Source organism: Schistocerca cancellata, chromosome 9, assembly GCF_023864275.1.
Source record: "Schistocerca cancellata isolate TAMUIC-IGC-003103 chromosome 9, iqSchCanc2.1, whole genome shotgun sequence".
NCBI classification, from domain to species: Eukaryota; Metazoa; Arthropoda; class Insecta; order Orthoptera; family Acrididae; genus Schistocerca; species Schistocerca cancellata.
Window position 1 is genome coordinate 176,949,749 of NC_064634.1, and position 144,179 is coordinate 177,093,927.

Below are 144,179 nucleotides of genomic sequence, written 5' to 3' on the forward strand. Positions count from 1 at the left end.
ATTGGCGGTACTATGTCTCTACACTTACTGTAATTGGAGAAGTAGAGTGGTGTTCGCCACAGTGGCGCGTCGAGTAACGCCAGTTTGGTATGCCAGAGGAATATAACGTTGCGCATGGGTTTTAGAAATTATGAAATACTGACGTGTCCTACCCTCCCAGCATGGAAGTGAGGTCTAACTTCCCATTGGAGGTTCAAGGGCCATTGAGTACCATGTCGTAAATTCCGATTGTGCGCCTATTTCTATTCTTCCAATTAAGGCGCCATCTGTGGTGAAACGAAACATTGCTTTAGACAAAACGTATGTAGATTTTTTTCCGTAGAATCGTAATCTGCAATTAAAAACGGGCTTCCCACTGAAGATTTCAAAGTTGCCACCGCCACCGACGCACGGGGCGGAGTGTGGAGTATTGTATCATTGGGTGTCTACAACCGGGAGAAAGAAACTGAAGTATAACTTTGTTTGATCCGATGAGTAGTTTTTGAGGTATTCCAATGTCTTCAGTTAAAATGAACTCTCTGTATAGTAATACAAACACAAATGACGGTTTACTGTTTTAAAAAGTATTGCATGATTGTGGCTCAACGCCATGGAAAATGTTTTACTGTCCCATACAGTTTTAAAACAGTATAAAACTCACTTGGGCTCGCCGGTCGCGAAGTTACAGTCCATCCGCTTTTAGGATGAGTATCACGATCGCGAATTCACAGCTACGGCGACAGGCGTGTCACACGTAATAAACAGTTTAAATATTTCCACAGCAGCAGTTAATGTTTTAACGTATTCTTCATATCATCCGGTCGCAGAGAAGATAATAATTTTAAAGCACATTAGTGTGCGCATCTCTGTTAGGTGCAAATCAGTTCGCTTCTAACAACGACAATCACTTTACATTTGCGCGATCATTGTAACGACTATTTAGAGTACTACATGAAGGCCCCCGTATTTACACAATCTAATAATTTCTTTCATAACCTTGAAATCGAAATATAGTTCAAACCGTGATCGAAACATAGGAACACGGCAATAATTTTTCGTGTTTTTCCATCTAGCATAATTACTACAACACAGGCGCGTCCACACCACGACACCGCACACCCAGTAAATGTCACTGTTCGACTGTCACTTTTAATACCACTCTCGCACCACAGTTTGTTTAACAGTCATACATATTACATGCAGTTTTACATTATGCATTTAACAAAACCATACAAAAAAGATCAAACACATGTTGAAACATTTGCATATTCAGTTAACAGGAGATTCGTGCAGAATGAAAGGAAAGCAAAACATTGTCGCATTTGATACTAAAGAATAAACAAAAAAATTTTTGACCGTCGCCATTTTGCTCATATAATTTTTTAATTCTGGTTTTAGAATGTCTGCTTCTCAGACAATTTTCATGTGTCGTCAATAGACAATATTTCCGTACCTAATGCAGCTGATATCAGATGAATTCGCAACTGCGAATAAATTTTCTAATTTTGTTAAAGAGTCTGGTCATTTTACGGAAAAATTAACATCCTTCAGGTTGAGTCTAAGTGATATTATGGTCTATTCTGATGTATTTATGTTTACTATGGTTCCTCTCAATGAGGTGATTCACAATTGGAAAGTATTTTCGTAAAAGGTATGTTTAGATCTCTTGAAACATTGTCTCACATCAGCTTACTTAAAATTCTATGAGCAGACTGGTGGTGTGGCTATGGGTAACGCATTCGGCGTAGTTGCAGCGAATTTTTATGCTGAAAAATTTGAAGAAGTACCCTTCAGACGGCTTAAGAAGAAACACCATGTTGGTTTCGGTATATGGATGATACTTCCGTTATATGGCCACATGGAGAAGAAGGACTCTCTGAATTTCTACATGTTCTGAATAGTATTAATTGTAATATAAAGCTGATCATGGAAGAATAAGGTTAAATTTCGTTTCTAGATGTATAGGTACTTAGAAAGACGGAACTTTAGGGCATGAAGTGTACAGAAGGCATACTCACACTGATAGATACCTTCACATAAATTCCAGTCACGTCCCATGCAGATAAGGGGGTGATAAACACATTGGTGAAACAGACTCAAAGAATCTGTGAACCAAAGAACATGAAAAACTAGCTCGATCATTTGAGAACGGCAGTTAAAAGAAACGGCTACTCAAGAGATGAATAGTGCACTACATACTACAAGGACTGCAGCTCTTAATGAAAGAGAACCGACTAAATGGAAAGTTGTATTTCCTTTTGTAGAAACTGTCACCGATCGCATCAGCAAAGTACTGAGAAAGCACGGTACTGATGCAGGGTCCTAGCCAACAAGAAAGGGGCGTGAATATTTACACACTGCAAAAGTTCTTCGCCCACCGCTTACCACAGCAGCAGTACTTAAAATCTCTTTCACATGCGGAGAAGCGTGCATTAACATCCGCTTTAACGAACCAAAAGCAACTGTAGGCAGGGCAAGACGGATAAATTAGCAGTAGCGTATCATGCACCGTTTTTCTGACGCTCCAGTTTTAACAAGATCTAATAGTTTCTACGCTAGAACATTCAAAAACGCCGTAGAAATGCAAAAGCACGGAAAAAATTTTCAACGGACAATAAGAAAGATTGATATTAGGCACGTTGTGTGCCTTAGTGTTAAATAAAACAAGTAGCGCCGACTATTCTTCACTACAAGCTACAATGCATGCGTAGTCATGACAACACTCTCTCAGGCAGCAGTCTGATGTCGCGTATCGACCTTTGCATTGATACATATAAACAGTTCGACATTCTGAGCTTGTTTGAGTCTCTTACTGTTTTCTGAGTCATTAACGTCTCTGGTAATGTGTCCAGCACCGGAAGACGACACATTAGGCAGAAAATAATGCCTTGAACCACAGACTAATGCCCATAACACAAATATCAGCAATATAGCAATAAAACAATATTTTCCGCATTGGGATAGTGTGCTCACTGTAACAGTAATATCGAAATAAAAATATCCACGGGTGTACTGCCGGTCTACAGTGTCCAACGGGCACAATATTTCGGCGATCATACATGTGGCCATCATCAGGTGAACTGACGGAATGAGCTCCTGTGAACGTGCCGGTACGGAGATCCGTACGCTATGGCTGCTCAGGGGGAACTGGCTTCGGTCGCCGAAATATTGTGCCCGTTGGACACTGCAGACCGGCAGTACACCCGTGGATATTTTGATTACCAAATACGCCGGGAGAAATTCAAGAATCACAGTAATATCGAAGTTTGACTTGATTGAAACAAGGATTTGAATTAAATGAATTAAGCTAAATGAATCTAGTTACTATGACTTAGTGAGTGATGGGTCACATTATCAATATATAGCGGCGACTGCCACTTTAGTGTGTAAAAAGTGACTGTGTGAATATTGCTTGTGGTTATCAAAAACACAATGAAACTGTGTACATATATGTGACAATTTTCAAATATAAATTGTATCTTCTCGCTCTCAGAGTAAGCAGAAAACTGGAAATGTTTAAGGTGTCGCACTTGACAACTCTTTTGGTGAATCGGTGGTCACACACAGTAGCTCTGAGTTCAACAACCCCGGCGCCCGTCAACATATAGAGTTTGTCAGGTTGTCCCTAGAGTATAGAGGTGCGTGGCGGTCCGTCTTCGTGCTTGCATACGTCAGCTCGTGGGTCTGGTAATCTGTTTTGAAGGTCGAAGTGCCCCCACCGTAGCTTACAAACTTCTTAAGCCTCCCAACAACCCGCCTGCCTCTGAAATATCAGCGGAACACGGTTAATACGTAAGTTCAGAAAAAAACAGAACATCTTGAACGATTAGTGATAGGACGTTCATATTCATAGGGCATGCACATTAGTACGTTCTGCAAAAATGATTAGCATTTCAGTCAGCTCGATTCAGCATGTGTCCCGTTGCCTAATGGGCACAGGGCCCTCCATGGGATGGATTCGTCCGAAAACACTATCTGATGCCATTCATGCTGCATGCAACTCGTTCCAAAATTCATCCGTGGTGGTTCGCATTGGGTCACAGCGCTGCACCCTTCGTTTCATCATATTCCACACATTTTCCATTGCAGCAAGTCCGTGATCTGGAGGGTCAGGAAAAAAGGCGACGTCTTATGACACCAAGAAGGCAAGTGTTCACACAGCAACATGTGGTCGTGCATTGTCTTACTGAAAAATGGCGTCTGCGGAGTTGTGGAGAAGGCGTGTGACTAGATGTCGCAGGATGTCTGTCATTTGCATAGGTCACACTGCTAATAGTGCCCTGGCCTAGTACCAACTATGATTTGTTGTTATGCTGATAGCGCCCCGCATCGTAAGGCCTTGAGTTGCTGCTATTCCCCTGTCTGTCATGAACCAAAATGCGGCCATCGTTTTCAAACAAACAGAACCTGGATTCGTCCGAAAACGATCTCCGGTGCCTTTCCTTCCCCAGTGACGACGTTCCGTACACCATTGCCGTCTAGCATGTCAATGCATATTCGTCAAAGGTAGACGGAGAAGTGGACGGCATGCACGTTACCCAGGCCGTAATAAACAGCGACGGACTGTCACCCCTGATAGTGTGTGGTGGATTACACTGTTCCACTGTTGTGCCGGTGGAGGACGGACACATAACCTGTCCTGCAATGCCTTTTGTATGAGGTGTCGATCTTATCGGGGGTTGGTCTGGGTGGTGCGAGTTGACCCATCTCGTCATTTTCTATGGCCTTCCGTAAATCATTCTGCATACATCCGTTGCACTGCCGAAACATTTCGCCACACACGAGCAGTAATTTCCTGGCTGGATGCATCACATTCTGTTATGCCAGTAACGCGCCCTCTTTCAGACTCACTGATCTGACGGTACGGTTTGCGCATACGTCTGCGAGGCATCCTGCATGTCTGCTCAACTCACACTGATCCATTACCGTCGGTTTATAGTGACAACGAGAGCCAAGGCACATTTTATCGTTAGGTGGTACTGCGCCGCGATATCGATGTTTACCTTAAACCTGCGGGCCGACATGTTTGAAACGCTAATCATTTCTTCAGAACATACAAATATACATGTCTTGCGAAGATGAATGTCCTACCTCTTGTCGTTCAAGGTGGCTCTTTGTTTTTTTACATGGGTACACAACCTCAGCCCAACACGATGTTAAATGACTCTTAGGCTGTCACCCCTGTAGAATGAAATGAGAGCTCAGGAGGACAGTAGATATGTGCAATGGACTTCTTTTTTCGGCCATCGATCGGGCAGCGTGGTGGAGGCGTCCAGTCGCCTCTCACGTGCAACAATAGATCTTCGGTATTCATGACAATGCAAAGAGTGGGCCCGAGCTTAGTCTCACTCGAATGCCCCTGTCAGCGACATCTCCAGCTGCGACCGTGATGACAGCACGGCGGCGCAGCAGATGATGGCCACAAACTTCCTCTAGTGATTGTGTGGCTCCCTCGTGAATCACGACAGTTGACCTGTCTCATGGTGGAACAGCGGACCCCGTACTGCTTTCAGGGATGTCGCTCCAGAAGTCACAGGCTCACGGTGTAGGCTGTGGTACTGAGATGAGAATCGTTTAGAGCACGAATGGCTGAGTACTTATACGTCCCATACTATGTTTGTTTAAGACTTAAGGCACGTACTCTAAACACTTCCCTGGTGGCAAGTGAGAAAAGACTTCCATACTTCCGCTAGCGTATTGCAGCGTCGGCTGTTGCTATACCGTGCCCAGCTGGCTCCACACTACAGCCGCGTGGAGAAGCCGCGTGAATAGCGCTCGTCTACATCGCTCGCTATGCGCGCGCAAGCGGAAACACGCGGTTGGCAGTTCTCTCACTCGGTATCACGCGGCGCTCACTCACCGAGTGAAGGGCAATAGCCGCGTGACCACACCAGGCGGCTAGGGGAACAGACACGCAAAAGGGACTCGGTCTGGATCACCTGCCTCGCACGCTGTGGGTGACGTCAGAGGCCACAGCAGCGCGCTCAGGGCTTCGACACAACATAGCGCCACTAATGGCCCCGGCAAGCGTTCAGATGCATTTAGAATTAGAATTTCTTTTTAGCTGTCGATTTTTCGTTTTTCTATGGAGAAGGTATGTGCTATATGTCTGAGATTCACTAAAAGTATAACGAAAATTAAAATTATAACCGAATATTTGATGTTATTGAAAGTCATTTTTTCAGTTGTGAAACTGCGTATTATTGTGAAGTAATAGCTCATGAATTAATGCTCGCTTTCATTCAGATGGTAAAATCGCACTGACATTTGGATATACATTGATCAGAACGAATTAAGGGGATTTACGTTGAGTGTAACAACAAGCTATAATTGTAAACATTTTTTATAATTAAAACCACATTGTAAGCTTTAATGAATAAATCGAGCAAGTGATGTAGTACGATTGGATAATACGAACACAAAGAGAAAGGAAGCGATAACTGTAGTGGTGAAACGAGATCTGTATTATTCGAACACTTGTCTATATGGATAATTATTCCAATAAGCAGGACATTCAAACAAATTTATTCGCCAATAAATTAGCTGCAAATTAAATAACGAATAACATATAATTTCACTGTATTTTACTTGTTTACTTCTTATACAAAATTAGTATTTGTTCCCTTGACTCAGTGCAGTTTCTGTTCTATAAATAATTTATTACCGGTTTGTCCAGAAATGTGCCTTTTTGGGTCACTGGTTAAGCTCCAGACTACAAAACATAGACTTGGGGTTCGATCCCAAGTCGGTCCAAGGATTTCCCCTGTTATTATCGCTTCTTCCATCTATAACGATGACAATAATGTCAAATCAAGTTGCACCGTATTTCGGAGCGCGTGATGAAATGTAGATCCCCCTCTAACTGGTTGTATCGTTTTTTTTTTTTTTGGGGGGGGGGGGGGGGGGGAAGAGATCAGACAGCGAGGTCATCGGTCTCATCGGATTAGGGAAGGAGGGGGAAGGAAGTCGACCGCGCCCTTTCAAAGGAACCATCTCGGCATTTGCCTGGAGCGATTTAGGGAAATCACGGAAAACCTAAATCAGGACGGCCGGACGCGGGATTGAACCGTCGTCCTCCCGAATGCGAGTCCAGTGTGCTAGCCACTGCGCCACCTCGCTCGGTGGTTGTATCTGTTCAGAGTTGGGAAAAGTAACCAACATACCTAGTGAAGTGCTGCAGTGCTGAAACCATCGTTTAAGTTGAGCACAGTTTTACTCGAATTACAGCGTAATAAATGAAACATAAAAGTGTTCATAGGTGGACAGTCTCAGCAGTTTGGGCTATAACGTATTTAGGCAGTCGTAAAGTTAAGCAGCCAATTTAGTCAGCCAGCTGACGGTCAGTTGTGACCGATCAGCCGAGCGAGAGGGACGTGGAATATGTTACGCCTTTTCTCTCATAAGAAACGTACATTATTATAATTTTAAAAAATACTTTTTCGTCGTTTTACGTGCTTAATGATCTGCGGATTATAAGTTCACTTACATAGACGTTGGTGCATACAGAAACTATAGTGTCTCATCTATTTTTATGTAAAGAGTATTGCATGAAAATCGCTTCATTAAAAATTACCAAATATCAAAGAAAAACACCATTTCAAACAAGGGATTACCCATGCCGTTCGCCATTCTCAGAGACGAAGCATTTCGTGTATCTGATTATTTAATGTTTCCTTAAGAAGGAAGGAGTTCGACAAATAATAAAAGAAACTTTAAAAACTGTCTGTCTCGGACTAGGTGGTGTATGGAATACACTCTTGCAGATAAACGGAGAACGGAGAATTTTTCATCGCCCAGTGGATGTTCGAAATGAATTTGCAGTTTCCGTAATATATGCGTGCTGTGTTTTACAAAATAATGTGCCAGAAAGAGATGATTACAAATTTGAAGACATATAGCACTTCCCTCCAGAACTGGGAATTCAAGTGCTGTAGTCACCATGAAATTTGTTTCTGGATGTAAGGAGCGTTTGGCTGCTTCGACAAGTGCACGGACATTAGTGGCAGCCATGTAAGTTCTGCTGGAGACAACCTGCTCACTACTGGCAACGCTCAGCCAGCTGGCTGGGGGGGGGGGGGGGGGAGGATATTAGTGTTTAACGTCCCGTCGACAACGAGGTCATTAGAGACGGAGCGCAAGCTCGGGTGAAGGAAGGATGGGGAAGAAAATCGGCCGTGCCCTTTCAAAGGAACCATCCCGGCATATGCCTGAAGCGATTTAGGGAAATCACGGAAAACCTAAATCAGGATGGCCGGAGACGGGATTGAACCGTCGTCCTCCCGAATGCGAGTCCAGTGTGCTAACCACTGCGCCACCTCACTCGGTAGCCAGCTGGCTGTCACAGCGTCCCAGTACGCGGGTTTCAGTACACGACCTATTTTTTTATTGGCTGCCGCAAAAGGCCTGCTAACTGCGTTACAGCCTTACTTCACTACCGACAAGGCCACCGTCATCTGTCACTGCACCTGACAATACGTCTGTCCCCCGCACTGCTAACATGGCGCAACAACTCTACGTAAGCAGCCAACAATGAGAACGCAGCCGACAAAAACTCTCAATCTTCGATACTTGTCTTACAGTGCTTACATTTTCGGACATGCTCGTTATAGTGCTACAGAAGGAGTGAACCAAGCAAGAACTCAGTGGTTCCTAACGCTTGGCATCACCAGACTTTTAATTTCTAGTCTACTAAAACGTTTATGGAGTGCTGCTGGGCGTTCAGAGTAATCTAAAGTGTTTTAGGGTTAATTCTGAGTGATCTTGTCTTTAGCATATGAAATAGTTCTTCGATTCGGCATCCGTCTATGCAATTATGCAGAGCTCTGAGATTAAAAATTTCGTAAGAGACCATGGGTTCGAGTATGTGCTTCATACTCCGAGCTAGGGTGGCTGCGGCCTGACAAATTGCGTGATTACCACACTCTATTTCACCGACTCCTCGTCGCGCAAGCACCCCAGTACCTTGCTTCAGAGATTAAAAACCTGTCATGCCATCATAATCGAAACACGAGGTCATTCTTATTTGGTATCCTAACTGTGCCCACTCACAAAACAAAAACTTTTGCAAACTCCTTCTCAGTTGCCGCTGTCCGCCTCTGGAACAAACTGCCCCTTACCTTGCGCAAAATTCAATCTCCTGCTGCTTTTAAGAAGAAGTTGAAGCATTTCCTACTATCATCCTCATAATGTTCTCCATAAAATTAATGTACAAGGCCAATCGTCTCATCTGTCAAATAGCAAAGCTAGCATCTCCTATCTTGCTCCTGAGGTGCCTTCCTCTTCATCTATCTCTATTAGCCACGCAATCTTCTTTTCCTTTATATTTCCTTAATTAAGTTTCATCATGTCTCTCTATTCTTCTCCTCCCTTCACCATGGATCTCCCTCATACTCCCTGCTACTAGCACTATCTAAAATCTGTCTCTTCAATAATGTGTTATTATAACAGTACTTATGATCTTCGAATATAAACTCTATTGTATGTATTTCTCTAGGTGTATCTTTCTAATTGTTTATTTCACTTTTTGTATTAGATGTAGTTTAACATGCCTACTAAAACATATGAATGTAAAATAAGTAGAATGCCTGGTTAGATGTAAGAGAGGGCCTGATGGCCCTAATCTTGCCAGGTTAAATAAATAAATAAATATATAACAATCATAATATTGCAGCACACTCGCAAATTGCGTATCGGGGAAGCGGCAAGAGACAATTGTCAGACTTTTTCACCTTTCTGTACCGACTGCAATTATTACAGGAAAGTCTTACCCACAGTTTAAAAATATGCAGTCCACCTTTATTGCTGTCCATGACAAATGGAGACTTACAACAAACTTTAGACATTATAGCCAAGAAATGTCAAAGAAATCGCGTCACGCTTTTCGAATGTCTTTATAACTTAAAAAGAACATTTTCTTACTAATGCGATTTGAGAGGTAATGTTAAAGACGAATTACAACGAATTATTGCCAAATATTACACAGGAACTGACGATTTCTCAATTTTTACTGAAGTATACTATGAGCTGAAAGTCATACTTCCTAGTCGCAATTAAAGACAAATTCTGGAGTGCATTGCGTGTGTAGAACGTATTTTCTTTAGTGTAACGTATTTTCTTTAGTGTCATGATGGTAAACATCCGTAAATCAAATAAAGTTTCTGATGAGATGTTTAAAAAAACGAATTGTTCTAAAAACTAATTAAAAAACGTAGAGTATATTGCTTTAATGAGTGACAAAGCATTTAATGAATGAGAAAGCAAATCTGTCAACACTGAAGAGCCAAAGAAACTGGTACACCTGCCTAATATCGTGTACGGCTCCCGCGAGCACGCAGAAGTGCAGCAGCACGACATGTCATGGACCCCACTAATGTCTGAAGTAGTGCTGGAGGGAATTCCCACCATGAGTCCTGCAAGGCTGTCCATAAACCCGTAAGACTACGAGGGGCAGGAGATACCTCCTGAACAGTACGTTGCAAGGCGTCTCAGATATGCTCAATAATGTTCATGTCTGGGGAGTTTGGTGGCCATTGGGAGTGTTTAAACTCAGAAGAGTGTTCCGGGAGCCACACTGTAGCAATTCTGGACGTGTGGGGGTCGCATCCTGGTGGATTTGCTCAAGTCTGTCGGAATGCACATTGAACATGAATGGTTGCAGGATGCTTACGTACGTGTCACTTGTCAGATACGCCTCTAGACGTATTAGGTGTCTTATACCAATCCAACTGCACACACCCCACACCATTACAGAGCCTCCACCAGCGTGAACAGTCCCCCGCTGACACCTTGGGTCCATGGATTCATGAGGTTGTCACCATACCCGAACAAGTCCATCTGCTCAATGCAGTATGACGAGGAAACTTATTTCTAGTCATCAACAGTCAAATGTCCGTACTGACGGTCCGAGGGCAGGCGTAAACCTTTGTGTGTGCAATCATCAAGAGTACACGAGTGGGCCTTCGCCTCTGAAAGCCCATATAATGGTGTTTCGTTCAATGGTTCACACGTCGACACTTGTTGATGGCCCAGCATTGAAGTCTGCAGCAATTTGCGGAAGGGTTGAACTTTGAAAGGTGGCTACACTGAGTCACAGCGCCAGAGATTGCGCCAAAGTGTATTATTCCGCCGCCTCCACTGGCGCAGTAGTTGTTCAGAGAATGTCGAGGCCAGTTGTAGTTCAGAGGTTGTCGTGGGCAGTGCTTGTTGAGAGGATGTCGAGAGCAGTACTAGTTGAGAGCATGTCGTGTGCAGTTATTGTTCTGTTGGCCGAGAGAGTAGATGCTGTTCGGTTGGTGTAATGTATATATGGAAGATGTTGCAATGATCACAGTGTATTTTTCGTCAATATATATGGAGGTAACAAAAAACTTTTTATTTCAGATCTCCTTAATAATAATGCATCTTGGTCACAGGTTCAGTCAACAAAGCATCTGGCTCGTGTTCGTGTATTAGACTTGTAATTCTGGTTTCTATGTGCAATTATAGTATTTGTGGTTTTTCAGTTAGTTCATTGTAAATGGTGTTTAAAATTTCTTGTCGTATTGAGGAAGAGCCGTGCCAGATACATGTAGTTAAACCACACTACCACACACAGAACAGTTACACTTGTGCTTTGTTGTTTCGTAGCTTTTATAGTTGCTGGGGACTTAATTAATCAATTGTGTTAACGGAAATTTCCCTTAATTCTTTATTGTTATTTTATGCAGTCAGATTGCGTACTAATACTACTCAGAGCCAACCGGTTACGAGACTTCGTAACCGGACACACAGCCACTAAAATTATGTTTTCATTTTATAATTAAGCCCCCGTGCAACTTCTGTCACATTGTACGATTCTCTTCAGACGTCGCTGGTCCCATTCTTGCAGGATCTTTTTCGGGCCCCAGCGATGTCGGAGATTTGATGTTTTATTGCAGTCATGATGTTCACGGTAGACTCGTGAAATTTTTGTACGGGAAAATCCCCACTCAATCGCTACCTCGGAGATGCTTATCCAATCGCTCATGTGCTGACTAATGTGGTACTACACTCCATTCCTAACACATATTCCAATACATAAAATCCGAAACAAGACGTCGATGTGAATGACAATAAAATGACATAATGTGACATTTACGACAGTTTCCAAACACAGTACTCTATCGTTATCATGCATTTGTGGAAGCCTGTGGTCAGCGAAATTTGAACAGTATTACATACTCTAACCACATATTTAGATACTGCGAAGAATGGCATGCCTGTGTCGGCTGCTAGCCGCTTCCGAGTCCGCGCCGCTGTGGCGCAGCATTGCGCATGACCGGATCTGAGGCAGGCTGCTTTTCATTGGTTGGCGTGAGGAGAACTGACAACAGCGTTTCAGTTCGCTAGGACAGTTCGGCATCGCTTTCGAAATGCTTACTGAATAATTTGAGGCTCTGTTTCGAAAACAAGACCGTTCAGTGTGGTGGCGTGCCAAACCGATCGGCAAAATGGCGGAAAATTTCAGAATAGTGCCCCAGGGCTCTACTCCGCTTCATAACGCCAGTCGACTGTGTTTAGCTTTGCAATGATAACACTATCACCCGCCTGCAGCTGCCTCTGTTGCCGCTACCAACATGAGTAACGCAGAAGTAGATATCTTCGGAGTTGTGAAGCAACTTACATCACTTAATAAAAGCAAGTCTTCTGGTCCAGCCTGTATACAAGTTAGGTTCCTTTCAGAGTTTGCTGACACAATAGGAAAATAGCACCATACTTAAAAATCGCTTACAATCGTTCACTCGACGAAAGATCCGTACCCAAAGACTGGAAAGCTGCACAGGTCACGCCAATATTCAAGAAAGTTAATAGGAGTAATCTACTAAATTACAGGCCCATACATTAACGTCGATATGCAGCAGGATTTTGGAATATATTATGAATTACCTCGGAGAGAACGGACTTAGAAAACATCGTTCTCGTGAAGCACAACTAGCTCTTTACTCACACGAAGTGCTGACTGCTGTTGACAAGTGATTTCAAATTGATTCCGTATTTCTATATTTCCAGTACCACACGAGCAACTTGTAGTGAAATTGTGTGCTCATGGAATATCGTCTCAGTTGTGTGACTGGATTCGTGATTTCCTGCCAGAAAGGTCACAGTTCGTAGTAATTGACGAAAAGTTATCGAATACAACAGAAATGATTTCTGCTGTTCTCCAAGGTAGTGTTATAGGCCCTTTGCCGTTCCTTACCTATTTAAACCATTTAGGAGACAATCTGAGCAGGCGTCTTCGGTTTTTTGCAGATGATGCTGTCGTTTATCGATTAGTGAAGTCATCAGAAGACCAAAACAAATTGCAAAACGATTTAGAAAAGCTATCTGAATGGTGCGAAAATTTGCAATTGACCCTAAATAACGAAAAGTATGAGGTCATCCACATCAGTGCTAAAAGGAATCCCTTAAACTTCAGTTAAACGATAAATCAGTCAGTTAGGCAATAAATTCAACTAAATACTTAGGAATTACAATTACGAACAACTTAAATTTGAAGGAACACACTGAAAATGTTGTGGAGAAAGCTAACCAAAGACTGTGGTTTTTGGCAGGACACTTAAAAAATGTAACAGATCAACTAAAGAGACTGCCTACGCTACCCTTGTCCATCCTCTTTTAGAATACTGCTGCGCGGTGTGGGATCCTTACCAGAAAATATCGACGAATACATCGAGAATGTTCAAAGAAGGGTACCACGTTTCGTATTAGAGGAGATAGTGTCACTGAAATGGTACACGATCTGGAATGGACATCATAAAAAAGGTGTTATTCGTCGCAGCGGAATCTTCTCACGAATTTTCATTCACCAATTTTCTCCTCCGAATGCGAAAATATTTTGTTGACGCTGCCGTATTCCAAAAAACAAAAACAAAAAAGGTTCAAATGGCTCTGAGCACTATGGGACTTAACATCTGTGGTCATCAGTCCCCTATAACTTAGAACTACTTAAACCTAACTAACCTAAGGACATCACACACATCCATGCCCGAGGCAGGATTCGAACCCGCGACCGTAGCAGTCGCGCGGTCCCGGACTGAGCGTCTAGAACCGCTAGACCACAGCGGCCGGCTGCCGTACTCCATATGGAGATACGATAATAATAATAAAATAATAGATATCAGAGCTCACGTGGAAAAATATATTGGAATAATAGAGTTATTCTGAAGGTGGTTCGATAAACCCTCTGCCAGGCACTAAAATGTGATTTGCAGAGTATCCATGTAGATATAGATGTAGAGTGCTGTTCTTTCTTGTGCACTATCTGATCAAAAGTATCCGGACACCCCCATGTGATGCAGAAATGACCACTAGATGTCAGGAGAGGCTGACCTTGTGCTGTCAGTAGAGAAGCAGAATAGGTCAGTAAGGATAGTGTGGACTATTCACTTGAGGTCAACTGAGTAACAAATTCGTCAGGAACAGTTTAGTCCTTCCAAAGCTGCCCCATTCCACTGCTGGGAATGTGATTGTGAAGTAGAAACATGAAGGAACAACAACAGCGTAACCTAGACCAGCCAGACATCATTTACTGACACAGAGAAAACCTCAAGCATTGTAGCAGGCGGCTGTAAAGCATCACATAAAATCAGTGTAAGGGGTCAGAGTTCCAAAGAGCATCCAGCAGTCCAGCTAGCACAATGATTGTGCGAAGGGAGTTAAAAATACACAGATCAAAAAAAAGTTTTGCATCACACTGGTTCCAAGAACTCCTGAAGATAGACGTTGACTGCGGATATTGTGTCATAAACACATTCCCTTTGACTCTTCAGAGATGTCACTAAACCCGCCCAAAGATGTAAACAACCATGCAAGAGCAGCACCGATTAGACGGAGGGGGTCAGACAGCCGATCAGTCCCAGTCATTCCACCAGGAAGGAGGTACACGGTTCGTGATGTTTGTAGTTCAACCACGCCTAGATGGTCAATACCGCTGTTCGATTGCGTCCGCATTGGTACTTAGTGTAGGAAAGCCTCTCAACAATGGAAATGTCCAGGCGTCTCGGAGTGAACCAAAGCAACCTTGTTCGGACATGAGCGACAGGAATTGACATGCCTCGCTCCGGCCGCCCAAGGGCTACTACTGCTGCGGAAGACCGCTACCTACAGATTATGGCCCGGAGGAACCCTGGCAGCAACGCCACAATGTTAAATAACGCTTTTCGTGAAGCCAGAGGACGTCGTGTTACGACTCAAACTGTGTGCAATAGGCTGCATGACGCAGAACTTCAATCCCGATGTCCACGGCGAGATCCACCTTTGCCACCACGACACCATGCAGCGCGGTACAGATGGGCCCAACAACATGCCGAATGGACCGCTCAGGATTGGCACCACGTTCTCTTCACCGATGTGTGTCGCATATGCCTTCAACTAGAGGTTGTTTGGACGCAACCCTGGTTACGCTGAACGCATTAGACACACTGTCCAGCGAGTGCTGCAAGGTGGAGGTTCCCTGCTGTTTTGGGGTGGCATTATGTGGGGCCGACGTACGCCGCTGGTAGTCATGGAAGGTGCCGTAACAGCTGTACAGTACGTCAATGCGATCCTCCTACCGATAGTGCAACCATATCGGCAGCATATTGCCAGGCATTATTCGTCATGGACGCCAGTTCGCGCCCCCATCGTGCACATATTGTGAATGACTTCCTTCAGGATGACGAAATCGCTCGACTAGAGTGGCTAACATGTTCTCCTGACATAAATCCGATCGACGTACCTGGTATAGATTGAAAAGGGCTATTTATATACTACGTGAGCCACGAACCACTCTGCAGGATCTATGCCGAATCTCCGTTGAGGAGTGGGACAATCTGGACCAACAGTGCCTTGATGAACTTTTGGATAGTACGCCACGACGAGTACAGCTATGCTTCAATGCAAGAGGACGTGCTACTGGATATTAGAGGTACCAGTGTATACAGAAATCTGGATCACCGCATCTGAAGTTATTGCTGTATGGTGGTACAACAAGCAATGTGTGGTTTTCATGAACAATAAAAAGGGGGAAAATGATGTTTATGTTGATCCAATTTTCTGTACATGTTGCGGAACTCTCGGAATCGAGGTGATACAAAACTTGTTTTGATGTGTGTATAATGGTAAAATGTCCGAGCAGCCCCTCACAAGCAACACCTCTCACTGAATTTTCTCATAATGAGAACGTAGGAAGAGCGTCCAATTATTTTACTTGGTAAAGGGCTTTCAACAGCTAAGGTTACATAAATTACTCTTTATTGTTGAAACGCGTTTCGATTGTTGTAACTGTCAACTTCTGTTCTGTGAAATAATCACACATCACTGCAAAACAATAGCATATAAACTGTTTGCTGTAGTCTTATGTGTAACTTTCCTGGAAAAAATTCTGTTAGGTTTGGAACGTGAGAGCAGAATTTATCCTCTCTTGGTGTGACACTGGAGTGGCTTGTGGCAGATCTGTGAGCAGTGCTCGGACAAAGCAAGGATTACAGAGAAGGACGCCTATGTATCTGTGGCTGAAAGACTTGAATTCCCTCGCTTCACGTGGCGGCGTCTATAAGCCAGAGATAACAAGAATGTTTCAGAAAGACATGATGACCCTGGAGTGGCCCTAAGCGAAGCTAGAATGGGCCTTGAGTGCTAGGGCAACCTTCATTCTGGTGCACTTTTTGATATCAAACTGATTTGCAAATCAGTTAAATTTTGAATGCTGATTGATTTATAATCTTAACCTGTTGTTCTGCAAAGTCATTCTTCATATAACACCTCCCCCTTCAATTCCCTTAGTCTATTCTCTATGGCCATTTGGGGATTGATTTATGACCATCTGGGGGATAATCTGGCTTCTCAGAAACACCCAACCCTCCCTCTCCCCCTCCTCCCCCCTTCTGGGAAAATCCGTCACCAATACAAGCACACCTTTAATTTCAAATTAATTGACTAATTAATTAATTTGATCAATTAATTAACTCTCATCCTCTGGGAAATCCCAGAGCTCCGTCTCCCCCTCCCCAAACCCCTCTTCTTCACAACCAGGAAATTGGTGGGGAAAAGGTATAGCTGATTGGCTATTTGTGAGAAAATCGACGGCATTGGATGGAAAATTGTTTAAATAAATTCTGTCAGTCATGGAAATATCTGGAATATTGTTTATTTATTGGATACAAGGCAGTTCGTGGAATATAATTTGTTTATTTATTTAAGGAGTTTGGTGCAAAGTCGATTGTAGTGTATGGAATGTTGTTTAAACAATTTCTGATAGACAAGGCAATGTCTGGCATGCTGTTTATGTAAACAATTTATGGGATACAAGGCAGTGTTTGGAATATGGTTTATTTATATATTTAAGGAATTTGTCAGGAAATTGATTGCAAAGTATGGGGTACTGTTTTTTTTTCTAACTTTGTGGGTGACAAGGCAGTATGAAATATTTAGAGACTTGCGGCACTTTGTTATTCCAGTCATGCAAAGAAGACTGTAATGAAATACACATCACATGTAAATACACTGTTAAAAATCTTCCAATTTCACCTTTGCACTGACCGCAGGGCAGATGTGCAAGCCAGGACATTGCACGCCCAAGCACTAGCTTGGATGTTACCACAAGCCAGTGCCTGAGAGGCCACACTTCGCCCACTTCAGCTCTGCAACTGCTGTCGGCGCCAAACCAGCAGCAGACCTCAAGTGACTACTTACATGCCACTGCTTGGGAGAATTCCGATCAACCTGTCCAATCCAACAGGCCATAATGTCCCAGAAAACCGAACTTATTTTCTAGACTGTCCAGCAGCCAGGTCACCCTCACAACCGCGGTCTCCTTTAGTCATGTTGATGTCCCTTGCCACCTCAAGTGGTTAATTCTGGCTGCAGCACCTGCACAATCTGCTCCCAAATACACACCCTTCCATACTAGGTCATTGGAAAAAGCTGCTCTATGTGCTCACCCTGTTGTGCAGGTACTGACTGAGTTAAATAATAATACCACTGGCCGAGGACTCTGGGAGAAGAAACCCTCTACCCCTCCTCCCCTTCACCCCTCTAGTTACTTCCAGTTTCGACAAAGCATCAGATACTGGCATCTCTTTGATATCTTTGATAGAGGTAGCAGCAACTCTTTCATATTGATACCTCGGAAATTCCTCTCTAAAACATATTCTCTCTCTCTCTCTCTCTCTCTCTTCCTCTCTCTCTCTCCCCCCTTCTCTCAGGTGACTACTTCCTGCCCAGTGTGCATCTACCATGTGAAACACTAACTGCTCCTTTGTCTGAAGAAAGTAGCAGATACATGGTAGATCCCCAACTGTGGATGTCTTGGAATTATTCCCTCACACTGTCAGACTGATTGACTAATTAATTAATTACATTGATACCCTTTATGTATGGGCAGTTTTTCATTGCATCCTATTGGTGGTTACTGGAACTGGTTTATGTAGTGGGATTCGATCTCACACCCGCTCATTTTCCTAAGCCTTCTAGATTTCGTTTTCCTTGCCTCCTGTTGATGGATATTGGTGCTTAGATGATTTGGCAGGAGGCCCATTAAGTCAAAGATAGCTGGAAATTTCAAATTTCAGCCCAACTGTATACTTTGTCCTTCAACAATCTGCAGAGATTTTGGGTTGACGCCTATTCTCTCAGTACTAACATTGGAAAAAATGAACTGACCAATCAGGGATTTGACATCTCGATTGGAAGGGGTGCTGTGTCAAATGACAGTTGGAATTTCAAATTTCGGCTTGAATTAAACCGTCACCATTGTGAAATTTCCGACAGTTACAGATCAGCTAAATGCATTATATAAAGCACAATAGAACTGCTAAGTCTGTTGTCTCGGCTATACCAGGGTGAAGAAGGATATTCTATAAGACGACAGAAACAATAACAAATACCATTAGAAGACAGAGTGCACTGCAGTCTAGTGAGTAGCACTAAACCACATTTTTAGTAGTCATCATGACTAAATATCTGAGATCGCTGTAAACACTTGTCCATACTTCCCACTTACATACAACTCACTCTCCGGTGCCAATGCTCAGATGTCGGAGAAAACTGCAGCCTTGACCGCAGACACTTGTATGGCGGCCATGGGCATGATTGCGAATGATTGGTCTGGTGGAATTCGAATGTTATCAATACGTCCAGCGTACTGGTCAGTTTTCCACGGAGAATACGTGCAACACACGGGATCACGGAGACAGCCTAAAGCATTAATTCACTATTCAGCCAGCCAGAGAACGCAGCGAGGTCCGTCATTGCAACTTTACAGCTGTGGGCAAGAACCAGCTAGTCAGCTGGCTGGAACTTTTCTTTGTATCCACCTTAAGCTGCAAATATTAATTAGTTCCGGCCACCGGTACCTCCGCCCCACACCGTGCATGGCCAACGGTGTCGTTCTAGGAAACCAGCCACATATTTATCAATGTAATTGAAACCAAATATTACGATTGCTGCCCTCAACCTGGTGACATTCGGCAGTGACCAATGTATGAAATATCCCATTCTGACGGTGGTGGCTCTGGATATGTCAGTATCTATATCCTTCTTTTGAGTGGATATAACTTTCCACATGAAATCTTATAGCTGTTCCCTACGTTGAAATCACAATTTTCCACGTCAGATCAATACCCTCTTTACGACTAGGCATAGTCATTTTCTTTGCATACGTCGGAACACTGATAACAGCAACTTACCACTCCAAAACAGGCTTTATATGCCGGATGATCACAGCAAACCATCACCCCCAGCCCTCCACAAAGTATCGTAGTTCGCTAATAACTTGGTCCTGGTGGTGCCAAATAATATTGAGTGAAAACTCCGGAATGAATTGACACGGTCCATTTCTTTTTCGGCGAGCGGTGCCAGAGTGTCTTAGTATGAGCGACATAATCGTCTTACAAGTGAATAGCTATTAAAAACACGTCTGTAATGACTTCGCTAATGTCACCGTACTTAAAAAGCAAGCGATCTTGTTTTCACAGGCACACAAGAGACGCTAATGATAACCGACCACACAAATACCACGACACTGAATACGGACGGTGATCGCTGGGATGTGTGTTAACATATCGAAAGTTCGGGTGTACGTCGCCAACAGTATAAGCTCGTAATAAAATTGCCCTTCTCATCGAATTTAGAAAGTGATTCGGCTAAGGAACATTGTATTAAGCCAATATTTGCAACTCACTCAATCCGCTGCTAGATACTTCGCATGCTATCCAACATTATTTGTAATGTATTCTATCTCTGTGTCATGTAGACACTATGTCATGTAGACACTAACTTAGAATCATTGCAGTTATGAAACTGAAGACTCGGTTACAGAGTTTTATAAAATGTTCTTAGCTAAAGAGCGTTGTGTTACCAGCTGTGCGACTGCAATTTACAACTACAGAATGAAGCGCGTGTTTGACCCCGTGTAAACTGTTTAGGTGTCTTAAACGTTACAAAAGTGTATGTACAGTATGCTTCTCTATACTTTCCACCTGTCACATCCATGTGGTGTCAGCTAACAAATACCATACAGAGCAGTTGCTGCATGGTTTTTAACAATAATCTGCTGTATGTCTGTTGAGGTAATAGGGTTACCCGCAAGCTGACTAGTTTCTTTGGATGCTATCCCGGAAAAGAGAACTATCTCCCTCTAAATTGACACCTATCTGCGTTAAAAGATGAAAGAAAGTAGATAATGAAATCGGTTGAGCGGGGTTGTAACGAGGTCTGATTTAGTGATAACCTGATGATTCATTCTAGAGAGAGAGGGAGATGTTGAAGCAGGTCATTTATCATCTATTTAACCATTTTCTTTCTGTTGTTCTCTTGAGAGTAAGCAGTTGTGTGTTATAACGTGCGTGTTCTGTTCAAATGGCTCTGAGAATTATGAGACTCAACATCTGAGGTAATCAGTCCCCTAGAACTTAGAACTACTTAAACCTAACTTAAGGACATCACACACATCCATGCCCGAGCGGTCGCGCGGTTCCAGACTGAAGCGCCTAGAACCGCTCTGCCACACCGGCCTGCGTGTGTTCTATGCGTGACAGAGTGCTATCTATCTGCAATCGTTAACAGCAAACCTGTCCATATCACAATCAGCAGAGGACATCCAGTGAATGTGTGATAAATCATGTCCATCGACAGAAAATCTAGTTGAACGAAGATGTATGCCACGTACTCTATTTCTCTGCCTCAACTTGGATGTAAATCGAGCCTCCAGTTTCGTAGCTGGAGTGATTCTAAGCTAGTGACAGAGGTTTGTGAGGCACTGCAAACCTTGTGTATACATTTACTTCACAAATGTTGAGAGTGCGAAAGCAGTATGGCGTGTTATTTCACATATCAAACACTGCTGCTATGTGTTTGTGTTTATGTTCTATGATCATTTCTCTCTTCCCAGCACCTTCTTGGTACGGAATCCAGACACTTCAATAATTCTACAGAATTAGTAGCTCAACGGATTTACCTAAAATGTTTGAAACTTCTTCCGCCTGGAGCTCCGTTCAAACGCTTCTTCTCCTTCTCAATCGTCTGTTATATCACCACAAGACACTCAAAGGTATCAAACTCGTATATACCATACAACAATAAGGGGTAGCAAACTCATCTGCAAGCAAGCATCTAGAGAGACCGTCTGTAGTTGGATGGGTGACGTAAGACTGGTACAGAACAGTCTTCGTAGAATGGTGGTTACAGTACTGGAATCAGGAAACCTGTCTATATCATTAGCGTCAGTCAGTTCAAGTTTGGAACAGGTGTTATACTCTTTGCAAAAGCAATATATCGAAGTGTATTGACTAAGTGGAACTCGGCTCATTCCGTTCCTTCTTCATAAGACATCGAATGTAGCGGGTATAGTACCCTCCTGCTTCTGGTCAGTTTAAAATTAATTCGGCGACAGTGTTGCAGGGGGGGGGGGGGGGTGGAGGTGGTTAAAGACAGAAGGTGGTTTTCGAGATGCATAGAGAGAGGCTATGTAGACTTTTTCTCAGGATCCGTAGCATGTAGGTTCAACGTGGGATAATTCGTTTCGAAATGAAGAGCTGAGTGCCATGGTTTTGATTCTCTGACATTACTCCACGAATGCGGAAATACTTTGTGACTCCATCAACATAGGGCGACATGGCAAACCGCAATAAAATCTTGCTGAATTTATGAGTGATTTCGGCTAAAGAATGTAGTTTTTGCACCTCCATTCTGCTGATGGCTATTTTCTATACTAGGAAACAGTATTTGTGTCGTGTGATGTAGACTGTGTAACAGGGTTCACGAAATGTCGGCGTGTATATGATCCTCACAAGGTAATGGAGAGGATGGTTTAGCAATGATACAGAAATTGAGAACCATGTTGCAAAGTCACTGGCTGGTAGAATCGCGATACCACCACGGTGAGCTGTTTCGTTGGCGGGACAACTCGTCGAAAGTGGTGGTGTGGACCTCGAGCAACTGATGTAAATGTGTTGCAATTACAGAAAACCTACTAAAATTAGAAAGTGGATGGAAAAAACGTAAAAGTGATGATAATATGACAAAAAAGTGAGGGGATGACGGTACTTACTTACTCACTTGGGTGTGTGAAAATCGTTCCATTTCACCACCAGTGACAAATGACGGTACTATTATGCAACACCTGGAAACTGTCCTGAGGAGCAATGGGTACTCCACAAATTATATTAGAAGTGAAAAAGAGCCAAACACTCGGCGAAGTAAGGTACCAGAAAAAGAAATGTCGGGTACGGCCTTTCTGTCATACATTCCCAGAGTGACAGACAGAATCGGCCGTATATTGCGTAAACATGGCGTAAAGACGATTTTCAAACCGACAAGGAAGATCAAAGAGTGTCTTAGATCGGCGAAGGAGAAAAGAGACCCACTTGCCATGTCGGGAATATACCGTATACCATGCACATGCGGAAAAGTTTATGTCGCAATGACTGGACGATCCATTAACACCAGGATCAAAGAGCATAAGCGACATTGCAGATTGGGGCAGGTGGAGAAATCGGCCGTGGCAGAGCATGCACTGAATGAGACCGACCACGTAATGAAATTCGCCGACACGGAAGTTCTGGCTGTAGAGAAGCACTATCACACGCGCTTGTTCAGAGAAGCTGTAGAAATACAAAAACACGCGAACAGTTTGAACAAGAAAGAGGAAAGCCTTAAGGTAAACGGATCGTGGCTTCCCGTACTGCAGCGAACGACCGTCGCAGGTAGCAAGAGGAGAACCGCACCGGGAATGACCGCGGAGAAGCCATCGGACGTTGGCGCGCCAGGTACATACAGTCTGCGGCCGCGAGCTTGGCTCCAGTTCACCACCGGCAATGGAGGCTGAAGCTTTGACAATGCCAGCCACTCGTGCTGGCGAAACGTCAGAAAAATCATTAGATGAACGTCGGCCGAAGAACCCGAGACAGAAGCCAATAGGCAGTTTGTCAATTCCCAGTTGTTGATTTGTAACTTTAAATCGTACTTTCAGAGTCTCTCAAATATTTCTTCTTTCCTGAGATTATGTTATTCTAACGAAGCTGCAAAGACAAGGGTGTCATCCAAGTAGAAAACACCTTCTCACCTTGAAGTCCCATCAGGGCAAAGTATGTTAATTTTTGAAATGCGTTTGGGGATGTCTTTAATCCCACTGGCATTCTTTTACACTCATAGTGCCCATATGGAGTGGTAAAATCTGTCTTTTCTTTATATTTTTCGTCTAATAAGACCTGATATTAACCCTTAGCTAGATCGAGAGTGAAGAAATATTTCGCTTTGCCTAGTCCATCTAATGGCTCATCTATTCTGGCTAAGGGATATACATTATTAAATGTCATTTCACTTAGACATAATACGCTACAACGCCTCACTTTTGCTCTCCACTGACGTCCATCTTTTTCGGAAACAAAAGGAGGGGTGAATCCCATGCACTGTTACTAGGTACCACAGTTATCATCTTGTAACACTGTTTCTATTTGAGCTTGTAAAATCTCCTTTTGTGCTTGTGATATTGTATATTGTCTTAAATTAATTACCTTAAATTAATTACTTGTGCCCGTGAAACCAATGAATTTCATGTTTGACAACCTTGATATAGGTTAGGTTGTCTCCTAGCAAATTAAATACATCATTGTAAGCTAGACGCAATTATGAAATAACTTTTCTCCGTTCACTATTCGAGTGATCAGTCTGAAGACTCTCTTTCAGTTTCCTAGCTCTTGATTTCATTCCTGAACATACCGTTTTTACATTTCCTGCTACCTCTTGCACTAAAGGTAATTCTTCCACTCTTAATTGAGGATTATCAGTTTCAAAACTGTTCTTCTGTAGCATTTAAAACACTTATTAATCACATACCGTCTTTCACTGTGGCTAACGCTTCAGATGTATGTACACCTGGTTTCAACTCTTCTTTAGGAAATATAGCATCTGACACATTCTTTAAACCAGTTCGTATTTTTGCGGTTTTCTCTTCCTTAGGGGTCTACACTTAACTTACAATTTTGTTTTAGTCCTCTTTTCCGGGCGTGATTACTCTCGTAATGAACTCCCCCTTCTGCAGCTGCGACCGCACCTGACTCGCTGGGAAATTTCGTGTTTTTATCACTACTGAACAACTACGTTTACGCCCCTTTTCGTATTTCACTTTCACCTCGCAGTTTCCTAACAATTTTGCACTGTCACTCCTTCACTTTGACTCAATCGTTACGACATCCCTGGTACTCTTGCCGTTACTTAATACATTCCTAACAACAGCCTCTCGAAGCGACTCATCCGCCGTTCGCAGCAAAATGCGTTTTCCTCAAATCACTACATTTCTCATACCATAATCTACAATGGATTTATGGTTCACAAAGATATCTCTACCGAGAAGTCCATCATATGGCGAATCTATGTGGGCCAATTACATAAAACTTTTGCTCCACAGTTACGCCTCTTTCAACTCTTAATTCCATCTTTAGGGCGCCTTCTGTTTTAACAACATTATTGCTAATTCGCTTTATTCTAATGCTGTCAGCAGAATCACACTTTTTTGCTCGTGGTGCGCTATCCTTCTTTAGAAGACTTATTTGAACACCACTATCTATCAAAAATCTCATCGGACATCTAACGCCTCTTTTACATACTATGTTAATATATTCATTCCTGTTTGTGCAGTCGAGTTTAAATATTTTCCCTGGAGGGACATAATGTGACTCTTTCACTGCACCTCTCTTTAGTTTCCCTGCTCCCTAGGTTTCTTTCGTCTTAGCGGACAGTTCAAACGTTGCCGAGCACAGTGATCTTTCGTATTACAATTGAAACAAGTAACATTCATCATCGAGGTGTGGGACCCTTCACATCCTCTAAAATCCCTGTGAGCTCCCGCTAAATGCCCTTTATTTTCTTTACCTCTCTTTCGCGTTGTCATTCTGACTGTACTGTTTCTACACTTCGTACTCTCCTACTATTAGGACAACATTTCGATATGTGCTTCAATTTTCCACAGTGGAAACAGTTCTGGCTCTTATGATGTACTGTCCCTCCTGGTGGTGCGTCGTTCGAAAGGGTTTTCCTTTGCAGAAGATATAGCACTTTCCTCTGTACAGGCAATATCTGTCGCTTCGGACAGTTATTGACTCTCCTCCTGCTCCTACCACTGTCTTCATCTCTTTGTTTTACAACCTTTGGATGAAGATGGTTTACCCAATTTCAAAATCAACATAAGACTACTTGCTAATTGCGATTCCATTATAACTCCCTCGATCACCTCCCTGAATTGAAGCTGAGGTGATTCTGTCCGAGAACCCCATTGGGCTACGCTTTCCCATAGTTCCTGCCAACTTGCATACAAGTTACAATCATAGTAGTCAAGAGCACTTTCAGAACCACAGTCCTCTACTAAAATAGCACTTACTGAAGGCCAGGTACTAGTCAAATCTCTCACTAACAATTTGCTTCATGCTTCTCCTACTATTTGGGCCTAAGTTTCAATATCACATCGTGATGCTCTGGTTGGTTGGTTGGTTTGGGGAAGGAGACCAGACAGCGTGGTCATCGGTCTCATCGGATTAGGGAAGGATTGGGAAGGAAGTCGGCCGTGCCCTTTCAGAGGAACCATCCCGGCATTTGCCTGTAGTGACTTAGGGAAATCACGGAAAACCTAAATCAGGATGGCCGGACGCGGGATTGAACCGTCGTCTTCCCGAATGCGAGTCCAGTGCTGACCACTGCGCCACCCCGCTCGGTGTGCTGCTCTGTTTTAATCAAGTCGAAAGTACTACCGCAGCTGTCGAGGAGCTCATTGAGTTGCACCTTTTTACCATCAAATGAAAGTTAGTTGCATCACTCACACTAATACATTGTCTTTGCTGTACCGAGGCTGTTCCCTGACTACCAGATACGTGCTGCTCGTTACGCTGAATTTTTCTGAAGAACCTCTTTCTCACCTTCTACTGCTGTGCAACGAAAGTCGTGGCCGTATGCTGCTGGCTTAGTCTAGTAGTAGCGTCTTTTTCCTTCTATGGCGTGCCCTCACGCCCATAGTCAACCATGCCTTCGTGTGGTCGGGATCGTTCGGTTGGCGGACCCCCTTACTCCATCCAGTCTTCTTTTTCTGTTCGTCATGCGTCCAGACGTCCGCCTTGTCTTAACTTCTTTTCTCTGCCTCTTCTCAGCTGTCAGTAAACCTAAACTTCGGGTTCAGTTATCTCAGAAATATGGTCTATACCTATTCCTCCCGTATGTTTGCTTGTAGTTGACTTGCGGCAATCCTACGCCATATGATGGCAAGCGTGAACAACTGGTGCTCACCCCGCACCCGGCACCAAAAGCTTTTATGTTGCGTCTGCTATTACCTGTGAGCAGATCAGGAATGAGAGACCTTGATGTTAAGTTTTCAGAAGTATAGTGGGCTCTTCCAATTCGTAGTTTTCTGGAATAAAAGCTGCAAGTTCAAAAGGTTCCAGACCAGGGAACCCGGTATGCAAAGGAAATATATCTCTAGAAAGGAATTAGTAGGGAGGATTATGATTTTTTGCAAGTTTACGTGGCACTGAGAATATAACTGATATACGGAGAGGCGTCGCTACCTCGTGCAGCGAGGTGCTGCGAAGGTCTGAGTCCCACCCCGAGGACAGAGTAGAGCAGAGGCGGCGTCGAAGGTGGAGTCTAAAACGGAACCCTTCAAGGCGGTTAAGCTCTCGTTTATATACGCTAGTGTGACGTTTCCAAAACCCCTGCGGAGGCTTCTATTAATCTGGATGCCTTAGAACCTCCATTCCCGTCATGTAGTCGCTCTGTATGGAAGCTTACCCTTATCACATGCTATGCAGCTCTGGTTTCTTCAGTCTTCTGTGTGGAGGTTTTCCGGCCTCCGGAAGACAAGATTTTATCCAGCGGCAACCTCCACGACTATGTTACAATATAACAGCTCTCTGTAGCACAATGACAGCTTAACTCGTACCCTACTGCAATTTATTCATGACACCACTTCCTCTAAATTTGACAATAACCATCCGTTATTCTTAAAGTGCAATACCCTCATGCTGTCTGTGACGTCAACCAGCGAGTGCTGCTCACTTTTGATGTGCTTCGCCGCCGCCGATGAGCCATTCCCTTTGTTATTATGCTCTTTGAAACCATACTATAAAGTTTCTTCCCGTTTCCACACGTGCTTCACCAGCCAATTCTCTCCTGCGCCAGTCTCACGGTTCAGCCTCTGCTCCAGTTTGCTGCCCGTAGTCAATACATGTTTCACGCTTTGTGGTTAAATAAACTCGCCAATTAGCTCCAACTGTTTCACTCGCGTAGACTGTATGGCCTGAAGAGATTTTTTTTTTGATCGAATTTTTATGTTGTTCACAAATTACAACACCTTCTAAGCTTTTCACGCTAAGTAAGGCCATACAAGCACGGTGTTTTCCGAATGTACTTCTGACTAAAAAGCGATTCTGGTAGCTCGAATCCAAAGTTTTTATTAATGATACCTTTTGCGTCCTTGTGGGGGTATTTCCATAGAAACTTCCATCCCCTAACAAATATTTCTTTATATCTAACTGATAAATGAAATAGCAATTTTCATAAATTTAACTTTAAAATATTTTTAATGTAACGAAATATTTTCTTTAAAATTTTCATACCCTACTGCATTCCCTTAGGGACTGAATTTCCGGGAACACTGAAACACGCATTTTTTTTAAATTTCTAACCGAGAAGTCAAATACCACTTGTTATAAGTGTAACATTAAAAATCCATTAGTAGTTCTTTATTAATTATTTATTTTCAAAAAAACTTTCACCCACCATTTTACTCCCTTAGTGATTGAATTTCCAAAATGCTGAAACACGTATTTTTTATTTGCTTACTGAGAAACCAAAAATACCAGTTTTCCTAGTTCTAGCTTCTAAACTCCCTTAATAGTGACATACTTCTAAACAGGCTTTACACCCCTATTTCCCCCCCCCCCCCCCTTAGGAGTGGAATTTCGGACAATCCCTTCTTAAACGATGCCTACAGTATAAGATACCCATCCTCTCTTCGAATTTATAATATCCTTAGCAGTCTCACCATATTTCACCCCCTTCGGGGTTTGGATTTCCAAAAACAGTGAAACATGTATTTTTTCATCTCTAACCGAGTAGCCAACCACCAGGTTTCAAAGACTTAGCTTTAAAACTGCCTCCTCAATGAAATATTTTCATAATTTTTTTCATCCTCTTAGGAGTTGAATTTCCAAAGGCAGTGACAGGCGTATGTTTTATTTCTAAAAGACAAACCAAATACAAATTTCCATACATTTGCTTCAAAAGTGCTTGCACAATGAAGTATTTCCACAAAAACTATCATTCACGTTTCACGCCTTAGGGGTTTAATTTTCAAAAACAATAGAAAACATACTTCTTTTATTTGTAACCGACGTCAAATATCAGTGTTCATATATGCTGCTTTAAAAATACTTTAGCAGTTCTTTGATATATATTTTCAAAAAAAAAAAAAAAAAAGCTTTCACCCACTATGTGATTCCCATAGGGTTAAATTCCCAAAAATGCTCGAAACACATATTTCTTTATTTCTCACTGAGAAATCAAATACCAATTTTCGAACGCATAGCTTCCAAATGGCCTTAATAGCGACATTAAAAATATCCTTCATCGCCTATTTAACGCTCGTAGTCTTGGAATTTCGAAAAGCCCGTTCTTAAACGACGCCTGCAGGTTAAGATCCACAGCATCTCCAAATTTAAAGTTTATATCCTTAGCGGTTTGGGCTGGGCGGTGATGAGTCAGTCAGTCAATCAGTCAGTCAGGAAATTGCCTTTTATATATACAGGGATAATTCCGCGATGACATTACCCTGCATTTCTGCGGAAATTTCTCGTTTTGTTAGCAGGACAGACGAAGGACATCTTCTTGAACGCACATGAAACAGTTTTTTAAAAAGAAAATGTTCAGTACTTTGATAAAATATATGTGTACAGAAGATATGTTGATGCTACATTTACAGCGTATCAAGGTTTCGAGAAATAAATAAATGAATTAGCGATGATCTTAACAAAATGCATGTGATTGTAGTATATACAGTATAGAATGAGCAACAGGGAGTTTTAAATTTTCTTGATTTGAGATCCGAGAATAAGAATAACAAGCTTGAGATAGGATGATTCAGGGCATCTACGTACACAAGTGCAATAATTGATAATATCTCATACTACTTCCATAAGTACAAATTAACGTTCTTCTAAAATTCTGTGCACATGGCTAATTACACTCCGCTAAGTCCTCAGAACAAGGATGAAGAAATGTAAGCACTTAGGCAAATAGCGGTAGAAAATGGTTTTGACGTAGGTATAACAGATATGTTGGATGCAGAGGTCGCACAAAACCAACCTAATGAAGTACTTGGCGCGAACGGGAAGAAACTTTAATGTAAGGTTTGAAGAGCATAATATAATAATAAAGAGAAAGGGCTGGGTAGCGGCGATGTGGCGATCATATCAGGAATTTGCGGACGCGTTTCTCGGAAGGTACTGGTCTCGGGAACTGCAAGGTCGCGTTAAACAAGAGATCGTTTTGCATCCAGACATTTAAACACTGGTGTACAAAAGCGCCGCAAACGTATTTGAGGGCATAATAAAGAAAAATCAGTTTTCAGACGCGCCACACAGTGACAGGGGAAATTATAAAATTTTCTTCTCTAAGCCGCCCACTAACAACAAACACGCACCCTTTGGAAACTGTGGCATTAGTACAGAAGAGTTCAAGAGCGTCCTCTGCGAACCGAACTCATTTTTGTAAAAGAAGCGGCTTGCAACAGAAAAAGGAACCAGAACAATAATTTTAACAGCAACTTCCAGGCAGCACAAAGAAACAGCAACGACAAAAGGAATGACGATGGTGGGCTCTCTGGTGGGCGAGATTATAAAATTCCATATGTAAGGGAAACTGGCAAAGACAGAACAATGACATTCGCTGCGATAGGAATTGGAGAGAAAGCCAGATCGTCATGGGGTGAGCAGGTCGAAGTGCGTCCACCTAATCCATATTTTTCTTCACAGAGAAATGTGAGTCCAGTAAGAAATTGACATCAGGTTCATGTGGATGCGACTCTTGGTAAATCTACACACACGCTCGGACAGAGGAAATTAAGAATTAGGTAAATGTCCATTGTAAATAGATAAGCAGAAGTATAATTATATTTTTTGAGATTTATTAGGGTAACTAATGTAGTAATTATGGCGCGGTACGTTATCATCCGAGGATCTGCTGTCTGCTTATGCTGATGAAATCTCAGTGTGTCGCTCCCCCTCCCTCGCTCCCCTCTCGGTGCCTCCGTATTGAAGGAGGTTTTCGGTGCGCCATATGGGTATTCCGCCACTTTCTTGTTTGTGTTTCTCGTGGGTTTTTGGGCACGCCAAAGTTGAATTTGTGCCATGTTTCACTAGAGTTTAGTGCGCGCCATAATGGCGTTGGACCTTAGCTTCGAGAGTACTGGGCTTCGAGGCATTTTATGTTGAAGTGACCCGTGCCACTGTTCATTGGTACCTCTTTAAGGGTGTTGTGAGTTATTCGCAAGAGAGAATCTAAAGTCGATGAACGTGAGCGTTCGACGCATAGTGTGATCAATGGAAAGCAGTATGGCAGAAAGACCTCAGCAAGTTCAGGATTACAGGTTTGGGAGAATGTCGGGCACACGGATCTGAATATCACATTTTACTACCCGCATATATATATATATATATATATATATATATATATATATATATATATATATATATATATATATATACGCCATGAGAAGATGCAAGACGCAACAGGGCCCCATCAGGTCGATTTACCACGACAGGGTTGGGGGTAACCACACTGGTCACCAGGGTAGAGCTAATACACTAAACATAGGTTCTTGTTTCATTTTGCTTTATTAGTACTATAGCAAATGTTTTCTACGTCTGTAATTTATTTCAGTTTTGTATCCGCCTGTTTAGTTGAGTGGTAACGTGCTTGCCTCCCAAGCACTGGGCTCGCGTTCGATTCCCGGCCGGGTTGGAGATTTTCTCCGCTCGAGGACTGGGTGTTGTGCTGTCCTCATCATCATTTCAATCTCATGCCGGCGCGCAAGTCACTCAATGTGGCGTCGACTGAAATAAGACTTGCACTTGGCGGCCGAATTTCCCAGAATAGGGACACCCCGGCCAGCGATGCCATTGTATTGTATGTTAACCGGGGACCTAGAGACGACGGAGAGGCTCCGTCCCCGCTGCAGCCGCAGTGGTCCACTACAACCCTCCGCCGCCGCACACCGAACCCAGGGTTACTGTGCGGTTCGGCCCCCGGTGAACCCCCCCCCCCTCCCTCCCCACGAAATGTCTCACACTAGACGAGTGTAGCCCCTATGTTTGCGTGGTAGAGTAATGGTGGCGTACGCGTATGTGGAGAACTTGTTTGCGCAACAATCGCCGACATAGTGTAACTGAGGTGGAATAAGGGGAACCAGCCCGCATTCGCCGAAGCAGATGGAAAACCGCCTAAAAACCATCCACAGACTGGCCGGTTCACCGGACCTCGACACAAATCCGCCGGGCGGATTCGTGCCCGGGACCAGGCGCTCCTTCCCACCCGGAAAGCGGTCCGTTAGACCGCACGGCCAAGCGATGCCATACGCTCACAGCCATTTCCTGTTTTACATGTGTTTGCGTGCCCTTGCTCCTAGCAGGAATCACGAGATCTCCGGAGATTGTGACGGTGTAGAATTACCACCACAGTCTGTAGTTAGGCAGTTAGGTTAATGGTAGTAAATTAGCATTTTTGTTGGTGTTTACACTGTATTTAGAAGTCATATCTAGTAGTTTTACGGTAACTTATGGATCAATACATATTTAAATAGTATCCCTGAGCATGTTTTCTATTTGTTATTAAGTGAGATTTTGTGTTTTAGAGGTAGACGGGCCCAATAGGTTCAGTTACTTTATACAATGTTCAATTCAAAATAGAGACATGATCGATCTTACAGTTAGGGTCCTTGATTTCCTCTACTATATTTTAACTGTAGACGTATTACAGTCTCAACAACTGTACACTGTATTACTTTATTCGTACTGATGACATTATTTCGTCTGAATATAACGCACTGTAATAGATTTTTCCCCCTGAAGGGATTAGCGGCGCCTGGCAACCGAACAACAGCAAGGGGGGGGGGGGGGGGTGCGGCAGCTAACCTGAGCCACGTGTTCCCAGATCAAGTAGGACAGCTGCCGTGCTCACCAACACGGTCGTGGCAGACAGCCTGACGGGTGGGCAGAAACGTGGCTGGGGTCTGGTGGAAGCAGTGTATCTAGGGAAACGAGAGCATGGAACACTATGGTTCTAGTGCCACCCTAAGGTTGGCCATCAGATCTAGTACCTTTTGAGTTATCGCAACACACTAAATGGTGCGGATTGCACACACAAGACATATTTATGCTACGTAGTTTAAGACCGCACAGCTCTTTGTATATTTACTCCTAAGCGAGAGCAGTCAGGAGCAATTTTCCACATGTGGGTCGATCTGCTGTCCTACTTCATTTGATGATGGATGACGTCCACAAGTCTGTGTGGTCATTCCAACAATATTGACCAGTTCTCGGTCTCAGGAAAATCATCCGGCGTTCAGCCCTAAAGTGACAGTCCTCAAAGAGACTAAGAGCAATGAATGATGCCTGCCGCGCTGCCCAGCAGAGCCTTACATACATAATGAACTGTCACTCAACATAGGGAGCCTCTTGGTCCAACACATGACGGCCTTGCCCATCCAGAAGGATGTCTGGAGCTGCTCATCATTGTTGTTTCATTCAGTTGTACCGGGAGACATCAGATTAGTGGCCCTTGCCACTGGTTAAACATGAACATGAACAAACCTATGCCATCTCACATTCTCCATTCAGCAGGCTCCTGTAGAGGAGTCCATGTGTTTAGTATGGCGAGAATCGAAGTGGTAGCACGTGATGCATCCCATACTACAGCTCTGCTTAGGAAAGGCCACAGTGCTGAACTACACTACTGGCCATTAAAATTGCTACATCAAGAAGAAATGCAGATGTTAAATGGGTATGCATTGGACAAATATATTATACTAGAACTGACATGTGATTACATTTTCACGTAGTTTGGGTGCATAGATCCTGAGAAATCAGTACCCAGAACAACCACCTCTGGCCGTAATAACGCCCTTGATACACCTGGGAATTAAGTCGAACAGAGCTTGGATGGCGTGTACATGTACAGCTGCCCATGCAGCTTCAACACGATACCACAGTTCATCAAGAGTAGTGACTGGCGTATTGTGACGAGCCAGTTGCTCGGCCACCATTCACCTGACGTTATCAATTGGTGAGAGATCTGGGGAACGTACTGGCCGGGGCAGCAGCCGAACATTTTCTGTATCCAGAAAGGCCCGTACAGGACCTGCAACATGCGGTCGTGCATTATCCTGCTGAACTGTAGGGTTTCGCAGGGATCGAATGAAGGGTAGAGCCATGGGCCATAACACATCTGAAATGTAACGTCCACTGCTCAAAGCGCCGTCAATGCGAACAAGAGGTGACCGAGACGTGTAACCAATGGCACCCCATAACATCACGGCGGGTCATACGCCAGTATGGCGATGACGTATACACGCTTCCAATGTGCGTTCACCGCGATGTCGCCGAACACGGATGCGACCATCATGAGCCGGCCGAAGAAGCCGTGCGGTTAAAGGCGTTGCAGTCTGGAACCGCAAGACCGCTACGGTCGCAGGTTCGAATCCTGCCTCGGGCATGAATGTTTGTGATGTCCTTAGGTTAGTTATGTTTAACTAGTTCTACGTTCTAGGGGACTAATGACCTCAGCAGTTGAGTCCCATAGTGCTCAGAGCCATTTGAACCATTTGACCATCATGATGCTGTCAACAGAACATGTATTCATCCGAAAAAATGACGTTTTGCCATTCGTGCACCAAGGTTCGTCGTCGAGTATACCATCGCAGGCGCTCCTGTCTGTGATGCAGCGTCAAGGGTAACCGCAGCCATGGACTCCGAGTTGATAGCCCATGTTGCTGCAAACGCCGTCGAACTGTTCGTGCATATGGTTGTTGTCTTGCAAACGTCCCCATCTGTTGACCCAGGGATCGAGACGTGGCTGCACGATCCGTTACAGCCATGCGGATAAGATGCCTTTCATCTCGACTGCTAGTGAAACGAGGCCCTTTGGGATCCAGCACAGCGTTCCGTATTACCCTCCTGAACCCATCGATTCCATATTCTGCTAACAGTCATTGGATCTCGACCAACGCGAGCAGCAATGTCGCGATACGATGAACCGGAATCGCGATAGGCTACAATACAACCTATATCAAAGTCGGAAACGTGATGGTACGCATTTCACCTCCGTATACGAGGCATCACAACAATGTTTCACCAGGCAACGCCGGTCAACTGCTGTTTGTGTATGAGAAATCGGTTGGAAACTGTCCTCATATCAGCACGTTGTAGGTGTCGCCACCGACGCCAGCCTTGTATGAATGCTCTGAAAAGATAATCATTTGCATATCACAGCATCTTCTTCCTGTCGGCTAAACTTCGCGCCTGTAGCACGTCATCTTCGTGGTGTAGCAATTTTAATGGCCAGTAGTGTAGAATACGCCTCCCCAACGAAAAAATTGCTCTCCAAGCTTGTGATTCCAATTTTTTATTTTAATTTTAACATCATATATATCATCTTTTGTTCAATGGGGTAGGAGACAGTAACATATAAATCTTATTAACTCAGTACACTCAGTGAACATGACATATCTTTCACTATTAAATAACATTTTAAATGAACTATATCCAGGCAAATATTTCTATGCACATATTTCACACTGTCCACACAAACTGCTGTGAATAATACACTGACTAGCCAAAACATAATGACCACTGGCCTAATAGCTTGTTAGTCCGTCTTTGGAACGAAATACATCACCGATTCCGCGTATCAGGGACCCAGCAGTTTGTTCGTAGTTTTGTGGAAGTATGTGCTAATAGATGTCCACGCACAGGTCACGTAATTCGCTGAATTGCGCACGAGTTGATTGCATCCAACAGCTACTCAGATGAGTTCCACAGGATTACGCATCCAGGAGCTCAGCCTCCATTTGCTGAATACGGGTTTGGCGACTCCATGGTTCCTGAGTTGTGGACGGGTAGACACCGTCAGTCAAATGGCTCTGAGCACTATGGGACTTAACAGCTGAGGTCATCAGTCCCCTAGAACTTAGAACTAATTAAACCTAACTAACCTAAGGACATCACACACATCCACGCGCGAGGCAGGAGTCAAACCTGCGACCGTAGCGGTCGCTCGGTTCCAGACTGTAGCGCCTAGAACCGCACGGCCACCGCGGCCGGCCACCGCGAGTCACCTGTCACCGTATGCTCTTGTCATGCTTCAGTGAGCACCGTGATTCGTGGCGGTGGAACGTTGTGTGTTATAGGGAACAGGGATCGAGGACTGACCGCCTGGATCCCGATGATTTCAAAAGCCTCTATAAAAAATCGTTTGATCTCAAGGTGTGCTGCATGCTGATGAGCTGCATGACTGTTGAGGGGGAACAGTCGCTAGTGGGCAGCCTCTGGGAAGCCTGCCTCACCTCAGCTGTATATGGCTTACCCAGGTTCGCGGAGCTGTGTCTGGGTGGACTTTCTTCCCTAGCTGCTCGTGGGAACACCATGAAGCCCAAATTCCATGTTTCTACTCCCAGTGGTTCAGGTGGGCGGCTGGCTAGTATCAACACCCAGAATCGTGAGAGACCTCATGTGGGTAGTCCAACTAGGTTATGTCTGACTGTCAGTGACAATAATCATAGTAACAGGTCATATTCTGTGATAAATAACGTTATGGTTGTCATGAAACGTGCGTACGGTTCGTTTGAGAAGTTATCGTCGTTTTTATCCATAAAGCGTTCGAGGAACTTGCAGGGCAACTCAGATTGATCAGTATGCTGCGGAATGACACTCTCTTGTTGGGGACTATAAAGCCTCCCTAAGTAGAGAGGTTGTTGAATGCCAAACTACTTCGAGGGTGTCCCATTAACAGCGAGTTGCTCATATGACTATACAGTATTAAGGGTCCTGCAACAAGACAGGATATTTTGAATATCAATACAAATGAACTGCAACAGGACTGGGGAAGTACAAGAGTGACTGAAGTCCAGAACATTACGAAAAGGGCTGACGACAAACTTCAAAAGTCAGCACCATATATCCTGACATTTAATCTTCCGGAACTACCGGAGTATATTGCAGCAGAATTTCTCCTACTTAAGGTTAGACCTTATGCCCCAAATCCAATGTACTACTTCGAGTGCCAACACTTTTTCCATACCACTATGGGTTTCAACAGTCGGTCTACATGTGGGCGATGTGTAAGCATGGCACACAAACAAGATTTTCAGTGCACTGCCGCACTCAGATGTGTTAAATGTTCCCTGGCCCATCCAGTTTGGAGCAGTGACTGTCCTGTCCTCACTGAAGAAAAAGAGATTCAGGAATTTAAAGTTACCCAACATGATTCATTCTCTGACGTGAAGAAGGAATTTAAGAGCACTCAGCCACGAAGCTTCGTTAAGTCTTTGGCCGCTGCGTTGAAGCAGCCTGTCCAGGAGGTCAGTATTAGCGTCCAGACTACGACGTCTAACTAGAGCGCACCTACCTGCACTTATAAATGCAGCTGCCAGTCTGCGCCGCTGGTCCTACAGCACAGTCATCCTGTTCCTGAAACGTTTAAGGTTGCTGAACATAATGTGAGAGTAGACAATAAACCCTCGTGGCAGACATTAGCAGAAATCCAGTAGTCTGTTTGTGTTACAGCATACTTGCGACCATCACCAAATTCTAAGGTGGGGACGACAGCCAAATGGTGAAAGTGATCAGCTACGAAGCTATCAGACCATGCGACCTTGTTACCGTCTGGTGGATCTGACGAGGATCATATCATAGCCGGTATAGATGTCGATGTTTGCCTGAGGGGACCAGCGAGTCCTTCAAGTGACCCCCTTACTCTCAGCTGCTCTCTCGTCAACACAGTGGAATGAGTAAGGAAAAGACAAACCTCACCATTAAAATGGCTTCTATACTGCAGGGGAATATCAATGGGTTCAGGAAACATTTGAAGAACCTGAAACTGCTAGCACAGGAACGCCCCCTGTGCTTGTGTTTGCGGAAAACACAAGTGCTGCACAATGTATCAGAAGAAGGAACTGAATGAGAAAGAGCCAAGAGAGGGGTGGCTATGTTTGCAGTTCCACTTGAATTTTATGCGTGTCAAAACGTACCGTTTGCTCGCTGTATTCACCTCTGCCAGATGCAGTACACTCTGAGGATCTCTCAGATCTTACGGAGCAGCTGCCCCAACCATTTCTCTTAATAGGAGACTTCGGTGTCCATCATGTCTAGTATGGCTCAACCTCTTCTTGCACTTGGGGTAGAGGTTTGTAGAGCCTCATGGCACCTCGAGAGTTGTGCATCTTAAACACTGGTACTCCTACTGTGGGTCACTCTGAGCTGTCGACTTATCTCTATGGTATACAGCCCTCACAGACTCTGTTCAATGGGAAGTCACTGACAACCTACATTCCATGACACTTCCTACTCCGCATCCGCCTACTGGATGGAGGACTGCTCGAACACATGCCACCAAAATGGGTGATCAATAGTGCTAACTGGACGCTGTTCAGCCAGCTGGCTGTGTTCAAACATCACGGTAGGGTGGACCACATCACACAAGTGATCGATCATGCAGCTGACTTACCCATTTCAAAGTCTTCCGGTCATCTTAGGAGGCTACCTGTACCCTGGTGGACTTATGAAACTCATTCAACGATCCGAGGCAGGCGGGCGGCTCTTCGACAGAAAAATTGTCTCCCAATAGCAGAGAATATTACACCCTTTCGAGTCACGGGAGCCAAGGCTCGATGCGTAATTAAGGAGAGGAAGGAAAGCTCATGACAAGAGTTCCTGGACTCCGTCAACTGTTCCCCTTGTTCAACAGAAGTATTTGAAACTATGTGGAGGATATCCAGTAAACACAATCGTTTACCAATAACAGCAGTGCTGAAAGAGGTGTATCTCCAGACGACGCCCAGAAGCGTTTCTCAGGCGATGGCAGAGCATTTTGCAGGGAGTACCGCCGATGCCAAGTAGGATGCAGGTATCCGCCACTACCGTACGATTGAAGAGAGGGGCAAGTTGGACTTCAGATCCCACAATTCTGAGTCTTACAAATGCCCTTTCTCCATCTGGGAGCTGGAAGCGGCACTGTCTGAGACTCATGATACAGCACCTAGTCACGACGAAATCCCGTACTACAAGCTTCGACATTTGCCAGGACCGTAAAAGGAAATCCTCTTCGAATGTTTTAATCTTATATGGGAGACAAGTAGCTTTCCCACCGCATGGAGAGAGGTAATTTTGACACCTCTCTTCAAACTAGGAAAGGACACCACGCGTTCCAGTAGTATCTCTCAATGAGCTGTGTAGGAAAGACCCTGGAACGAATGATTAACCATCGTCTGGTCTGGTGGTTGAACAGTAGGCAACTTCTCAGCCGCTGTGTGTTTTCCAGAATTTGTGGTCTAATGACCGTACTAGAACCGGCTATTCAGCAGTCTTTCCTATGTGAGTTCCCCAGGGAAGCGTATAAATGACCTGGGTGACAATCTGAGCAGCTCTCGTAGGTTGTTCGCAGATGATGCTGTAATTTACCGTCTAGTAAGGTCATCCGAAGACCAGTATCAGTTGCAAAGCGATTTAGAAAAGATCGCTGTATGGTGTGGCAGGTGGCAGTTGACGCTAAATAACGAAAAGTGTGAGGTGAAACACATGAGTTCCAAAAGAAATCCGTTGGAATTCGATTACTCGATAAATAGTACAATTCTCAAGGCTCTCAATTCAACTAAGTACCTGGGTGTTAAAATTACGAACAACTTCAGTTGGAAAGACCACATCTACATCTACATCTACATTTATACTCCGCAAGCCACCCAACGGTGTGTGGCGAAGGGCACTTTACGTGCCACTGTCATTATCTCCCTTTCCTGTTCCAGTCGCGTATGGTTCGCGGGAAGAACGACTGTCTGAAAGCCTCTGTGCGCGCTCTAATCTCTCTAATTTTACATTCGTGATCTCCTCGGGAGGTATAAGTAGGGGGAAGCAATATATTCGATACCTCATCCAGAAACGCACCCTCTCGAAACCTGGCGAGCAAGCTACACCGCGATGCAGAGCGCCTCTCTTGCAGAGTCTGCCACTTGAGTTTGTTAAACATCTCCGTAACGCTATCACGGTTACCAAATAACCCTGTGACGAAACGCGCCGCTCTTCTTTGGATCTTCTCTATCTCCTCCGTCAACCCGATCTGGTACGGATCCCACACTGATGAGCAATACTCAAGTATAGGTCGAACGAGTGTTTTGTAAGCCACCTCCTTTGTTGATGGACTACATTTTCTAAGGACTCTCCCAATGAATCTCAACCTGGTACCCGCCTTACCAACAATTAATTTTATATGATCATTCCACTTCAAATCGTTCCGCACGCATACTCCCAGATATTTTACAGAAGTAACTGCTACCAGTGTTTGTTCCGCTATCATATAATCATACAATAAAGGATCCTTCTTTCTATGTATTCGCAATACATTACATTTGTCTATGTTAAGGGTCAGTTGCCACTCCCTGCACCAAGTGCCTATCCGCTGCAGATCTTCCTGCATTTCGCTACAATTTTCTAATGCTGCAACTTCTCTGTATACTACAGCATCATCCGCGAAAAGCCGCATGGAACTTCCGACACTATCTACTAGGTCATTTATATATATTGTGAAAAGCAATGGTCCCATAACACTCCCCTGTGGCACGCCAGAGGTTACTTTAACGTCTGTAGATGTCTCTCCATTGAGAACAACATGCTGTGTTCTGTTTGCTAAAAACTCTTCAATCCAGCCACACAGCTGGTCTGATATTCCGTAGGCTCTTATTTTGTTTATCAGGCGACAGTGCGGAACTGTATCGAACGCCTTCCGGAAGTCAAGGAAAATGGCATCTACCTGGGAGCCTGTATCTAATATTTTCTGGGTCTCATGAACAAATAAAGCGAGTTGGGTTTCACACGATCGCTGTTTCCGGAATCCATGTTGATTCCTACATAGTAGATTCTGAGTTTCCAAAAACGACATGATACTCGAGCAAAAGACATGTTCTAAAATTCTACAACAGATCGACGTCAGAGAGATAGGTCTATAGTTTTGCGCATCTGCTCGACGACCCTTCTTGAAGACTGGGACTACCTGTGCTCTTTTCCAATCATTTGGAACCTTCTGTTCCTCTAGAGACTTGCGGTACACGGCTGTTAGAAGGGGGGCAAGTTCTTTCGCGTACTCTGTGTAGAATCGAATTGGTATCCCGTCAGGTCCAGTGGACTTTCCTCTGTTGAGTGATTCCAGTTGCTTTTCTATTCCTTGGACACTTATTTCAATGTCAGCCATTTTTTCGTTGGTGCGAGGATTTAGAGAAGGAACTGCAGTGCGGTCTTCCTCTGTGAAACAGCTTTGGAAAAAGGTGTTTAGTATTTCAGCTTTACGCTTGTCATCCTCTGTTTCAATGCCATCATCATCCCGGAGTGTCTGGACATGATGTTTCGAGCCACTTACTGATTTAACGTAAGACCAGAACTTCCTCGGATTTTCTGTCAAGTCGGTACCTAGTATTTTACTTTCGAATTCACTGAACGCTTCACGCATAGCCCTCCTTACGCTAACTTTGACATCGTTTAGCTTCTGTTTGTCTGAGAGGTTTTGGCTGCGTTTAAACTTGGAGTGAAGCTCTCTTTGCTTTCGCAGTAGTTTCCTAACTTTGTTGTTGTACCACGGTGGGTTTTTCCCGTCCCTCACAGTTTTGCTCGGCACGTACCTGTCTAAAACGCATTTTACGATTGCCTTGAACTTTTTCCATAAATACTCAACATTGTCAGTGTCGGAACAGAAATTTTCGTTTTGATCTGTTAGGTAGTCTGAAATCTGCCTTCTATTACTCTTGCTAAACAGATAAACCTTCCTCCCTTTTTTTATATTCCTATTAACTTCCATATTCAGGGATGCTGCAACGGCCTTATGATCATTGATTCCCTGTTCTGCACTTACAGAGTCGAAAAGTTCGGGTCTGTTTGTTATCAGTAGGTCCAAGATGTTATCTCCACGAGTCGGTTCTCTGTTTAATTGCTCGAGGTAATTTTCGGATAGTGCACTCAGTATAATGTCACTCGATGCTCTGTCCCTACCACCCGTCCTAAACATCTGAGTGTCCCAGTCTATATCTGGTAAATTGAAATCTCCACCTAAGACCATAACATGCTGAGAAAATTTATGTGAAATGTATTCCAAATTTTCTCTCAGTTGTTCTGCCACTAATGCTGCTGAGTCGGGGGGTCGGTAAAAGGAGCCAATTATTAACCTAGCTCGGTTGTTGAGTGTAACCTCCACCCATAATAATTCACAGGAACTATCCACTTCTACTTCACTACAGGATAAACTACTACTAACAGCGACGAACACTCCACCACCGGTTGCATGCAATCTATCCTTTCTAAACACCGTCTGTGCCTTTGTAAAAATTTCGGCAGAATTTATCTCTGGCTTCAGCCAGCTTTCTGTACCTATAACGATTTCAGCTTCGGTGCTTTCTATCAGCGCTTGAAGTTCCGGTACTTTACCAACGCAGCTTCGACAGTTTACAATTACAATACCGATTGCTGCTTGGTCCCCGCATGTCCTGACTTTGCCCCGCACCCGTTGAGGCTGTTGCCCTTTCTGCACTTGCCCGAGGCCATCTAACCTAAAAAACCGCCCAGCCCACGCCACACAACCCCTGCTACCCGTGTAGCCGCTTGTTGCGTGTAGTGGACTCCTGACCTATCCAGCGGAACCCGAAACCCCACCACCCTATGGCGCAAGTCGAGGAATCTGCAGCCCACATGGTCGCAGAACCGTCTCAACCTCTGATTCAGACCCTCCACTCGGCTCTGTACCAAAGGTCCGCAGTCAGTCCTGTCGACGATGCTGCAGATGGTGAGCTCTGCTTTCATCCCGCTAGCGAGACTGGCAGTCTTCACCAAATCAGATAGCCGCCGGAAGCCAGAGAGGATTTCCTCCGATCCATAGCGACACACATCATTGGTGCCGACATGAGCGACCACCTGCAGATGGGTGCACCCTGTACCCTTCATGGCATCCGGAAGGACCCTTTCCACATCTGGAATGACTCCCCCCGGTATGCACACGGAGTGCACTTTGGTTTTCTTCCCCTCCCTTGCTGCCATATCCCTAAGGGGCCCCATTACGCGCCTGACGTTAGAGCTCCCAACTACCAGTAAGCCCACCCTCTGCGACTGCCCGGATCTTGCAGACTGAGGGGCAACCTCTGGAACAGGACAAGCAGCCATGTCAGGCTGAAGATCAGTATCAGCCTGAGACAGAGCCTGAAACCGGTTCGTCAGACAAACTGGAGAGGCCTTCCGTTCAGCCCTCCGGAATGTCTTTCGCCCCCTGCCACACCTTGAGACGACCTCCCACTCTACCACAGGTGAGGGATCAGCCTCAATGCGGGCAGTATCCCGGGCAACCACAGTCGTAGCCCGATCGGGGGATGCGTGGGACGAGCTGGCCGTCCCCGACAAACCCCCATCCGGACCCCCACAGTGATGCCCATTGGCAACAGCCTCAAGCTGTGTGACCGAAGCCAACACTGCCTGAAGCTGGGAGCGAAGGGATGCCAACTCAGCCTGCATCCGAACACAGCAGTTGCAGTCCCTATCCATGCTAAAAACTTGTGCAAAGAACGTCTGAACTAATCTACAGAGAGCGCAAACAAAACGACACAAAATTGAAGCGGTTATTAAAATACAAGATTGCCTAGTAAATGCAGTAATGCTGCCACTTGTGCACTGCTGACACACTGCTCGGCGGCGGAAGGAGACTACGCGATTTAACACTATTCGAGTACTAAAACGTGATGCTACAACTCTCAAATACTATAATACGCCCGAAATTTATGAATTAAACAATGCAAGTACCAAAAACACGCAAAGAAATTAAGAATTAAACTATGTAACAAATGAGTGAGCTAGGAGTATACGACTTGCTGCTGCAGCTGCTTATCCAACGGCGGCAGGGAGCACACTGACTGTGACCAACCGACACTGGCCGTTCAAAACAAAAACAGATGACAGACGACTACGCGAATTTACACTATTCAGGTACTAAAACGCGATGCTACAACTCTCAAATACTATAATACGCCCGAAATTTATGAATTAAACAATGCAAGTACCAAAAACACGCAAAGAAATTAAGAATTAAACTATGTAACAAATGAGTGAGCTAGGAGTATACGACTTGCTGCTGCAGCTGCTTATCCAACGGCGGCAGGGAGCACACATAGATAATATTGTGGGGAAGGCGTGCCAAAGGTTGCGTTTCATTGGCAGGACACTGAGAAGATGCAACAAGTCCACCAAAGAGACAGTTTACACTACACTCGTTCGTCCTCTGTTAGAATATTGCTGCGCGGTGTGGGATCCTTACCAGGTGGGATTGACGGAGGACATCGAAAGGGTGCAAAAAAGGGCAGCTCGTTTTGTATTATCACGTAATAGGGGAGAGAGTGTGGCAAATATGATACGCGAGTTGGGATGGAAGTCATTAAAGCAAAGACGTTTTTCGTCGCGGCGAGATCTATTTACGAAATTTCAGTCACCAACTTTCTCTTCCGAATGCAAAAATATTTTGTTGAGCCCAACCTACATAGGTAGGAATGATCATCAAAATAAAATAAGAGAAATCAGAGCTCGAACAGAAAGGTTTAGGTGTTAGTTTTTCCCGCGTGCTGTTCGGGAGTAGAATGGTAGAGAGATAGTATGAATGTGGTTCGATGAATCCTCTGCCACGCACTCAAATTTGAATTGCAGAGTAATCATGTAGATGTTGCTGTAGATATAAACACTACTGTATTGGCATATTCTTCAATATCAGTAAGGCGTATGACACTACTTGGAGACGCAGTACTCTCGCGCAACTGCATCAGCGGGGTTTTCGTGGCAACCTCCCCTTGTCCATACAGTCTATCTCAGCGGTGTTTTAGGACAAACTGTCGTATCGTTTTGAGCAGGAGAATGGTGTCCTTCAGGGCAGTTTTACCCTGTTTGCCACATCCATAAAAAGTGTCACGTCTACAGTAAGGAGCTCTCTAAACTGCTCCTTTTTCTTTGACGATTTTGCTCTATTCTGTTGCTCCTCCAGTTTTGAAACAGAGACCCATCAGTTGCAACTTACAGTGCAGCTGTTGGAGGAGTGGGCTACAAAGACGGTTTTCCAGTTTTCTAAAGAAAACCGTGTATATGCGTTCATTTTAATCGTTCTCGTCGTGTTTTTAGTTTATCTGACTTGCATATGAAGTACACCATTGTACACTTTAAAGACTCAGTGAAGTTTCTGGTCTCATTTTTGACTCCAAACTGTCGTAATTACCGCACCTGAGAGACCGGAAAACCAGAACCCTGAAGGCACTGGATATCATCAAATTCCTTAGCTACAGATGTTGCGGAGCTACGATTGTATGGGTGTTCTGGTTGTACACGAAGTGCCACTGTGCTGTGCCCGTCTGACTTCGAAAAGCGCCAAGGGTTTCGTGAAAATGAGGGACTGGGGTTGTGTGCGTGTTTTCTGTGTGTAAGCTTGTGTTTGGTGTTTTATGTACGTGTTATTGGTCTCTAAAGAGGCGTGTAAACGTTAATTTTGGGCGTTTGTGAGAAGATTCTGTCGGTTTGTTTTCTAAATTTTGTATGAGAAAGTGGAGCGAGGTTTGTGTTGTTTCGGAAAATTTTGGGGATTTTTCTTGAATAAGTATGTAAATGGCGGGTTGACCTAGGAAGTCTCTTATGTGTGTGTTGGAGACGTATCTGCCAGCGCCAGAGATGACACGGAAAACTTTGTTCTGGAGACGTTGCTGTCGGGATAGCGCCGTGTCTGACGCCGTAGAGCATACCCCAGAGCCATACAGGATGACTGGCAGTATGAGCTGGCGCCAGAGTGAGAGTTTTCACTGGATGATGGAGCAGACAGCGTGCTTCTGCTCCAGTTTTATCGGGCTCTTGAGAGTTCATAGCTTAGACTCTAGCTGCACAGTGTATGGTCAAAAAATGGTTCAAATGGCTCTTAGCACTATGGGACTTAACTCCTGAGGTCATCAGTCCCCTAGAACTTAGAACTACTTAAACGTAACCAAACTAAGGACATTACTCACATCCATGCCCGAGGCAGGATTCGAACCTGCGACCGTAGTGGTCGCGCGGTTCCAGACTGTAGCGCCTAGAACCTTGTATGGTCAGCGAGGCCATCTTACATGAAGATTATTGACGCTATCCACCATGAGGGGATTAGGCTAGCCACAGGTGCCTACAGGACCAGCCCCCACACCCAGTCTATGTGCCGAGTCTGGAGCCGCCACTCACCATCCGGCGGCAGTTCCTCACGGTGCATCGGGCTTGTAAGTTCCTCACAGTTCCAGATTCACGCACATACCATGCTGTTGCTCGACCACCTCTGGAACGTCTTCTCTTCATCCGTCTACGAGCAACGCGGCCCTTTGGGATCCACTTGCACCACGTGCTAGAGTCACTTGGTGTGGAGCACGTACAGTCATATATCCAGGGTTTTAACCACCAGCCAACATAGTTGCAGCAGAGATCCAGGATGATTTCAGATTTAATGCAGTACAAGAGAGATTCCACTCCTGCATCCGTTTTTAATGTGATATTTCCTGACATTTTATATGAGCACCACAACTATGTAGATGTCTTTACGGGTGGGTCTAAACTGGGGGGCCCAGTTTGTTGCTCCATTGTTTTCCCGGATCGTGTCCTCAAGGTCCGACTGCCATAAGACTACTGTCTTCGACGCAGAATTACATGCGATCTTGCGGGTATTGGAGCAGAGGAGACATTCTTCCAGTGCTAAGTGCCTTGTCTGTCGCGATTCTCTGAGTGCTCTTCACTCCATATAACGTTTGTACCCAGCTTAATATTTCTGGCTATACGGCCATCATATTTGGCTACAAGAAGCTCTTCTTAGAGAAGTTGAGAAGGCAGAAGTGGCAGGATAACTTAATGTGGTGTGAGGTACTGATCACAGATGGTTTTCTTGGTGCGGGTATCGTGAGAAAGACAGCCAAAATTATGGTCCTTCTCCACGATTGGCTGATGCATTCCGAAGTTGCGCACCAAAATGGTAATCTTCCATTATTAATATTAGACAAACTAAACAGCGTATTTACTTGCATTTCAAATTAAAGCATCTCTCGACAGCGTGCTATCATTCCGTTATTGCTAAACGTAAATGCAGACGAAGCACTTCGGTGATGTTCGGATATCGCCTAACTTGGATGGTGAGCGAAGTGGTTCGGCTGTAAGACTAGAGCTGGTTCGGCAGTGTCGGAGGACAGACATACTGTCTCTCACGGTCGATGCCAGTTAAGGGCTCATTAGTAATCCATATTGTGTAAACCACAGCTGGATGGGAAGACTCGGAGCACAGATATGTTGTCTGCCGTGGTCGGAGTTAGTTAAGACTTTATTGGCAACGAATGGTTATTTGGAACGTGTAGTTGAGAAAGTGTGACAGTAATTACGTAAATACTCAGTTCATTAATTTGTTGAAAAATAGAAATTATTTGTGACTAAAGTGGAATGCAACTGTGCATTTTCTTGTGTTCTGCTAATAAAAAGCTAGTGGCATCCCATTTAAACGAACAGATGGGATATTTAATTATTTCTAAAATAACAGTTCCTCGCTAAGAATTTCTTACAGACTGAAGTTAACGGATTCGCAACCTACGTGCTATTTTCTTCACAGGGAACAACATCTGTAGAAGACTGCAGGTTGATGAACATTTATTAGAACTTATGCATTCTACACAGTGCGGTGGAAGTGAATAGGCACTTGGCGTGTACTACATCACACGCACGTATTACTTATCACCCTGTATCTCCCTCTATGCAACTCTATCTTTTCCAACTTGCCGCAACAGCCCATAAAGTAGCCCAAAATATCTATGACGCTATGACGCTCTCTTGCAACTACAACGACTGAGGAAGAAGGTGTCTCTCTGCTGAGTACCAGGACACACGGGTATTCGAAGAATAAAAGAGCGGATATAACAGACGGAGACGTATCTTGATCCTCTGTTATTTCAGTGCGCCATTCCCCCTTCATGCTACAGCCTCGCTGTTGAGATCCAAAGTCTTGCGTCGGTGAGATCATGAGTGGCTGTAAATGACACACAGTAAGTAGTAATTTGGTCGCCACCACGTCAACATGAGTTCGCTATAATGCTCCTCGAACCACTATACTGCTCTGGCTCCAACAGACGGAAAATTATACTGCTGAAAGGTAAAATCGCCGTCGGGGATGACATCAAGCATGACAGTATGCAGGTGGTTTGTAGCTGTCAGCGTGTCTTCGATTACCACTATACAAGCACAGGACAATGTCTTCCATAGCCTAATACTACTCCCACCAGCCTGCATCTGTGGCGCACTGCACGTTCATGCCGATGGCGGCGTTTTTGGAGACGCTTCATGGAAGACTGTATTTGTATTTGATTTGGGCACCAGTCGCTGAATTTTACTTCCTTAAATTGTAAATGCGATGCTTGCAAAGAGTACTTAGTCGAATTTCTAACCACAGCTTCTAGACTGGCGCTCTGGCCTGTGTCCAAAGTTTCTGTGAATGTACGATTCCCTATGTGGATGATTGAGAGGTCCCTGAGAGCGTTTCTGTGTTGAATGTGAGAATGTAGTGTTGGCATCATAATCGACTTCCTCTTTTGACCGTCTATACTTGACTCAAATTTGTCCTATGTAAGTAACTACTAGTCATAGTTTTTGGGTGACTGACAGATTCTAAGTTAGTAAACCACTGTCAAAACCGAATCTGTTTTGACTGGCTGGTTGTGAGAGGACGTTATGGCCATTTTATGATTGTGTTTCAGATGGAGCAGGCCGAGAAAGTGATGTAAATGAAAGCGGCAGTGAGGACTCTCATTTCAATTTGTGATATTTCAGCTGATGTGGGAACATTGCTTGTTGTGTCGGCAGATTAGCCAACACAACGTACACTAATTTATAGAGGAGGCCGAAATGCACGCGTCAACTCACGCAGGTGGGCGGTAGGTCTGAAACAGGATACGTAATGAATGCTATAAAGAAAAGTACGTAGCTGCTGGAATACTTAACTTTAATCCATCATTTGTATACAGCATTCTTGATGATACAAGTGAGACTCTCTCTAGAAATGGTTAATGGCGCCTTGCTAGGTCGTAGCCATGGACTTAGCTGAAGGCTATTCTAACTATCTCTCGGCAAATGAGAGAAAGGCTTCGTCAGTGTCGTCGCTAGCAAAGTCGTCGTACAACTGGGGCGAGTGCTAGTACGTCTCTCTAGACCTGCCGTGTGGTGGCGCTCGGTCTGCAATTACTGACAGTGGCGACAGGCGGGTCCGACATGTACTAATGGACCGCGGCCGATTTAAAGCTACCACCTAGCAAGTGTGATGTCTGGCGGTGACACCACATTGCTTACCCTTCTGGCCTCCTCGTGTGGGTAAGCTGGGGCTGGAGGAGGTCCCCCTGCATTGAGTGTGCCAGAAAAACGTGAAGTCGGGTCGCGCTGGCTTTTCTGCGAATACGAGGGAGAGAGGACAATAGCGTGGATTGGGTCCTCGGGCAGCCGAGGTGCTACGGCTCTTGGCCATTGTAATAGGCGTGAAACGACGGCGAGCGCGACTCCTTGAAAACACGTTTTGTTGATGTTTGCCGTCTGGGCTTCGTTTGGCCGACGTGAGGTGTTAATATTGGTATCAGTGGTCCTCGTAATCTGAGATCTGAAGCCACGTGACTCCAGACACATAGGCGCCTAGCGCCTGCCGAGCGGGGTAGCCGCTCTATCTTAGGCGTCTTGTCACGGTCGCGGTTCCCCCCTCCTACCCCCCCCCCCTTCTCGGAGGGTCGAGTCCTCCCTCGGGCATGGGTGTGCGTGTTGTTCTTAGTGTAAGTTAGATTAAATAGTGTGTTAGCTTAGGAACTGATGACCTCAGCAGTTTGGTCCCATACGACTTTACCACAAATTTCCAAATTGCCTGTGTCTGGGCGACATTTTGTCTGTTACTCGAATACATTTTCACGGCCGCTTTTGCGCGTTCTGCGAAATGGAGGGAGTTGATTGGACAACTCAAGAAAACGCGATGTGACGGTAGATTGCCCTAATGGAAATTGGCAGCACGTGCCACGATTGGTACAAAGGCGTTGCTATCCAGCTTGGTGGAATTTTTCGAAGTACACTGAAGACAAATGATTGGTGCATCTTCCCGTGGCCTCCTACAATTGGAAACATTAGAGAGTGGAGAGGTCGTGAAGCACTGGTTTTCAGTGTCGTTGTGCTGTACACGAGACAGAAAGTCTCCTCTGGATTGCCAGGGAGAACAGGTGTGTTGAGAGTATTTCCTCCTGGAAATGCTCTTGTGTAGGCTTAAAACTATTTCGTTGATCTGGACAGAAGTTTAGATTCTTTCCGGAATTGCAGTTTACACCCAGTTATTTCAACTAGAAATCGTGCATTCACATAGAAGACGATCATTCGTTGAAAGCCACGTGGTCCAAGACTATGGGTGGGATGTACCGGGTGGCTATAATTAAAGTGGAGCTAGTCACAGAGTTCCTGTGTAGGCTGTAATTACCATACTGCAGCAAAACGTGGTAGATATTCTGACGTGTTAATGCAAAACAGATCTACAATGGAAAAAATTAGTTCTAATTTTGGAGCCCTGGCGCATATCTAGCGCTGTTAATGCAGGAAAGACATATAGAAATGTTGTCATATGTCATGTGTTAGGAATGGGACGCGAGCAGAAAAGGTTAAACAAATGAGAAAAGGCATAGTGTTGATTTTATTACTAACCGCCACTTGAGCAGTTTGTTGAATATGAGCACTGCAGACGTCGGCAAGATGCTGCAGCTTTTTGACGACGTGATCAACAATTGCTCTCACCAGTTCCGTTGGAATGACAGCAACGTGTTCCTGCATACTTGCCTTCATGACAGGTAGACACCGAACGTGTCCCTGGTAAAAGCGTTCTTTCAGATATCCTCAGAGCCAAAAGTCACATGGTTTCAATGTGCTGATCCTGGAGACTATGCATCTGGACAAGTTCTGGAAGGTTGGAGTAAGAAGATCTTTCACTGGGAGAGCGACGTGAGGTGTTGTCCCATCTTTCATGAAAAGAGTAGTTTCCGCACAGTTATGCTCTTCCAAAACAGGAATCACGTGCTTTACAAGGAGGCCTCGATAATGTACAGTTGTGACGGTACACCTGACACGACCTCTGAGCGTATTATCTTCAAAGAAGAAAGGACCGGGAATAGAGCCGCTTGTGAATCCACACCACACAGCCGTTTACAGCGAGCGCCGGCTCTTCATGCACAACACGAGGTTTAACTGAACCCGAAATTCGCCAGTTCTGTGTATTCACTGCAAACTGTAGTGCAAAACGTGTCTTGTCACTCCAAAGATTAGTGCACGGGTGCATGTCATCAGCTTCGATCCGTGGCGGAAACCGAAGAGCAGATTCAGAAAATGTTGCTGCGGATCAAGAGGTTTCAGTTGCTGCACCACTTGGATCTTGTGTGGGTGTCAGTGTAAAACAGACCGCAAAACTTTCCGTACTGTTGACCATGGAACGGAAAACTTGAGTGACACTACAAGAACGCCGGCCCCACACGGGGCACGTGGTGCATAGTCACTTAAAGCAACACCAGCCCCGTCAGTTACTTCCACAGGGTGGCTTCCCCTTCCACGCACCACACCATGCTCACCAATGTTTTCGAATTCCATTATTATTTTTTTTAAAGCATTTAATGGCCTGGGGCCACTCCTCAGACCTTCCAGTCGGCGATAGTCTCTCAATGTAGCACTATAATTGCTGTCGCTCACATAAAACAACTCCAGTTACAGCGCTCGGTCTCTCTTCTCGATAGCTGTACTGTTCACTCACGTTAAGGCATGTCGAATGACAGCGTGGATATCATATCATCAAACAAACAGTGTACAGCTCCAGATTTTTTCCTAGTAGTGACAGCTAGAATTAATTTGTTTCCCAGCGTAAATCGGTTCCGGATTAACACATCAGCATATCTACCAAGTTTCTCTGGCACACGATAACTATGGGCCACACTGTATGTTCATGATTAGCTGAACTTTAATTGTAACCACCCGGGATATTTAGCTGCTGCCGTAAGCTGAACTGGAATCACCTTACGTCTATAGCAAGTGATAGATATGGTGACACCAAAAAGGCACTTCTGACTAATCATTTTATAAAAAGATTAAAGCAAATGCCTTTCCTATGCGGCTTTGTGTTTAAGTTTCAGAGTAAATAGGGCAGTTTACCGCAAAGCAGTGATATGCCTGAAACGTAGTATCGGTGAAGAATTAGATAAATCGCCTTTTTTGGAACAACAGTATCTGCACTGTTAAAATCTCGTTGTTTAATTTCGAAGAGACTGACAGAAATTTAGTTTTTTCTGTATAGATATTCATATGTGGAATTAGTAGTAACAATAACTTGAAACTCTTGCCATCTTTCCGTAGAATGTATGCTCGAAATAGCATTGTAGGTCTAATAACTTACTATTGTACTGGGGAATCTACGAAATATTTTCCTATCCGTACATTTCGAATTACTAAAACATGAAAATGTTGACGGACTATTTTGTTATACGGATGAATTGTGAGACATGACGAAAACGAACACAAATATTGAATAGAGACAAATTTAACAAATAAAGCAATCATCTCCACGTGAACGCTAAGAAAAGTCAATCCGTAGTCTGATAACTCACTATTCTGTAGTATAGCTTAATATATCTGTGATCTGCAATGTACTTTGCAATGAATGAGAAACGATTCAAATGATATGGGTACTATGAGATTACAGTATGACAACTCTTTGGCAAAGAAAATTGTTCTACTGTTAGAATAATATAAAGGATGTATACGGCAACCCCAAAGAGTTCTTTAACAAAAACTGCTATAAAATATTGTTTGTTGGACAATAGTGATGCCATCCATAAGAAAAAACTATAGAATTTATAAACAAAGGAACGTTTGATAGGTTTCTGCAAAGTTTCTTTGGGATTTCCGTCTTCCCAATTTACCTATTTATCTTTGTACTTGCTGAACATACTATCATCACTAAGCCATTTTCATTTCTGTTTCTACAACCATAATGCAGAGGGATGGATAAAGTTCTAGATTTATGTTCGTAATTCTGTTAGTCATATCAGTTTTAATTAGTAAATCACTTTCAGTCTAAATCAGCTGAAAAAATTTAATTAGTAATATACTGCCATAGATACGAGTTACAGCATGAGTGTTTATCGATTTTAATTACGTAACATGGAATCTCAAAATATATGTAACAGAGGTCCGTGGAATACTACATCACTATATACAATCAAAGAAGGCAGTCTTCATTCTTACATTAGCTTACAGACACACAAGACAGGTAAAAATATGTCGTCATGAGTTCTCAGCCAATCAGGGACAATATCATCATTGACCTCCGTCAGGCTCTCTGATCTTACCAGCTCAGGTTTATGAGAGCGTATGACTACCCGGCTCCAAGATAACTATAGTTCCCTGCTAATTTTCAGTAAGGTATGAAGAAAACTTCCGTGAAATTCTGGAAAGTAAGTGATAGGTACTTCCTGACCAAAGCTGTAAACAGACATCTGCGTTGTTCTCGGACAGCGCAGTTGTTAAGATTATTTGGGCATGAAAAGCAAGGTTCAATTTCGAGGCTGTTAGGCGGATATACGGCTTTACTTATCCATGTTTCGTGATTTACTTCTGTGACACTAGTGAATGTTAGGTCCGTAATAATAAACTCATAACGTCCTCTCTGCGGGAAACTGAAACTCGCTGGGTGGCTGAACGCTTCTGTTTTTCTACAAGCTGGTAATTGATATAGTAGCTCCATTTGTTCTCCGACCTCGCCGATTACCAGGAGCGGCTGCTTCCCGAGGGACCAGAAACAGCCGCCTCCAGCCACCGCTCCCGGCTCCCCTTCACCTCCCTGCCGCTGTCCCACACCAGCCGCCCGCCACTCCCCATAACGCAATCAGCCAGTGAAGCAACAAGTGGGACAGGACAGACCCAGCAGCCAGCTTGGAGAGATGCACGACATCCTACTGTGCGCTCGTTGAGTAAACGAACTACAGGCCTACATCGAAGACTTTTCTGCAGACCAAAAGTATTATTTGTAGAAATTCGCATGGATTCCACAGACAACTCTCTTGCGAAAACCAGCTCTATCTGTTTACACACGAGGTAAAGAGTGCAATATGTACTGTCACCCAGGTCGATACTGTGGTCATTCTTAAACGACAAGAAGCATCAGACATGAAAGTAACTATGGATGTACCCTTAGGGAACGTTATAACGTTATTACTGTTCACTACGCAGGGGAATTTAGCTGCCATTACCGATATCGTTTTATAAAATCCTCAATTCTGTATCTGGCATTCCAGAACAACGAGTGAGATTTTCATATCCTCTCGTTCGCTACGTGCAAACTGTTAGTCGTAGAAAAAAGTGAGCAGAACCTTTTTGTAGAATATTTATTTTAGTTAAAGTCTGTGCAAGAATACGTTTTCGCTGGAGGCCAAGTTTCGAGTTATTCAATAAAAACTTACAAAAGTGACCTTCAAGCGCACCGCCACTTCCATACTCATCATTCACCAACAACGATTTTTAGTATGTTGTTCGTAGCACTCGCTCCTACCACTGTTCAAATATTTCCGACTGAAATGTTACAGATATTCGACCTTTCTTTGTCTCTATTGCCTAAACTATTACGCCACCAACTTACGCGGCTATTTCGTTAACATCAGTAATTTAAACGTGCCCGTGATGCTAATGAAAGAAAAACTATTTTTGTAAACGTTACACTAAAGCTAATTACGTCGACAATTCGATCAAAACTTAACCCTTGCCAGCACAGTAGTTTCGTAGCCAGAAGGCCAGGCGAATGCAGAGTTGTAATCGTTTATTTTATGCTGTTAAAATTCACAAAATTGTAAGCTAAAATTTACACAAGCCTTAGTTTTACAATTTGTAAATGCTCGACTAAACCGGTGGCACAGTAAGGCTAGTCAACGATGACCAAGGAATGGTCGAATGTTGGAAATGATTGAAATAACTCGTGCAGTCGCAAATTTTGGTACAGTTGTAAGAGGAACTGCCATCAAAAACATATTGGAAAACCAAACAGGTTGGGGGGGGGGGGGGGGGGGTTGGCTGAGGGTGAGAGTTGGGATGCATTTGAAGGTCACATTTGTCTTGAATAAATCCCAAAATACGACCTCTAGAGAAAACGTATCCCAGTACAAAATTTAAATCCGTTAAATTTCCCTACAGAAAGGTAGTGTTCATACTGTTCTGTAGTTCTTTTTCTGGAGAAACAGTTGCGAGCGAGAGGGACAATATGAAAACGTCACTCATGGTCTTTGATCCTGATATACACCACTATGTCTTGCGTCGACACAGGTAGTGGCAGCTGAAACATCCCGTATGTACAAAAAATGAACAAGTGCGAGTGTATGCCCTGCATACATAATTATGTATATAGGCAGTTCACCTCTAGTCTGCGAATATCAAAATATGTAATACAAATGGCTGTATCTTTTGACTGCATTGACTCAGAAGCCTAAATTTTGTACACCGCCGAGGGACTGTAGACCGCAGTATTTGACATACATTTCAGCTTGGTGCCTAAATCCATTCCTGTGAAAATGGGGTCTGGACACACGGTCAAATAGACGGAGAACTCAAGGGACCACATAGGGTTTCCGTTTCTACTGGAATCCTGAAAGTGACGAAAATGGAGCATACCAAAAATGCCTTCACCCCACATATGACACAAAACGTTTTTTCTTAAATCGACTCCTTGTCATTTGGGGAAAGGATTTGATTTACAGTTACTTGTGGGCTGGCTCCTTCGTAACACTGAAGGAAGTGAGAGGGGTAAAAGTAGTTACTTAGAGAACGTGAAGAGAACGGAAAGGTTATCATCAGACTAGGAAATATTCTGAAATTCAGATAGAAACTGCTCGAACAGTTCAACAGCTTTTCCCATGAACACTTGCTGGGAGAGGTATCTGACAGTGACTGACTTATCTTTATGGCTGGCTGGCCTGACTCCTCCAGGAGTCAATTGTTCAGATAGCTTTACCTCTTTGGTTCCTAGCCACCAGAGACGAGTCCCGCTTACCTATAGGGAATAGATATGCCACATTAAGTGTACTCGCAGTTCCGAGTATGCCTAATCAACACCTATATAATGGAATGACGACAGTGAAAATCAGTGCCGGTCCGGGACTCGAACACGGATTTCCCGCTTATCGCGAGCGGTCGCCTTATCATTTGGTTAGTGGAGCACGACTCACAGCCGACCCAAACTTCCATGTTGTCAACCACGTGTCTACCACCTGTACTCGTACACCCATTATGTATTTCCCTTACAGGGGAGACATTTAATTAGAAAGCCGCTCGCCCGGTGTCGGCGGATAAATAGTCTGAAGAGCCAAAGAAACTGGTACACCTGCCTAATATCGTGTAGCCCCCCCCCTGGCCCCCAAAGAGCACGTAGAAGTGCGGCAACAAGATGTGGCATGGACTCAACTAATGTCTGAAGTAGTGATGGAGGGAACTGACACCACGAATCCTGCAGGGATGTCCTAAATCCGTAACAGTACGAAGATGTGGTCTCTTCTGAACAGAACATTGCAAGGCATCCCAAATACGCTCAATAATGCTTATGTTTGGAGAGTTTGGTGGCCAGCGGAAGTGTTTAAACCTAGAAGAGTTAACAACTGCCAGCCGCTGTGACCGAGCGTTTCTAGGTGCTTCAGTCTGGAACCGCTACGGTCGCAGGTTCGAATCCTGCCTCGGACATGGATATGTGTAATGTCCTTAGGTTAGTTACGTTTAAGTAGTTCTGTTCTAGGGGACTGATGACCTCAGATTTTAAGTCCCATAATGCCCAGAGCCATTTTTGATCTAACAACTGCGCCAGACACGTTTTGTTTTATATAGGCGTTGCCGACCGTAGCGCCGTATTCAGCCTGTTTACATATCTCTGCATTTGAATACGCGTGCCTATACCAGTTTATTTGGAGCTTCAGTATAGATTGCGATTGCAGACAGATAACCGTGCAGTATGTCCATTTGCTCATGCACAAAAAAGTATACCGGACAGCGTCCGACACCGATGCAGTTAGGTTATCTGCATATATCCAGTACGTCGATCATAGTGAAAAACTTACGACTGCGACTGGCTCTCTCTCCCAGTGAGAATAGGCGTCACAGTGTATTCTTGCATTCGTGCGGTAAAGAAGGAGATTGGAAGATCCCCCCGCATTGTCCTTGACCAATCCTAGTTGCAACACTGTCGCCCATTTCATTTGCAACTGACCAGAAATAGGAGGGTACTATACCCGCTACATTCCAGGTCTTGTGAAGGAACAGAACAAGCTGCGTCCATAACTGCTGTTCTGAAAAGACGGCTCAGCACCAATCACACTTACAGAATCTAAACAAATGCACAAGATCTATCTAGATGCCTGCATGTCGCTAAAGTTAGCACTCCTTATCAGTGTATAGTAGACATGAGAGTACTGTGTAATATAACAAATGGTTAAGAAGAAACATGTGGTTTATGCGTGATGGATTTCCAGATGCAAGGAGCTTGAGACATTTCATGAGAATCGACTGTGCTCAATTGTGGAGTATTATTCCAGTGTCTGGGGTCAGTACCAAGAAGGTACTGGCAAGAGAGAAATGGTAGTAGAGCATAAACACACACATTCCAAACGCTACATGGTTCTGCATCCAAAACCGCTGTATTGTTTAAGCCATATGGTTTCAAAAGTATTAATCGTGTGGAGTTCAATTCAGGACATATATGACTATCATCTGACATACAACCCCAGTGACTACAGCGACAAACTTTAAGATGATAAAACTATTTTCTTCTACACCATTCAGTGGTCCTAGGAAGTGACCGAGCTGTTCCTCACTTTAAAGTTACAATCGGTGTATGTCCACCACTCGAACTGCTTACAAGTCAACTAGGACGAAGTCGGGAGACGGCTACTCTGTCTCTTAGGACATTATCGGATTTATGTCTTTTTCGGTCGGAGACGTATCCTCACTCACATTTCCCGCGTCAATCTGCTTATTAGTAGTAGTAGTAGTAGCGGTTTTCTCGGAAGCAGCCACGTCTCACTAAGAAATAGCGTGAGGAGAAACGAAATGAATATTTTCGATAATCTTTTTACTAGGGAATAAGAACCACCACAATCAGGCAAAGGAAATGTAACAGTGCTACTCATGTTTACGTAGCATCACCATAGTCCTGGCAGCCTTCCTCTTGCACATGGTCTGAAGTTAGGTAGTTTTTGCTCACGTGTAGGATAATATATCAGTTTCGTCCTTACATCTCTAGACTACATCCTCCTCGCACTATTAAGCAACTGTATGCGGCATCAGTTCACTCACCTACAGAACACGCGAAGGGATGGCTTAAGTCAGTTGAACACATTGTTTCCTTAATACGTACAGAATAACATTCTTTGTGAGCATCAGTCGTAATTCAGTAATATCTGTATTCGACTGCATGTATCAGAACACTGTCCTGGACTGGGATACATATACTTCGCCTGCTTTAATATAGCGCTTCTGTGTAACACTTGTATCGCCTTGTTGAAGTATGTGTTGCGAAAACGCAAGTAGTGTACAGGGGAAGGGAAGTGTTAAAACTGAATGCAAACAGAGCATAATTTTTTAACCTTTCTCGGTCTTCAGTGTCTGGGTATCTTCAACCCATCCCAATTTCCTGCTTTTCATGGTATTTTTCTCTAATTCTATGTATTCTCAGTCAATTTATGACATTTTGAACGGTTTTACAATTTTTACATATTTTGGAATATTTCCGTCAATTTTTCGTATTTCCCATCTATTTGTGTTAATCATATCAGGTTTTCCTCCATGTTGCCTCTGCAGGGTCTATTACAAGGCGTACTCTCATGATTTGTTATACCATTGCACTGGTAAAAATGGGACTGGTCGTAGTGTACCAAAACAGCAACATCCTCTATAATTGTAGCTTGTTGTTGCCGAACGTAAAATGCGAACAAATGGTATGAAACGTTGTATTCTGTAATGTTACTTCACGCATCCGAAATGTTTGTAATACATAAGAGCATGACAATTTATTTATGGACACTGATTTGAACGCCATGGATGCTCTCAAACCATCTAATTTTGTCCATCAAATTAGAAGAAATCGCTTGCAGCATTATGGTCGAAGCTTTTTTTTTTCGATGTTATGCATGGCGTACAAGTATAGGAAACTGAGGTAAGTTAATACATTCGTCAGTTGCATCGTTATAGAGCCCCCCCCCCTCCCCCCCGCCTTCCTACCCATGAACTATGAACCTTGCCGTTGGTGAGGAGACATTCGTGCCTCAGCGACACAGATAGCCGTACCGTAGGTGCAACCATAGCGGAGGGGTGTCTGTTGAGATAGACAAACGTATGGTTCCTGGAGAGGAGCAGCAGCCTTTCCAGTAGTTGCAGGGGCAAAGTCTGGATGATTTACTGATCTGGACTTGTAACAACCATCAAAACGGCCTTGCTGTGCTGGTACTGCGAAGGGCTGAAAGCAAAAGGAAAATACAGCCGTAATTTTTCCCGAGGGCATGCTTCTTTACTGTATGGTTAAATGATGAGGGCATACTCTAGGATAAAATTATCCGGAGGTAAAATATTCCCCAATTCGGATATCCAGGCGAGGACTGCTCAGCAGGATGTTATCAGGAGAAACGAAAATGGCGTTCTACAGATCAGAGTGTGCAATGTCAAATACCTCACCCGGGAGGGTAGGTTAGAAAATGTAAACAGGGAAATGGATGGTGTACAGTTAGATATAATGGGAATTAGTGAAGTTCGGTGGCAAGATCAACAGGACTTCTGGTCAGGTGAATATAGAATTATAAATACAAAATCAAATGAATGTAATGACGGAGTAGGTGTAATAATGGGTATAAAATAGGACCACAGATAAGCTACTATGAAAAACATAGTGAATGCATTAGTGTAGCCAACGTAGAGATGAATCCCACACCCATCACAGTAGTACAAGTTTATATCCCAACTAGCTCCGCAGATTAGGAGGAGATTGATGAAATTTACGATTGGATAAAAGAAATTATTCAGATGGTTCAGGGAACCGAATATTAAATAGTCGTTGGGGACTGGAATTCGATAGTAGGAAAAGCAAGAGAAATATAAGTTCAAAAATGGTTCAAATGGCTCTGAGAACTATGGGACTTAACATCTATGGTCAACAGTCCCCTAGAACTTAGAACTACTTAAGACTTAATTAACCTAAGGACATCACAAACATCCATGCCCGAGGCAGGATTCTAACCTGAGACTGAAGCGCCTAGAAATAAAAGTAGTAGATGAATATGGACTGGGGGAAATGTATGAGAGAGGAAGCCGCCTGGTAGAATTCAGACACAGTAAATTCAATCATAACTGACACTTGGTTTAAGAATTGTGAGCGAAGGTTGTATATGTGAAAGAGACCTGGAGATACCGCAAAGTTTCAGATTGATTATAAAATGATTAGACAGGGACTGAGAAACCAGCTTTTAAACTTTTGGACATTTTCAGGTGGAGATGTGAACTCTGACCACAATTTATTGTTTATGAACTGCAGATTAAAACTGAAGAAACTGAAAAAAGGCAGGAATTTAAGGGTATGGGATCATGGATAAACCGAAAGCACCAGAGGTTGCAGAAGCTTTCAGAGGGTGCATTATGGAACGACTGAGAAGAACAAGTGAAGTGAATACAGTAGAAGAGGAATGACTAGCTTTGAGAGATGAAATATGGAAGGCAGTACAGGATTAAATAAGTAAAAAGACGAGGGCTAGTAGAAATCCTTGGGTAACACAAGAATATTGAATTTAATCAATGAAAGGAGAAAATATAAAAATGTAATAAATGAAGCAGACGAAAGGGAATACAAAAGTCTAAAAAATGAAATCGGCAGGAAGAGCAAAATTCCTAAGCAGGAATGGCTAGAGAAGACATATAAGGATGTAGAAGCATATATCACTAGGGGTAAGATAGATACGACCAACAGAAAAATTAAAGAGTCCTTTGGAGAAAAGAGAACCACCTGTACGAATATCAAGAACTCAGATGGAAAACCAGTCCTAAGCAACGGAAGGAAAGTAGAAACGTGGAAGGGGTATACAGGGGTATACAGAGGGTCTACACAAGGGAATGTACTTGAGGCCAATATTGTGGACATGACAGAGGACATGGAGGGATATGAGGAGGGAGATATGATACTGCGCGCAGAATTTTACGAAGCACTGGAAAACTTAAGTTGAAACAAGGCCACGGGCGTAGACAACGTTCCATTTGAATCACTGATAGCCTTGGGAGAGCCAGCGCCGACGAAACCCTTCCATCTGGTGAACAAGATACAGGCGAAATTCCCTCAGACTTCAAGAAGAATATGAAAATCCCATTTCCAAAGAAAGCAGATGCTGACAGGTGTTAAAATTATGGAACTATCAGTTTAATAAGCCATGTTTAGAAAATACTAACACGAATCCTTTACAGAAGAATGGAAAAACTGGTAGAAGCCGATCTCGGGTAAGATCAGTTTAGATTCAGGAGATATGTAGGAACATGCGAGGCAATACTGATCCTACGAATTCTTGTAGAAAATAGCATAAAGAAAGGAAAACTTACGTTTGTAGTACTTCTAGATCTACAGAAAATGTCTGACAATTTTGACTTTAATACTCCCTTTCAAACTCTGAAATTAAAGTCCAGGAAAAGAAAATAAAAACTTTGAGGTTTGCCGATGACATTGTAATTTTTTCAGAGACAGCAAAGGACTTGGAAGAGCAGTTGAACAGAATGAACAGTATCTTGAAAGGAGGATATAAGATGAACATCAACGAAAGGAAAACGAGGATAATGGAATATAGTGGAATTAAATCATGTCAGGAAATGAGACCTTAAAGTAGTAAATGAGTTTTGCTATTTGGGAAAGAAAATAACTGATGATGGTCGACGTAGGGAGGATACAAAGTGTAGATCGGCAATAGCCTTCCTCAAGAAGAAAAATTTGTGAACATCGAGTATAGATTTAAGTGTCGGGAAGTGCTTCCTGAAACTATTTGTGTGGAGTGTAGCTATGTATGGAAGTGAAATACGGATGATAACCAGTATAGGCAAGAAGAGAACAGAATCTTTTAAAATGTGTTGCTACTGAAGAATGCTGAAGGTTAGATGGGTAAACCATGTAACTAATGAGGAGGTACTGAACAGAATTGGGAGAAGAGAAATTTGTAGTACAACCCGACTAAAGAAGGGTTGGTTGGTGGAAACAAGACTGATTTTTACTGTCGTCGTGGTTGTGTTTTTTAAATAGATGCCCACATATAAGAGGTGCACTGATGTTAATTACAATTGTTACACTGAAGTGGTTTCTTTCTCAGAACGGCGTGTACTTGTGGGTGGTACTACTGGATGCGTGGGGCTGTGTTCTATAGGCAGCTGCAGCTACACTTTTCGACAAACAACACATGGTTCGGAATGCTGTCATTTATCTCACTTTGTTCTGTGGTCCACTGACTGGACGGTCTTGTGCTCCCCTGGGGAGGACGAGGAAAGACTCCACCTGCTGGAGCAGGTTGCACAGTTGCGGACCGGAGACAGTGCACTCAGCTACGGCAGTTGACAGCAGGTGATCGATGGCAGTGACAGTGGCCTGTTTCCCAACCAGGAATTTCGTTGATGTTCCAGGGTGAGAGGGAAGTCTTTCCGAGAAATATCCATAACAGCTCGCAGGTAGCGTCATACTCTTTTGTCCATCTGTGACTGATTTCCACAGACCAGAGACAGTATCTCACTGGCACTAGAGGGCTCTCTTTGTCTGTCCGCAGCTCGTTTTTTTTTTTTTTTTTTTTAATCTCATTTTGTTCGGTTTCGTTCGTTGCATCTGCTCGGGGCGGACGTCGTAAGACATCCATATAAGTTCTTTGTTGATCGATTAACTCAGTTTTTTTATTACAGAGGGCAGCTGACCCTCTGACCGAACACGCTGAGCTACCGTGCCGGCTGCTCGTGGTCGTGCGGTAGCGTTCTCGCTTCCCGCGCCCGGGTTCCCGGGTTCGATTCCCGGTGGGGTCAGGGATTTTCTCTGCCTCGTGATGACTGGGTGTTGTGTGATGTCCTTAGGTTAGTTAGGTTTAAGTAGTTCTAAGTTCTAGGGGACTGATGACCATAGATGTTAAGTCCCATAGTGCTCAGAGCCATTTGAACCATCTCTTTGTCTACGATCAGTGCCAGCATAGATCAGGCCTGTATTCCTACCTACGATGAAGAGGGGGAAGGGATGAAAGGAGGTAGGGAGGGAGGCAAGACTGGCTCTAAACTGGTTAGTTTGTGATCGTATATTGAGGAGAACACACGCACAGCTGCCGCCTCTCTCTCCTGGTGCAATCTTTTAGGAATTGGGTTTTCGCAGTAGCTGTGTTATTATTATGATTTTCTCAATACCCAGTAGATATGTTGCATTATGACACGTTGTTTACGGGTGCTGGTATTTTCACGACAATTTCGATGTGTAATTAGAACAGGGAAGCATTTTCCACCAGTTGTGGCATCATGTATTGGCCATCCGCAATTTCGAGCACTAGGGCTGCAGGGTAATTGTTGCAAAATGCAGCGGGAGGAGTCTGTAGCGAACACCAATGTCGAACAGCAGAACACACACGCGGTTAGTAAAAGGAAGTGACAGTGTGTGCATAAAGTCATCTCCTGTGCTGTGGATTGACCGAGCATTTCAGAAACACAAACAGCCCTAGCACAGGTAATAATCTCTACGAGTAGTGAGATGCATCTTAGTCCATCCTGCTAAATCACCGGTGTTTGCTGAAAAGTATTCCCCCTATGCTCGTCCACTGTCACCATCTTCCATTCCTTGTGTAGGATGCTATAGACGTAGACCTCAGCTGTATGCTTATCGTAAACACTTATTAAACTCGTCTCTGTTCAACATCAACATCTCATGAGTTCAAGGTAGTACCTTCCACTCCAGCCTTTTGCCCGTCAGCTTGTAGGTGAAAGGATCTTCCAAAGTAGAGCTTATTTTAAGCACAATTTCCACGTGGTTCCAGTGGTATAGTGAATTTGTTTTTCGCTGCAGGATAATACCAATTGTATGACATCGTCAATTGTTTAGTCGTATTGCGATTTTACGCGCTATTTGTGAAGCACTTTGCATATAGGTGTGTAATTAGGCCCGATCTTTATGATTAATTACTTAATTAGGACTGATCGTTACCGCAGTTTTCCAGTCAAACTAAATAAAGTATGCTAATCTAGTCTTCCTCTCCTGCATCTGGACAGTTTCCCTGTGTAGGAGGATGCACTTGGGCTTTCTGCATAGATGGATCAGGGTTCGAATCTCGTAATGGGCCTCTGTCATTTTGAATTATCTACCCATTTCCAATGGGGGATGGGGGTGGGACGTCAGCAAAGCTTAGGGAAAGAGAAATTCTGCCATTTTCCAGTTCCAATCATTTTTTGAATTTCCCGCCAAAATTCGAAATTCTCACCAATAATGCTGGTGGAGGAGGGGTGGGGGATTGGGAGTGAGTGGAGACACATGTGTGACTGGGGAAAACCCATGACATCATCTGGTGGTAGGGGGTTTTGGAATGGGGAGAGTGTTGGGTAGTTAATTTATCAATTTAATTGATTTGCATATCAGTCTGATACAAAAAATGAGCCAGTATCGCCATCATAAAACTACTTGCCAGCATATCCGTTTCACCTGTCTCCTGCCTGTCGCTACCTAGAGACATATTACTGTAGTACACTGACCTTCTTTCTGAAGCTATACGTGCACCACTTTCCCTTTCATATGTTGACACAGCTACACTTGCTCTCCTGAACTACTTCCTGGCAGTTCTGCGTAATATACATGGTGAAGAAAACACGCCACACTTGGAGACTGGCATGCGAATCCTCATCCAGATTCAAGCTATAAGTTTTTCTAGCAAACTCAGATCGGGTGCGGCCGGCCACTGCGGCCGAGCGGTTCTAGGCGTTTCAGTCCGGAACCACGCTGCTGCTACGGTCGTAGGTTCGAATCCTGTCTCGGGCATGGATATGTTTGATGTCGTTAGGTTAGTTAGGCTTAAGTAGTTCTGAGTCTAGGGGACTGATGACCTCAGATGTTAAGTCCCGTAGTGCTTGGAGCCATTTGAACCATTTTTAGATCGGGTGCGTATTGAAAAGACATGTATGAAGACGAGCAGCTGTCAGTACTGCCATATCGCACAGGACGTCGGGACGTACAGAGGAATGTGTATCTGCCCGCACTACCGTGCCAGCCGTCGTAACTCACTCAGCAGACTGCTGGGACATCAAACCCACATCCATTGTGAACAATTGGTGACAAGAATTCGCAAGCCCCCTCATCTGTTCGTTATGCTCAGCTGAAAAGCTTTGCTGTCTTTTACGAACTGAATAGGAGACACAATGCTACAAAAACACAGTCACATTTTTAAAATGGTTCAAATGGGTCGGAGCATTACGGGACTTAACATCTATGGTCATCAGTCCCCTAGAACGTAGAACTACTTAAACGTAATTAACCTAAGGACATCACACACATCCATGCCCCAGGCAGGATTCGTACCTGCGACCATAGCGGTCTCGCGGTTCCAGACTGAAGCGCCTAGAACCGCTTGGCCACAACGGCCGGCAGTCACATGTGTAAATAGTAAATATTGGATGAAGCAAAAGCTGAGAGGAAGACAGTTATCTATGACGATCACAGCCATAAAAACAACGCACACAGTTTTTTTTTCTGCAGTGGACATCGCAAACGGGTTTTTCAAACTACTTTTCACGTTTCACCACGGTTTTATGCACTGAGATATTCACGAATGACACATTCTTTTGTCCATACCTTTTATCGTAGTTCAAGTGAATGAAGACATAAATGTTAAGATCGTGATTTAGATGACGGAAAGGAATTATGAATCACTTAAAGTAGCCTTGATTACACCCAATCGACTCGACAGAAGTTTGGTGGGAACTACAAGAGCACACATGCTGGAACCACAGTAGCGACACTTGTTCGTTGACGGGACAGACATAAGATATCTTTCTCTACACCCTTTGTTACAAATCGCTAGGGACCACACTGCACCACGATGTTCGGAAAGGCCTTGCGAAGGCTTCCGCCCACCAGCTTTGTCAGTCAGTAGGATGGCAGTTCGTTGGTTTTCTGGAGACTTCATGTTAATGGTCTCGTCCTCTGGTTTCAACATATTCTATTGCTGCTGCAACTACAATACTATTGTAAATCTGACATGTACGAGGGTTGTTCTGAAAGTAACGATCGGTCCCGAAATGGAAACCGCAGTGAAAATCGAAACTGTTTTCTTTGCACATTTAGCTACACCTTCCAGGTACTTCTCTACATAGTCGCCACTCCGACTTAGACATTTGTCGGAGCGTTATACCAAATGTCCAACACCATCGTCACAGAAGGCAGTCGCCTGTGCTTTCCGATGATTCTCTACGCTGGTCTATAGCGCATAGCCTGGGCCGAAGTGTTGTCTTTGCATCCAGCGTTTCATGTGAGCAGAGATGATAGGACGAGCCAATTAGGGCTGTGTTGTAGGTGATCGAACACTTCCCATCGAAAAGGCTGCAGGTGCGTCTTCACTGCCCCTGCAGAGTGCGGCTGAGAATTGCCACGAAGAAGGAAGTACGTGACAGTTGTGTTAGGTGGGCTGCATTCATTAAGGCGAAGCCTCTGAGAAGGGACTCCTACTTGGCGGGAGACATTGTTGTAGGCACCTTCACTCGCTCACAGTGCGCTCACAACTGAAAAGAGCGTCTTGATGTGATTGACGGGCATACTAGAGACACTGCGCGAAACATCTGTGGAAAACCTCGTCGGATTTTCATAGTGGTTTCCGTTCCGCGACAGATCGTTCCTCACTTTCCGAATAGCCCTTGTATAAACAATCTGTGTTTGCACAAGCGACAGTTTCCTCTACAGACACTTAATTAGTACAATAAATTACCGGGTGTTATGGATCGATCTCGAAAGAAGCGTTCTAACGGTAGCCAAAGAAATAAACAATCGACTTGTAGGGTAAAGTGGTTACTAATTTTATTAATAGCGTGTCTTAACTGCACGTATTACAGAAAATTACTCGAAATACAGTGTCAAATTTAAGCCCACGTCTTATTTATAATTCCTACACAAAACTACAAACGTCTACAATCAATTGTGAACCTGTATTATAAAAATAATCGACGATCATCTATTGGGGTTTAGCGCAAGCATACACGATTATTTCAAACGAAAACTCTGAGCACCGAGTTTTGCTAAGAAGAAGGTTATTTCTTAAATTTCATCAGCTGACATACCACTGGCCAACAAATTAAGCCTCGAGTTCCCTCTTTGTTACTTTTTTTTACATGTCTACATATGTCGCATTATCTTTTCCTAGTCAATAAATGAATTCATATAAAATTTTAATAATAACGGTTATCGCAAACATTCTGTCGAAATTGTTGTTGTCGTATCTAACATTCTGCGTGGTGTCTGTTTGTTCTAGTCGTGTCTCCCTACCACTTTCGCACAATGACGCTCTGAGTGTGTTTTTTACGGAATTGACTAGTTTGAACCTGGGACCTGTTGCTGGTAAGGAGACGCCAAGACCACACATGACATGTAGAGTTCAGAAGAGTTGAGTGAGACTAGCGATGATATAACCAAATACTTAATGATTTCAGTGTCAGCTCCACTGCACTCCCTGTAAAAGAATCTTAATACTAACTAAATTGAGTGGAAGGAGTTCAAGGCTTTCCTATTTTTAGTTAGCTGGTAAAATAACGTCGAAAAAGCAGTTAAGTTTACCATTGGAAATTTTATTCTACTTACAAAACATTGTTTATAAATTTTACTATTGATAAAAGGAAATATTTTAATACAGGATGATAAAAACCAACTGTGTTCAACAAAAATGTGAACGAATATTCCCTGAGTGGGTTTCCAAGTTCTACAATGGATCGAAGGACGACCTATGCCATATCACAGCTATAATCTAGGTTTAAATTAAGTTTCATAAAAGAGAAAACTATCAAAATAGTCTACAGTGATTCTCAATTATCTTTAATTTCTTATCTAACTTGTCGTAAATTACAGTGGTGTCAAAGTTAATCTTAAGCTCCGCCTACAAAAATTCTGACTATCCTATGAGAAATAACTATATAACAGAAAAATCATCGCATTTCATATTTTAACTTACGTAGCAAATGTGAATACCATGAGCTTCAATTGACGATCGACACTAGTATTATGTAAAAAGGGGATGTAACAGATGAGATTTCTGCAGTTCTGAGTGAAGCCTTATGCGCCAAAAAATGCGGCATCGCGTGCGTTCATTACCTTGTCGGTGTTCATCAGGGGGCGGCGGACGGCACAGCTCCATGCACTTCGCCGTCTCGGAAGCAACTCCCTCCTAACTTCCCCTTACTACAATTTACCGAAATGGTTTAAAAAAAAACTATCTAGCTGTGTTTTCATCTGACCAATCAGGGTCTCAATGTTAACCTTAACCTCTGCCTACAAAAATTCTGTCTATCCAATAAGAAACGTTATACTTTTTGTGGTGGGGCAACGTTTTTAACGTTTGCAACGTAACAGAGACGCGAAAACGGCTCACGCTAAAACTTGCAGCTGGTGTGGCCCTTTTAGTGTTATCGTAAGATCTATACTGTTCTTCTGGAAGGCTCTATCTTTTAACATGGGCTGGGGGGTGGTCCTGGTGGTTGGCTGGCGACGTGGGTGTCCGTCCCTTATCGTAGGGCCTTCTAGCTTAACACTGTTCTGCTCTCGGCTTCTGTTCTCGTTTCTTCCCTCGGAACTGCGTCTGTTTCACGGTGGGAAGGTATGACATGCATTTAGACGTTCATTTGTTAGTCTGTGGTATTCCATTTGCTGACTCGTTGATCGTATTACTTTGGTTAATTTAATGTGAGGATTTATTCGGAGTTATGTGACATCCTGCCGGATTTGCTTATCATGTCAGGGTTTTCATGGCAGGTGTTGGATTTGCCTGACACCTTACACGTTCGCTGTCACGTTCGACCAACTTCAGGACTCTAAGTAGCAGGAAAAGAAATATGTGCAACAGAGAACAGAGCTGCAACTAACGAATAATGATGTTTTTATTCCTTGCTTTATAATAATACCTAAAAACTACATTTCGTGTGTAAACAAAGTTAAGAGTCTCAAATGTCTTTACTATTCGCCGCTGCCACCATCTAATGCCTTATTCCGCTGCCGGCACGGTAGCTCAGCGTTTTTCAGTCAGCGGACTGGCTGCCTTTCGTAAGAAACAGACACTCAACGATCAACTTCAACAGGCGTCATATGACGTCCGCCCCGATGACCTGAAAGAAAAAGCCGGTCAAAGTGTTAGACTACCAGACTGCGGGTCCGCCTTCGATTCGTGGTCCTTGCCTTCTTTTATTCGACGTTTTTTTCGGTGCATCTGATAATATCTTGATAACCGGAGTACATTTCTTTGCCTTTTATAGAAGTAAAACACCTGGAGGTATGATTAATAATCAAATAAATATATATAATCTTTTCATTGTATATGGAGAAAAACAATACCTGTAAGTAAATTACTGCGTAATCCCAGGTGATCGTCTACTTGTGACCTTTTTCACAATGAGTACCATAGTAACAGGCAGAACATAAATAGTTCTCGCACCATACGAGAAGAACGAACGAACTCTCGCCGCATTGCTCGTGCAAAACATACTTGATTCAGGTTGCTAAGGGCGCCACGCGATGCGAAAAGCAAAGGAAGGTATTCCAATCATTAGAATATTATCAGGTGGACCAAGACTTGTACACGAGCCAGCGATCTAATGGCTCGCCTGCGCACCTAGCTTGGTTAGACGCATACACTTACGTGTACGCAAGCGACAGCGTGAAAACGCAATTTTCTGTCATCAACTCTAACCTCGATTTTTTTCTATAAGTCGAGAGTGTCTAACAAAAATGTGAAAAGCGTGTCTCTTAATTTTTCATATACAACGTTCTTGCAAAACTTCATCAAAATGGATGACCCACTTGTCAGACCCACCCTTTTTAAGCAAATTACGCTCCGTTCGGTAGTGGAAGGATAACGTCACGTTTGACGAGAATTCCACATGACGGTGGAGCGTGGCGTTTTTCACTTGGCACTGCCTAAAATGAAGGACGCTGTTTAGTGTGAATGGTTCAAATGGCGCTGAGCACTATGGGACTTAACATCTGTGGTCATCAGTCCCCTAGAACTTAGAACTACTTAAACCTAACTAACCTAAGGACATCACACACATCCATGCCCGAGGCAGGATTCGAACCTGCGACTGTAGCAGTCGCGCGGTTCCGGACTGCGCGCCTAGAACCGCTAGACCACCGCGGCCTGCGTTTAGTGTGAGTTACCAGTTCTATTTCGGGTGAGTATTGAACACGACACACACACACACACACACACACACACACACACACACACACACAATAAGAGCGAGAGAGAGAGAGAGAATCTCGAGAAAGCAGCCTTCTGAACAATTGTTTCATACTGACCTCCGACGTCCTTCCGAAGATGCAAGCATTCATTTGATATTGCGAAACGCTAAACTCAGGCCCGCATCGGGACGGGAGTGAGGGGCAGACCTCGCGGCAATCTCAGGATTAGCGAAATTCATGTTCTTGAAGAAAAAAAAAAATAAAACCTTCTTTCACAAAGTGCATAGCATCCAAAATTTTTGAACACATTCTAAGTTGATTTCTGAACGAATCATAAGTTAACTTCCATAGTGCACGTGTCCTTGCCAGGTTAATCCCCGTCGCATCAAGAAATAAAAAGATCCCCCACGGATGAAAGGGGACGGAGCTACACGAGCTGAGCCGAATATACCCGGAAGGGTGCATTCCAATAGGTGTTTGTTTATTTAGTTTGTTGGGTATGCGAATGATAAGCGTTATTGTAATTATTAGCCAAATCCATAGATTCAGACTACCAGAACGGAAATAAACAAGAATAACAGATAAGAAAGATTACATGTTATCTTTTCGGTGCATAGAAGAAAATCAAATTTTGATAGAAAATTTTTGCCAGATCGCTACATTACTAAGGGCCAGTTGTACAATCCCCGATTAGCAGTCTCTTAAGGTCTATTCTCGGAACGGGGCGTAAAACGTGTTGTACGAACACGTAAAAACGCCTAACCGGAGAATAAATGCGAGATAAGTAAGCCGGTGATTCCGGCAGTATTAGTGAAGGGAAGGAGAAGAAATGGGAACATAACACAAATTATATGAAAGACTATGACAATTTCTAATGTATATAAAAATTTCGTACTGCTTTTCGATCTTACGCATTAGAAACTGGAGCATATGAATGAAATGTGAAATTACTTCCTGACATAAAACTTTTTGGTTGTAGTAGGCCTAATAGGCATTTGAAATTGGTATATGGTGAATTATATTCTGTCGTGTCATTTATATAAACGAAGTAGGTAAAAATGACCATTTGTGCCAAAACTTCCTCACTTATTTGGCGTGAGTTACAATTACTGAAATATTACAAAGGCCTATTTCGTTTTATCTAGCAGACAGTGATAAAATAGACGTAATCGAATAGAGAAACCACATCAGTCTTGGGTACTACTCGTATTAAAAGCTTTTTGCCGTATCAGACAACGACATTTTGATTTTTCATACAGGAAAACGTTTGACGAACTTTGATGCTGTAATAGATTCTTTCGCAGAAAGGAAAGCACGCCTATAGCAAGATTAGAGAGAAAAAAATGCTGAGAGCTAAAGAATCAATAAAGGTGTACTGCCTTGCTTGTCTCTTATCTTTACTGGTTTTATGTCACATAAAAGAGGAAGTTATTGGCTAATAAGCAATAAAGAGCGCAGATTTTGTGAGGAGTTCTTTTTCTTCTGCTCGCAAATTATCTCACTCACTATTAATTATGACTTTTTTTCTAATACTCGTCAATCCGGCCAGCTGGTAGCAGGAGAGGCACCACTGTACAATTTAATTTCAACTGTCCTGAATGTAGGTTTGCTAGCTTCTATTACAAAAGAGCAGGAGAGGCTCCGCAGGACAATTTAAAGTATATATGTTTCAATTCCACAGAGAAAAATATAGTGACGTTTGATAGAAGAATGCTGTGTGAAGAGGCGTGGCACTGCACTTTGGTACATTTAAGCCCAGATAACATATCTTACATTTTCTCGAACATGTATATTTTATATACCAAGCTCTTCAAAAAGATGTGCGCTACAAAATATACAAAAATTTTTGAAAAATCGATTTTTTTAAATTTTAGGCATCTTGTCTCAAGTGCTCGAGGGAGAGAGAGGGGGAGGGCGGCATTATCAAGTTTTTGCCTCTGTTATCGTAAATCCAGGGCTGACTAAACTAAAGATGTAAGGTAACTTGTAAGAAGTAAACGTACGTGCGTAAGATTCGAATTTTCAACTTTTCTTTGTAGTGGCAGTCGTAAAACAGTAGAGGGTTAAATGATTCATATGATGATCTCTTGGATTTAGAAACTGACTCTTATTCTGCTATGAACGCTGAAACAGGACAGTATTCCGTTGTAGAGGGTCTCAGTTAGTACGTAGAACTCAAAACTACGGTTTCTCCTCAGCGGTCAAAGAGTGACTGGTTTCCGGATGGTGTCTGTCATTTCTGCGTAAATAGCGTGTCCATGCAGAAGTTCGAAAATGGTAATGCTAAGGTACATAGCTCTCTTATTACACGTGACGGCAAGGAAGTTTGCTCACCAATTCGATCCACTTTAGGTATAACTCAGTTTCATGAGATTTTGGACTAGTCTCGAGAAAATCGGATTCAAAAAGTTATCGATGCTGTCCGGAATATACTCGTATAATACGTTATGACTACATTTGTAGATTCCTAGCGCACTTAGCCCGCAGCTCGTGGTCGTGCGGTAGCGTTCTCACTTCCCACGCCCGGGTTCCCGGGTTCGATTCCCGGCGGGGTCAGGGACTTTCTCTGCCTCGTGATAGCTGGGTGTTGTGTGATGTCCTTAGGTTAGTTAGGTTTAAGTAGTTCTCAGTTCTAGGGGACTGATGACCATAGATGTTAAGTCCCATAGTGCGCAGAGCCATTTTGAACCTAGCGCACTTATAGGTAAAACGAAGTTCTAGAGTCAAACCCACCTCCTAGGAAGTTTAACTTTTAATGTGCACACATTTGCGCGAGGAAAAAATTAGAACAACATGTGTCTGATATTCAGAAATATGTAAGTCATGTTCCCAATAATAACTTTGTAAGGGAAGGCAGTATGTAAAATTTGAAATGTCCATTCAGCCTGTTCACATCACTTTTTAAGGGAATATTATACGTAAAATTTTGAACTATCTAGTCACTGGGCTCATATGATGATTCATATTAGCGTAATTACTGTGAGAACTGTTGGACGACTAACCAAAATTCATTTTCCAGCGCCCGCATCTGGTGGTCGTGCGGTAGCGTTCTCGCTACCCACGCCCGGGTTCCCGGGTTCGATTCCCGGCGGGGTCAGGGATTTTCTCTGCCTCGTGATGGCTGGGTGTTGTGTGATGTCCTCAGGTTAGTTAGGTTTAAGTAGTTCTAAGTTCTAGGGGACTGATGACCATAGATGTTAAGTCCCATAGTGCTCAGAGCCATTTTGAACCTAGCGCACTTATAGGTAAAATGAAGTTCTAGAGTCAAACCCACCTCCTAGGACGTTTAACTTTTAATGTGCACACATTTGCGCGAGGAAAAAATTAGAACAACATGTGTCTGATATTCAGAAATATGTAAGTCATGTTCCCAATAATAACTTTGTAAGGGAAGGCAGTATGTAAAATTTGAAATGTCCATTCAGCCTGTTCACATCACTTTTTAAGGGAATATTATACGTAAAATTTTGAACTATCTACTCACTGGGCTCATATGATGATTCATATTAGCGTAATTACTGTGAGAACTGTTGGACGACTAACAAAAATTCATTTCCCAGCGCCCGCATCTGGTGGTCGTGCGGTAGCGTTCTCGCTACCCACGCCCGGGTTCCCGGGTTCGATTCCCGGCGGGGTCAGGGATTTTCTCTGCCTCGTGATGGCTGGGTGTTGTGTGATGTCCTTAGGTTAGTTAGGTTTAAGTAGTTCTAAGTTCTAGGGGACTGATGACCATAGATGTTAAGTCCCATAGTGCTCAGAGCCATTTCCCATCATTTTCCAGTCGGAGGATGAAGTTGTGTCCTCAGTTCACTCTCCACTACAGATGAAAATCTGTTTGCGTTCAGATGTTTTGAGTACATCTACGACTACATCTACATCATACTCCGCAAGCCCCATAATGGTGTGTGGTGGAGGGTACTTTCGGTACGACTATCTGATACCTCCAGCCCTATTCCACCCGCAAATAGTGCGTGGGAAGAATGATTGTCGGTAAGTCTGTATACTGGCTCTAATTTCTCGAATTTCATCCTCGTGGTCAGTACACGAGATGTATGTGGTGGGAAATAATATGTTGTCCGACTCTTCCTACAAAGTGCTGTCCCGAAATTTCAAAAGTAAATCTTTCCGTGATGCACAACGCCTCTCTTGTAACGTCTACCAGTGGAGTGTTTAGCATCTCCGTAACGCTCTATCGCCAGCTAAAGGATCCCGTGACGAAACACGCCGCTCTTCGCTGGATCTTCTCTATCTCTCTCTATCAGTCCTATCTGATAGGGATCCCAGATAGATGAACAATACTCAAGAATCGGGCGAACAAGAGCCTTATAAGCCACTTCTTTCGCGGATCAGTTACATTTCCTTAACATTCTTTCGATGAATTTGAGTCTCGCGTCTGCTTTTCCCATTATCAGTTATTTGGTCATTCCGCTGAAGGTAGCTCTGGATAGTTTAGCCGAGATATTTTACGGCAGACGCTGTCCTCAGCTGTTTGTCATTAATAGTGTAGCTGTGCAGTAGTGGATTTCTTTTCCTATGTCAGTCACATTTATTTACTTTCAGGGTCAACTGCCAGAGCCCGCACCATTCATCAATTCTCTGCAAATTCTTACTGTCTTCTGGCGTTGTTATTTTGGTACAGACAACTGCATCATCTGCGAATAGCCTTAAACAGCATCCGACGCTTTCTATTAGATCATATATGTATACACTTTGTAAACAGCATCGGTCCTGTCACACTTCCCTGTGGTACCCCTGATATTACCTTTACATCTGTCGATTTAGTTCCGTTAAGAGCAACACGTTGAGTACTATCTGCAAGAAAGTCTTGAAGGTCTGCTCCGATACTCCGTAAGCTCGTATCGTTTTCATTAACCGGCAATGCGGGACGGTGTCAAATGCCTTACTTAAATCAAGGAACACGGCATCAAACTGAGCGCCGTTGTCCACTGCGCAGTGGATCATCACTGCCACCGAGAGAAAGGAACAGAGGTGCTATGAGCCATAGCACGAATGTGTTCCACGAACAGATCATATTTTTACATAATGGATTTCTTTAAAGAGTGGTTTCAGGACATATAACGTGCCATATCCTTTTATAAATATCAAATACAACAGTAAAAGTAATATACTAGCTCAGATGAGCGCAAACTGAAAAATTATCATGTATGCGACCTCATAACTTCCATTCGGCATGCACGAGCAGAGCGCTTACCACAAGCACTACCAAATGTAAAAGACCTGCACCATCAATCTTTGAATGTTTTCTTCTCGACAGGGGCTGAGAATTACCTCCAATGCTTTTGCATATTGGAATGCATGTACTTCACATATGCTCAATGAGAGTCGATTCAATCAGAGAAAAATCTCATCGTTCCTTATTAGTGAATATTTAATGAGTGAGACTCTCCTCGGTGCAGGGTAGGCTGAATGAAGGCCATCTTACGTTCGCACCTTCAACCAAATAATTGTGGGAACGAATACATGTTTCTTTAAATCCATAAAAATGGAATTATTGTTGTATCTAACCATTTCGAATCTACAGAACAGCTGTGAATCTAAATTTCTTCAAAGTACTCTATTCGTTACTGAAAGCCACGCGGGATTGGCCGAGCGGTCTAGGGCGCTGCAGTCAGGGGCTGTGCGACTGCTCCCGGCGGAGGTCCGAGTCCTTCCTGGGGCATGTGTGTGTGTTTGTCTTTAGGATAATTTAGGTTAAGTAGTGTGTAAGCTCAGGGACTGGTGACCTTAGCAGTTAAGTCCCATAAGATTTCACACACATTTTAACATTTTCGTGACTGAAAATTTGTTTATAGTCGAAAGGAACATGCATTAATGGGAGAGCAATTTTATGGAATACGTAGGACAAAACTTTCTACATCGTATAGACCAGTAGGGTTTCAAAACATTGACAAGTAAGATCTTGGAACGTCGAGGTGTTGATTCTGCTGTCACCGGGAATTGCATTTCCTCCGACTGCAATAACAATAATTGAACTATTTGTAAGCCAAGAATGAGATTCTGGAAACATCCCCCAGGCTGTGGCTGAGCCAAATCTCTGCAATATCCTTTCTTCCAGGAGTGCTAGTTCTGCTAGGTTCGCAGAAGAGCTTCTGTGAAATCTGGAAGGTAGAAGACGAGGTACTGGCAGAATTGAAGCTGTGAGGACGGGTGGTGAGTCGTGCTTGGGTAGCTCAGCCGGTAGAGCAGTTTCCCAAGAAAGAGGAAGGTCACGAGTTCGAGTCTTGGTCCGGCACACAGCTTTAATCTGCCAGGGAGTTTCATTTTATTAAAAAACGATATGACTTAAGTTATCACAGAATCTCTTTCAGATATTATGGCAATCTGAGCTGCCGTTTAACATAGTACTGGTACATCTAACGTAAAAAACATTTACCGAGATGGCGCGGTGGTTAGCACACTGGACTCGTATTCGAGAGGACGACGGTTGAAACCCACGTCCGGCCATCCTGATTTAGGTTTTCCGTGATTTCTCTAAGTCCCTTTAGGCAAATGCCGGGATTGTTTCTTTGAAAGATCGCAAAAAAATGATCGCGCCCGACTCCCCTCCCTAATCCTACAGGACCGATGACCACGCTGTTTGTTTCCTCCCCCAAATCAACCTTTCAAGAAGCATTTCTGAAACTCTGAGACAAACTGAAGTGTGTTTCATGAATTTTAGCTGCAACATTTTGCCGTGTAAGAAGCAAATTTTGTTTATCCCCGCTCACCGTGTTGTCTAACGTCGCCGAATAATGCAGAGCTCTCGCTGACATTAAGCACCGACTCGATGACGCCACATGCGCTGTGATTGAGTAGAGCAAAGAATGCATCTTTTTTCCTCGATTGTGAACAGAGGGGTTTGGAAATTTCCTTCTTTACAAGTGCGTCGATGCAACACACGGAAATGAAGGTGTGGTGTGCATACTGGAAGACCTTCAATACACACACCATCAGATTATTTGACTTGTCGCTCTAACGAAGTTGGCGAGTGTCAGCAATATGTCTCGTGGCGTGTTTATCTTCTGCCGTTAGGTCAGACGATAGAAATGCCACTAGCACGCTTAGAGTAGCAGAACTTGATTAATTTTCACACACATTTATTAAAATAATAACAAGCATAAAAATTACTTGGTTCTGGATGCTATTCACAATTTACAATCTGAAGTTCCTATGGTATTGGTACGTTAATCTTATTCTCACATATATCTCTGATAGTTGACAAAAGTGTCTATACATTTATCTTCATGGCTATGTACAGGAATATGGTAATCTTATTAGGCGCAGACTGAAACTTGACTATAGAATGGTACAGATAAATGTAGAACTCGTACAGACTGGTACAGGCAAATGTAGAACTCGTAAAGACTGGTACAGACAAATGCAGATTGACTAAGCGGAGGTCTGTACACTCGTTATAATACCCCGCGCATTCATGTATAACTGTGCGAGTGTGATCCGCGAGGAGAAAAGATTCTACGTTAGCAGCAATCTCATTGGCTGCGTTACACATTAATACGCGGATCGGCGGAAGCAGAATTAGGTCCATCTCTATGGCAGCGCCATCTCGTAGTGCAGAGATGAACTAGCGCTGCGCCTGCGCTGTTGTGCTTAGTGGGGCGCGCTCTAGTGGGAAAGTTGTGTACGCGCTGACTATGCGGAACTATGTACACAACAAAAGGTAATGATTATCAGGGAAGCTATTTATTTGTGTACTACTCCCGAGTGCAAAAAAGCTCTTTAGTTCCTTGTGTGTGTTGCATAAATTTTTATGTCAATTCATGTTACTTTGTGAGTAGGTTCTCTTCCAATTGGGGTAAGAAGAGAGCCCTCAGTCAGTGGTTAATATTCTGATACTACTGACATGCTGTTAGTTCCATATGCTCCATCGGATCTGGGAACACAGTTTAACTTTGGCTACATAAAGAGGCGCAGACAGTGATGACACACTGCTTTCAGAGCCAAGACGATGTCTTCCAGTTTGTATCTTGTGTGTGAAGGAGTGTCTGTCGGTCAGTCAACATAAACACATTGGGCACTAGAATGAGATTTTCACTCTGCAGCAGGGTGTGCGCTGATATGAAACTTCCTGGCAGATTAAAACTGTGTGCCCGACTGAGACTCGAACTCGGGACCTTTGCCTTTCGCGGGCAAGTGCTCTACCATCTGAGCTACCGAAGCACGACTCACGCCCGGTACTCACAGCTGTACTTCTGCCAGTACCTCGTCTCCTACCTTCCAAACTTTACAGAAGCTCTCCTGTGAGAGATGGGGATGTTTCAATGTCAATAAATTGATTGTCTATAGAATCATATATGTAAGCCTTTTATGTAATACTGGCTTTACCTGATTGCAGTACTTGTTTCACAGTTACAATTTTATGATGCTGCATTTTTTCAATACATGTTTTCATTGAATTTCTGAGAAATCGTGTTAATATAAGATGGTTTTGATATTATAAAGTATACAGTCCGTGAGGAAAGAATTTTTGTCAGATGTGTCTCGTGGAAAGGAAAATAAGTGAAGGCTATTCTGCTGCCATTTTGGGCTATATCTTGGCTCGGAGAGCATGGCCCCCGTGGTAACTTGAGGGCATTCTCAACGCAGAAGCCTATGTTAATATTCAGGAGAATATGATGAAGCCAAGCACTGAGATGTTGAATTTTCAAGGCGACATCTATTTCTGCAGGTATGGAGAAAAGTTTCCATAGTTTTCGAATTTTCATTTAATATTATTACCATTATTATTATTATTATGACTATTATTATTATTATTGTCTTCAGTCCAGAGACTAGTTTGACGCAGCTCTCCATGCTACTCTATCCTGTGCAAGCCTCTTCATCCCTGAGTAACTACTGCAATCTACATCCTTCTGAATCTGCTTAGTACATTCATCTCTTGGTCTTCCTCCACGATTTTTACCTTCCACCCTTCCCTGCAATACCAAATTGGTGATCCCTTTTTGCCTCAGTACATGTCCTACCAATCGATCTCTTCTTTTAGTCGTGCAACAAAATACTCTTCTCCCCAATTCAATTCAGTGCCTCCTCATTAGTTACGTGATCCACACATCCAATCTTCAGCATTTTAATTTCAAAAGCTTCTATTCCCTTCTTGTCTAAGCTATTTATCGCCCATATTTCACTTGCATACATAGCTCCACTCCATACAAATACTTCCAGAAAGGACCTCCTGACATTTAAATCTATACTCAATGGTTACAAATTTCTCTTCTTCAGAAACTCTGTCCAGTCTAGATTTTATATCCTATCAACTTCGGTCATCATCAGTTATTTTGCCTCCCAGATAGCAAAGCTCATGTCGTACTTTAAGTGTCTCATTTCCTAATCTAATTTCCTCAGAATCATCTGATTTAGTTCGACTACATTCCATTACCCTCGTTTTGCTTTTGTTGATCTTCATCTTATATCCTCCTTTCAAGACACTGTCCATTCCATTCAACTGCTCTTCCAGGTCCTTTGCTGTCTCTGACAGCTTACAATGTCGTCGGCAAACCTCAGAGTTTTTATTTATTCTTCACGGGTTTTAATTCCTACACAAAATTTTTCTTTTGGTTCCTTTACTGCTTTCACAGTATACACATTGAGCAACATCGGGGATAGGCTACAACTCTGTCTCACTTATTTCTCAATCATTGCTTCCCTGTCGTGCCCCTCGACTCTTATAACTGCCGTTTGATTTCTGTACAAATTGTAAATAGCCTTTCACTCCCTGTATTTTATCCCTGCCACCTTCAGAATTTGAATGAGAGTATTCCATTCAACTTTGTCAAAAGCTTTCTCTAAGTCTACAAATGCTAGAAACGTAGGTTTGCCTTTCCTTAACCTATCTTTTAAGATAAGTCATAGCATAAGTATTGCCTCGCGTGTCGCAACATTTCTGTGGAATCCAAACTGATGTTTCCCGAGGTCGGCTTCTAGCAATTTTTCCAATCGTCTGTAATGAATTCGTGTTGGTATTTTGCAACCGTGACTCATTAACCCGGTAGTTCAATATCTGCTTTCTTCGGAACTGAAATTATTATATTCTTCTTGAAGTCTGTCTCATACATCTTGCTCACCAAGTGGAAGAGTTTTTCATGGCTCGCTCACCCAAGGCTATCAATAATTCTAATGGAATGTTGTCTACTCCCGGGACCGTATTCTGACTTAGGTCTTTCAGTGCGCTGTCAAATTCTTCACATAGTATCGCATCTCCCATTTCATCTTCCATTTCCATGATACTGCCTTCAAGTACATCGCTCTTTTATAGATCCTTTATATACTCCTTCCACCTTTTTGCTTTCCCTTCTTTGCTTAGGACTGGTTTTCCATCTGAGCTCTTAATATTCATACAGGTGGTTCTCTTTTCTCCAGAGGTCTCTTTAATTTTCCTGTAGGTAGTATCTATCTTACCCCTAGTGATATATGCTTCTACATCCTTACATTTGCCCTCTAGCCATCTCTGCTTAGCCATTTTGCACTTGGTGTCGATTTCATTTTTGAGACGTTTTGTATTCGTTTTCGCCTGCTTCATTTATTGCATTTATACATTTTCTCCTTTCATCAATTAAATTCTATATCTCTTCTGTTACCCAAGGATTTCTACTAGCCCTCTTTTTTACTTATTTGATCCTCTGTTGCCTTCACTATTTCACCCCTCAATGCTACCCATCCTTCTTCTATTGTATTCCTTTTCCATGTTCTTGTCAACTGTTCCCCAATGGTCTCTCTGAAACTCTCTACAACCTCTGGTTCTTTCAGTTTATCCAGATCCCATCTTCTTAAATTCCTGCCTTTCTGCTGTTTCTTCAATTTTAATCGACGGTTCGTAACCAATAGATTGTGTTCAGAGACCACATCTGCCTCTGGAAACGTCGTACAGTTTAAAACCTGGTTCCTAAATCTCTGTCTTACCATTATGTAATCTATCTGAAACGTCCTCTTCCACGTGTACAACTTTCTTTCATGATTCTTAAACCAAGCATTACCTATGATTAAGTTCTGTTCTGACTAAGTTGCTAGTGGCTTTTTATCCAACGGCTCCTATAGGTTTCTAAGTTTATTGCATACCTCGTATGCGAGTAACGTTAGCTTTTTTCCAAACTTGAGTAGTTGTAAAGTGGCTGTAGTTCACACTTATCTTGCGGACGGTACAGGTTCACATCCTGTCTGTGTACCTTACTTTTCAGGTTGGTCGTACAGAATGTCATTAAATAGTGTATCTCATGCAAAATTAGTCCAAAGTGCTGGTTTTTGCCGTAGAATTTCATTAATAAAAAACCTGTACCGTAAACGATCTTGTAACGTCTGTCCGCAGCTCGTGGTCGTGCGGTAGCGTTCTCGCTTCCCGCGCCCGGGTTCCCGGGTTCGATTCCCAGCGGGGTCAGGGATTTTCTCTGCCTCGTGATGACTGGGTGTTGTGTGCTGTCCTTAGGTTAGTTAGGTTTAAGTAGTTCTCAGTTCTAGGGGACTGATGACCATAGATGTTAAGTCCCATAGTGCTCAGAGCCATTTGAACCATTTTTTTTGTAACGTCTATTCTGTTTGTGGCATGTACTATTTACAGTTCGAAATATTTGGACGTTTGCTTGATTCAAGGGGAGTGCAGACTAATCAGGCAATTTCCGAAGAAATTTTTGTAGATGAAAGAAAAGTAGGCACTTGCACTGTAAAAATTATCCCTCGAACATGTACTCTACTTCGCCAAACGTGTGATATTTATTTCCGCAGGAACGTTAAAAGTTTTACGAAGAAATTCAAAATGCAATCAACTTGCCAAATACTAACAGAGAAATTGTTTCGATGAAAGATACCATAAAAATACATCCTTCAATTCTACATCAGTTTAGTGCGCCTGCTTTGAGAGCAATATTCAAGTATGCGTAGTTTGCATCGAAGCTGATCGCAGTAAAAATAATAATTGGAATGGAATTTAACTGTACAATGTTGCCCGGTATCACTTTTTAAAAATCCGTGTGCCTAGCAGGCAGTAACTTTCATTAAATGTGCGTGCTACCGCACGAATTTGTGTTTCAGTTGCCTCTATGACAAATACCATCAGTAACTCTATTCTAGTACAGCAAGCGATAGTCAGTAAGGAGATTCTGTAATTCATTCCGTAACAAACGCACTACACAATGGGTAAAAATATGTTGTAATGATTGTTTTATTAATGAAATTACTAAGTCCGACATGAGTATTTTTGAATAATTTTGCGGTTAAATCTGAAAAAACACACCGGCAGTATTTGAACGTGTACCGTTCGCATGATAACCTCGAACTACAGCTCAGTTGTCTAACACAGAGACAACGTTACTCGTATAAACGGTACGCAGAATACTTCAGCTAGAAGCCGTTGGATGAAACGCCGCTATTCAGGACAGGTTCCTCCAAAACATACCTAAGAGTCATCAAAATTCTTGGTTAACAAGTCCGATGGTCTCCTTGTCACTTTCATACCACTTTGATCTGATTCGGCCAGTCCCTCTGAATCTGGCTTTCAAGTTACCATTATCATCACATAATGAATATAGTAAAATACACTCGCAATCGGAATGCTTAACTTACAATAAGACTCTCAGCTACGACTGACTTGAATTGTAAGACACAATAAAAGAGAAACATTAGTACAGTATCTAAATTACTAATACGTTCTTCAAATTTAAAAAGACGAAGTAACTAGATATCTGTTCATTCGCAGGACCACAGCCCAGTCCATCAAAGCAGAGCCGTTCAAGAATGGTTTGACGACCAGGAAAGAATAAATCTAGTGGGGTCCGTTGCACGGTCACTATACTTCAACCCTGCTGAGAACGAGGGCGGAGGTATCGAGGTCATTGCCATCTACATGTAGATGTAGACCCTACATGCAATTGCTGGAATTGCTTGATTTGCAAAGGATCTTTGGGAGAATATAGAAAACGAATGCAGGGAAATAAACTTTCACGAAACACTATCAAGGAAATTAGATCAATCAGTTCCAAGACGCATTCTTAAAATGCAACGCAGTGATGGTGAACGGGTTGGCTTCTAGAAGCACACTCTTCCCTAAAAGCCATGGAGTCGCTCTTCTCATAATCAGTCAAGCGTTGCTTTATAGCAGCTCTTCGTCATAAAAGTCCATTATCTTCCACCCTCTTCCAACAATTTATAGTTCACGGCAAATGAGGAATGAATTGGCTCGTATGCTGTCGAGCAGACATTGGACGTCTCTCTGGCTGGACACAATGACTGTGAGTGTGTGTGTGTGTGAGAGAGAGAGGGGGAGGGGGAGAGAGAGAGAGAGAGAGAGAGAGAGAGAGAGGGTGGGGGGGGGTGAAAGACTAGCAGCAACGAAAATTGCATTAAATTGGACTGTTTTAATGCTACTAATACAATATTTACCCAGCTCATGTGTTAGCACATTACGTTAAGTAAATACTACGGACACTCCAGCATACGCTAAGATAAAAACTGGGAGACATCATCTTAGCTCCGAACGCAGTGTACGTCACTATCTGCACATTCTTCCGGTAGCCAAAGTGATAGTCTATTCCCAGAGCCGATGCAGCATGTCATCATGTCATCAGAATATTAACCAGTAATTGAGGACTATCTTCTTACCCCAACTGGAAGAGAACCTACGTGCTATGTAAGATGAGGTAACATCAAAATCTACGTAACACGCACAGAAGGAACTAATGAGCTTTTTTGCACTTGATAGTAGTGCACCAGTTAATAGCTTCTCTGATACGCATATCTTTCCGTTTCTTGTATCGAAGCACTTGTTTCCTTACGACGTGAGAAAATAAACATTTAAGGGTTGTCAAGCATAATCACATATTACATACTAATTGCAGTACCAATCGGAAGCATTATTTCAAGTGTAAGTACTGCTCACAAATTCTTACTTATTGATTTGATGTCATCGTGTATTCTTTTTGCGAACGAAGCTCTCATGGTATGGGTCACGTAAGGATGGAGAGTACCACTGTACCTTACTGTAATGAACATCTGCGCATGTGTGCATTCATCACTGACTCAGTTGTCACACACTTTCCAGAAATCACGCATGAGGCAACAGAGTTGAGAGATCATTCAGACAGCATTCAATAATCTGCAGGAGATGGACTGATAAGCAAACCAACGTCGCTTTGCTAGGCATATTCATCCAAAAATGGAGCATTATAGAAAGCATTCGAGTGTTTCACCAATTAAGATTAGACAATTCCCACACAAATAATTGGATAGCCGAAAGGGTCTGTTAGTGTGAAACTATCACAAATGTATGGAGTTCAAACTCAAGAACTCAGGCATACTGAATATGTAAAGTCTCATCCACAAGGTACTTTTCAGGCGAAGCATCAATAGCAGTTACATTTCAATCATCGCTAATAGACGACAGTGACAAAAGTACAATCATAATGGTTCGGGTGAGCAGAAAACGAGGTGGCTTTGCATGACGTAAGTGTTGAAGCACTTAATCTAGCACTGACTACCTAAATTGCCTTCCCTTCTGGTGACCAGCAGATTTTATGAGGCAATGTCTGTATCATCCTGCTCCACAAGCTATGCACTACTGTGTGACTGTGAACACCTTCGCTATTATAGAGCCTCAGGTTTCCATCAACACCAAGTAGAGAATGGAACCAAAAACCTTAATGTTTGCAGAGAAACACCTGCTCAGTCAAATATGTGAAGCACTTGTCTCATTAGTGCTAAGCAGACACAGAACTAATTCTTGTGACTAATTCATTAATTCTGTAGATAACTTCTTAAGCTAATTACCATCTACTAGGAAACTGAAATAACAGTTATTAGACAGGTTCTATATATTAAAGTTAGTTAAGCAATCAGATTGCTGCAGTATTACGTCCACTGTTATGAAACATACTGCCCGTTAGTTAATTGAAACTAGACGTTTCACTTCGAGTCACAAGTATTTGACATGTTTCAGCTGCATCAAAAGACAATGACTAACAAACAGATAAGGTTAATTCCACGTCAGTATCAGATTTAGCAGTGCAGTAATATCATAAACTACTCATACATTGTGCCATAGGTTCAAATGAAACGTTGGATGCCAAAAATGTAAGCAACAACTGACTTACAAAACGTATATCACACGATATACCAAAGTAACGGAAAAAACAATATCCGCAACCAACACAGGCCATAATTTCGATCACAACAAACGATAAACGCAGCTCCACGCCAGCAGAAACCACCAATGACAATCGATTTATGGCTGCTCACTGGCACAACTTCGCCTCAACTACTCTAATAGCCCCTTCAGCTGGGAACAGTCAACAAAACAGTTCTATGCTGAGACAATTTATCTTTATATAACAATCTTCAGTATGCATAAACGTCTGATGATGAGCAAAACACCCTTGAAATGGGTTGCAACATGTTACTTTAAACATAAAATAAATAATCATAACAGCTAATTCCTGCCTTAGACTGTACTAAAGCAATTAGACAATGTTCAGATTCTCGACAATATCTCACTAGCTGTGTACTGCTGCAACTGTAGCCATACATTTAGATCGTACTACGTACATATGTTTAAGGGCACATGTTTTTCTATTCCTCTGTCTTAATTGAAAACTACCACCAAGAAATCAACGAAAGGAATCCAATGAGACATTTGAGTTCATAATCGTCAGATGACTGATGGATTTCGCCACACTTTGCCAGTTATTACTGTAACACTGTTTATCAGTCATAGACTCATTTAAGTCGCTCATTTTCACTGCATATTGAAAGGTGAAGCTAGTGGAATGGAGACATTGTATGCCTACCACAGTAACATATTAGCATTCATCTTTAGAGTAACAGCAGAATAACCACTCAAAGAACTGAAAACAAAAAGCCGATGAGATAGGTATGGAATTACATCCAGTGTCGAATTTTAAGAAACAGCCACAATTGGTTCAAATGGCTCTGAGCACTATGGGACTCAACTGCTGTGGTCATAAGTCCCCTAGAACTTAGAACTACTTAAACCTAACTAACCTAAGGACAGCACACAACACTCAGCCATCACGAGGCAGAGAAAATCCCTGACCCCGCCAGGAATCGAACCCGGGAACCCGGGCGTGGGAAGCGAGAACGCTACCGCACGACCACGAGATGCGGGCCCACAATTGGTGTTGTGGTTGGGCGGGGAAGAAGTGGAGGTGAATTATGGTGTAGTTGATTTTAATAACTGTTTATTGCTTCCACAGAGAAAAGACAGTTTACTGCAGAAGAAGAAAGAAAAGGAAAAAGAAAAAACGCGGCCAGAAAGATGCGAGCTTAAGGCATTTCACTGCGATTAACTGGCACACTACGGATCTGTGTTATGTGTGAGGTGGGCGTGGATTCTGCTGACCCACTTCAGAGTAACTATTTCAGGAGGAGAAAATAAGTCCAAGCTACAATCCGACGTATTGGTAGTTTAGGTAATGAATCAACAGCGTATAGATAGTTTCTGCAAATACTAGAACTGTCTGGCCTTTTGTGGCGCCGTATTACACCATGATAATTCTCGTCTGAGTATTGTGGTAGGATAGAGGCGTCGTTCATAAATGATACTACCAGGAACTCAGTTAACAATACCTTTCGCCGACTGTAAAGTACTGCATGGAAAACTAGCACAACGCTCAGCGTGATGAACGTATTGTTACCTCGGTCTCTCTCTCTCTCTTAAGCATAATGACAATTGAAAAGCTCTTCAACGTGGATGCTTTTCGCTTTTACTGACGAAAGATCAGCAGTGGTTATATTGTAATCCGAGAAGACTGTGATGATCTGCGATCAGAATGATAAAAACAATCGGGCGTACCCTGGGCAATGTCAGAATATGATTCAAAATAATCTGACGGCTGATCCTTTCATACAAGAAAAATATACCTGAGCTCTTTTCAGGGCCACAACGATTGTGTCTGTTAACATAGAAGGCATATCACCAGCCAAAGAAGAACTGCTACGAGAACTATGCAGTCAGCACCAGTGCCATGTACTCTGCATACAGGAGACCCATAGAAGTTGTAACATCAGCAGACCAAAAATAATAATTCTTTCAATATTTATAGGCTTAATGACAGTTTTGCTGAAAATGACTTATTCGAGCCATTAATGTCTATATTTTTCGTTCCTTATTCCTTCGGTTGTTGTGATTGCTTCTCCTTTCACGTTAGCAGCAGCTCAAATCGAACTAACACTATGCATATTCAGTGGTACCAGTTTTACAGTTTTTTTTAGCCCGCTTTTCAGTTAATTCTTGGTTCAGAAGTAACGTTATTTGTAGCTTACGAAGTTGCTCCTTGGATGTTCACGTTTTTCAATGAAAGCTAAGCTGTCCTTTCAGCTGCTTTCCTCTGTTTCGGTGGCGGTGCCAATGACAGCATTGTTAAGAGAAACATTTTCAAAATCTGTAACGATCAAAACACCTGTTACTCCGCCAAAATGTATGCATTATAACCACTCGAGACGCTCCTGATATGCGGATCACGACTGGTGAATTATCTTTACAGTTTTCAATGTCCTTACGATAGAAAAACAGAAATAACTATGACAGTTAAAGATTTATGATGTTTAATCTGCAGTCAGACCAGCAGGGTATTATTAGTAACTACGCAGTAGTTCAGAACCGCGAATAAAATGCACTGGCGTATACTTTTAATTGTTTGCCAATGGTGTGACTACCGAGTTACCTCCTGAATACTAATTCATACGACGACAAATTCATTTGATATTTCCTTGTCAGTTTTACTTAATAAACAGAGTTATTTTCTCTAAAGATGTGACATCGGCTTATACTTTATGTTTTTAAGTCTAGGGAGGTCATTCCAGGCGTAAATTGCAACTAATCTCGTCTTTTACATTGCAGCTTATCAGTTGTAGCCACAACTGGGACAATGAGGAAGAGAAATCACAGCGCCGCTTCAGAGGCACTGAGTAACGTGTTTTTTTTCTGAGACGAGGGCTGCTTTAGGTCACGGTTCCAGTAGCGCTGAAAGCCAGATTTTTTAGCCGTTTCATGACAGAGCTACAGGCAGTCAGATCGAAAATAAATTAATAAATTATACGTAAAAAATTCTAAATTTGCATACTGTTCAAGTTTGACACAGGACAAAAAATAAACACAGACCTTTTCAATGTCCACAATGAGTAACATCTTATTCATTTGTGTTGCTGTAATCACGCTCGTGTTACAGTACATTCTGTTTTATTAAAACAGACTTGTAAGGATACCATGGTAAGCTGAACGAGAGTTCTTAGATGTTTGGAACAAATACCAGCTCCGATAAACACGACCCTGGGGAGGGGTTTGTAGTGCACAGCATTCTTATTGAACCATAAGCTGCAAAATATTATGTTCACACTGCCTTTCGCTCGAGGAGATGTGTTTTCTCACGGCTCAACGATCAAATTCCTTTTAAGAAGTTAACACAAACACGTTATCATTGGACACCAGTAACAGTACTGCATAAGAATTCTCAACCAGCTAAATATTGATGTTCATGAAAAAATGCAGTAATAGTCACCCCCATGAGATTTTTGTTTCTTTCGGTTACAGCCTGTTGTACTGCTACACCTGACTTCTGACTCTGGGCTATTGAATGCAAATGGCGTACTGCAGCTAAATGGTCGCAATTCATAACGTACGTGAGTTACAAGGCTTAGTGAATGTAGAAAATGAGTTACGACAGAACTAACTACATGTCTTGAAACAGTAAATTTCTTTGCTGATGTGTTTTCCCCAAAATCACTAGCTCCACATACAGTGTAACAGTTCCAAGCTGCCTTGCTGTCTTCACATCTCTGTTAAACACAGAGCAAACAACAGGTTGCAAATGTAAGACTTTTTACGACTCTTGAACAATGCTCATACATTTCGAGCATCCAAAATCCAATATGTAACTGCAAGATAAATGAATTTCAAATTACAAAATGATAGTTGATGAACACAATCCTCAATGATCAACGGACCTAAGCACTTTGAAAAACATGCTCTATATTCCATCGGTCACCGTAAGATCACATGTTGCTCTTGCAGTGTGTACCAGAAGTCTTTGACGTACTTGCCATCAGTGCGATACAGGTAATACTTCGCCGCCCCCTTTATCCAGTTTACAGCGTTTTTCCTGGTGGTGGGAACCTATATTTTGTCCAGAAAGGGTAGATTGTCAGCTCTGATCGCCGTGTGCGTCGTATGCATTAAAAGAACCAGCATTTTCTTCGTGAGAAGCCAACAGTCGATTGCCTTGCCACAAACCTAACGATGCTCGTCGGAGTCGACGACCGCGCAGTGAGGACATACCGCCGTGTCGAATAGACGAATAGAGTGCAGTGGCTGACGGTTTGGGAATTTGCCGTTCACCATTATACAGGACGAGTCACTAACTATTGCCACCTACAATAACCCCGAAAGTATGAGAGTAGCTGAAAAGTTTGTGGGACAAATGTTGCATGGAATAACGGGGGCCACAATATGTTGTTGGTTTTTTGTTGCCAGGTGAGGTCACGTGAGAGATATGAAGGTAAACTTTGTTTTTCAGACGGGATGCTATAGTTTGGTACTTATTTTCTGATAGCATCTATCGAGACGAATCCACTGATGTGTAACGGTAAGGTCTTTGAAGGTCAACGAAGGTCAAAAAAGGTGGCATAAATGTCCTTTTACAGAAGGTGTTCTAAGTGATGACTATTGGTATTAATGGATTTCTGCAGTCTCCTTGTCATGGATTGAGTGGTATTCTTTATCACTTCGGCACCTATCGAAGCACATTCTCTAACAATTCTCTCTCGTACATTGTGCGGGTAGTAAATATTCGCCGAATACGGCGCATCCATCTAACGTGCCACCGGCATGTAAACACCATTCGACGATTTCGCAATACAACACTAACAGGAACGGTAAGACTAGTATCGTAGAATCAAGTGAATGCGAATGATGAATTCCTGCGACCGTTGCGGTCACGCGGTTCCAGACTGTAGCGCCTAGAACCGCTCGGCTACCCCGGCCGGCCCAAAGATATCCTCAAAGTACTCCTCCTAAACGTCGTACATTTAAATATGTGTATGATAAATTGAGAAAGCCGGCCGGTTTGGCCGTGCGGTTCTAGGCGCTTCAGTCTGGACCCGCGTGACCGCTACAGTCGCAGTTTCGAATCCTGCCTCGGGCAAGGACGTGTGTGATGTCCTTAGGTTAGTTAGGTTTAAGTAGTTCTGAGTTCTAGGGGACTGATGACCATAGATGTTAAGTCCCATAGTGCTCAGAGCCATTTAAATTGCGAACAACTGAATCTTTAACTCATCGGAAACATATCCGGCAAAGGAAAGTTACTAACGAGGAAAACTGGTACTCTTGCCACAGTGGTTTGAGATCCTTGTGTTAGTTCGCGTCAAATCACAAGGGAATCTGGCATGAGCCAGAGTAGTGTTGTTCGTGTTCTGCATCGCCATAAATATCATTCTTACCATATCAGTCTCCACCAAAAATTAACTGGTACTGATTCTATGCGTCGCATTAAATTCTGCTGATGGGCTCAACAACAGATTCAGGGCGATGACACATTTATTAATTTCATTTTATTAACTGACGAGGCTACATCATGAACCATGGAAATGTTAATATGCATAACATGCGTCATTGGGCAACTGAAAATCCATGTTGGAGCCGGCAAGTTGCACACCAAAAACGTGGTCGGTGAAAGTATGGTGTGGGATTCTGGAGGACAGAATTATTCAATGAAGGAAATCTTAATGGTAGGAAGGACACCACATTCCTGCAAAAAACATTAGGTCTTTTATTGGAACAAGGAACAGAATGTGGTATCAACATGATAGGTGTCCGGCACATTTAATTCTGATGGATAGAAATGAGTTGCAGAGACAATTCCCAAATTGTTGGATTAGACGCGGAGAAGATGTCGTGTCCGGCTCGTTCCCAGGACTTGACGCCCCTGGAATTTTTCTTGTATGGATTCGTAAAAGACATTGTTTATAGAGACATTCCAACTACACCTAAAGATATCCGAGAGAGAATTGTCAGAGCATGTGCTTCGACAAGTGCCGAGGTGATAGTGAATACCACTCAATCTATGATAAGAAGATTGAAGCACTGCATTGATGCAAATGGTCATCACTTAGAACACCTTTCGTAAATGAACGTTTAGGCCACCTTTGTGAACTTCGTTGACCTTCAAAGACCTTACTGTTACACATCACTGGATTCGTCTCGACAGCGGTATCAGAAAATAAGTACTAGACTATAGCATCCCTTTTAAAAAAACAAAGTTGACCTTCACATCTCTGACGCGACCCCACCCAGCAACGAAAAACCAACGTCATATTATGGCCCCCGCTGTCCCATGCAACTTTTGTCCCACGAACTTTTCAGCTCTTTTCATACTTTCGGAGTTATTCTTGGGGGCAACAGTTAGCGAGTCACCCTATATTTCAGACTGCACGTACCTCGTAGGGAGACAGGGAAGATGAACCACTCTCCATATTCTGTGTCACGGTATCGTCGGGTACTTCTGTTCGACCACATTGCGATACCGTAATTGAATGAAGCTTCGGTGTACGTCTTTCGTTGTCGGCAGCCTGGTCTCCAGCAAACTGTCCTGAATCTAATTATGTTCAACGAAGGTGTGCGAGAGGTGCCGTGATGTGGCCAAAATTGGCTGCTGGACGGACTGAACGAGGGACCACTTCGTTGATCACAGGTCCCATTAAGACGACGTCCTCGGTTCTGTAATAGCGTAGCGTCGTAATAATAAAAAAGGCGCCCTGTTCCTCTTGTTTACGAGTCAAGTGCCTCCGCTTCTCGATGGAAGCGTTAAGGTATCGCAGCGGATTTTAAAGAAGAAGTCAGCACTCATGAAATGTCCGAAGGCCGACTGTAGTCTTGACGCGTTCGTGTTGGGCAGTATGTGTGCCAATTGTACTATTTTTGGTGCCAAATAGACGTTGGCGTAATGTGCACACCGGACAATACCTGTGGCACGCAGTGCGTCTTATACTAATGGGCGAATCTGTCGCAGTAGCAATCGATAATTATTCGTTGCTGTACGTTGTATGTTGCCATGGAACACCACTTCCTAGCACATGAGAGTGGGGACCTTGGTGGTGGGCATTGCTGTCCCTGGTAGCAGCCCTCTGCCACTTACATACAGCGGGTCTTTCGTAGGTCAGTGATACTATCCGCCAGCTTTCCACACTTTGGGACCCATCCCAGCGCCGCCTGGATTTCATCTCCTGACTTGATCAAAAGAACGACGTCGTCGCCGTAAGCGCGTCGTTGGAAAGATGCGGTCTATAGTTGGACGCCACTGTCAGAGGCCGTGTAGTACAGGTTCAAGAGCGACTGGATATAAGACCGCCGAAAGGGGGCAACCGCGCCGCACAGAGCGCTGGACCTTTATAGGTTTTGAGCTAGCACCGTTCGCCAAGACTCTCGAGTGTGCGCTATGAAACAACTATAAGATCGTGTACACAAACGTAAGAGAGATTCCCAACAATTCCATGACCGTGAGTAGACACACATGGCCCACTCGGTCAAAAGCATGATCGAAATCCACTGCCACTACGGCTCCTCGTAACCTGCATCCCGACATCAGTGACAGGATATCCCTGTATGCCCCTGCGCCCCTAGGGCTGCGTGTACACTGCTCTTCCCACCTAGAGGCTTTTGATCAAAATTTACATAGGAGTCCAGAATTAAAGCAACAACCAGAAATTTTGCAAGGCTACATTTATTTTGCTACAAAACAGTTTAAACAGAAAATAGTAAAGTAGAAACACTGTCAAGAAAACAGAACATAAACGAATGCAACATGCATAACTTAGCGGATTTGCCCACACATTCCAACAACTGGTCAATGTGCTCGGCTTGGGATGTTACTATCTCTGCCAGCAATACATGCCTGACAAAGACGGGTCGTGCAGTGAGTGATACCATCAGTCTCACATTGAGCCATCAACGCCCATTCTTCCTGTAGAACTGAAGTCTTGGAGAGTGGTTGGTGGATGCTGACGTGATGTAACCTGTCTCCCGAGTGCACTCCAGAAATGCTCTGTGGGGTTCAAATCGGGAGAGGGAGCAGGCCAAATTATGCATGCAGCATCCTCCGTATCCAAGAAAACATCAACCAACTGTTCTCTGTGAGATCGAGCATTACTGTCCATCAATACGAAGTCTGGACCCACACCAGCTTGCGTCAACCATAAGTGAGGTCCCTAGATCTCATCGCACTACCCGACAGCAGTTACACGTTGGCGATTCATCCGTACAATTTCATGAAGAGATGTTCTAGTGGTCAACATAATCCCTGGCCACACCATTTTGGATCCACAATGTTTGGATTGAGAAATCGTGTTCCACGTTCCCTCCAGATGCGATTGCGTAGAGATTCACTCTCCAGACCAAATCAGGACTCATCTCGGGATAGAACATTGGCCCACTGTTCGACTGTCCAGGTGGCATGTTGATGGCTCAGCTGTGGCCTTCCCTACTGCGAAGACACTTGAGAGGAACACATACAGAAAGTATCCGACAATAAAGGCTACTCTGTCTAAGCCTTCTGTACACCACATGTCTCTATACAGCACGTCCAGTGGATGCTGCAAGGTCAGATACCAGTTGCTGTGCAGTACTAAGATGGTACCGTCCTGCCCTTACTGAAGAATAATGGTCCTCTCTCTTTGATATCACTCATCGGCCGTGTCTTGGTCTTCGGGATACTGTTTCGGTCTCTATAAATTGTCACTACATCCGAAGAACAACAGAACAATTCACATTAAGCATTCGAGTCACATCAGTTTATGTCTGTCCTGTTTTCATTCTTCTTATGGCAGGGGTAACATACAGAGAGTGAAAGACTATTTACAGTTTGTACAAGAACCAGATGACAGTTAGAAGAGTCGAGGGACGTGAAAGGGAAACAGTGATTGGGAACGGAGTGAGACAGAGTTATAGCCTCTCCCCGATGTTATCCAATCTGTATATTGAGCAAGCAGTAAAGGAAACAAAAGAAAAATTCGGAGTAGATATTAAAATCCATGGAGAAGAATTAAAAAATCTGAGGTTCGCCGATGACATTGTAATTCTGTCAGAGACAGCAAAGGACTTGGAAGAGCAGTTGAACGGAATGGAGAGTGTCTTGAAACTTGGATATAAGATGAACATCAACAAAAGCAAAATGAGGATACTTGAATGTAATCGAATTAATTCGGGTGATGCTGAGGGAAGTAGATGGTTCAAATAGCTCTGTGCACTATGGGACTTAACAGCTGAGGTCATCAGTCCCCTAGAACCTAGAACTACTTAAACCTAACTAACCTAAAGACATCACACACATCCATGCCCGAGGCAGGATTCGAACCTGCGACCGTAGCGGTCTCGCGGTTCCAGACTGACGCGCCTAGAACCGCACGGCCGCACCGGCCGGCGAGGGAATTAGATTAAGTAATTAGACACTTAAAGCAGTAAAGGAGTTTTGCTGTTTGTGGAGCAAAATAACATGATGGTCGAAGTAGTGAGGATATAAAACGTACACTGGCAATTACAAGGAAAGCGTTTCTGAAGAAGAGAAATTTGTTATCATCGAGTATAGATTTAAGTGTCAGGAAGTCGTTTCTCAAAGTATTTGTATGGAATGTAGCCATGTATGGAAGTGAAACATGGACAATAAATAGTTTAGACAAGGAGAGAATAGAAGCTTTCGAAATGTGGTGCTACAGAAGAATGTTGAAGATTAGATGGGTAGATCACATAACTAATGAGGAGATATTGAATAGAATGGGGGAGAAGAGGAATTTGTGCCACAACTTGACTAGAAGAAGGGATCGGTCGGTAGGACATGTTCTGAGGCATCAAGGGATCACCAATTTAGTATTGGTGGGCAGCGTGGAGGGTAAAAATCGTAGAGGGAGACCAAGAGATGAATACACTAAGCAGATTCAGAAGTATGTAGATTGTAGTAGGTACTGGGAGATGAAGAAGCTTGCACAGTATAGAGTAGCATGGAGAGCTGCATCAGACCAGTCTCAGGACTGAAGACCACAACAACAACAACAACAAAATGGCCCTCCACTGCAGAGAGTCTAGTAGGCGTCTTCTTTGTGCCCTACTGCATCGTCTGTGACTGTGTACATTGTATACACAGCGCTTGTGGATGTGGAACTACACCGCAAACCTTACCCCGTTTGATAGGTGCCCTAAAGTCATCGTTGACGTGGTTGCATATTGACCCGAATGTCATCCTCCGTGCAGAACACGATTGTATGAATATCAGTTGACATTTTGTACGATTATACCGTTAACTAGACACAACACGGGGAAGTAGGAATTTGTTGCTCTAATTTTGGACACCAGTGTATTTTCTTCTTTATCGTCGGATGAAGGTGGGCACAAAGGATACATACAAGATTTTTTAGTCACCGTTCTGTAATGTCTAAGGCAGGTAGTCGTGCGGTCTAGGACCACTACTTGGTTCACTTGGTTTTGGAATGTGTATCATGATACCCTCTGTGAACTGTGTAGGGATCTATAAGATAGGTGTTAAGACTTCCTTGTACATCTGTAACGAAGTCGGTCTCATCAGAGGAGCAAAGGTGCGGTAGAAATCAAGAGGGAGTCCATTCGGTCCAGGAGATCTGTTTAACGCACCGCAGGGTTCAGATCACTTATGGTAATAGCAGCCATAAGGCCGTCCACTTCAGTGGGATGTTCGGCTGCTCGAAGCACGTCTGCGGGTCCGGCTCTGTCCAGCTGGTCCTCGGCACAGAAACAGCAATAGCGAAGAGCGAAAGCACGCGCAGTATCCTTCCATAAGGTCGCCAGCGATCCGTCGCCCATTTCGGCGTCCCGTCTTAGTGTATGTCGCTGCTACCTCCTTTCTCTCACTATACAGAACGTAAACGGTGTAAGTTGCCAAAATTACACTCCTGGAAATTGAAATAAGAACACCGTGAATTCATTGTCCCAGGAAGGGGAAACTTTATTGAAACATTCCTGGGGTCAGATACATCACATGATTACACTGACAGAACCACAGGCACATAGACACAGGCAACAGAGCATGCACAATGTCGGCACTAGTACAGTGTATATCCACCTTTCGCAGCAATGCAGGCTGCTATTCTCCCATGGAGACGATCGTAGAGATGCTGGATGTAGTCCTGTGGAACGGCTTGCCATGCCATTTCCACCTGGCGACTCAGTTGGACCAGCGTTCGTACTGGACGTGCAGACCGCGTGAGACGACGCTTCATCCAGTCCCAAACATGCTCAATGGCGGACAGATCCGGAGATCTTGCTGGCCAGGGTAGTTGACTTACACCTTCTAGAGCACGTTGGGTGGCACGGAATACATGCGGACGTGCATTGTCCTGTTGGAACAGCAAGTTCCCTTGCCGGTCTAGGAATGGTAGAACGATGGGTTCGATGACGGTTTGGATGTACCGTGCACTATTCAGTGTCCCCTCGACGATCACCAGTGGTGTACGGCCAGTGTAGGAGATCGCTCCCCACACCATGATGCCGGGTGTTGACCCTGTGTGCCTCGGTCGTATGCAGACCTGATTGTGGCGCTCACCTGCACGGCGCCAAACACGCATACGACATCATTGGCACCAAGGCAGAAGCGACTCTCATCGCTGAAGACGACACGTCTCCATTCGTCCCTCCATTCACGCCTGTCGCGACACCACTGGAGGCGGGCTGCACGATGTTGGGGCGTGAGCGGAAGACGGCCTAACGGTGTGCGGGACCGTAGCCCAGCTTCATGGAGACGGTTGCGAATGGTCCTCGCCGATACCCCACGAGCAACAGTGTCCCTAATTTGCTGGGAAGTGGCGGTGCGATCCCCTACGGCACTGCGTAGGATCCTACGGTCTTGGCGTGCATCCGTGCGTCGCTGCGGTCCGGTCCCAGGTCGACGGGCACGTGCACCTTCCGCCGACCACTGGCGACAACATCGATGTACTGTGGAGACCTCACGCCCCACGTGTTGAGCAATTCGGCGGTACGTCCACCCGGCCTCCCGCATGCCCACTATACGCCCTCGCTCAAAGTCCGTCAACTGCACATACGTCCACGCTGTCGCGGCATGCTACCAGTGTTAAAGACTGCGATGGAGCTACGTATGCCACAGCAAACTGGCTGACACTGACGGCGGCGGTGCACAAATGCTGCGCAGCTAGCGCCATTCGACGGCCAACACCGCGGTTCCTGGTATGTCCGCTGTGCCGTGCGTGTGATCATTGCTTGTACAGCCCTCTCGCAGTGTCCGGAGCAAGTATGGTGGGTCTGACACACCGGTGTCAATGTGTTCTTTTTTCCATTTCCAGGAGTGTATATAGACGGTACGTCTTGGTACGCTTTGCAAAAAATCTAATAAAATGTTGTTGTATCATGTTCTTTATATTCGTTTTTCTATAAGACAGATATTTGTAGTTTTGATAGCAGATGCGTTTCTGATTACACTGTCGGCTGACGGCACACAATCATGCTTGTGTATTATCGTCATCGACGCGGCGGTCGGAGACAGGTAACGGACGAACCAGAGCGAAGTAAACATTGGACATGTAAACGATGTTGCGTGGCGGCTAGGTACTACCGAAACAAGGTTGTAAAGAGTCACTGGGTTGTAAATAACGTGAAATTCGCTGTGCGGAAACAGACGCTTTCTCTTTTACGACATTACCGTAACGGAGGTTGTGGAAGTAAAGAAAAGCAAACACCAAACAAAATACAATTTCCTCAATAAGAAAACAACCAATTTCCAAGTAAGTTGTGTGCGTTAATTGCAGTCAACTGTTTCCTCTTTTTACAGCTATACCATAATGAAAATTAAATTAAGACTGTTTTCCTTTTCCACAAAATCACCGTAACGTAAAAATGAAACCCATATTACTTTGTTTCCTGTTACATCAATACTACAATAAATATTCAAAATGTCCACCATTCGATTCGACACACGCTTTATTACGTGAACCCAGTTTCGTCGCACTCGTCTGCACCCACGCACATTTACCTTTATGGTATTGGCAGTGTGCATAGTTCCGTGTAGTCAGCGCGTACACAACTTTCCCACTAGAGTGCGCCCTGCTAAGCACAACAGCGCAGGCGCAGCGCTCGTCCGTCTCCGCCCTACGCTGCCATAGAGACGGACCAAAATACTGCTTCCGCCGATCCACGTATTAATATGTAACGCAGCCAATGAGATTGCTGCTAACGTAGAACCTTTTCTCCTCGCGGATCACACTCGCGCAGTTATACATGAACGCGCGGGGTATTATAACGAGTGTACAGACCTCCGATTAGTCAATCTGCATTTGTCTGTACCAGTCTGTACGAGTTCTACATTTGTCTGTACCAGTCTATAGTCAAGTTTCAGTTTGTTTCTAATAAGATTACAATATTCCTGTACATAGCCATGAAGATAAATGTATAGACACTTTTGTCGAGTCTCAGAGATATATTTGAGGATAAGATTAACGTATCAATACCAAAGGAACTTCGGATTGTCAATTGTAAATAGCATCCAGAACCAAGTTGAGTAATTTTTATGCTTGTTATTATTTTAATAAATGTGTGTGAAAATTAATCAAGTACTGTTTAAAAGTTAGTCACCGTCAATCTGCTACTCTAAGCGTGCAAGTGGCATTTCTATGGTCTGACCTAACGGCAGAAGATAAACACGCCACGATAAGACCACGAGACATATTGCTGACACTCGCCTACTTCGTTAGAGCGACAAGTCAAATAATCTGATGGTGTGTGTACTGAAGGTCTTACAGTACGCACACCACACAAGTGTAAAAAAATTCCTTCATATGATCCCAAAAGTAAAAACCCAGTACTTTTAAATAAGGGCTCTGTGCTGGCCATCGAATTGGACCAAAACGTCCTATCCATCGTCATGGAAATCGTCTATTCAAAAATCTTCAGACTGTATGACCAATGTGTGTTGGAGCACCATTGCGGAGGAACCACATATTACGACGTACAGCTACTGAAATATTTTCAAATAATAATGGTAGCAATGTTTCCTATAGAAGGCATCAGAAATTGTTACCAGTCAATAGTGCAGGTAAAACGTAAGACCCATTACTGTAATCATCGAGCCGGCCACAGTGGCCGAGTGGTTCTAGGTGCTTCAATCCGAAACCGCGTGACTACTACGGTCGCAGGTTCGAATCCCGCCTTGGGCATGGATGTGTGTGTTGTCCTTAGGTTAGTTAGGTTTAAGTAGTTCTAAGTTCTAGGGGGCCTATGACCTCAGCTGTTAAGTCCCGTAGTGCTCCGAGCAATTTCTGTAATCATCGATTGTAACCGCCCATACATTTAGGGAAAAGCGGCGTTGAAAACATGTTGCTACTATTTGGCGCACACTGTATGCACTCCACGTAAGCTGCATTCTGTCGTGATTTAATCAATAGTAAAACGAAAGCATATCAGAACAGACAAAAAGTTTCACATACAGAATTAAAGATACCTACTGCTCTTCCATGCGAATGAATCGCAAAAATGGCTCTGAGCACTATGGGACTTAACATCTATGGTCATCAGTCCCCTAGAACTTAGAACTACTTAAACCTAACTAACCTAAGGACAGCACAGAACACCCAGCCATCACGAGGCAGAGAAAATCCTTGACCCCGCCGGGAATCGAACCCGGGAACCCGGGAACCCAATGAATCGCAAAATAATCGAGCAAAAGTGGAGAATTATGATGACACAAGCCTTTGGTGGATAGCGAAAAATGTCGATCGTGCAGGAACTCTTCGATTTAGGAAGCGTTCTCGATAACTTCGTACAGCTGTCCTCGCAACACCTTTTGCCTCACCATAAAATAGATGAATATCACACAGTTCAGTGATAGTAAATCTGCTGTAACGTCTGCACAGATAACTCGACGACTGCCGATCGGCGTATTGCAGTGACTCAACCACGAAAGCCGTTGTGGCCTACGTGTTCGCGACTCACTCTCACGATGTCAATACGCGCAGCACTAATGTCTACTTTTCCAACAGCCGTCTCCCAACATTAACCGTTTTTTTTTCTCTTTTCCCCTTTTTTTCTGAGACAACCGCTGCAAAATGGACAAACATATTACTGGACGTTTTAAACCTATTACTTGTGTCCTGCTAACAGGATTCTATTGGCAGCTTATACCATTTACGCCCCGTGTAGTGTTATGACGACCGTCCGTTGAGTAATCCATCGAGCTTCCTCTCACGTACCTTAGCTCCTTCCATCTTCAGTGCCTTAAGACAAAATAGTTGTACTGCGATACGCTGGACACCCTGTTGACGATCGTTGCGTCGCAACTCACGTAGGGCTGTGAAATAAAATTCATAAGCCATCCATTGCCAAAGTAACTTATCTTGGACGTATCGTGTGAACGTTCTGCGTAAAGCCGATGTGACGCACCAGAGCAGTCATTTAAGCGTTGAACCTTAGGCACGTTGACACCGTTGACAGTGACGCCACGTGTCTTCAACTTCCCGTAAACAGTTCTCACCCGGCAGGTGGGCAACGTTGAACTTCTATGGGCCCCTGCTGCGCCATGTCTTTAGTCGTGGCAGTGCAAGAGCAAGGCTGCTGGTCTGTGAAGACCGTAGGCCACACCTCAGCCTTAATCGTCGTCTTGCTTAGTCCATGTCACACATACACCCTGACTAGTCGACTAGCTGAGAGGCTCGTAATGTACGTATATCCGCGACTGTCGCCGTGCTTCATTTCTCAGGTGTCAAGCAGTGCACAAGATCCCGGACCAGCGTCTGTAGCGCCGTCAAGAGACGATGTGTGCGCGTTGGTCCTCGGACAGTGGAACGCGGTAAAAGTCGCCGCGGACAACGTAATTCTCCCGACGTCCTCGAAAGAGCCGTGACACTTCCTCTGTGTAAGAGGTTGTGCATTTGTGTCCGTTTGTCGAGCCAGTCGTTGCGTAAACATTCACCAAGCAGACATCCCCTACAGTCATGGCAACACCACAGGTCGATGCTAAATATACCACATCTTCCGCCACTATTCCTCCTCATAACAGTATGGCTGTGCCACTGCTAACGTCGCAACCTTTTAAACGATAGACATCATCACCCTAATACTCAACTGGGTCATCGTTTCGTACCTCCTGCATGAAAAATTTGTCGACGCCCGCTGTCCGCAGAATGTCTCGCAGTATTTGGATCCTTACTGGGTGCGAAGGACACTGATGTTTACTGTGCCAATACAGTAGACGTGTAACATTACATCGGCTGTGCACTGCTAGAACATCAAGCACCAACGGAGCGTTCCGCCTGAATCAGGAACACACGACACCACCTCATTGGCCGCCAAGTCCCTCCCGACTTGTTGTCGATGGGAGCCAATGACTGAACGTCGACCTCTTGTATCTCAGCAGTTTGGTCCATCTCTTGTGCCCAATCTCCTAATGAACTAATGAGGACTATCGCTGTTCAGATATTCATCTTCAGGTCGGTCGTCATCCTGTTCCATAATTGTACCCATCGGCCTCTTTGATATTGTGCCTCCTCCACGGTCTGTTGGTGGGTGTGACAGCGTCCTGGCCAGTCGGTGGTTCCCACTGTCTTGTTCGTAGCCCACTGTCTTGTTCGTACCTCGTCTTCTGTGGACTGCCGCCGCTTCTTCGGCACCGCTGTTTTCGTAGTCGTGTCTCCACATCTTCTCAGGGATCCTGGAAGTACAATCCTACAGCGGATCCGCTTCCACATCTGAACATAGGTTCGACTGGAGTGTGGAAGGACCGTGACTCCGCAGCTGTTTTGGAGCGTCTGATTGATGATACTACAAGGTCATTTGCGCCATCAGTGGCGTGGGATCGGATACTCTATTGGCCATGGCCTGTCACGTTGTTCTGTAGCGCTTCCACGTACATAATAGGACCAATGTCATCTGTTGTGGTTGGTGATGGATGTCCTGACGTCTGTGAAGACAGTCAGCTCGGACATGACCTTCCTGCCCGCAGCCATAGCAGGTTTCCAGGTGACCATCGTATATAACGTTGGCTCTGCATCCACCTACTGTCACGTAAGATGGTATGTGTTCCGGAGTTCAGTTCTTATATGGCGCACTGTGTTCAGTACGGGGTACGTCTCGAGGTGGTCCATTTCTCTGCAGCATGATTAAGGACCATGCCGTATGAGCGAAATGCTGCGATAACCAAGTCTGCAGGAACTTTCAACGGAAGTTCGAATACACGTACCATTCTGATTCTGAGACCAGTATGATCAACAGACACGACACCCACGTTCCCGTCGGCGTGCCCAAAATGGTAATCGTCGGTGGAGTGATGAATGAGTCTGTCGCTCTCTGCCTCGTCTATGAGTTTTACGTATACGAAGCTGGTCAATTTATGTCATGTAAAACTCTACTTTGCAGGAGGTGTCTGTAGTGTAATGGTAATGTCAGTACGCTGAAGGTTCTGGGTTCGATCCCAGATGCTTCTGATATTTTAACTCATTGAATACAATTCTGCCATGTGTTATGTGTACTAACGTTTCCCTACACTCTTTACAATGTAAGTCAATTATTGTTAACATCTTGCCAAAGTACTTGATCCATAAGTGGCACACACACCAATCCCAGTATATAACACTCATCGAATTCCTAATCAAACACAACAGCCTGACATATACATTAATGTGATTTAGTTACTGTAAACAATCAATCTACGTTTACAACAACCACTTAGAGTACGTACTTTTCTGGACATAAGACGACATTATGCTTCGGAGAAGGCATTGGCATCTGCTAGCCGATACTAAGCTTCCAAAGACAACTTTGTGAAATGATTTGCATAAAAGTGGGAAATAAACAGAGTAGAGAAATACTTGATGCACATCATCTACTGTACATGATCTTCAGCATAAATCAAAGGCCCGCCGAAATCCTTTCATGAGCATCAGGAATTATGCGTTCGTAAAAATCGTCATATTTTATAATCAATTCAGGACATCGAAACGACGTTGTTTTGCAAATGACACCTTGCAAAGAGGAGATAATTTAACGTGTAACTAACACCTGAAACGTTTTGGCTGAATGTTTGAGAGGACCGAAGACCGGAGTCCCTATAAATTACACAACGAGTTCTGTCCGAATATTCATAACCAAATAAGAGTGGGAAATGAGAAACTGCAGTGTCCGAGTGACCAACGTGAGGTTGGTTTTGCAAAGAAATATTCAATTGCCTGAAAGTCTTCAGGCTAATTAAGTGACTTGAGGAAATCTTAATTAGTAATTTGTGAGAAAATTGAAATATTTCAAGAACAGCTGCTGCTAGCTACGTAAATTAAATGTCAAAAAGTTCATATGCTCAAGGCCCGGCGTTTTTGCACATAGAAAGAAACACTGATGTGATATTTAATTGTCATAAATGAACCATGAACCTTGCCGTTGGTAGGGAGGCTTGTGTGTCTCAGCGATACAGATAGCCGTAAAGCAGGTGCAACCACACCACAGCACCAGAGGGGTATCTGTTGAGAGGCCAGCCAAACGTGTGGTTCCTGCAGAGGGGCAGTAGCCTTTTCAGCGGTTTCAGGGGCAACAGTCTGGATGATTGACTGATATGACCTTATAACATCAACCAAAACGGTCTTGCTGTGCTGGTACTGCGAACGGCTGAAAGCAAGGGGAAATTACAGCCGTAATTTTTCCAGAGGACATGCACCCTTACTGTATGGTTAAATGATGATGGCGTCCGCTTGGGTGAAATATTCCGGAGGTAAAATAGTCTCCCTTTCGGATCTCCGGGTGGGCACTACTCAGGAGAACATCGTTATCAGCAGAAACAAAACTGGCGTTCTACGGATTGGAGCTTGGAATGTCAGATCACTTAATCGGGCAGGTAGGTTAGAAAATTTTAAAAACGGAAATGGATAGGTTAAAGTTAAATTTAGTGGGAATTAGTGAATTTCGGTGGAAGGAGTAACAAGACTTGTGTTCAGGTGAATAGAGGGCTATAAATACAAAATCAAATAAGGGTAACGGAGGAGTAAGTTTAATAATGAATAAAAACTCATACTGAACGCATTATTGTAGCCAAGATAGACACGAAGCCCACATCTACCACATTAGTGCAAGTTTATACGCCAACTAGCTCCGCAGATGATGAAGAGATTTGAAGAAATGTATGATGCGATAAAAAAAAATTATTGAGATAGTTGAGGGAGACGAAAATTTAATAGTCATGGGGGACTGGAATTCGATAATCGGAAAAGGAAGAGAAGGAAAAGTAGTAGGTGATTATGGAGTGCGGATAAGGAATGAACAAGTGGGTGTTTTAGTGCAGCACTATCATGCCCAAGCGGAAAAGTTTGTGTCGGAATGACTGGACCATCAATCAACACCAGTGTCAAAGAACATAAGCGATATTGCAGGTTGTGATAGGTGAATAAATCGGTCGGGGCAGAGGGCACACTGTGTGAGACCGACCACGTAGGAAAATTCGTCGACACGGAAGTTCCGGCGGGAGAGAAGCACCATCACACCCTGTTGTTCAGAGAAGATATAGAAATACAAAAGCACGAGAATAGCTTTAACAAGAAAGAAGAAAGCCTCAGAGCAAACGGATCCTGGATTCCCGTGCTGCAGCGTACGACCGCCGAAGGCAGCAAGAGGAGAACCGCACCGGAAATGACCGCGGAGAAACCCTCGGACATTGGCACGCCAGGTACATATAGTCTGCGGCCGTGAGCTCGGCTCCAGTTTACCACCAACGATGGAGGGTGAAGCTTTCACAATGCCAGCAACTCGTGCTGGCGAAACGTCAGTAAAATCATCAGATGAATGTCGGCCGAAGAACCCGAGAAAGACGCCTATAGGCGGTTTGTTTGATGTAAAGTAAGGACCTTCCCTTTGTTTCCTGTAGTATATCTCAAAGCTGTGCTCATAAAATGTTCTGCTGTCGCACATGGCATACAATTTCAGGTCGTACTTTGCCGGCTTGGTGCGGCATGTATTACACATATCAAAAAATGTTTTCCATCGCCTCGGTTCCGAGAGTTCCGGAACATGTGCGGAAAGATGGAAGAGAGATCAACATAAACATCATTTCAGCCCTTTTTATTGCTCATTAAAACCACACACACCTTCAGAGGTGGTAGTCCAAACTGCTGTACACACCGGTACCTCTAATACCCAGTAGCACGTCCTCCTGAATTGATGCATGCCTGTATTCGTCGTGGCAGACTATCCACAAGTCCATCAAGCCGCTGTTGGTCCAGATTGTCCCACTACTCAACGGCGATTCGTCGTAGATCCCTCAGAGTGGTTGGTGGGTCACGTTGTCCATAAACAGCCTTCTTCGATCTATCCTATGCATGTTCGATACCGTTCATGTCTGGACAACATGCTGGCCACTCTAGTCGAGCGATGTCATTATCCTGAAGGAAGTCATTCAGAAGATGTGCACGATGGGGGCGCGAATTATCGTCCATGAAGACGAATGTCTCGCCAATATGCTGCCGATATGGTTGCACTATCGGTCGGAGGATGGCATTCACGTATCGTACAGCCGTTACTGTGTCTTCCATAATGGCTACCAGCGGCGTATATCGGCCCCACATAACGCTACCCCAAACCAGCAGGGAACCTCCGCCTTGCTGCACTCGCTGGACAGTGTGTCTAAGGCATCCAGCGTGACCGAGTTGCCTCCAAACAACCTCTAGTTGAAGGCACATGAAACACTCATCGGTGAATAGAACGTGACGTCAATCGTGAGCGGTCCATTCGGCATGTTGTTGGGCCCATCTGTACCGCTCTGCATGGTGTCATGGTTGCAAAGATGGACCTCGCCCTGGACGTCGTGAGTGAAGTTGCGCATCATGCAACCTACTGCGCACTGTTTGAGTCGCAACACGACGTCCTGTGGCTGCATGAAAAGCAGTATTGAACATGGTGAGAGAGCATGATGTTTGGTTTGTGGGGCGCTCAACTGCGTGGTTATCAGCGCCCGTACAATTTCCCAACCTTTGCTCATTCCAATTTCGCCACTTTCCTGGATGATGATGAAATGATGAGGACAACACAAACACCCAGTCATCTCGAGGCAGGTGAAAATCCCTGACCCCGCCGGGAATCGAACCCGGGACCCCGTGCTCGGGAAGCGAGAACGCTACCGCGAGACCACGAGCGGCGGACAATATTGAACATGGTGTCGTTGCTGTCAGGGTTCCTCCCAACCCTGACCCGTAGTTAGCGGTCATCCACTGCAGTAGTAGCCCTTGGGTGGCCTGAGTGTGACATGTCATCGATAGTTCTTGTCTCTCTGTTTCTCCTCGATGTCCTAACAACATTGATTTGGTTCGCTCCGAGATGCCTTGTTGGGAGCTCTTCTTGGCACAAAGTAACAATGCGGACTCGTTCGAACTGCGGTGTTGACCGTCTAAGCATGGTTGAACTACAGACAACACGAGCCGTGTACCTCCTTCCTGGTGGAATGACTGGAACTGATCGGCTGTCAGACCCCCTCCGTCTAATAGGCGCTGCTCATGCATGGTTGTTTACGTCTTTGGACGGGTTTAGTGACATCTCTGAACAGTCAAAGGGACTGTGTCTGTGATACAATATCCACGGTAAACTTCTATCATCAGGAGTTCTGGGAACCTGGGTGATGCAAAACTTTTTTTGATGTGTGTAGATGAAACTACACCGAGCTCGAAAGGGAAGCAGAATTTCATCAATGGGCACAAACTCTGATAGCGAGTGACTTTTTTCGCAGTTGCTGTAAGAGTCCCTAACGGCTACTAACTTACCATACTCATCTCGTATTCCCCCGGTCGCCCTCACATGAAATCTGATGCTTCTCAACAGAAACGTAAATCTGTCATAGGAAAATCCAGTTCTCCATTACGTTTCCAAGATCTTCGGGCATAGAAGAAGCTATTTTTGTTGTGAGCGTTCAAGAAGAGAGCTCCTCAAGGAGCTTTCATTTCCAAAGAAAAAGTAAAAGTAGAATCTCTTTCCCTCGTATACTGAACTGTACCTTCTCCATTATGAAATATAGAGGTTTGTGTAACCAACAATTCTGTGAATCATATTTGTAGGAATGAATCTCATAAAAGCGCTCAATTCCGAGGAAAAATTTCTACCAGCGTGGATCTGGCCTGGCTTTAGTTTTATATTGTTTTTTATTGTTATTATGTCGTTTTACACTCCTGGAAATGGAAAAAAGAACACATTGACACCGGTGTGTCAGACCCACCATACTTGCTCCGGACACTGCGAGAGGGCTGTACAAGCAATGATCACTCGCACGGCACAGCGGACACACCAGGAACCGCGGTGTTGGCCGTCGAATGGCGCTAGCTGCACAGCATTTGTGCATCGCCGCCGTCAGTGTCAGCCAGTTTGCCGTGGCATACGGAGCTCCATCGCAGTCTTTAACACTGGTGGCATGCCGCGACAGCGTGGACGTGAACCGTATGTGCAGTTGACGGACTTTGAGCGAGGGCGTATAGTGGGCATGCGGGAGACCGGGTGGACGTACCGCCGAATTGCTCAACACGTGCGGCGTGAGGTCTCCACAGTACATCGATGTTGTCGCCAGTGGTCGGCGGAAGGTGCACGTGCCCGTCGACCTGGGACCGGACCGCAGCGACGCACGGATGCACGCCAAGACCGTAGGATCCTACGCAGTGCCGTAGGGGACCGCACCGCCACTTCCCAGCAAATTAGGGACACTGTTGCTCCTGGGGTATCGGCGAATACCATTCGCAACCGTCTCCATGAAGCTGGGCTACGGTCCCGCACACCGTTAGGCCGTCTTCCGCTCACGCCCCAACATCGTGCAGCCCGCCTCCAGTGGTGTCGCGACAGGCGTGAATGGAGGGGCGAATGGAGACGTGTCGTCTTCAGCGATGAGAGTCGCTTCTGCCTTGGTGCCAATGATGGTCATATGCGTGTTTGGCGCCGTGCAGGTGAGCGCCACAATCAGGACTGCATACGACCGAGGCACACAGGGCCAACACCCGGCATCATGGTGTGGGGAGCGATCTCCTACACTGGTCGTACACCACTGGTGATCGTCGAGGGGACACTGAATAGTGCACGGTACATCCAAACCGTCATCGAACCCATCGTTCTACCATTCCTAGACCGGCAAGGGAACTTGCTGTTCCAACAGGACAATGCACGTCCGCATGTATCCCGTGCCACCCAACGTGCTCTAGAAGGTGTAAGTCAACTACCGTGGCCAGCAAGATCTCCGGATCTGTCCCCCATTGAGCATGTTTGGGACTGGATGAAACGTCGTCTCACGCGGTCTGCACGTCCCGCACGAACGTTGGTCCAACTGAGGCGCCAGGTGGAAATGGCATGGCAAGCCGTTCCACAGGACTACATCCAGCATCTCTACGATCGTCTCCATGGGAGAATAGCAGCCTGCATTGCTGCGAAAGGTGGATATACACTGTACTAGTGCCGACATTGTGCATGCTCTGTTGCCTGTGTCTATGAGCCTGTGGTTCTGTCAGTGTGATCATGTGATGTATCTGACCCCAGGAATGTGTCAATAAAGTTTCCCCTTCCTGGGACAATGAATTCACGGTGTTCTTATTTCAATTTCCAAGAGTTTATTCTACAGAGATAAGGAATTGTTATCCAAAGTGTTTCACCATCTTTTTCGACGTAAAAATGGTAATCACTGCCTTGAATCCCTTCCAAGAAATTGGAATGTTTTTCCCCGTATTGTTCTGAGTCGCTACTGCGACAGTCCAACTTCGTACTTTCTTCCTCTCCTTTAGTCTTACTGGTGAAATCGCATGGAGGTTCTACCCTTCCTCTTCGTCCTCAGACAGTCAACGAAGTATTTGAGGTGTAACATCATCATGTATATTGTCCTTACTCCTACAAAAGGAAGAGGGAGCAAAGACGTAATTTCGTGCGTTGCACTTACTGAAGGATGCAGCGACTGTTAGCACAAGCAACGGTACATGCAAAGGGAGATACGACAAAGTAGACACGTTAATGATTGACCGCGCGCGATATGGAGAGCCACTTGTGCGATGTTTTAGTTCAACGGTAGTTTCTTACTGGCTATAGATGGAAAGAGGAGGCATATACATGCAACAGTCGGGGGACGTTCGGGTCTGGGAATTACTATAAACAGAAAGTGAGGGTCCTCAGGATTAACATGTACTGTGGTTGCGGCAATTTGCAGCTGCGCGGTATTTAGAGGGTTAAATTAATTTTCCCTCTGGATCAGGAAAAAGCAAAAGCGTATGAAGTAGAGTGGTCTATATGAGACGAAATGCGTCTCCCGCCGCAAGATACTCTCGGAATTTATTTTTGTGTCGTTAGTGAGACAGAATACATACAGCTCACGAATAAAGAGCTGGGCGCCGACGTTGTGCGGTGCCATGCTAACTGTCTCAGATTCCGTCACTCTGACGGCCACACAGGGGCTGTCATGGTTGATCTCTCCGCTTTTTGCCTCCGAACGATGAGGGGGTTTTCGAACTGCCTTTTGAGATGCCGTCGGAAGTGGTGGCCGCCTTTAAACCTTACAGAAAAACTGTCAGTGACCTTCCTGAAACGTGAGAGACGTTCGAAACGTGCAGTGCCCATAATGGTGTCCGTCAGATAAAAACTGAATTGAGGAGCCACGTGCCTTCTTACTAGGTTATTACCGGCTGCAGGTCTGTCGTTATGTACGATGGCCAGCTGCGCACTTGTTGACCTTGTGGCCAAGAAATCCATCTCCGTTCTGAATGTCCCCTTCGTAGGCTGGTTCAGAGCCTGTAGGAGACGTCGCTCTCCATAAGGCGCACACTGCGCTAGCTCTGCCTTACACGTCCAGACTGAGTGCAGGGAGAGAAAGATGCGGTCCCAGAGATCGAGGACCGCCCCCGACGGCGGCAGCAGGGAGACTGCAGACCCCAGTACAGGCCCAGGCGCCGCTTCCCCCACCACCTCCAGTAGCCGCCACGCCGGCCGCACCGAAGACACCAGGACAGGAACGGTGGAGGGGCTAATGGCTAGTATATATAGGGCGCTGAGAGGAACAGCACAGCATTCGTCATGAACCACCTGAAGATGGCAGCGTGTACGTCTGCCGAAATATTGTGGAGAAATTACGACGCTACCCGGTCGGAAACCTGAGAACTGTTCAAATTGGAAATACGCCGGGAAAACTTTAGATCGTATATTTAAATTTTAATAAAAACCTTGGCACGCTGAACCAGGTGTAACAGTCTTTCTGTTACATAACTGTTTATTCGCTCATGGAAAATCATGTGTAGATAACTGTTATCACTCCGTTTATTTTTGTATAATAAACCAGGTCCAAATACGTGCTATTTAACACTGGCATGTCGACATGAGTATAATGTGAGTACTATTATTTCTTTCTTAAACGTTAATGCTTATTCTCGTCGGAATTTACGTTGAGGTCACAAAAGTCGTGAGGTACCTCCTGATAACGTGTCGGACTGACTATTGCCCGGCCTAGTTCAGTAACTCTACGTGATAGTGACTCAACTAGTCGTTGGAAGTTCGCTGCAGAAATAGTCACACGTGCCGCCTCTATCGCCGTCCATAACTGCGAAAGTGTTCCCCGTGCAGAATGTTGTAGACGAACTGACCTCTCGATTGTGTCTCATAAATTTTCGATGGGATTCATTTCAGGCTATCTGTGTGACCATATCATTCGCTCGAACTGTCCAGAATGATCTTCTAACAAATCGCGAACCACTGTGACCTGGTGACATGGCACATTGTCATCCATAATATTCTATCGTTGTTGAGAAACATGATATCCATAAATGACTGCAAATGGTCGTCAAGTAACCGAACGTAACCATCTCCAATGTATGATTGGTTCAGTCGGACCAGAGGAGCGAGTCCATTCCTCGTAAACACAGCCAACACCATTACGGTGTCACAACCAGCCTGCACAGTGCCTTATTGACAACTTGGTCCCATGGCTTCGTGGTGTCTGCGCCACACGCAGTGTTGGTTATCTGTTCGCAGTGAGGATTCTACGCAAACGCCGCCAAGCCTTCACATCGTCCAGAACTGATGTTGTGAGCTCATGGATGAATTTTAGCGTCTGCAGTGCCAATTTCAGTCACCACATCTCAATAGTATGGAGCCTTCGTGGTCTACTTTGACGAGAAGCGTGTGTGATCGCTATCCACCGTCACCATTTTTATCTGAAATTGCCAAAATTTGGAGTAATAATGGTACAAGAATCCCTTGAAAATCTGTATTTATCCATTCCGAGACGTACGGAAGTTATTTTGAGTGCCAACGGGATTCCTACACTGTATCAGCCATGGCAATGTGTTATGTTTTGGGCCCTCGTAAAATATAAAAATTCGGACTTATTCGCTAATAATGATGCAATAAATATGAGCACATATTTCCACTTTCTGTCGGAAGTGGACACTTGGTAATTTCGGGTGAACTCTCACAGCGAGCATCTTGTTAACCCGCGGATTAGTGCATCAGTTGCCCGTTTGCTCAAGTGGTGCTTCAGCATTTGCGCGCTCTCTGTGCTGCCGCCCGGCAGCTAATTACCACTCCACAGCTGCTCTCCGTAGTACGTAACGAGCAGTGCCTCCTACGGCAAAGCAGGCAATCTACCCGTTTCGCGGAATACGGACATTGACCTAGTTCTGTTACCGCGGCAACCGCCAGTGCGTTTTATGGTATGAATAATCATCTTGAGGATGTAGTCTGTAGGCATGTCCAGCCCGTAGTTGAGTACGGACGATGATTATCGCCTAAGAAACCACTGTTCTGATATACCGTGTTTTTTGATATATCCAGTTTCACCTAATAGCTGAAATCGGTCAAAATAATCGGTTTCTAAAATAAACGATTTTCGGTTTTTATTGCTATTATTTCCAGTAATAAACGTAGAAGTCGAACAAAGATTGAAAATTAAAAGACCCCCTCAAGTTTTTGCATCACACATTTCGAGATACCTATGATCAAAATATCAAATAAAATGGGTAAATAGAAGAAAATTTAGTCCATATAATGTTCGCCGCTTTCTCCGAAAAGAAGTGAGGAGTTGAATACTACAAAACTCACCATTATTCTACTATTGATTCTATTTTTTTGAAAATGCTCAAAAGATATGTTGTAATCGACTGTTTGAGCATTACGAATCGTCAGTGCTAAAGATGAAAATTGGGGCTGGAGAATTCTACCTTCCGTATTGTGATGTGCGTTTCCAAGGGCTACATATATTATTTCATTCAAATGGCAGGTTAATAATAAGCTTTCGTGTAAAATTTGTTGCGTTCTTTTTATTTAATTTTTTTCAAATTGAAAACATTCGTATTCAACTGTAATTGTTTATTTTTTAACACGAGGAAATTGAATACAATGATTTTTGTTGACAAAATTAAAAATGCTTTGAAATAATTTAAATGATCAACTTAGATACCAGACATAACAGAACATTTACTATGAATAATTACTTGACAATAGTTAAAATTTAAGTAATTTCATAAATAAACGTTCTCTAATGTGTTGATATGTAAGTCATCAGAAAAAATATGATTCAAAGTCGATATCAATCCTTTAGATGCCACAGAACTTCCTACCAACGATATAGATTTTTGGGCTACTAAAGATAGTCCTTGCATACACTTCTTCCCGAGAAACGACGTTTCGACTCGGTTCCCAAGAAAACGAGCGATCACTGCTTCCGGGTAGTGGAGGGTAACAGGTCTCAGCAAAGTTAGATCGCTTCTTGTGTAACATGTTACTTGCTTGTTCCTTGTTGTTGGCACTGTTATTAAAACAGCTCTTATCGCTTTTCCCGTTTTCTATAACAACCAAATATATCCAAACAATGGAAGTTTTACGAATAAACATTACTTGTTTAAAAAAAATTCTAGCTCCACTGCTATGACAGACTATTACAGCGGTTTTTTTATCCTGTTATTTGTAACAAATATATACACACTGTTATAATTGAGAGCAAACTACTACTGAAAAATAGCGACTGTTCAACACCGGTACGTGTTTTAACCGACCGGTTTTTTCCATCCCTCTTGACAGTAGGAAATGGGCCAGTTAGGTGGCCAACGAGCCCGTTAGTGAGAAGTTGTAGTCTGCTACAGTATGTAGTCTCGCGAGTATCGTAATAGGTTATTACACTGAAAAGAACTCTGTACAATCTGATGGCAAAATGACACTGTTGTTATTAATACAGATAGTAATGAGTAATGAAAGACATTGTCTAATTGAAAACGACACGTATAAAACCGAATTACTGTCATCCTCAGTATATCTACATTGAAAGCAAAATAAGTAGTGTTAGCAAGATGCAACCAATGTACCTACGAAATTAATACACACAGGTCATCCCGGAAATAACATATGCACTTAAAGCCAACCGTTTACCACCAACAGACTTATCTGAAAACAACAATTTACTGTCGTATATACCTTCTTACATGATGCTATAGCAAGGTGTTATTCGAGTAGTAACTAGAATTTAACGAACAGGAAAAACTCTCTGAAACAGAATAAACTGTTAAATTGATAAGCGTGAAAGGCTTCCCCGAAAGAAGAGTTACGAAAGGGAACCAAACTATTGCTTAACACCAAAAATGTTGACGAACTTTTGAATCACAGATTCTTCCGAGGAACGTTTATCCGCATAGGACGAGGTTTGAAAAGCATTCATATTTTCCTTCTGTCCGTCAGTGTAACAAATGCGCAGGCCGGTGTGGCCGAGCGGTTAAAGGCGCTACAGTCTGGAACCTCACGACCGCTACGGTCGCAGGTTCGAGTCCTGCCTCGGGCATGGATGTGTGTGATGTCCTTGGGTTAGTTAGGTTTAAGTAGTTCTAAGTTCTATGGGACTTATGACCACAGCAGTTGAGTCCCATAGTGCTCAGAGCCATTTGAACCATTTGTAACAAATGCTCAGGGTTGGGCATGCCAGCGCGCAGTGGCGTAGTCTTGGGTGGTGTAGCAGACTGGTAGATGTGCGTAGCCACTAATTTACGGTGCTTACATTGCGACAGTGTTCACCTTACTACGGATGAGAAGTCCCGCTTTGTTCGTAAAACTTGAAGATAATGAGTTCGCTTCACTCAACAACATATCGTTCAAAGACGACGAACTTAGACTTAATGGAAATATCTGTGCATATGTCACAGAAGGATCTCTGACAAACGATAATTGTAGGAATACTGTATATTATACACTCCTGGAAATTAAAATAAGAACACCGTGAATTCATTGTCCCAGGAAGGGGAAACTTTATTGACACATTCCTGGGGTCAGATACATCACATGATCACACTGACAGAACCACAGGCACATGGACACAGGCAACAGAGCATGCACAATGTCGGCACTAGTACAGTGTATATCCACCTTTCGCAGCAATGCAGGCTGCTATTCTCCCATGGAGACGATCGTAGAGATGCTGGATGTAGTCCTGTGGAACGGCTTGCCATGCCATTTCCACCTGGCGCCTCAGTTGGACCAGCGTTCGTGCTGGACGTGCAGACCGCGTGAGACGACGCTTCATCCAGTCCCAAACATGCTCAATGGGGGACAGATCCGGAGATCTTGCTGGCCAGGGTAGTTGACTTACACCTTCTAGAGCACGTTGGATGGCACGGGATACATGCGGACGTGCATTGTCCTGTTGGAACAGCAAGTTCCCTTGCCGGTCTAGGAATGGTATAACGATGGGTTCGATGACGGTTTGGATGTACCGTGCACTATTCAGTGTCCCCTCGACGATCACCAGTGGTGTACGACCAGTGTAGGAGATCGCTCCCCACACCATGATGCCGGGTGTTGGCCCTGTGTGCCTCGGTCGTATGCAGTCCTGATTGTGGCGCTCACCTGCACGGCGCCAAACACGCATACGCCCATCATTGGCACCAAGGCAGAAGCGACTCTCGTCGCTGAAGACGACACGTCTCCATTCGCCCCTCCATTCACGCCTGTCGCGACACCACTGGAGGCGGGCTGCACGATGTTGGGGCGTGAGCGGAAGACGGCCTAACGGTGTGCGGGACCGTAGCCCAGCTTCATGGAGACGGTTGCGAATGGTCCTCGCCGATACCCCAGGAGCAACAGTGTCCCTAATTTGCTGGGAAGTGGCGGTGCGGTCCCCTACGGCACTGCGTAGGATCCTACGGTCTTGGCGTGAATCCGTGCGTCGCTGCGGTCCGGTCCCAGGTCGACGGGCACGTGCACCTTCCGCCGACCACTGGCGACAACATCGATGTACTGTGGAGACCTCACGCCCCACGTGTTGAGCAATTCGGCGGTACGTCCACCCGGCCTCCCGCATGCCCACTATACGCCCTCGCTCAAAGTCCGTCAACTGCACATACGGTTCACGTCCACGCTGTCGCGGCATGCTACCAGTGTTAAAGACTGCGATGGAGCTCCGTATGCCACGGCAAACTGGCTGACACTGACGGCGGCGGTGCACAAATGCTGCGCAGCTAGCGCCATTCGACGGCCAACACCGCGGTTCCTGGTGTGTCCGCTGTGCCGTGCGTGTGATCATTGCTTGTACAGCCCTCTCGCAGTGTCCGGAGCAAGTATGGTGGGTCTGACACACCGTTGTCAATGTGTTCTTTTTTCCATTTCTAGGAGTGTATTTTCAAGCTCAGTATGTCATATTTTTATATTTTCCTCCTCTTCATCAACCTGTTCATCAGCAAAGATGTTTTGTTTCTCCCATCGATAACCTCAAGAACTCGGCAAGCTGGGGCTCGTCAGCAACCGTGTTGAGCTGAACATTAGCCGGAGCAAGAGGGGTAGCCTGAGCGCATGGTCAAGGCCGACCACGTGGCTGGGAATTCCAAGTTGACATTGTGCTGAGGACTGTGCTTTGTGTCGATAAAGGAGAATTGTATGCCGATGGTGCCAAAGATGGCAGACTTCATGAAACCATAATGTCAGACATTTCACAGTTCAAGTAGAAATTAATAATAGCCAAAGGAATCATGATACCTTAAAAAGAAACATGCACATTACCATTATTTGCATGACGATTTGGATTTCCACTTCCTTCTTCTTCTTATTCTTATTCTTCTCCTCTTTTTCTTCTTCTTCTTCACATTCATCGTTTTATTTTCAGTGATAACGCGCTGCCTACATAGGATGCCAGTTACGTTTCCTTAAGTGTAACTGAATAGTTATTCCTTCACCAACTAAATCCACAAGATTTCCATCTTGATCTCTAATTGATATACTTAATTCTGAGACAGATCGTCTCACAACTGGAATTTAAACAGTCGAACCCGCAATCTTATATCCATGTGGTACTGCAGGAAAGAATTGAGTTAATATGTACAGTCGCGCTCAAAAGTATCCGAACGACCTGAATTACATTTCGCCTGATTCGCATGCAACCGGCATAACGCAGCTGTCTAGCAGGTCCTTTAATCGCTCCTTGGTACAGTCGTTTGACTATTGAAAATGGTTCCAACAAGTCACCACTAGAAAACACTACTCTGTATCGCAATAACTTAAGATGTAAAGTAATACCACGATACTACAAATATCAGGGAACGCCTTATCACAGATAAGACTGTCCTTAAGGCTTGTAAACTCACATTTATTACAATAAATGACATACCTGAAACGTTACCACTCTCATTATTACGTCAGATAGGTAATGCACGTAGTAAGTTCGTCGTATTCATGATTTACTCTTTCGAGTAACATACCGTACTTATTATTCAACACAAAACGACATAATAAATTTAAGTTATTCACGAGCAGCTAGTTGAGAATATGTATGATCTTCAAATGACACGACGAACTGTCTCGTTCTGCATATGGATTCAAACCCAGGTCATACAGACTAAGCAAAGATTTCGTGACTGACGGAAACTGTCATTCTTGATTAGGCATACAGAGAATGATATACCTCGATTTTAGACAGTATCAATTAACAAATATCAACTTTAAATTACATAACGAATGATATACCTCGATTTTAGACAGTATCAATTAACAAATATCAACTTAACGAAATACGAGAAATGTTAAATATTGCTTCTTCGCATGTAACTTACTTGAAATGCCGTGAGGTAAAGCTTTGTGTTGGACAGGGATTCGAACCCAGAACCTAATCGGATTGATATCGAAGCACAATCAACTGTGACATATCGGATTTTCTCAGCAGTAGGTAGATGTTTTAACTGAAATGACGAGACGAAACATTAATTTTTTCCTTCCCAAGACTCTAACCTGGCACCTATCGCTGTTATATTATAGAGAAAACGAACGTTAAATATGGGTTTGTTGCAACAGCAGCGACATGTGGGCATGTTTGAACTAGAAATAATACGACGAAGAGTTAAGTGCTGACTGGGAAAAGAGCCCCACACATATCGTTGTTGGCTACACACAAAGAGACGTCAGATACCGAATTTTTCTCCACCAGCAGCTCGGAATAACATTTTGAACTTACAGTGATCTCGCAAATAGTTCTGTGTCTCACTGCGAGTCAAAAACGTCAAATATCGTTAGTGTTGACAACACATTAAACATGAGAATTATTATCCACCAGCAGATAGGTGTTCTCAAGCTAGAGCTTGATAATACATGATGAAATCTTTAGTGCCGGACCAGGATTCGAACCCATTCACGTTTAACATGTGGAGATGTTGAGGAATTTGCAGTTTTGAACAAACAACAAATTGTAGCCGAGCTGTATTGTCGCGAAGGGATCAAATTCCGCGTTAAGGGCGGTCTGAGTTGCTTTCCCAGTTCAGAACCAATTTTATCGACATACTGAAGCTCAAATAAAAGATGAAATAAGTGACCTGTGACCCTACATAACGTTTGTTTCGTCACTAGAAATAAATAACTAGAATAAGAAAGGTTACTGGTGATAGAGTTTCTACATGTCGCCGCTCCAGACTTTATTGAGGTTCAAACTAACGTCTCCTTGGTAGAGAAGGGATATCATTTTTAATGTGAATTTCAGACCACAGTGCCATTATATCTTCTTCACTTGGTGTAGCGAGAAGAGAATGGAATCTGTCTCTCCCTATATAAAGTCGTTGACCGAAGTTGGAATCGAACCCAGACTGTACCTATATGAAGCTATCATCAGTCCAACAGACCACCAAATCCTCTTCGCTGTGACTCATTTTTCTATCGTAACGCCGTTGCGCCACAATGGATGAGAATTCTGACACACAGGCTCCCTGTAATAATTTGCAGCGTGTTCAGTAAATTCATTTACTTGGTTGATCGAATCACCATGAACTAGCTGCCTCGGCTAGCCTGTGCATACATTCGACTCTATTTTGTAATCACCGAAATAAAATCACGTAACTGCCACCTACACAGAACAGCCAACAGTGTAGGATGCAGAAATTTAAATAGAAGTGTTCCTTTCCGCTTGAGCTACTGTACTGCGCTTTCTGTTTGTTGAAAACGTCGTCCAGTGCAAAAGAAATGCTGTAACTGCCTGTCTCTCAGAAGTCTAGACCCGGCCATATGCATTATCCCACAACGCAGTGGAATGCAGCAGTCCTGGAGGAATTGTTGAGATCATGGTAAGTGTCGCGCACTGTAGATAAAATCTCGCGAGTCCGAATACATTCACTGCTACGTTTTTGAAATGCAATTCTGCTGTCTGCTAAAGTTACCAACCTAATGGAACTTCGAACATAATTCCCTTCACTTCTTAACCCAAAATAGTCGCATGTCTAAAAAGGGCTAACTTCTGCGACGTTTTGTTCTTTTCAGGTTTAATAGACAGCCAGGCAGCAGATGCATCCTGAAACTTTTGTATTATGTATGGGGAGAGCGCATCGTGCCAAAATACGTCAGGAAAGTATTTTCTACATTAGCTGTCGTGTAGTAGTGGCATTTTATTCTTCTTCAAACCTTGTTTGACAGCTTTAACTCAGAACAAGTTTTCTACATGCATGTAATCAATAAACTGCATGTGCATTGTCAGACTGTTATAGATAACATCAGAGAATTCGCATATATCCTTGATGATTAATATCTCTCTCTCATGTTTACTAACGTTTTAACAACACTAAAGGAAAACTTACGAAAATTGTGCACTGTATTATAAGAAATGAAATAAAACTACCCACGATAACCTTACGACGAAAGTCTGTTTTAATAAAATTGAGTATCTGTACACAAGCGTGCCTCTATGGACACGAATTAGTAAAATACTACTCATTTAGATTTTGATTTGTTCTGTTTTTAATTGGTATGCTGTGACATACTCAAGGAGTATACAAATGTGGCATTTCATAAATAAAGTTACATATTCCTAGAACCCAAAATTTGCTTGCCAGCAGCGGAAAGAGGCGTTACCTGCAGTGCAGCATTGTAAGTTATTCACCATTGCACTATGAGCTGAAAGTATTTTCTTGCGATTTCCGTATCGATGTTTGATCTGACTGCTTGTAGCTCTTCCACAGAAGGGATGAAAACGTTACAGTTAGTGAGACTGGAACTGCGAACCATAACAGACGCTTTTTTTTAACAGGTCAGCACGTTACCAAAAAGCTGGCGAAGAGGTATGTATCTTAGCTTCGTCTTACGACGCCAGTGGTAGCTAGAACTCGTAAACTGCTATTTAAATGACGAGATTAGTAGCGATTTCCACGTGCAACGACTTTCCTAGGCTGAAAATCGTAAATTTTCAATCTTTTATTACACCTCAAGCGATGATAACTCAGATTATTCAATGGAAATGACAGGTAAAATCAAGTGAACTTTGAGGCTTATTTCCGTGCACACCAGGAAGTAACTCGTCGATCACAGAGTTGCCAAACATACCTTCCCTTGTTGCCAAATCTCAGTTACAGTACCAGCAGGAAGAAGACGAACCGATGTGATCCTACAGCGGGCTGGGAAGTGACCATAGCTGGCGTCTCCAAGTCGCGGCTGCTACGGCCTGGAATACGTAATGCGTCTGATTCGCATTTCTGTAACTAGGTTTAGGGACTGGAGCGTAGTTACTAATAATACTCAGAACTGACTGCAGACTAAGCATCATAAATCAGTAACCCACATATTGTTTTTATATTTATTTCGTAAGTGTACTCAAAACTAAGAACTCATTCACAGATATTTTCGTGCCTCGCTGATAGTCGAGCACAACAAACAAATAAAAATAAAAACGAATGTGTGTGTGTGTGTGTGTGTGTGTGTGTGTGTGTGACAGAGTGAGAGAGAGAGAGAGAGAGAGAGAGAGATAAAAATCAAAAACAATAAGAGAGAGAGTAAAAATTTGTTGTAAAGAAATTGAATCATGGTATGTAAAGAAATCTTTCATAAATAATAACACGTTCCATATCATTACGAAATGTCGTATTCATGATCTATGGAACAAGAATTAGTCTAATGTAATCTGATCTAATCATATCATATTGAGAAATAGCAATGAAGAGTCATGAATTACCTAAACTTTTGCCAGTTCCAGTAACCAAATCTAAACTTGACAATAAAAGACGACAATTTTTGTAATAAACCATTTTGTAATAAACTGGGACTCCTATCAAGACCCTTTCGTCCCTGTTACCTAACCACGAAAGATGTCTGATATACCTCCATTCTGAAGTAACAAAGTGTGCATGCATTTAAAGATGAAGTGCATGATGTGGAGTTCTGTGACGGAGATACGAACCCAACACATAATCGGATTGTTAACTAAGTAAAATCAAACGTTACATATCGGTTTTTCTTACCAGTTGCTACGTATTTGAATCCAAAATAAGGAAACAAACTTTTGTGCCTAAGCGACAATCGAACAGTACACCTACCTTGCTTCCACGAGTATAGCTTAAGTATCAGCTGCTTACTCACCAACAGTAAGATGTGTGCATGTTTGACCAGAAATAACGACACCTAATGCGATTGTTGTCAACATATGAACAGACATTAAAAATGCACGTTAATTTTCACTATCAGGTCGGTAAGCACGTGATTGGGCTTGAAATGATATTATGAGTATTTTTGTACTGGATCAGGATTCGACCCACATGCTTACCTTTGGAGGAGACCTAGAGAAGATTGCAGTCTTGGGGAAAGGAACGAAATGATTGAACTATACTGTTCTGAGAGATTCAAATCCTCGAAAGAGGAGATACTAATTCGAATCACAGTCCAACACCAAATTTTCATCGTCTCTAGTTCAGTCAAGTATCAGTAAAGTAAGAGCCCTGCTCCTTTAAATGAGTATCGGTTCATCAAATAAAATAAAATTTTCTGATGTAAGTAAGTTTACTGGTGACTGTATTTCTGTTTACCATGACTTCCGCTGTGTCATTCCCCATCGTAAACCGGCTATGCCCAGTTGGTAATGAAGGAACGTGATGTTTAATGCGGATTCTCGATTATAACGTATTTCTCCTGAGGTTACCAGAGGTGAATCAAATCTGTTTGGGCATCTTAAAAGTAAATGCCTGAACCGAAGTTTTCCACCTGTGGTAGTTCGTTCCACCAGACCATTGTGGCCCCATTCCCCACCCCCAGGAATGTGCTGTAACGGATGATGTGCTTAGCTTACAAATTTAGTCACGGTGAAAAAAATGCGAGTCTTTTCAATGGTTAAGTCTGTCGCGGAGATTATGCTATTTTCATGTCAGCAGCATGTAAAGACACTTCTAGGCATCATAGGCTAGCCATTTTGAAATTTTCACAAATTCAGCAAACTTCTAAGTTCGAGGAAATCCAGTGTGAAGTGTGAAGTTACTGGATAATTCGAATATTACCGTCATTATTACTATCATTTTCTTCACACCGCTGCTGGAACACATGTGATTGAAGATCATTTAATGCCTTTTGGTCATTATGGAAGTAGTATTCCAAGAACACGTTATTTCCCTGTCTGCGGAATCCTTTTCATGTTAATATTACTCGAAGATTACATTAAAACTAAAGTAATTGACGAAGACGTTACCTGATAATAAAAACGCGCTGTTTTTCTTCATTTACTTGCCCCTAGAAATGGCTATCTACTCCTGCCACTGTGCTGCTGATCCCGGCGGAGGTTCGAGTCCTCCCTCGGGCATGGGCGTGTGCGTTTTTCCTTAGGATAATTTAGGTTAAGTAGTGTGTAAGCTTAGGGACTGATGACCTTAGCAGTTAAGTACCATAAGATTTCAAACACATTTGAACATTTGAAGTACTGCTAAACGAAAAGGCAAGAGATCTTACTGCATTCAGATATACGTCGCTGTCAATTCTTCCACATGATTAGGTCGATATGTCCTGTTTCAATTTGAGTATGAGAGACAATGTTTTAGAAATTCATTTGTTTCCTTTGCAGAAAACAGAATGATTTTTATTCTAAGCTATCCAAGTACAAAATTTTCGCAATATTAGTTCAAATTTAATATTCGCTTCTATAATGTAGGAAAGTATTTCACAGTTGCAAAACTCGCATCCAACTCATTGACCTTACACTTAGTCGCTGACCATAAATTCTAGCTCAGAGTGACACCGGTTTAAGTAACCTAATGTAGCGAAGACTGTTTGCCAGTGCTGTCACTCACTGGAAAATACGCAATTCACTCATTTGGCTCCATAAGTACACTGTAACAGTAATTTCTGTGTGTCTACAATGCATACAGGTTGTAGAATATAGTTGTTCTCTCTCTTCCACTTCTGTATACAATATACCTGACCTAAACGGGCCTTTTTTCATTACAGGCCCTGGGCTGTGCTACATAATACTGACAATAGTGGGCGACATTTCGTCCCCCTTTTCCTTCTGTGAAATTTGTCAGTAAGCGTTTTGCCTTCCAACCAGCGAAATGCGGCAGAGTACGGATGGTAAACGATTCACAAACCACGATTTAGTTCCGTTAAGACGATTTCCTTAAACATTGTCGTAGCTGAAGGAATTTCGTTTCTTCTTAAATCGTCTTAACGACGTTCACAGATATCTCAAATAGGAAAAAGCTCATTATCCAGGTACGAAGGTAGTAAAACAAACTTCCCACAGTTAGTGTCAGGTTGATCTTTTCGTCTGCCGGTAGGCAGCAAACGTGTACCAGAGGGCTCAGACGCATGCGGTTTTCAGAGCCAGATGATCGGCCAATAAATCTCTCGTTAAAACATTGTTGAACCAAACTGTCATTCCCAATGTGACAGAAAGCGAAATATATTGTAGATTCGCTTGAATTACACTCATAGCTGCAGCACTGAGAGGAAAGGAGCGATAAAAATTTTGTCGACGTGTACTTTCGGTCGCCAGACGTCATATTAGCTAGTCTCGCGTTTTACCTCAAGACTACAGTCGTAGTCAAGAGTAATGTCCTAAGACTGAAGTCAAGACTTCCTCTGGGAAGTGCCGCAATCTACAATGTTGCCAGGTCGAGCATATTGCCTGACATAGGATTCTGAGATGAGCACGACTGTATTGTCCACCTCACGTGAACGACTCGGCGGTCAATTTTTTGGTCCAAGACTGTACCCGCAACACATATTGGACGCTGAAGACCCATAAGAATTAAAAAAACAAAAATTGTTTATGAGAGGAACGTTAACTATAGCGTTCGTTGTATTCAAAGTATTGTATAAATGTGTGTAAACGCCTTCCAATGTCCAATCAAGGAAGACAAGGATACACAGTCCAGCTTTAATATTATAAATACGCCTCAGTTTGAGGATGAACTCAGACTTAAGTTGATCATCATTTTGAATATTTAACTGTACTGTACCCATTGGTGTTAAACTCGTATTCAACCAATGATTCCCACAGCTACAGGAACACTTACTTGTGATAGCTCTTAGAGAAAATACTTACGCAGTGCTATCAGACGAAAACATCAACCTGACACAAACTGTGGGAAGTTTGTTTTACAGCTTCCGTGCCTGGATAATGAGCTTTTCCTATTTGAGATGTCTGTGAACGTTGCTGCGTAAGACGATTTAAGAAGAAACTAAATTCCATCAGCTACGACAATGTTTAAGGAAATCGTCTTAACGGCACTAAATCGTGGTTTGTGGATTGTTTACTGGCCGTACTCTGCCGCATTTCGCTGGTTGGAAGGCAAAAAGCATACTGACAAATTTAACAGAAGGAAAAGGGGGACGAAAAGTCTCCCACCGGAAGGTCATGTTGTTTTATTTAAATGATTACAAAATCAGGTAAAACAAACAATCAGGTTGTCAGTATAAGCACACTACTGTTGTCAGTATGATTTTGCACTGCCCAGGGCCTGTAATGATAAAGGGCCCGTTTAGGTCAGGCATATTGTATGCAGAAGTGGAAGAGAGAGCACAACTATATTCTACAACCTGTATGCATTGCATACACACAGAAATTACTGTGACAGTGCAGTTATGGATCCAAATGAGTGAATTGCATATGTTCCAGTGAGAAAGAGCACTGGCAAACAGTCTTCGCTACATTAGCTTTCTTAAACCGTTGTCACTCTGAACTAGAATTTCTGGTCAGCGTCTATGTGTAAGGTCAATGAGTTGGATGCGAGTTTTGCAACTGTGAAATACTTTCCTACATTATAGAAGCGAATATTAAATTTGAACTAATATTGCGAAAATATTGTACTTGGATCGCTTACAATGAAAATCTTTCTGTTTATTGCAAAGGAAAACAATTGATTTTCTAAAGCATTGTCTGTCATACACAACTTGAAACAGGTCATGTCGACCAAATCATATGGAAGAACTGACCTCGACGAATATCGGAAGGCAGTAAGATCTCTTGCCTTTTGGTTTGGCAGTACTCGATAGCCATTTCTAGGCGCAAGTAAACGAAGAAAGGCAACGCGTTTTTGTTAGCAAGTAACGCGTTCATCAATTACTTTAGTTTTAATGTAATCTTCGAGTAATATGAAAAGTATTCTGCTGATTTGGAAATAACCTGTTCTTGGGAAACTACTTCTATAATGACCAAAGGCAGTAAATGATCTTCAATCACATGTGTTCCAACAGCGGTATGAAGAAAATGATAGTAATAATGACGGTAATAATCGAAATATCTGGTTACTTCACGCTTAACACTGGATTTTCTCGAACCTAGATATTTGCTGAATTTGTGAAAATTTCAAAATGGCTAGCCCATGATGCCTAGAAGTGTCTTTACATCCTGCTGACATGAGAAAAGCATAATCTCCGCGTCAGAAACTTGCTTCTACTTAACCATTGAAAAGACTCGCATTTTTTTCACCGTGACTAATTTTGTAAGCTAAGCACATCATGCGTTACAGCACTTTCCTGGGACCACAATGGTCTGGTGGAACGAACTACCACAGGTGCAAAACTTCGGTTCAGGCATTTACTTTTAAGATGCCCAAACAGATCTGATTTACCTCTGGTAACCTCAAGAGAAATACGTTATAATCGAGAATCCGCATTAAACATCACGTTCCTTCATTACCAACTGGGCATAGCCGGTTTACGATGGGGAATGACATAGCGGAAGTCATGGTAAACAGAAATACAGTCACCAGTAAACTTACTTACATCAGAAAATTTTATTTTATTTGATGAACCGATACTCATTTAAAGGAGCAGGGATCTTACTTTACTAATACTTGATTGAACTAGAGACGTTGAAAATTTGGTGTTGGACTGTGATTCGAATTAGTATCTCCTCTTTCGAGGATTTGAATCTCTCAGAACAGTATAGTTCAATCATTTCGTTCCTTTCCCCAAGACTGCAATCTTCTCTAGGTCTCCTCCAAAGGTAAGTAAGTGGGTCGAATCCTGATCCAGTACAAAAATGTTCATAATATCATTTTAAGCTCTATCACGTGCTTACAGGCCTGCTAGTGAAAATTAACGTGCATTTTTAATGTCTGTTCATGTGTTGACAACAATCGCATTAGGTGTCGTTATTTCTGGTCAAACATGCACACATCTTACTGTTGATGAGTAAGCAGCTGATACTTAAGCTATACTCGTGGAAGCAAGGTAGGTGTACAGTTCGATTGTCGCTTAGGCACAAAAGTTTGTATCCTTATTTTAGATTCAAACACCTAGCAGCTGGTAAGGAAAACCGATACATAACATTTGATTTTACTTAGTTAACAATCCGATTATGTGTTGCGTTCGTATCTCCGTCACAGAACTGCACATCATGCACACCATCTTTAAATGCATGCACACTTTGTTACTTCAGAATGGAAGTATATCAGACATCTTTCGTGGTTAGTTAACAGGGACGAAAGGGTCTTGATAGGAGTCCCGGTTTATTACAAAATGGTTTATTACAAAAATTGTCGTCTTTTATTGTCAAGTTTAGATTTGGTTACTGAAATTGGCAAAGGTTTAGGTAATTCATGACTCTTCGTTGCTATTTCTCAATATGATATGATTTGATTAGATTACATTAGATTAATTCTTGTTCCATAGATCATGAATACGACATTTCGTAATGATGTGGAACGTGTGATTTTAATGAAAGATTTCTTTACTTACCATGGTTCAATTTCTTTACAACAAATTTTTACTCTCTCTCTCATTCTTATTGAATTTTTATCTCTCTCTCTATCTCTCTCACTCTGTCACACACACACACACACACACACACACACACACACACATATTGTTTTTTTTTTATTATTTGTTTGTTGTGCTCGACTATCAGCGAGGCACGAAAATATCTGTGAATGAGTTCTTAGTTTTCAGTACACTTACGAAATAAATATAAAAACAATATGTGGGTTACTGATTTATGATGCTTAGTCTGCAGTCAGTTCTGAGTATTATTAGTAACTACGCTCCAGTCCCTAAACCTAGTTACAGAAATGCGAATCAGACGCATTACGTATTCCAGGCCGTAGCAGCCGCGACTTGGAGACGCCAGCTATGGTCACTTCCCAGCCCGCTGTAGGATCACATCGGTTCGTCTTCTTCCTGCTGGTACTGTAACTGAGATTTGGCAACAAGGGAAGGTATGTTTGGCAACTCTGTGATCGACGAGTTACTTCCTGGTGTGCACGGAAATAAGCCTCAAAGTTCACTTGATTTTACCTGTCATTTCCATTGAATAATCTGAGTTATCATCGCTTGAGGTGTAATAAAAGATTGAAAATTTACGATTTTCAGCCTAGGAAAGTCGTTGCACGTGGAAATCGCAACTAATCTCGTCCTTTAAATAGCGGTTTACGAGTTCTAGCTACCACTGGCGTCGTAAGACGAAGCTAAGATACATACCTCTTCGCCAGCTTTTTGGTAACGTGCTGACCTGTTAAAAAAAAGCGTCTGTTATGGTTCGCAGTTCCAGTCTCACTAACTGTAACGTTTTCATCCCTTCTGTGGAAGAGCTACAAGCAGTCAGATCAAACATCGATAAGGAAATCGCAAGAAAGTACTTTCAGCTCATAGTGCAATGGTGAAAAACTTACAATGCTGCACAACAGGTAACGCCTCTTTCCGCTGCTGGCAAGCAAATTTTGGGTTCTAGGAATATGTAACTTTATTTATGAAATGCCACATTTGTATACTCCTTGAGTATGTCACATCATACCAATTAAAAACAGAACAAATCAAAATCTAAATGAGTAGTATTTTACTAATTCGTGTCCATAGAGGCACGCTTGTGTACAGATACTCAATTTTATTAAAACAGACTTTCGTCGTAAGGTTATCGTGGGTAGTTTTATTTCATTTCTTATAATACAGTGCACAATTTTCGTAAGTTTTCCTTTAGTGTTCTTAAAACGTTAGTAAACATGAGAGAGAGATATTAATCATCAAGGATATATGCGAATTCTCTGATGTTATCTATAACAGTCTGACAATGCACAGGCAGTTTATTGATTACATGCATGTAGAAAACTTGTTCTGAGCTAAAGCTGTCAAACAAGGTTTGAAGAAGAATAAAATGCCACTACCACACGACAGGTAATTGAGAAAATAGTTTCCTGACGAATTTTGGCACGATGCGCTCTCCCCATACGTAATAGAAAAGTTTCGAGATGAATCTGCTGCCTGGCTGTCTATTAAACCTGAAAAGATCAAAATGTCGCAGAAGTTAGCCCTTTTTTGACATGCGCCTATTTTGGTTCAGAAGTGGAGGGAATTATGTTCAAAGTTCCATTAGGTTGATAACTTTAGCAGACAGCAGAAATGCGTTTCAAAAAACGTAGCAGTGAATGTATTCGGACTCGCGAGATTTTATCTACAGTGCGAGACACTTACCATGAACTCAACAATTTCTCCAGGACTGCTGCATTCCACTGCGCTGTGAGATAATGCATATGGCCGGGTCTAGACTTCTGAGAGACAAACAGTTACAGCTTTTCTTTTGCACTGCACGACGTTTTCAAGAAACAGAAAGCGCAACAGAGTAGCTCTAGTGGAAAGGAACACTTCTTATTTAAATTTCTGCATCCTACACTGTTGGCTGTTCTGTGTAGGTGGCAGTTACGTGATTTTATTTCGGTGATTACAAAATAGAGTCGAATGTATGCACAGGCTAGCCGAGGCAGCTAGTTCATGGTGATTCGATCAACCAAGTAAATGAATTTACTGAACACGCTGCAAATTACTACACGGAGCCTGTGTGTCAGAATTCTCATCCAGTTGACGCAACGGCGTTACGATAGAAAAATGAGTCACAGCGAAGAGGATTTGGTGGTCTGTTGGACTGATGATAGCTTCATATACGTACAGTCTGGGCTCGATTCCAACTTCGGTCAACGATTTTGTATAGGGAGAGACAGATTCCATTCTCTTCTGGCTACACCAAGTGAAGAAGATATAATGGCACTGTGGTCTGAAATTCACATTAAAAATGATATCCCTTCTCTACCAAGGAGACGTTAGTTTGAACCTCAATAAAGTCTGGAGCGGCGACATGTAGAAACTCTATCACCAGTAACCTTTCTTATTCTAGTTATTTATTTCTAGTGACGAAACAAACGTTATGTAGGGTCACAGGTCACTTATTTCATCTTTTATTTGAGCTTCTGTATGTCGATAAAATTGGTTCTGAACTGGGAAAGCAACTCAGACCGCCCTTAACGCGGAATTTGATCCCTTCGCGACAATACAGCTCGGCTACAATTTGTTGTTTGTTCAAAACTGCAAATTCCTCAACATCTCCACATGTTACACGTGAATGGGTTCGAATCCTGGTCCGGCACTAAAGATTTCATTATGTATTATCAAGCTCTAGCTTGAGAACACCTATCTGCTGGTGGATAATAATTTTGATGTTTAATGTATTGTCAACACTAACGATATTTGACGTTTTTGACTCGCAGTGAGACACAGAACTATTTGCGAGATCACTGTAAGTTCAAAATGTTATTCCGAGCTGCTGGTGGAGAAAAATTCGGTAGCTGACGTCTCTTTGTGTGTAGCCAACAACGATATGTGTGGGGCTCTTTTCCGAGTCAGCACTTAACTCTTCGTCGTATTATTTCTAGTTCAAACATGCCCACATGTCGCTGCTGTTGCAACAAACCCATATTTAACGTTCGTTTTCTCTAGAATATAACAGCGATAGGTGCCGGCTTGGAGTCCTGGGAAGGAAAAAATTAATGTTTCGTCTCGTCATTTCAGTTAAAACATCTAGCTACTGCCGAGAAAATCCTATATGTCACAGTTGATTGTGCTTCGATATCAATCCGATTAGGTTCTGGGCTCGAATCCCTGTCCAACACAAAGCTTTACCTCACGGCATTTCAAGTAAGTTACATGCGAAGAAGCAATATTTAACATCTCTCGTAGTTCGTTAACAGGTACAGTAGATGCTGGGTAAGAATTCGCGTCCGTTAAAAATGTCTGCGTTATGTAATTTAAAGTTGATATTTGATAACTGATACTGTCTGAAATCGAGGTATATCATTCTCTGTATGCCTAATCAGGAACGACAATTTCCGTCAGTCACGAAATCTTTGTTTAGTCTACATGACCTGGGTTTGAATCCATATGCAGAACGAGACGGTTCGTCGTGTCATTTGAAGATCATACATATTCTCAACTAGCTGCTCGTGAATAACTTAAATTTTTTAGGTCATTTTGTGTTGTATAATAAGTACGGTATGTAACTTCCAAGAGTAAATCATGAATACGACGAACTTACTACGTGCATTACCTATCTGACGTAATAATGAGAGTGGTAACGTTTCAGGTATTTATTGTAATAAATGTGAGCTTACAAGCCTTAAGGACAGTCTTATCTGTGATAAGGCGTTCGCTGATATTTGTTGTATCGTGGTATTACTTTACTTCTTAAGTTATTGCGATACAGAGCAGTGTTTTCTAGTGGTGACTTGTTGGTACCATTTTCAATAGTCAAACGACTGTACCAAGGAGCGATTAAAGGACCTGCTAGACAGCTGCGTTATGCCGGTTGCATGCGAGTCAGGCGAAATGCAATTCAGGTCGTTCGGATACTTTTGAGCACGACTGTGCGTAAGTTCAAATGGTTCACATGGCTCTGAGTACTATGTGACTTAACATCTGAGGTCATCAGTCCCCTAGAACTTAGAACTACTTAAACCTAATTAACCTAAAGACATCACACACATCCATGCTCGAGGCAGGATTCAAAGCTGCGACCGTACCAGTCGCGCGGTTCCGGAGTGAAGCGCCTAGAACCATTCGGCCACCGCGACGGACTGTATGTGGGAACAGCGTTGTAGAATGAAAATATTACAGTCAATGCATAGGACGTTAACACTCTAAATATTCACTGAATGTTCTGCTGAATTTTAGTTTTCTTTCTCAATTACAGTTCTCTCAAAACCTAAAACTGATGTCAAGTTGTTATCTAGTTTAATATCAACATACGCATTACTCCTCATCTCACGTCATTTTATTGCAACTATTGCTGTTTTATATCGATTCTTTTTATTTTTCTCTGAAACACTTCATATCATTCTTGATGCTGCATGACTATCTATAATAAGTTGGAAACACTGTCAGGGGACTCATAAGCTCCACATTTGATAGTAACTGTGGTCAGAATTTCCTGATGGTATATCCGATTATATAGTTATTGTTCCATGGCACCTCTTGCGATATTATCACAATGTGCTAAACCATTTGCCAATTCATCTTTAATTCAGAAACTTTAAACAAAGTTGGTCACCACTCTCACTTTTAGGAGATTGTAATATATTGTAGTTACACTTTGAAATATTTCACTATTTCCGGAGGGCTGGAGGGGGTGGTAAATTGCGGAAGCTATCAAAGTGATATGCAAAATTACCTTTCTTCTTATAAGGAACCAAATGTGAAGCATGTTCACTTTCTGCCCGGAAATTAACAACCGCGCTTTCATATCTTTTAGGCTTCTTGAGTATAATATCTCGCGTTAACACAGTTCGAAAATGTAGTATTTTCAACGTTTTACCATAACATTCTAAGTCAATATTTAGTAAGCACTCTTGTTGGAAGGATGCTGAAGGAGAACTTTTTTCTGTCAGACACAGGCCAAAATCGTTTTCCCTACATGATCTTAACCCTCTGACTGTTCTGGACGTGTTAATACAGGCGTCTGCTTCCGTCCCTGGGCCCTCAGGACTCCGTTTGCGGACGCTTTACATCATTCCGCCAGGTGCTCTGGACGTGCTTGTGTTCCGCCACTTTGTGCTACTGTCAGGTTAAGATAGGCGGCTGTTCGGGTCTGTGTGGGCTCCGAATGCGTTAACGGTTAATGCATGAGGCACTTAGCGCCCAGGTACAGCAACCAAGTAGCCACAATTCCATCCTGAGGGCTCAGCAGTTTTCCAGCGTTTGATCTGTGTGCGTCTACTGCTATGATCTTATTTGCACTGCTGTTTTCACCTTCGTTTTCGACTGAGAAAATAGCACGGCTTTGTGGTTGTACAGAGAAAGAATCCATAAAGATGGTGGAAGACAACAGTATCAGACGGCTTCGTATAAAGGTCATTTCAATAATATTGCTGGGGAGATCAGTTGTAAAGACGATATCATTACATGTAGCTATTAAACTTTCCTAACGTTGTCAATAAACGAAAGTCTTGATCCAAACTAAAGCAATTACTTTTCATAGTTACTTAGTGATTACTACTTGTGACATAGCTGCAAACAGTTCCAATTGAAGCTGAGAAATTCACATTGACTGTCGTAAATATTAAGTGTGCAAAGCCAGAGTATCCTTTTTTACCAGGTACTAAATGCTGTTGAAAGAAAAAAAAAAAACATAGTTTCTCCCATACATCGATAGATAAAGATGCAACATGCATCGATTATAAGTGATATGGCAAATTACACTCCACTTTTAAGTTATCTCACTTTCCAAGAAACCTTGTTTCGATATCTAGAAGTTTTTACGAAATAGATGGCCGTTATGTTTACATGAGCCGGCCGCTGTGGCTGAGCGTTTCTAGGCGCTTCAGTCCGGAACCACGTTGCTGCTACTGTCGCAGGTTCGAATCCTGCCTCGGGCATGGATGTGTGTGATGTCCTTAGGTTAGTTAGGTTTAAGTAGTTCTAAGTCTGGGGGACTGATAACCTCAGATGTTAAGTCCCATAGCGCTCAGAGCCATTTGAACCATTTGTTTACATGATTCACGTTATACATAGACAGAACTCTGGACACACCCTTCCGTAGATATAAAAGCCACAATGTTGAAAATGGTGACAGATATTGCTCTGCTCACAGTTGTTAATTGCAATATCAATATGTTACTGATACGTTTAACACACGGCAATTAATTACCTAAAATGAATCAAATGCAAAAGTCTACGCAATGCGTTTTTACCTCTGCAAAATTATGACTATTTCGTACCCTGTTTCGCTTAATTTGATGCAGCACAGTAACAAATATTGAAAATAAATTTAGTCCTCTATCGTGCGAAGATATCGGGTTTTGAGGAGCAAAAGAATCAGATTTTTTCACTGAATATTTTTCTTAAACTCAGCTGATACGTATATCATAGTGAACCACGTGTCCAGTCAATCCCGCTACTGACTGATCCTGTAATGCGACTGCACTGAGCACACAGGACACACTAATCGCATTACATTGCTTCTCATTAGATTGCTTGGCAATATGTATTCCTATCACAAAACTTTCAGTTTGCTACCGTATAAGAAACAGATCATACATGAATTTATAGAAGACATATCAAAAAACGGAATCAACAAATATTACTTGAATAATGACAACGAAACCAGTGACTGTATTTGAATCCAACATCGTTTATGCTACCATGCCCCAAGCATAACCAGCCATCCATAACCGTTTTCATGTGCAGTGAAGAGAATCGTATGCAGTGGGCAAAAATTAACTGGATACCATACCTTACTTACCCTTTATAAATTTTCGTCCACTGCATACGATGCAGTTCATTGCACATGAAAACGTTTGTGGATGGCAAGTTATATCTGGGGTTGGTGTCGAAACTGATAGCATGTGTTGAAAAAAATAAACGATATTGCATACAAATACTGCCGCTGGTGCTGTTATCATTATTCAAGTACTTCCAGTCTGGCTGAAATTCCACTTTCCTTCATGGATTACCAGGGACTCAACAATGTGGAGCGAAAAAGTTACTACCGCTGTTCCCTATGACTACAAACAGGTCTCACTCAGATCCATAATCGTTAAAAAACGAAAATTATAAATTTCAGACCAGTTGCAATTTTAAATCTATTCAGCAGTATGAAAACTTCAATAATATTGAATACTTTACATTTTCAAATAAAGATAATTTCATATCACTCAATGAAGCACTAATGCTTTTATTTTTATTTCTGATGATATTCCTTGTCATATGAAGGGATACTTTTCTGTCTATCGCCATAATGGTGTAGATAGCTTTTATCTATATCATACATCAAACACATAGCAAAATTCCGAAACGATGAATTACAGACAACGCCAATGTAATTATTCTAGTAAAAAACTGAACGTTATTTGGGGCTTATATTCAGTGCTCACGTTATCCATTATATGATTTTCATTGTTTCTTAAAATGTTATAAGTGGAGATGATTTAAATAGGAGACATCGTCATATTAAGTCGACAGCTATATTTGTATTTAGAGGGAATACAAAATTCACTATGTGTGAGCAGTTCTGTATTGGAATATGCTTCTCAGTGCCGATGCATGAGAGAAGCATCTTGAAAATTAGGGATGAAATCTCGACGGAATGTCTCAAAGAGGCTGTCATGGCCTGGAAAAACGGAAGCTGGTCTCTATTGGAAAAATCTTTTAAACTAATTTCTGAACTGCTACAGAGATTGATTCAAAAAGGGAAACTATTCCAAAAGCAGAAGAAGAAAACCCAAGACAAAGTAGTTGACGATATTAAAGCCAACGAAAACGATGTATCTGTGACAGAAGAGAGGAGAGGAGGAGGTGAACAGACTGGAGGAAGAGGAAGAGGAGGAGGAGGAGGAGGAGGAGGAGGAGGAGAAGGAGGAGAAGAAGGAGGAGAAGTTGAATATCATGAAAAAGATGATAATGTTGGGGAAGATGAAGAAGAGTTAGAAAATAAAATTATAGTGGGGCAGGAGATGGACGGGCAGCATCATCTTTAATCCCACAGATTAAATATTTGATACTGTACATGGTACCAGATTTGATCTGATTTCACGAGTGTGGAAAATTAGAGCTTCACTGCCAGATATCGACGTAGATGATGTAAATATTCATAAAGTAATATAAGTTGGAAAGAGAAGATACTAAAATCTGTTTTTTAAAATTAAATCACAAAAAAGAGTTACGCAACATGACATCTTCAAAATTAAAATTCTGAGGGTTAACAGTGTTCATTAACAAGACTATGTCTCCTTCAGACCAGTAAATTTCAAGAGTCTCTAAATGTAACATTATCATTAAGCGTGTAACAGATAAAAGTGGCAGATTATTGAGAGATGATGACATACATATTGATATGGAAATGTACCACTGTGTCGAGATCAAAAAATTGATTCTCGGAAACTTGGTATTCAAGATTGGAAGAGAGTCCAGGAAATCGATAACAGGTATTGATTATTAACACTGGAACAACCCAGATGAAATGGGTCGTGATTTCTTTTCTTGATTGCTTCGAAAGTGATAAGGAATAATTCACGTGATATTAAATAAAATGTACTGAAGAGGAACTTCGTGAAGCACAGGTTATTACTTGAAGTTTATGATGGCTGCGGAAAACGAAGAGAAAGACACAACTGCAGAATAGGAAGTTGTGTATTAAAACGAGGGGGTCAATTGAAAGATATCCCACAAAATCTGCAAAACGCAAGGTCGAAAGATTTGGAAACAGCTCACTTAATTCGTGGAGGTATGTACCGTCTTTGCAACTAAATGAAAGCAGTTTGTTGCTACACGCGTCTCGCTTCATTTACTTCGGACGCGAAATCAGTGGCTTGTAATACATGTTCATTTTATACATAAATAAACGTATTATGTGATACATATAATATGCTGATATACCACATTTTTTCGTGTTTTCCTCTTGCTTTTTAGGTTATAAGCAACTTTTGTAGCACAAGTTCCGTATTGTGAATGTATCGTTCGGCGTTACGATTTCCAGCGCTGTTATCAAATGTGTCTGTTCCTGGAGGTGTATTTGTTGGTCTTCATACTCGCTGGGAGGTTTCTGGCGCTGTTTCATACACACTTGTCACATCGCATGTTTTACTTTCGCTTCCATTTATTGATCAACATACTTGTGTTTTCGGTGTGTAATGTTAACTGTTTTTTGTTTCTATTGTGTTTGATGTTTACCATTTGTTGTGTGTGTGTGTGTAAAGAAAAGAAAGAAAAATAATATGATTCAATACAATTACTTACCAACAATTTGTAAATATCTTGACAATAGTACTGTAACTTCAATATTTCCATGTCTGAATGTGTGGCAAAACTATGTAAGCAATGTGTCCCAGTTATATTTCTACATCTAAATGGCTATATTACTTATCAAAAATATAAAAGTTTCATCAGCAACACGCACGTGCACGCACAAACACGCTTACACACACACACACACACACACACACACACACACACACACACACGCACGCTCACACGCACACAGACATATTCTTTTGAACAAATTAGTTTTACGCTTGGGAAATTCGGATGGTGACTCAGAGCTGTAACCGGTTTCTGTCATTACCATGCTCACATGGGAATTTTTTTTGTCACTGACATCACATGACACTCATAAAAAAGTAAATTCCAGTATGAAGATGGGCTGTGACCGAAACGGGTTGTGACTAAATAATTTACAAAACAGTGCTGTGTCACCATGATTTTTCCAAGTATATCGATGCTGTTAATAGTTGTTTTATACTTCACTAAAAAAAGTTTATGGCGAATAGGACACTGCCTTGCCACAAAATTTCCTCTCTCACAGAAGTTGCAGTGGTTATTTTAAATTATAAAATTAAAACTGCGCAGTTATGTTTCATGTGTACATTTTAGACAAAGAAATGCTTTACTGCCAATATCTCTACGTACTTTGTTTGGTATTTTAGTCATGGAAACGCTGTAATTGACACCAGTATTGTGAATACCTTTAGGTATTTTTGATAAATAACACACACTACGTTCAAACAATTATGAACGTGGCGCAAATTTTCGCAAAATTTAGGTCGTTCAGGTACTTTTGAACATGGCAGCTCTGGGGCCTATACAGTGATTGGCTGTTTCGTTTTAAAGGCCTAAAAAATACTGTGCTGTGACTGAATAATTCATTTTACTAACCAGTATAATGCAGTGGTGACGTGAGAGATTCTGCCATCTTGCATTGTGACGATATTGGTCTGGTCCGGCTTCTATGCAATATGAGCGTGTGACATCATGCTTACGATACCCATCCCAGAGTGTGCCGCCATGAGACACAAGGTCGGTCAAACTGAACCAAAGAGTACGTAACCACCCCACTAACGGTGGTATAACCTGTTGGTCTCTGGAGTAAATCTCGTTTTTTACCAACCAAAGCACTGCGTATTATTTAATACAGAAATGGGACTACCCACGGCCTTTATCAGTAAAAGGCTCTCAAAAGCAAAACACTGACATAGCAGGAAATTGAATTCGACCTGCTTTTGAGGAGTCACGAAGAGTACTCGCCTCATAAATTGTACATTAATGTGTGCTGCCTTTTGAGACGCAACTGAGTTCTTTGTTGAACTAGACGGTATGCAACCATCTCCCTACGATCATTGAGTCACCTACGCGCCCATTACCAACAACAATACAACGCTTCTTAGACTGCAGATTTTATCCGTTGCATGATTCTTGCAGAAGAACGAGCAGGATGTTAGGTACTGATGTACGTCTCAGGGAAAGCAACCTAACGCATTAACATGGGGATGGGTCAGTCATGTTTTCGGCATGCTTTTCGTGCGATTGTCGAACTCGCTTATCTTCGTCAGGGATGACTTCTGATGATCCACCTCGAAGCGACAGCCTTGAACAGATGTGTGTCGACCACCTTACTGGCAAAATTCCAAAGAGTATCCGAGTGTGTGAGAAGAAACGGAGTGGGGAAAACTGGTACTGAATGTTGCCCAGCACCTGAGATTAGTTACACACATGTGCAGACACGTGTACTTTCGACCACATTACGTTCGTTTTGGTTATTGTATTGTTTTCATTGCATATCTTTTGGATCTTCGGTCTTCTGATGGGTTTGATGGTGACCGCCATGAATTCCTCGCGTGTGCCAACGTATTCATTTCAGAGTAGCTTTTTCACCGACATCCCCTAAATGTTTCTTGGACATATTTCAATTTTCGTCTTTCGTCGGAGCACTTCCACACTCATTTTTCCCTCTTAACTCTTGTATTATATATATTTCACTACAGCTCACATTTATTTTCTTGAGAATTTTGAACATTTGTTGCCATTTTACAATGTCGAGGACATTGTTGAAAACTCAAGTTTTTATACAATTTCTCAAGGCTTTCTTTTCATTTCCTGCCTCTTTGAATCTAGGCTTACACACGACTGCAGATAAGAAGTTAATTATTTGGAATAATTTAACTCGTTGAAGGTCCTGTGTTCTGATGAGGAATAACGCCTCTGTTCGCAACGCTGCAGAGAAGAAATATCTATGGAATCCCAGTATTTGAAGAACTGCCGGCAGCAACAACATGAATTTCGACGTTCTACGCCGCCATAACAGCTAAAGTACATACTCTGAACTACTCATGGATATCCAAGAGGCACCGTCGACCTCCCAGTTGGCAAGCGCTAATCATTTAAAAAATACGCGTTCCGGCACGTGTAACTATGCAGCACCCAACAAGTGGCTCGATTGGCGCAGGGTATCCTTCGACTGGTTGATGTTACGCAGTAATAAGCTTGTAATGAAGAGCTTTCATTTCATCAAGCGCAACTAGTAGAATGGTACGTGTGTTAAAATGTTCCCACCGTTTATAGTCATCTAATTCGATATGAAAGCTTCTGCCAAAAAGCAAAGAGAACCGGCAGCTGATGCATTTGAAACCATTCGTGTGGAGAGTCTCTATAGCTGCTCATTGATCGAAAACTAATGGGCTGGGTTTGTCCCCCTCCCTCCCATCCTCTACAACGTTTCGAGTGCTGTCGGAGTAGATAATTGCATTGAGCATTTCGCTCGTTACACAAAGCTCTTGTTCACCTGTGTACGAATTTCAGTTGCCCCTAATATTCCCAGAGAGCTAGCAGTGGGATTATTTCCACATTGAGCCCTTTTCTATCAAAGCAACCTGTTGGATGGGGAAAAAGGGGAAAGCCACGAGAAAAATGAAACTAAAAATTGTCATATCACCTTACTTACTTCATATTATTCTCTTATTTCTGTTGTATTAATTGGAGCAGTTCTTAGTCTTACTGCAGAAAAGATAAGTTTGCACGAGAAGTCCGGAGCCACCTTCCGAAGTTCAGTATTTTCTTATTAGTCAACCGTTATTTTCGTACCAATCAACGGTAAGAGCTACTTTTTGCACACAGGCTATCGTACAACGTTGTTGGGCGTTGTTACTGTAACCGACGCAGCATCAGCGTCCAGTTTTAAAAAGGAGAAGCATCAGTTGAGACAGATCTGCAACAAAGTCCTCTGTTAATAGGAGGCGCTATATAACACGTCAATTGGCTGATCAGAGAGTGGGGATTGGGCAAAAAGGCAGGTTTTAAATTTTCAATACATGAAACACTATATATTCATTTTAATACTATCCATTGCGTTTGTAATGCAGAACTGCCATTTGATGACACAATACTCCACCGGTAATGTAGCATTCACGGAAGCAAAAAATAAGTGCACTTAAAGAATGCCACATATTATAGTATATCAATGTAAAGTACTACGTTTCAGTCAGATCCAGCCTAATGCATTTTTAAGTCATTCGCCCAGTCCAGACTAGTGCACAGGTGTAGGAATTGGGCTTCAGCTCGACTCTAAAGATGCTGGCTACAGTACGACATGTTATAATCAGACTAGCGACTGACGCTTGCAGACTAAGTCTTTTAGCTTCCGCTAGTGAGTCACTACTTTCTGTAAAACGGCAGCTCCTGACCGTGCGACATGCTGTTAAAGCTACGTCGGTCAAAGAATCACCAGGGCTGACCATCATAGCTTACCTTCCAACAGAGCGACTAACGAGGAATTTCCCATGATCCCAGCGAAAGAGTTTGTAGTACCCAATAACTTAGCTTTAGCAGATACCAAGATTGTCACAGAGTGCTTGTACAAGTATTCACATTCGCTCAGCAGTGTAAATTTTGAGTCACTTAGGTACAAGAAGTTGAATACGCCAAATTGTAACTAGGAGCATACGCAGCACTACGAGTTTTAAAGCTAACACTATAATGAAACAGTGGTTTACACTGACTGCTCGAAGTAAGGATGTAAGTAAGCTGTTTAGGTTTTTGTGTCAGTAACGCCACGTAGCGCTCTGTATGAAAATCACTAACTGTGCTGTGTGCAACATGATGACTTTTGAACATTATTAAGGCAAATACATTGTTTGTTCTCTATCAAAATTTTTCATTTGCTAACTATGCCTATCAGTAGATAGCACCTTCAGTCGTTAGAATCTCTTATTTAGCTGGCAGTATTGGCACTCGCTGTATTGCAGTAGTTCGAGTAACGAAGATTTTTTTTGAGGTAAGTGACTCATGAAAGGTATAAGTTATTGTTAGACAAGGCCATTCTTTTTTAGGGACTATTGAAAGTCAGATTGCGTTACGCTAAAAATATTGCGTGTCATTTTAGTGATGATCAGAATGAGTAAAGAGAGAACTTTCTGAGTACGTTGACTTTTACTCAGCTGTTTCTGTATCAAATAACGTAAGAGTTTATCCAGCACTGTCATTCATAATTTTTCAAAGTGGACGTTTCATATGTCGACCCTTTGCCGAGGATACTTCACTGGAATCTTCTGATTTTTTTTTCTTGTAGTTTGCGTAATTACTGTAGTTATTGTTTATTGCTAGCGCGTAACTGTAGAGAGAATTTCCTTTGTAGTTGTAGTTTTTCATTGTTGTATAGTAAAATAGTTGTGGCATGCATGTAGATTTGTACCAAATATTTCGCAGCCTCGCTTGCAATTAATTAGATATTATTTTCAGTGCTATGTTAATGTGTTTTCTTATTTTTTGTCTTCAAATTGTGCTTTTCTGTGTTCTTGTGTGAAATATTGTGACAATTATGTCGTGTGAAAAACGTAATACTAGGCTCCGTAGTAAACTGAGAAATGACAGTGAAGACGAGAGTAGTGTGTTAGCGCCACCGTGTAATGAATTAAGAAATATTCAGAAAATTAATTTGGTAATTGTGCATAGGTAAACAGACCAGGCAATAAATAATGGTGTAGACAGTGAAACAATTAGTGAACAGGGAAGTATCGTCGATCGATCGGTCAGCAACAGCTCGCCTCTGGAATGCGCAACGACAGAATAAAATCTTGCAAATACCGTAGAATAAGATTTTGCGTCCTTACCCCTCTCTCAAGTAAGTCAAGACTCACTCTCTGCTTTTCAAAACGCCGGTGCAAACGTACTGCTGAAAAGCGCAGAGGAACATGTTCCAGACACTAATACATTGTTACTGAAATTCATGCAGCGAATGTAACAAAGTCAGAGAAAAACAAAGCAACAGCTTCAAAAGTTAGACGCAATTGAGCAAACGCTTGAACAAACACGTGAAGATTTAACCGCGGAGATACATAAAATCGAATCGAAATGTCAAAAAGTCTGTAATAACGCAAAAACACAAATTTGTGACCATTTGCACATTTTTTCGAGTCATGAAAATGCATTACAGAATCATGAGGCAGCCATAAAAGAACTGCAAACTATTGTTCATAAAAATCACGATACCTTGCAAGCTAACACTGACTCAGTAGCATCTATCGATTCGGTTACACAACATGCAAAAACTCAGCAAAACTTAAAGGACACAGTAGATACTCTGAAACTTGGTTCAGAAAGACACATGAAGGAATTCAGTTCATTATCAAAGAAAGTAGTCGAACTTTCGGATCAGCTAAATAATTTATCTACGATGGTAGATAATGATCTGTATGATACAAGACCGGGGGCCTTCGCTGACACAGAAGAATACGAACAAATTAGGAAATTCAAACAAAATAAGAATCAAATTAATACGCTACACGAAAGAGAAATCCGGGAAGTACAAGATCAGTTGACACAGGTATTACAAGAATTACATATTTCAGAGGACACTCGCACTCCAATACGGGAAGAGGGACTTAGAAATACGGAAAAGCCACAAAATAATAACACAGGGCATTTCGGAAATTTTGAAAGAAATTGCGAAGGTACACCGAATTGTGTGATGGAACCGCTGACACGACGTAACAATGACCGACAAGCGACTCGCTATCATGATGATTTTGACTATAAGCTGTTCATTACTACAGGTAAATTCAAAACATTTAAGTATTCCGGCAACGACATTCATCCACAAGCGTGGCTTCATCAATTCTCTCATTGTTTTCCTCCAAACTGGTCATTAAAGCACAGATTGGAATTTATGTGTGGCTATTTGGAAAATGAATCTGCTGTAAGAATGCGTTCGGTCATTCGCGATTGTCACAGTGAAGGAGAATTTTATCATGCCCTCCTCTTAGCATATTGGTCTCAAGCTACTCAAGACCGAGTAAAGCATAGCATCATAATGATGAAACTCTTTGAACAATCTGAATGCTCCAGTGTTGTCAAATATTTTGAAGACATGTTGCACAAGAATCAGTACCTGTCAAATCCATACAACCCCTCAGAACTCATCCGCATTTACTCAATCAAATTGCCTGAACATTTAAGATATATCATTTTGGCAGGACGTTGCAAAGACGATATAGAAGCCTTTCAGGGACTCTTACAACAATTGGAAATTGACACTGACAATTGCGGGACGCGCAACCAGGAAAACAACAATTACAGGTCACATCCGTCACAATTCCGTGACGACAGAAATAATAACTGGACACGAAAAGGCGATACTTACAACGCAAATCGCGATCAAAACAGACACCACCAGTATGGACCATTGACAGAATAATAATAATTACAGAGAAAGATAGCATTTCCGTAGTAATGAATATGACATGGACAATAATAGAAACAGACAATATGGAAACCAGAACTGCTATTATCAAGGGAGACAGAACAATTTCAGACGCAACAGCGCACCGCGTAGTTACGACTCAGGGAGAAATTCTCCACCATGTGACCGACAAGAAATAAATTACAGAATCTACAGACATGACGACGGACGTTATAATCTTAACAACAGATCAGAATTTAATCAGAATTGGCGGAAGTCAAATAGTGCAGGGCCCTCTCAACAAGTTGAAATTGTAGAGGTTAGATCTCCAAATCCCAATAACGACGTGCGACAACAAAGAGACAGTAGCAATGACTCACACCGCTGGCAGCCACAAAACGTACTTATGAAGCTGACGACGTAGCTGCCGTGGCTATTAATTACGTAAAAATGGAAGACATTAGGGACATCTTACTACAGGAACACGATGTAAAACAGAACAACATTGCATATCCTGTAATTCACATTACAATAACTGAAGCAAAATTTATGCAGTACTTGACGCTGTCAAGTGTCAGTTCCATTTCCGTAATCAGTGATACAACCTCTAACAAATGCAACAAATCGAACAATTTCCCCACACTTCCGTTACTTAAGATTAAATTACAAGGTGCAAACTTTGGAAAAAGAGTAGATGTACACCAACAAACCTACTTAGAATTCTTTTGTCAAAACCACAGATTCACTATGAACTTTCTTATTGTTCCTTTACTGTCGACAGAAATTATATTGGGAGTAGACTTTTTGAGTGAATACAAAGCAAACTTAAACTTTTATGATGCTGAAATAAGTTTCGAGAAAGAAGGTAAGTCAATAGCTTTGAAATTTGAAGATTGGCTCTCAAACCATGACGAGGAAATTCATCGGTTTTACCTCTTGTTAGACAACAGTTCGGAATTTTCGACGGAACTTGACACTAAGAATCACTCTGCAAGTATTGACAGGGATGATATTGACAACGTATTTGATACTAATGACCTAATTAAGAATAAAATCCAAACAATTGAGAACTGTAATGACACAGGACCTTTTCGATATTTTACAAGCGCATTCCACAATTTTTACTCACAAAACAGGAACAATCAAGGGATTTCAATACCAGTTTTGTGTTCGTGAGCATACTAAATTTTGTGTGTGACCATACGTAATTCCGGCACATTATACGGACCGTGTTAGAAAGCAACACAATCTATGCTTGACGAGGGTATTATTGTGCCTGCAGTAAGCTCATACAACAATCCATTACATCCTGTTGAGAAGAAAAATGGATCGATCAGGCTTGTCTTAGATACAAGACAAATCAATACTATCATCAATCCTGAAACAGACAGGCCACAAACGCTGGAAGAACTTCAAAATTTTAATGGTGTAAAAGTGTTGTCCTCTATTGATCTCAGATCCAGCTTTTATCAGATCGAACTTCATCCAGAATGTAGAAAATACACAGCATTACTTTGTTTCGGCGTTTGTTATCAATTTCGG